At 44.0% G+C, this 144,179-nt stretch overlaps 2 protein-coding genes across 3 annotated transcripts; one reads left to right on the plus strand and one right to left on the minus strand.

The window, feature by feature from the left end:
• Positions 1 to 45,564: 45,564 nt before the first annotated feature.
• On the plus strand, positions 45,565 to 60,106 carry YDJC (YdjC chitooligosaccharide deacetylase homolog). Of its 2 annotated transcripts, none has more exons than XM_030217914.1 (6): positions 45,565 to 45,653; positions 46,640 to 46,820; positions 51,314 to 51,470; positions 55,432 to 55,531; positions 58,032 to 58,209; positions 58,806 to 60,106. In XM_030217914.1, exons 2-6 carry the CDS (start codon positions 46,657 to 46,659, stop codon positions 59,155 to 59,157), a joined length of 951 nt encoding a protein of 316 aa, XP_030073774.1. In that variant the 5' UTR covers positions 45,565 to 45,653; positions 46,640 to 46,656; the 3' UTR covers positions 59,158 to 60,106. The 2 variants fall into 2 exon arrangements, with proteins under 2 accessions (XP_030073774.1, XP_030073775.1); XM_030217915.1 differs by having other exon boundaries at positions 45,591 to 45,639.
• An 11,068-nt stretch (positions 60,107 to 71,174) lies between these two features.
• On the minus strand, positions 71,175 to 117,626 carry UBE2L3 (ubiquitin conjugating enzyme E2 L3). The gene is made up of 4 exons (XM_030217916.1): positions 117,566 to 117,626; positions 94,375 to 94,470; positions 90,458 to 90,644; positions 71,175 to 71,983 (listed from the first exon to the last, which is right to left on the minus strand). The coding sequence occupies exons 1-4, from the start codon at positions 117,590 to 117,592 to the stop codon at positions 71,829 to 71,831; spliced, it is 465 nt and encodes a 154-aa protein (XP_030073776.1). The 5' UTR covers positions 117,593 to 117,626; the 3' UTR covers positions 71,175 to 71,828.
• Positions 117,627 to 144,179: the final 26,553 nt, after the last annotated feature.

A 144,179-nucleotide genomic window follows, 5' to 3' on the forward strand; every position in this document is an offset into this window, starting at 1 on the left:
TGCATAGACTGTGTTACTCAAAAAGGTGTGAGACCCTCATTTCCTGCATACACAGGAAATAGGAGTAATAAAGTACTGGACTTAATACACAGTGACTTATGTGGACCGTTTAATATCCCATCATTGGGAAATAACAGATTTGTGCTAATATTCTTGGATGATTTCTCTAGATATTGTGTGGCCTATTTGCTGAAAGAAAAAAGTCAAGTCACAGACATGCTGAAGAAATACGTAGCCATGGTGAGCAATAAATTTGAAAGAAAACCAAAGGTTCTTCAGACCGACAATGGTGGTGAGTTCACTTCACAAAGCATGCGCACATTTCTAGAACAAGAAGGCATTCAGCATATCACAACAGTAGCTTATACACCAGAGCAAAATTCTGTTGCAGAGAGAAAATTTAGGTCACTTGTGGAAATGACCAGGTGTATGCTGTCAGATAGCAATCTCCCTAAAAGACTATGGGGGGAAGCCATTCTCACAGCAGTGTACCTACAAAACAGAATGCCAACTAAAGGCGCTGAGCGCACACCACATGAGACATGGCATGGTAGGAAGCCAAACCTGTCACACATAAGAACATTTGGAAGTACAGCATATGCTCATGTACCAAAGCAAAGAAGGCATAAGCTGGATTCCACAACAGAAAGGGGCATTTTAGTTGGCTATGCTCCAGGACACAAAGGATATAGAATTTGAATCTGAAAACTGGCATTGTTGGCATAAGACTTGTTACATATTTTGATGAAAACAAAAGGGTTGATAAAGGCTGGATTATCCCAAATGAGCCTATCATCCAGAATATGAAACTAGAACCATAATAGACATGCCAGTGTATATAAATGCCATACCAAGGCAGATGTCTGAAAGCAACTCATCTGTATCTAACGAGGAACAGGCAGAGGAAGCAGACACAGAAAGGATCATTGAAGAAGACAGTACAGTTGGAGAAGGGGAATCAATTGGAGAAGGACTCTCAGATTTAGAGGATGCGGAAAGGTCGGACCAACCTGTTGTCAGACGCTCATCCAGGGAAAACAAAGGTGTTCCACCCCCAAGACTGTCTTACCTAACAAAGTCAGCAGAAGCTCAAGAGCCCTTAACATGGGATGAGATTGAGAAAATGCCAGCAGAAGAAGCTGCTGAATGGCGTAAAGCTGCACAAGAAGAAATTGATGCATTGCATAAAAATAAAACTTGGATTCTTACAAAATTACCTCCTGGCAAGAAAGCTATAGGATGCAAATGGGTATTCAAGTTAAAAAGGAATGCACAAGGAAAAGTGGAAAGGTATAAAGCCAGATTAGTCGCAAAGGGATATCTTCAAAAATATGGAGAAGATTTTGATGAAGTGTTTGCACCTGTAGTGAAACACACGACAATTAGAACACTTCTGAGCATTGCAGTCTCAAAAGGCATGCAAGTCAACCACATTGATGTGAAAACAGCATTTCTTCATGGAGATATAACTGAAGACTTGTACATGGAACAGCCAACAGGTTTCATAAATACAAAACAAAGACAGCTAGTGTGTAAATTAAACAAAGGTCTTTATGGATTAAAGCAAAGTGCAAAATGTTGGAATGACAAATTGCATGAAATATTGACAAATTTAGGATTTAAGCAAGGTGAAGCAGATAAATGCTTGTACACTAGGTGCAGAAATGGACAATATGCATACATTTTAGCTTTTGTTGATGATCTGCTCATTGCAAGCGAAAGTGAGCAAGAGTACAAGGACATTGTAAAATATTTAAACCTGAATGTTGAGATAAAAGAACTTGGTAATGTGTCATACTATCTTGGTATAGAAATTGAGAAACAAAATGATGGTTCTTATCTTCTAAGCCAGAAGCAGAAAATAAATGAGCTTATTGAAAGTTTAGGTTTGCAAGATGCCCAAGTTGTAAGCACTCCCATGATCACTGATTTTCTGAAGGATGAAACAGTAAGAGAACCTTTACCAGATAACATCCAATATAGATCAGCCATAGGTAAGCTTTTATATCTAACTACCACATACAGGGCTGATATAGCAAATGCAGTAGGAATTTTGAGCAGAAGGGTCAGCTCACCTACCAAATCAGATTGGACTGCAGTTAAAAGGATGGTAAGGTATTTAAAAGGTACCATTGATTGTAAATTAAAGATTTCAGCCAATAGTAAACCAAAACTAATATGTTACTGTGATTCAGATTGGGCAGGGGATCATTCTGATTATAAATCCACAAGTGGATATGTGTTTATGTATGGAAATGTACAAATTTCTTGGGCCAGTCATAAACAAAGTATTGTGAGTCTGTCTTCTACAGAAGCTGAATATGTGGCTGTATCAGAAGCATGCAGAGAACTGATGTGGATTGAAAAACTTTTGCTGGATTTTGGAATAGCTGAACAGAGACCAATCCAGATAATGGAAGATAATCAGAGCTGCATCAGGCTGTCACAGAATGACAAGGTTCAGTCACGCACCAAGCACATCGCAACGAAATATCACAACGTGCGAGAGCTGGCGAAAGAAGGGGTTATCTGTCTACACTATTGTCACACCAGTGAGATGACAGCTGACATCATGACCAAACCGTTACCCAGAGAACGTTTTGAGAATCTGCGAATAAAGCTTGGACTTTCTATGAATTAATAATTGCATGACAGTTATGCATGAGAAGGGGTTTGTTGGAATAATGTATTGTATTTTACATGCATTGCCTGTCAGCAATTTTTTCTCTGTGATTACTCTGTGACCTCTGATGTGAATTGCCTAGAGAGGTCACACCTATGCAACTTCCTGTGGGGGTTAGGCACAGCACATGGAGCTCATGGTCTCTCCTAAGCTGAGGATCTATGGTGTGAGCATCCATTACCATCTAAGCACATGGAAAGAGCTGATAAACCAAATGTATTATATTATGTATATATAAGCTGCTGAATATCAATCTAACTAAAACTGTGAGTAAACAGATGTTTTGTTACTTCAACTTTAAAGTGACTCAGCAGTGAATTATTCTGGGGTGTATGTGAGAGAGATGAAGAAAAGAAATTAACATTTCTAAAGCTGAAGCTGTGTGTATAAAAATCTGCTAATTATTTACTACAAATAATCCAACAGTTGATGTAGTGTATCTAGATTTTCAGAAAGCTTTTGACAAAGTTCCTCATGAGAGACTCCTGAGAAAATGAAAACGTCATGGGAGAGGATGCAATGTCCTTTTGTGGATTAGGACTTGGTTATTGGACAGAAAACAGAGGGTAGGAATAAATGGCCATTTCTCTCAATGGAGGAAGGTAAACAAGGGAGTCTGCAGGGATCTGTACTGGGACTGGTGCTATTTGACATATTTATGAATGATCTGGAAATTGGAACAACAAGTGAGATGATTAAATTTGCAGATGACACGAAACTATGCAAAGTTGTCGAAACACATGCAGACTATGAAAAATTGCAGGAAGACCTTAGGAAACTATATGACTGGGTATCCAAAGGGCAGATTAAATTTAAAGTGGACAAATGCAAATTGATGCTCCCTGCACCTCCTTGCAGCGTGCACCCGGGGCAGACTGCTCCCACCGCCCTGCCCTTGGTACACTATTCTTTGAACGAAAAAATATTTCCTCCTATTTGTTTTAAAAGTATTTCCATGTAACTTCATTGAATGTCCTCTAGTCTTTGAACTTTTGGAATGAGTAAAAAATGGATTTACTTCTACTCATTCTACACCACTCAGGATTTTGTAGACCTCAATCATATCTCCTCGAATCCATCTCTTTTCCAAGCAGAAGAGTCCTAACCTCTTTAGCCTTTCGTCATATGGGAGGCGTTCCATCCCCTTTATCATTTTGGTCGCTCTTCTTTGAGCCTTTTCTAATTCTGCTATATCTTTTTTGAGATATGGGGACCAGTACTGAACACAATACTCAAGGTGAGGTCGCACCATGGAGTGATACAGAGGGGCATTATAATATTCTTGCTCTTATTTACTATCCCTTCCCTAATAATTTCTAGTATCCTGTTTGCTTTTTTTTGGCTGCTGCTGCTGCACACTGGGCAGAAGAATTCCGCGTATTATCTACAATGACACCTAGATATTTTTTTTTTCTTGGGTGCTGACCCCCAAGGTGGACCTTAGCATCAGATAGCTATGATTCAGATTATTCTTTCCAATGTGCATCTCTTTGCAGTTAGGTGCACAATTGCAAGCCCCAGTTATAGAACAGGGTTAGTTATATGTGTAACATGATTAGCTAACTGGCACTAAATTGACACAATTGGAGATAAGTATAAATAATTGGTGTCCATAAGCACTAGTTTGCAATAATTAGCAGTTGTGCACGTTGACGTACACCCCTGTTCTGTAATGTGAGCACCTGCCTTCTCTTGTGCACAATTTCAAAGGGGCATTAATGTGGGAGGGGAATGGGCATGTCCGGGGCATTCCAACTAACCTTGTGCGCACTTTATGGAATAGTTGCAAATATGCACCCAACTGCATTTAGGTGCCAGCATTTAAGCCAATCACAGACATGTCGTAAGTGGTTGTGCCTACATTTTTGGCTAGTATTATATAACAGATTTGGCAACTCTGCTGTTTTAGAACAGTAGCTGAATGCCCAGTTTTCTGGCATCTAACAATAGTGACCTATATTGAATTTACCCCTTTGTGTTATTTACAGAGCCTTCAGAGTTCAGACAGCCAATCCTATTAAAACAATATTACAGAAATGGAAGCGTGGAAAAATCATGAACAGGAAAACAGCATGAAAATCAGAATTTTCCAAAAAAGAGTATAATCATGATAAAATAAGCATTTTATAAAACACAGACCTTACAATGTTCATATCATCAACTGAGAATCAATTTTGTCACCAAGAAAGGTCAACCATGACTTAAAAAAAAACCAAAAACAGACACACCACCCAATTGAACAAAATCAGGTCATATATTGTCAGGATACCCAGAAATGACTCAGGCTTGTGGAAATTCATTGCCAAACCACACTAGCTAGCTCTTACTGCTGTGAACTGGTGGCCATAGCAGTGACATTATAGCCAGAGGAAGCTGATATGATAATAAATAACATGACTAGAATCAGATCAGAAAGGGGCTTCATTTACAGATTAAATAATACTGCCAATAAGGCTTAGATCCCTCAAGGACTCCATATTTAACCCCAATCCAGTTTGAAACTTTCTCACCAATTCTTCCTTGTATTATTGGATTGCTTAAGTAAAATGAAACCAAGGCAGAACATGAAAGGAATTTGAAAGGAGCACATTGTATGTATGTAAAAAGGCTTACACCCAATGGAACTCCTGAAGCAGAATTGCATGATTTACCATATCAATTAAAGAATGATTACCATTTCCCCTATGTAAATGTATGACTATTTAATACTTTTCTCACAACTGTTACAATTCATAGTTTTAAATGCCACTCAGTGTAATGATTCCTGGACTTTCTAAATCCTTAGTATTGATTGACATGTTCAAGTGTTTAAAAAAAACCCCTTGTTTTGTGTATTTGGTCTTGATAGGAAAACTGACTATTAGAAGGCCCAGCTACAATTATATACATGTTTCAACAAAATTATTAATTCCATGTAATAGATTCTTAGGAAGTTGTCCTTGGTTTCTGAATCTTTGGGGCATCTTTTAGAATGACATGATAGTTGTCATAGAAAGACTAATAGCATTGTACAATCTTACAGTGACTTGGGGTGGGGGAGACGGAGAGAGAGAGAGAGAGAGAGAGAGAGAGAGAGAGAGAGGAGGCCAATGGCCTTGTATTCTTCTTACAGAGATTTCAGGAGAACCTTCGTCATCCGCATAGTAATCAATCTGTAGTTCTGGAGTCCCTTGGGAATCTCCTTCTCTATCGACAAGGTCTGTGTTCCACGAATTTTGGTTCTTGTTCCAGAATCGGTGCTCCTTTCCCCCTGGCTTTTGGCTTTCTTGACTAGGGTGCTTTCCTTCCTGAAGTTTCTCCAGTATCCATTGATACGGCAGATGCTTCATGTCCCTCTGGTGTTGGTCCACAGCTTGTTTGTGTAGCTGATCTTGTAGCTCCCTGTCTCGTACTTGTCTGTTGTCCCGACGTTGTTGCATGGCCTTCTTTTGCAACTTACGTTGCACTGTGAGATGTTTAGACTTCGTGGCTTGTTCTTTCTGTTCCTGCAGCAATTGCCTGAGGTGATGTTGGTTCCACAGTTGCTGCTGCTGCTCCATGTTCCGGTGTTCCTGTGGTGCTGAACGGAGAGCGCTCGCCTCCTCCTTTCAGTCCTGCCTCTGCCGGAATTGCAGCGTCTCTGAAATGATATCGATCAAAGCAAGTTCTGAAATAAATCGATAGGAAATGACACAACGATTCCACCCTCAGAGCCCCTTTCCCTCATATCCCATCCTACCCTCCTCTGTGTCACACCCAAACTACTTGTTAATATACCGGGGGGAAACTTGAGGGTGATGCAGATACCGGAGAAAGCTGCTTGTTTGTTACCAAGCGGTAAGCATTCTATTTTGAGTTTAAGCAGAACAGGCACACGTCTTACCGGAGATGTTACTTGAGAGACGGGGGTGGTATTTCTTTACTAGTTGTCATATCACCTGTACGCAACTACCTCCAAGTTACGGGGAATAAAATTCAGGGCTCCGATCTCTTCCACCCCTTCTTCAGCGTATGCAGTCATCAATGTCGTACTTGTTTTAAGGCCATAGGACAAAGAGAAGTGCTTTGAAGGCCATCCCACCACCCCTTCCCCGAATAATGAAGATCAGGTGACTTTCTGGGATGGGTCAGAATGACAACATGGAGTTACCATGGCTGCCTCAGTGATCTCATAATTGTTCTACCTCGTCAGGGAATAAAACTTCTTTCCACCGTATGTGCACACTCAGATCTCATCAATTAGCCTGAAAAAAAACACCTCCTTTTACCGCCCTCAACAACCTCAGTTTTGCTTAATTCTAAAGCGGTCCAGGGTAGGATCACTATCCATAATGTTTGGAAATACATTCCATCCATTGCAAGATATGCTGGGAAGGACTAAATGAGGAGGGTGATCAACATAAAGCATTAAAAAATAATCTGCACTAGGTTTATACCATAGTGCATGTTATACTACCTGAGGATGATAATATCACTAAGGATGGAGTATATTTTTTTGGGGGGAGGGGAGATCATAGGAGCCAACTTTTCAAAATGATTGGGGGGTGCTAAAAGCAATGGAAATTATCCCCCTCCCTGGACACAGTCAAGGAATTTGCTCAATGTCAGGGGTGCCCAGAGTTGGTTCCTATGAAAAGATGATTGTGCATTTTCATAAACTTCTCACAGGTTTGTGACCATCGTAGGCGGAGAGGGATCAGCCATTGAAAGGTGATACAATGCTTGAATGGAACCTTTCAATTTATAACTGAAATGTAGCCATTTGTGTTTTCCCCTTTGTTTTCTTTCTTGCTAATAAACAGGGCTTCACAATTGCTACTGGATTAGTGTTCCTGAGGGAGAAAAAAAATCTTTCATATGACAAGGAGACCTTCCAAAGTCTAGAACAGGCTTGTCCAACCTATGGCTTGTGGGCCAGAACTCGGCCCACCAAGTGCTTTTTTTCTGGCCCTCCGAAGCTTAGCAATTCTTTTGGTGCTTAGAGGATTCTGATTCCCCACCATGACTCATGATTCCCCACCATCACTTGGAAGTTTAGGTTGATCTCAGTTTCAAGTCTTGCAAGAATTGAAACTGCAAGACCAACCCAATCTTCCTAATTAGATTGTAAGCTCTGTCGAGCAGGGACTGTCTCTTCATGTTCAAGTGTACAGCGCTGCGTACGTCTAGTAGCACTATAGAAATGATAAGTAGTAGTAGTAGAAACATGTGGCAAAATAGGACGATACATGCTTTGGTCCTCCAAATGTTAAAACATATAAAATTTGGCTCACAACAGGAAAAGTTGGACAAGACTGGTCTTGAAGGGAAATGGTATAGGAGTAATCTTAGGTGATAATAAGAATGAGGTTCATTCCTGTCATGGTACGCATCAAAACTAACCTATTTGGAGAAATTGCTCCTGAGAGAAATGTTCATACATTCCTCCAAAGGATTGCTCTAGTGATTGATGTTCTCTGATGAAGTCAGATTTCTTTTCTCTGGCAACACTTCTCAGTGAATGCTAGAATATTTGAAAAATTAAAGCCAATGAGTGGCTGACAATCTGTATACTTGCAGTGCAGTTGTTGAATGTTGAGAAGTGGTTCCATATCTATAGTTTGTAAATCAAGTTTTAACAAACTTGGTGAGATATACTCCACAGAGTACAAAGAGGGTAAGTTTAGAACCAGTCACATAAATGAATGCAGCCTGTACAGGTAGAAAAAGTAGCCTGTTTGCTTTGAATGCAGTTTGTATTTGCTCTTCAACACCTGGGCTCCTGACCAAGATTGGGAAATGGAGATCTGTAGAGTCAGTGATGGGAGAGCTTTTAGCTACTTTTGTTTTCAATTGCTATTTGGCTATCCTAGCTGCAGAGGACTTAAGTACAAATCTACACATACATCTAGTTTCTCATACATTTGCACACAACTGTGGAATGATTTACCGATCAGCATAAAAACAACACGCGACTTGACAACCTTCCGAAAATTACCGAAGACTTACTTATTCATAAAGACATACAAAAAAGATTCCCCATAACGATTTGATTCCAGACTACTACAAAACAACTATTATGGAACTCTTCTAACTTGTTCACTTATTACATCCTCATTACTGATTATTATTATTATAGAATATTATATCTTGCCCTGATATCATTATGTTATGCTTTATCTGTTTTTCCACTTCTAATCCTGCATGATATACCTATGCACCGTTATTTGTAATAATTTTGAAATTATTTTCCGTTAAGATGATTGCTATGGACAATGAGATCCAAGATGGCTGCGCCCTGCTAAGACGCCCTAGACCTCGCTCCTACGATGCCTAAACGCCGTGGGAAAATCGCGGGCAGAGCTTCCCCGCATTTACCCCCGTTACCTGGTCCTTTGGATCGATTCATGAGGCCACGGGAAGTTATACAAGAAGGCGGAACGCCTCCGATTGGGAACGCCGGCGAACGGGAGACTTTGGCTTCCCCCGGACTGGAAACTACCTTAAGCCCCGCTGCACGCACTCCTCCTCCTCAACCGCTTGGCGCCAGTTCCTTCCTCTTTGACCCGACGGGGTCTCCCTCGGAAGGAGCAGGGGACCCGAAAGAACCTCGGGGAGAAGCGTCTCTACCATCGGGGGAAGGAATGGAGGGAAGTTTGCCCATATCATCATCATTTATTGAGGAGAGAGAAACTGAGGGTCGAAGTGCAGCAGATTTACAGTCTTCAGTAAGGTTTGAACTTCCTAAAGAGTTAGTAGCCAAGCCAAAGAATGTGACTTTAGACACTTTGTGGGATTTAATGTCCAACCTGGGACAATGTTTCCTTAAGCAAAATGAAGAGTTTTTGCCTAGAGTAAAGACTATTGAAAGTGACCTGAAAAAAAAAGAGGAAGAGTTTAAAGTTTTAAATGAGAAAATGGAAAAAATTGACCAAAGGGTTATGAAGACGGAAACGTTACAAACTTTGATGGTAAAAGAAGTAACTAATCTCAGGCGTAAATCAGAGGCTTTTGACAATTATACTAAAAATCATAACCTGAGATTCGTTAACTTCCCTAGGATTCCAAATGTTTTTCCTCTTGATATGTTGAAACGCTATTTTCGTGAAAATTTGAATGTTCAGGAAAAGGACTTTCCACCCTTATCCCAAGTTTATTATGTCCCAGAAAGGAACTTGAATCAAGAGACTGAAAAACCTATTGATGTTTCTCTTTTGCTTGAGACTTCTGACTCTGAATTGGTCACAGCCGCTACTTTGGTGGCGACTGTTGCCCTACTTCCTGATAAGAATTGGATCTTCCGCCTTTTTTTCCGTAATAAAGAGAATCCCTTTTTGGGTCTCAAAATATTGTTATTTCCTGATGTCTCCAAGGAGACACGTCGACGGAGGAAACAATTCTTACTCCTTAAGCCAGAAATTTTGCACTTGGGGGGTGTCTTCTTTTTAAGGTACCCCTGCAAGTGCATAATAAGGCTGGGGGGGAAGAAATATGTATTTACTGAACCTGAACATCTGTCAGCATTAGTAGCCTCAGTTAAAATGGAGAATGCTTTAAAGAATAATGTATAATTTCTTAGCAGAGAATGATTTACCTGGCAACTTTTTTCCTATATTATTTCTCCCCTTAGATTACCTGATATCTTGGATCTCCCATTATGGACTTGAGTGTCGTATAAATTTGAAAGTGTATAGATTTATATGCTTGTTTTTGAGAAATATTTTCCTTTTACAATAGTTCCTACTTATACGATACTTTCCTAAGCAAGATGTTTCTTGTAAATATTGTTTAAATGAATAAAAGAATAAATAAAAAAAAAAAAAAGATGATTGCTATGATATTTTTATGCACCTTAGTTGCTTTACATTCTGAAATTCTTATTCTATTAATGTGAATATCGTTGTAATATTTTGTAAGCCACATTGAGCCTGCAAATAGGTGGGGAAATGTGGGATACAAGTGCAGTAAAATTAATAAATACTATTTTTGAAAGGCTGATATATTTTTTCACAAGAAAGCTTATTCTACACACTTTATTTACTTGCAGGGGACACCTGTGTTTGTGATTGGCAGTGGATATATTTACTTTATTTATTTTATTTTTATTTGTTACATTTGTATCCCACATTTTCCCACCTATTTGCAGGCTCAACGTGGCTTACATAGTACTGTAAAGGCATTTGCCAATTCCGGTATAACAAATTTTTGATTGCTCGGGATGTATCTAGGCAGCAAATGACAGCCCTAAACAAAAGGCTCATAGTTCTTGGTTGCCTTAGAAGCTTGAAGTGCAGGGGCACCATGGCTTAGATAACCAAGAGCAACCGTTATCTTTTCACAAATATTCCTTGAGGAACATTTTGTTTCCAATGTGTCCCCTACCATTCCTTCACTTATGGGATTTTTGTGTTTTACTCAGTTTTGTATTTCCTATTTTGGTTATTTTGTTGGATTTATAAAGGGAAGGTACAGCAGACTTTCAAGGGGCTCATTTTCAAAGCAGTAAGTGCTTTGAAAATAATTTGTCTTTAAAACTGACTGTTTTAACTTGGGATAATTTTAGAAATCACTTTTGCGTATAAAATGCTGATTTATGTGTTAATAGGCCCTTATAAAATCTTGACCAGTGTAAACTATGTGCCATGACATGATGGTTCATACTTCACCAGCAGGCATGTACAGGGGTGGAGTCTCACGTCAGGGCCATGCCTAGGGTCTCCGGCGCCCCCCTGCAGTTGGCCCCGCTGGCGCGCCCCCCCCCCCCGAAAACGATCGCTACACTACCCGCCCTCTTCTCCCCAGATCCTTTTCTTTTTTGTTTAAATTTACCTCTCCGGCGCGGCAGCGTAGCGTTAGTGAGAAGGAGGCGGCGCTCCCCCGCCCCGACGTGTCTTCTTCTCTTCGCTCAGTGTCCCGCCTTCTTCTGATGTCATTTCTGACATCAGAAGAAGGCGGAACCGAGCGAAGGGAAGAGACTGACACGATGGGGAGGGGGAGCGCCGCCTCCTCACTAACGCTACGCTGCCACGCGCCGGAGAGGTAAATTTAAACAAAAAAAAAGGACAAGGATCTGGGGAGAAGAGGGCGAGGTAAGCATGGTGCGGCGGGGCGCCCCCCAGAGGATGGCGCCCTCCTGCCATGCTTACCTCGCTTACCGTGTCGCGGCCCTGTCTCACGTACCTGCATAGATTAGGTAATACACTAATCTGCATACCTGCTTGTACTTCAGACTTACACCGGGATTTTATAAAGACATATAGGTACCTGTGTGGGTACCTACTTGCCCTCTTAAATTTCGTGGCCTGTTATAAAATTAGCCTTTAGCTTAGCACCCATATCGGTGCAAGCTCCAGAGCAGGCTTCAGTATGTCTGTCAGTTATCCATGTGTCCTTTTTTCATTTGGTATATAAGAACATAAGAGTAGCCATACTGGGTCAGACCAGTGGTCTATCTAGCCCAGTATCCTGTTTTCCAAACAGTGGCCAAGCCAGGTCACAAGTACCTGGCAGAAACCCAAATTGTGGCAACACTCCATACTACAAATCCCAGGGCAAGCAGTAGCTTCCCATGTCTGCCTCATTAGCAGAATATGGACTTTTCCTCCAGGAATTTGTCCAAACCTTTTTTAAAGCCAGATACGCTAATCAGTGTTAGCGTATTACCACTGGTAATGCATAATAGAGGCTGACCAAATTTCAGTTTCGGTTATGGTGTTGAAAGCAGCCCCAAATCCTTTCTCTGCCCATTTTCGGCTGAAAGGTTATTTTAATTTTTGGAATAAACAAGAACTTTCTAATATTTTTCTATATATTAGGAGAAAAGGACCTCATATGGACAGGCGCATTGACTTAATTAACCAAACAGCTTCTAGCAAATCAGCTTTTAGGCTCTTTTCTAATTATTGGTCCTGAAAAACTCCTATTACATGCACAAACAACATTGATGACACTTATAATGTGTGCTATATCACCTGATTCAATTGTATGTGTGCAATAAATCAATCATATAACATTTAAATATTCTCTCAATCAATCTGTATCAAGTTACATCACTTCAATAATAAAGTTTAAATCAAATTGTCCAAACAAGCCAGCGGTTCAACTATCACAGAAATCCCAGCACTTACCTTAAATCCCAACGGGGTTCTCCGTTTCACCAAAGGCTTCTTCAGGGGAAATATAGCTTAACCATATAGCCATAGAGTAAGCTCCCTGTGTCATGTTGGTTCTTTTGCACACTAAAGCTATATTTCTCTTAACTGATTAAAGTGCTTAGCGGTTAAAGATAGGCCTGCTATTTATGCAGCATATTTTAACCACTAAACATAGCTGGTTTGATGCTGAATATCTGTGCCTAACTTGGCTATGTTGCACAATATGTTGTGCTAACCATGAATATTCAGCAGAGATAACCAGTTTTCTCCCACTGAATATTCATGGTTAGGTGCTAAAACATTATTTAACCGGCTAGGAGTTTTGAATATCAGCCAGCATGCATTTTTGGTGGAAGGCAAAAATTAGTGTTTTGTCCCATTTGTCTCCCTCCCTCCTCCTGGACCCCCCCCCCCCCCAAGTGCCTCCTCTTTCTACCTATAGGCCTCCTGGCCTTATTTTACAATCCCTGGTGGTCTAGGGGTGTAATTAGGACAGAAGCAATCCCCAGTTACTCCTGTTTATTTATTTGTTGCATTTGTATCCCACATTTTCCCACCCGTTTGCAGGCTCAATGTGGCTTACATTGTTCCGTAATGGCTATCGCCATTCCATAGTAAAAGATACAATTGGTAATTACATAAAGAACATGGGAGACGTGAGTGGAATTAAGCAATCAGGTATAAAGAGATCACATTCGAAATAACAGATCAAGCGGTAATGCACTAAAGTTCATATGATGGATCGTTGTGGTATGCTCTGTTGAAGAGGTAGGTCTGATTGGGGCATCACTTCTGCCCTGACTACACCACTAGACCACCAGAGATTGTAAGGTAATTGTGTGTGTGGTGGGGGGGGGGGGGGGGGAAGGGGAGGGGGACTCTGTGAATTCTTTTTTATTTTTGTACTGCAAATAATGTAGTTATGATCGTCCACAATAGTGTATATGGTAGAGTGATCCAAATATGCTTTTGATACAAAGTTTTAGCAGTATTTTAAGCCTTGAAGGGGTCCTTTTACTAAGGCATGCTAATAGATTAAGCATGCGCTAATGATTAGCCTGCACTAAATGATAGGATGCCCATTATATTCCTATGGGCATCTAATCATTTAGCACACACTAATCATTAGTGCACCTTAGTAAAAGGACCCCCAAACAAATTTATCACATGCTAATGATTCGTGTGTGCTAAATCTGTTAGTGCACCTTAATAAAATGACCCCCTACATTTGGGATGATAAACTCCTTAGGAATTAGCCTCTCTGTTAAAAGTACTGTGGCTTTTAGTTTCAGTTTTCAGAAGCTATAGTCCGTGTATGTCGAGCCTATTTTGCTTGGAAGTAAAACATAGTCTTTCATTATTTAAATTGTTATATTCTTGCTTGAATATGGTGGGTTTATCTGAGGGATAAGGACTGCAAGCTCTAACAATCCTCAGAGGCCCTCACTGATTTACATTCACACAACCAAACTTGGGTTTTCATTTTCGGTTTTGGCCACAACCAAGTGATGAGTTTTGGCTGCAGTTTTGGTTTCGACTGAGGGCTTTCAGACAGTTTTAGTTTCAACCAAAACTGGAAAAAGCAATTTCGATCAGCCTCTAACAAATACATACAAAACTGAAACTCTGCCCAACTCTGTCACTTGGAACACTCACTCTAAATAGTCTAAATATACGTAGGATAACTCTCTCCACATGTGTGAGTATAAAGTTGAAGTTTTGCATGTTTATATTTGAGAGATAGCTTAAATCTGTGTCAGTGGCAGATTCTACCATAACGTGTGCTTGGGTCTGTTGGTGACAGATATTCTATCTTTGTACATATGTGCACATGTATGTAAAGGAAAGAATAGCCACGTGGTTATTTTATTTATTTGTGTACATTTATATTCCACATTATCCCAAACAATCTTGAGTTTAATGTGGCTTACAATAAACAGCATAGGATATATATCAGAGATTAATGCATAAGAGAGTAATCTAGTTGTAAGAACCCAATTATATAATACAATATTATAGGCATACTGGGATAGCTATGGATATTCAACATTTGAAAAACCTATTATGAATGAGAAACTGTACATGAAACAGCGAGACGCTTAATGATAAATTAAGAAATAACCAATTCAGGGGAGAATTAGTAGCTTGAGTTTTGGTTGTTCTTTGTAAGGGTTTGCTTGAAGAGGAATGGTTTAAGCATTTAGTGGAATTTGTGTACATGAGACAAGAAGGGAGGGTGTTTGTGGGTGTATCTGTGTTTTCTCACTGATTTCAATTCATGTTCTGTAATTTTCCACTGTTGGCCACATTCTGCAGCGTTGATAAAATAAGCATTGATGTGACTAGCTTGCTGTATCTGATAGAGTTGCTGTACTCACTCATTCTGCCAATGTGATTGAATTTATATTTTGAAACACTCACAGCTATATTGAAAAAAGGACGCAGACAGAAATTGGTGCCAACATAAGGCTTTTATGACTTTCTGAAAATTATTCATTTTTATTTTATTTTTTTAACTTTAATCTTTATTCACAGTTTATCAAATAGTTCCAATAATACCACACAAAACAAGATCCATATAACAGTACCCCAATCGTTCCAAAGAAACAAGGCAAAACAAACAAACCTGCATTCAAAAACCCAAATGCTAGAAAAAAAAGGAATCAATCGAAAGAACCCACCCTCCCTTCCCCAGCCTCTCCCCCTCCCCAAATATAACTACAATATTTTTGACCATGTGGAACAGCCTTTTATATAAAAGGTGGTGGAGAAACTTGGCCTGGATGATAGTATTGAATACAAATGCCGTATAAAAAGCCCAGCAGTAAGATTATAGTGAATGGGATTAGGTTTGGAGAATTTCTGTTGCATTGGGGAATCCAGCAGGATTGCCTTATGTCACCATTGCTTTTTGCAATAGTGATAGAACCACTAGCGATGGAAATTCATAATAATGGAAGTATAAAACTGGTTAGGGTGAGAAGGGAAGAGTATACAATCTTGTTATATGCGGATAATATGTGAATCTTCACCAGAAATCCTAAAGAATCTCTGAGGTCTTTGATGGAGGAAATGACTCAATTCTTGTCATATTCTGGTTTTAAAATGTGGACAAAATGGAAGCTCTTTTGCTCAGTACCACAGTATGGAATTAGTTTCCATTTCAATTGGCGACACAGGGTTTTTGATATCTGGGCATTAAGACTTACTGCGTGACTGGGGGATCTGTACAAGCTTAATTACTTGCATTTACTGGATAATATTCAGAAAGACCCAGAAGACTAGGGAAAATTAACTCTCACATGATAAGGGAGAATTGCCATTCTTAAGATAAAAATCCTTCCTAAACTTTTGTTTGTCTTTGGTCAGTTGCCAGCTGCCTTTTTCAGTACCAAATTTTTTTTGAAACATTGGTATCATAATGCTATCGTTTCTACGGCAGAGCAAATGTGCTCTTGCCTGTGCTGTTTCCAATCTCAAAATGGCTGCTGGGACCTCCCACATCAGTCTTGTGAGACTGCTGTGGGAAGTAACAGAATCCATTTTCACTTGGAGCCAGAGGTGCACAGGAGCGAGTGGGGATGATGCTCTTTCGCCCACTATCAACCAACAAAAAGGTAGGGTCAGGAAGGGGTTACCACTGGGGAGGCTAAGGAGAAGGGATTACCACTGGGAGGGGCTCAGGTCCAGGTCCAGGAGGGGGGTGAGTCCAGGAAGGGGGGATGCCACTGGAGAGGGGGCTCAGAAGGAGCAGTTTGATTTTCTACTTTGGATTCTGCTGAAACCCAGTGGCATAGCTACAGGGGACCATGGGGCCTGCCCCCCCCCCAAAAAAAAATGGATCCAGGGCCCCTAGTTTGACTGTTGGGGATCCCCAACCACCACCAGCTGAAGCATTTCTCCAGCCCGGCTCTCTTTACATTGCCTGCCCTGCTTCCTTCTCATCACGTGCATGTTTGGTTTTAGATTTCATCCTAACTACTTACAATTCCAAAAATTACTACTCATTTCTTCACCAATTCATTCCAGAATTCATTAAATTAGTTAATATAACAATAAGCAGTTGATAATCTTGTCTCTTTTCTGTATTGCGAATCTATCAATAAGTAAACTATTTGTAGCTTATTTGCTAACTTTTTTTTTTAGTTACATTTGTACCCTGTGCTTTCACACATGGCGGGTAAGGGAGGGTTAAGTGACGTGCCCAGAGTCACAAGGAGCTGCCTGTGCAGGGAATCAAACCCACTTCCTCAAGACCAAAGTCCACCACCCTAACCACTAGGCCACTCTGCATCATATTACTTCACTATTGTTGAAATTCAAACTCTATTTCTTATCTAAACTGTAAGCCACATTGAACTTGAGCTTGTTTTCAGGATAATGTGGAATATAAATGTCATAAATAAATAAAAATAGTAGAAGTGATCATAAAAGGATTTGATGGATTGGGTAATTTGGCTTTCCAGGTTTAGAGGGCAAGAGGCTGCCTATTTTAGCCCAATTTTATAAAAACACATAGAAACATATATGTCTTTATAAAGTATGAGCACAAATCCTGCAAAAATAGCACCTAGATTGATGGTGTGGACATGTGCACCTGCTCTCAAGCAAGTGTAATGTCTGCACCTTCAATCCAAGTGCTATTTCTGCAGGATATGTGTGCTCAATCTCCACTCAAACTCAGTTGATGGTCCACTCAAACTCTGCCCATACTCTACTCAAACTCCACTGATGGTCCATCCAAACTCTGTCTATACTCCACTCAATGTCCATTGATGGTCCATTGAAATTCTGCCCATTCTCCACTCAAAGTCTGTTGATGGGCCACCCAAACTCTCTTCATACTCCACTCAAACTCCATTGATGGTTCACTCAAACTCTGCCTATACTCCAATCAAACTCCGTTGATGGTCCACCAAAACTCTCTTCATACTCCACTCAAACTCTGTTGATGCTCTACTCAAACTCTGCCAGTTTGCACCATACGTACTTTTACTCATGACGTAATGAAAACCCAGTTATCTGTATAAATAAGCATTTTACACACAAGAATGATTTCATAAAATTACCATCATTGTGTGTATGTGAGACCACAACCCTGACAGTCGCAGAGAATTGAAACAATTGTAGTCACCAGGGACATTCCCATTTCAATTGCAAAAAAAAACCTGAGGTAAGAAAACTGGACACTGGTAAAGGAGAAAAACACAAAAATGGCATTGATAAGAGTCAATGCCACATGACTATTCTGTGCTATTTATGGATAGAAAGAGCATCCTCAAATGCCAAGAGATGAAATCAGGGATGAAGAGAATGTGGAAGAAGACTCTAGAAAATGTATCAGTTGTACATGTCATCATCATCCCCATAAAAGGAACTTCCATGTGCACCTTGAATGTTGCCTATGCCAAGGCCTGACAAGTTTTCTTCGAATTTAAGAGCCAGCCCAAACACTTAGGAGCCAACAGGTATGACCCCTGATCCCCATCATTGTCTCCCCTGAAGTTTTGGGGAGGGGGGAGGGACATCCTGAAGTCTTCCACGGCTCATTAGGGCCTGATTTACTAAGACTGTTTCCCCATTTTTTGCCTATGTGAAAGTACAGCACTGGCAGAAACCAATAGCCATCCCCAAAGCATGCTGACAGCAGTGTACAGTCATCCCTCTGGTAGCTGTGTGTGGCTTCTTTGCATGAGGTCAGAACTAATCAGCCAGCCCAGTCTGCTTATTTCCATCTCCACTGCTGTCGCCCAGCTGTACAAGCTTGACTGCCTGCAGAACTCATTCCCTATCTTTTATATTTGTCATTGCTACTCTTGGTCCTGTATGTATTCACTAGGTTATGGGACCCTTTACGAATGTGTGGTAAGCAGTTAGGGCCAGATTCAGTACATGGCACCGAAAAGTAGGTGCTGGGAAAAATTTGGGCTCAGCACTATTTTACAAAGGTCTTTCCAGGCTGAGTGGTCTTTATAGAATAGCGCTTAGTGCATCTTCTGGCACCCAAATTTTGGGCACGAAGACTTATACCAACTGAAACCTGGCGTAAATCCTAGCGTGTAGCCCCCAAATTCTATAACAATGCATATAATTCTTTGGAATGGCCATGCCCCTCCCATAGCAATGCCCCCTTTTGGGTTGCCTGCAAGAGGATTTGGGCACAGATCTTTTCAAGAGGGGTTTTTAGTGCTCAGCCTGGAGAGCCCTTCATAGAATAGTGATGAGCGCAAATGCTTCCCGGTGCCTACCGAATTCAACGGGGATATCCTGAAAACTCTGACTGGCTGGGTGTGCCCCGAGACCTGGGTTGAAAAAAATTTGTTTTATAGAATTGTGCACAGCCAGATCTTCACGCAAATCCAAATTAGAACCAATTAATGTCAATAATTGATTGTTGACAGCTCATTAACTCATTTATTTGCATACAGATCTGAGGATCGTGTGCAATTTGGGCACCATTTATAGAATGCGGGTGTTAGTGCTTGAATTAGCACATGGTAACTGTAAGTGCATGGCTGTGATAACGGTTGCCACTAATTCATGCACTAACTGCATCCCGAGTTATGAGGTACAGAATGGGTGGGGACTGGGCACTGAAGTTAGTGCTCAGTGCTTGGCCATGCACTATCACTGGTGCAGACAGCACACAAGGCTGTATCTGTAAATAAATTTACTGTGCGATAACTGTAGTAACTGTATGGGAATTCCCCCTAGAGTTAGTGCAGAGGTACTGCAGTTTCCATAGAGTAATTTGGGCACTTACTATATGGTAAGTGCAAACCTTTATTGCTCCTGTGGTCGCTATGTTTTGCTAAATTACTACTGATTCAGGCTGTACTGTATAGGCTTGGCTTTGCACAATCTTACTCCTAATGCTAACCGTAGCACTTGAACTGTGCCAACGAGTACTCTGGGCGCTATGATGTTGGTAAACAGATGTTACTTGTCTTAAATCTGTTATAGAAGTTGAATTTATCCCAGGATCATTTTCTAATCTAGTTATCAAAGAGAAATAAATGGAAACCATGTGCATAGCCTTCTTCCCCTCCTTCACACAGACAAACACACACAGGTTGATTAAACTGGAATGTATTTGCAACAGATCCATGAACTGGCTGGCACACAGCAAATGTTGGGTGTTGTATGCATTTCTGATCTCATTTACCTATACTTTCCAGATGAAAAGGCTCTGAGGCCTCCAGAGAGTCACTGATATTCCAGGATTACCAATGGTGACTGAACACGGTTTCTTACATTCTGTGTTTCCTACTGCTGGCACACACATCTGGTTCTTCCTCTGAAGGAGCTCACACATCACATCAGAATGACATTTCTGGCTGTACAGCATGGCATATGGGGTAGTTTCAAGGAGCCAGAAGAATGGGTTTCAATTGAATCAAGTCTTCTTTTTGGTTTTAGCTCAACTCTTCTCCTTCTCTGGTTTACTGGATGTGTTCAGCGTGGTGGAGCTTGCCTCTTCCTCTTTCACAACTTTAAGTAGTCGATGCACAGCCTCATCCACAACCTTCTGAAGGGCCACAAATATCTTCTTCTCATCCAGCAACTGCAAGAATTCACTGTAACTTTTATCAGAATATGACAGTTCTTGGCCTGTAGAAGGCAGCAGGTTTGATTCTTCTGATGTTTTTGACGCGTCAATGACTCCTGTCGGGAAAGTGAGCTTTCCTGCTGGTTGTGAATCAAGTACCTGTAACAAAATGCATCAAGTACAGCAGTGAGAAAGAAAGAAAGACACTACTATCACCTGAGGATGTATGGTAATATGCTGAACGGTGACGCTGCCATAAATCGCTCCATAACTACTTTTATACTTTTAACTACTTTTATAGTTCAATGTGAGCTCTCATTTTTTTTCCCACAAGGACAAGTAGGCCTTTAGTATTCTCACATCTAGGTGATGTCATCTGATGGAGCCTGGTGCAGATACTGCCTAGCATATACAGACAGTAGAAAATTCTAGCAGCGTTTCACCGCACATGCACGGATGCCTTCCCATACTAGCGCAGTGTATTTTTATCCACGGAGCTGAGAGGTCACGTCTTCTGGTCTTTCTTCAGCGTGTATTAACAGTTACTTTTTCAGCGTTGTCCTGTGCAGTATTTTTCCTTAATTTCTCTCCTTTTCTTCATAGTTTTAATTTTTGGTATGTTTCCCCTTTAGTTTATTAGGTTTTACAGCTTTTCTTTTTTGGCAGCTCATTTAGGCCTGAGCACTGACCTCAATTTGAGCCTTGCTCCTTTTCGATGCTCAAGATTCAGGAATTTAATTTGGCCACGACTCTTTTCTCGATGTCTAGGAAGACACACCCAATATAATCGGGTGATTTCTGCCACAGGCATGCATTACTGGTGCATCAGATGCCATGGGTCTGACCACTAGCCTGATTCTTGTTCTATTTACAAATGCAGCTGAGGACATAGAGGGTGTGTTAGGTCCAGCAGGAGAAACGTTTTGGTTCCTCAAAGGCCGATCCATCGACATCAGGACCAGAAGCATTGACATCAATTACTGCCCAGACTTCATCTACCACTGGGAATACACCGGCATCATGGAGATCTCCACCTCCATCGACATCAGGTGCCGATAGTAGGCCCCTAGGACTGGTCAGAAACAGACCGGACACTGAAGATGTATATGGGTTCAACGTCATCCTCATTAGAACTGAGGGACCACGATGCTGAGCATTGAGGGAAGCCGAAGAAGCACAAGCATTGGTCCCCTTCAAAGTATGGTACTGGGAGCACCGGGGCATCAGCATTGCTGGTACCCAAGAAGCGCTGGCACCAAGAGGATAGCTTCCCCTCTTTGGTGGAGGTGCTGGAGCACAAGTCTTCAGGCAGCCAGGTTCTTACTTCCAGTTTGACACTGGCTTGTTCTCAGCCTGCCTCAGAACCAACTCCCCAGCCTTTGCTGATGCCTGCCCTCGATGAGCAGTACCGAGCCATGCTCAAGGCAGAGCTGGCACAGATGTTTCAGATGCATGCCACTCAGGCATTGAGGGCACTTGCACCAGTTGCAGCTAAGCCTTAACTCTTTCCTGAGGCTCCAAGTCTGCCTGTGGAGCAGTCTTCGACAACAATGCCTCCACAGGTATCGACGTCAAAATCGACTAATGCGGTACTGCTCTTTGTGTCAGGGGAAGAAGATTCCCTGGAGTCTGAGAGTAGATCTGTACCTCGACACCCTTCAGGGCATGGACATAGTTCCACTAAGCTGGGGCAGACACAGACTCACTCTGCCCATCTGGAGTATTGTGAGGAGTTAGACTTGGTCTGCTCATGGGAGCCAGATGAAGATCCACATTACTTCTCAGTGGAGGAGTTATGTGGAGTCCCTTCTGACCAGTCCCCACCTCAAGAAATGCATAAATCTCCACCTAAGTGTCTCTTATTCACAGGTTTTGTGAAGGAGATGGCTTCGGACATCCCATTTAAGTTGGAGATGGAGGAAGAGCCTAAGGGCGAAATGTTATCTGTCCTGGACTATGAATCGCCTCCTAAGGAAGGGGTTACAGTTCCGTTGCAACCTATTCTTAAAGATGCACTGACAAAGAATTGGGGAAACTCCCCTCTCAGTGCATGTTCCACCAAAGAAGGTGGTTATTCAGTATTGTATCCAAAAGGCTCTCAGATTCAAGAGGGCACAATTGCCTCACCACTCTCTGGTGGTTGAATCTGCTCTCAAATGAGCCAGAAGTTCCAGGACTAATGCCTCACTCAGATCCCCCAGATAGAGAGGCTTGGACTCTGGATTTGTTTGCGAGAAAAGATGTTCAGGCCTTGATGCTCATTACCCACATCCAGTCCTACCACCTCTACATGAGCATCTACTTGAAGTCTTTAGTGCACAGTGTACTCAGTCTTACCCACTTACTCTCTCAGGAGCGGGCCGCAGAGCTTTGCCAGTTGGCCAACAAGCAGCTGGAGTGCAGGAAATATCTGACCAGGGCACTTATATCACCTTTGATATTTCATCCAGACTCCAGGTTCAGGAGAGGTTAGTGGACATACTGTGCTGAGGAGATAGTCTTTTTGGGGACAAGGTGGAGGAGGTCACAGACCTCACCAAGAAACATAGTGACACCATTCAGTCCCTCTCTCGGCAGCCTCCAGCTTAGTCCTCCTCTACTAGAAGGATTTTAACTGGGCCTAGTCAGAAAACCTGTTACTCTCAAAGGTATAGGTTTCCATCGCCTTCCTGCTCAACCCAGCAGCCCTAGCCCCAAAGCTCCTTAGCCCCAAAGCTCCTGGTCACATCAGTCTCAACCCCAGAAGGCCCAGCTGGCTCCCCAGTCAAAGCAAAGGACAAGCTTTTGACTAGATCTGGGAAAGCATAGTCGCTATCCAAGTATGTAACTGTTCTGGATGGCCTGCTACTGGGAAGGAGGCTGAATTTTTACCATCAAAGATGGCCCCTTATAACCATCGACCAGTGGGTTCTTCAAATAGTCTGCCTCAGTTACATGCTTCATTGGCATCAGAAACCACCCAAATTGCCCATTGAGGGCATCTTACCTCAGCTCTCAGCATAAGGAGGTACTTCTAGAGGAAATCTCTGCCTTTCTACAGGCCAATGCGGTCGAACCCATGCCATCAGGGAAAGAGATTCTATTTCAGGTACTTTCTTGTGCCCAACAAGATAGGGGAATTTTGTCCCATCTTAGACCTAAGGACCCTGAATAAATTCCTGGTCAAAGAAAAGTTCAGGATGATTTTGTTGGGCACTGTTCTCCTCATGATTCAGGAACAAGATTGGCTATGCTCCCTGGACTTGAAGGATGCCTATATCCACATTTTAATGCTTCCCAATCTCAAGAAGTATCTTGGATTTTAAGTACAGAAACAACAGTACCTGTATTGTGTTCTGAATTTTGGCCTCGCGTCAGCTCCCAGGGTCTTCACCAAATGTCTAGCAGTAGTCACAGCATCACTACGCAGACTGGGAGTTTATTTGGGTGCTGAGCTCATAGGATTCATCATAAACTACCCCAAGTCCCATCTTCTTCCAACTCAGTGACTGGAATATATAGGAGCCCTGCTAGATACAGTACAAGCTTGGACCTTTCTGCCCTTGGTGAGAGTAGATACCTTGATAGTTCTTGCCTCGCAGGACTGGAGCACCAGGCAGGTCACAATTCAGCAGATATTGAGATTGTTAGGCCACACATGGCCTCCACAGTGCATGTCAATCCCATGACTTGCCTCTGTTTGAGAAATCCCCAATGGAATCTGGCTTCTCAGAGTTCTCAAGCTACAGGGAACCTAGTGGATGTCATCCGGATTCCTCCAAATATGCATGAGATACATTTACATTCACTACCTCCATTGAATGTAAATCTGTTTGATGTATATTCATTGTGGGTACCTTGAAAACCTGACTGGCTAGGTGTGACCTGAGGACTGGGTTGAGATCTACTGGACTAACTTGAAACAGTCTCAGAAATAGCAGTATAACAGCAAAAATGTTTCTTGTTAATCTCACTTTTAAAAAAAATGCACCCCCCTCTTTTTTTATTTGGTTGGTCTCATATGCACTTCTAGGCATATTCTGCTCATGACTACGGCTGCCATCTTCTTCCACCCCATTGCATTTGTGCACTTCCAGTCAAATCAATGAGAAAAAAATCAGAACTACAAGTCCAGTCATGCAATGGGGCATAACCAGGACTGTATTAAAGTTTCTTGGAAGAAAACAGAAGAGCTGCTAGCCTTGTTATGCACCTGAAAGAAGTAAAGCTGTGCTGTTACTAGTATACTATTCTGTATTTACTCATGGAAGTAGAGACAATATTACTGACTTTGAAACACGGCAACACAAAAAAGAATTATGGATTTCTGGGAAAATGTCATGTTGCTGTGTTAGCGCTGCATTTTCACTCTTTTCCTGTCCATGCTAAAAAATACAAAATTATTTTCTGGTGTGGGAAATGGGGCACGGCAAACACAAAACTACTGCCAGGTGTCTGGGCAGGCCCGGTGGTGGAGCTATTTTGCCGTGCGGTAGCCCTACCACCAGTTGCTAAAAGGGCCCCTTAACTAGGCAGGAGCTTCTCCTGCCTGGTTAAACCCCTTTAAATATTGACCCCTTCATATAGAAATGTGGCGGCACATGAAAAATCCAAACAATCCAGGAAAAGAAGACGTTTGAAATGCAAATGATCAAACATTTCAGAACCGAAGAAAAGGATGCAATAGAAATGTGAAGTAAAAATCCCACATTTCTATTGCATTGCTGTCACCTTCTCATTACTCTGGCACATCAACTCCCTCCCTGCTTTCACACTACCACTGCAGTGTTTTGTATGGTTTTTCTAGCAATGCAATCTTTCTTTCTGAATAGCTCATTCTGTTTGGACCTGAGGAAGGGTAAAGGGATGGAATTTACATATTATGTACAGGTACTTATTTTTTGTGCCTGACGCAATGGAAGGTTAAGTGATTTTTTTGCCCAAAGTCACAAGGAGCTGCAGTGGGAATTGAACCCAATTCCCCTATATCTCAGGACACTAGGCTACTCCTCAACTCCATAAAACTCCCCAAAGCTGGTCAGAAAATGGATTAAATTGGTCCAATTAGAAAAAGTAACATTTAGGGGCTCTTTTACTACCAAATAGTAGGGTTACCACTCGGTTTGCATTCAGGAAATCTGCTCTACTGCCAGGCTTGCTCAGGAGTCCAGTGGGAGTTTTGGCTTCCTGCGCATGCTGATTCTGGTGCTAGGAAATTTTTCTTACTTTCTGGTGTTGGGGGCATGCCCAGCTGTAATCGGCCAGTGCTGTATGCTGCCCAGTTACCATCAGGTTAACGCCAGAGCCCTCACCGCCTCCTAAATAGGAGGCAGTAAGGGCTCCCCCAGCAAATGGCTACGTGCATAGCCACCAAGGGGGGGCAGGGGGGACAAAATTCCCCAGGCCCAGGCCTCCAAGGGGGGCCCGGCGCTACAGTCCCACCCGCCCTCCGTCGTCGACCGTCTGCCACCGGGCCAGGCCCCCTGCATTGAAATCAAAGCACCTCTCACCTCCGTGTGAAAGCGCTGCAGGCAGCAGGGCAGCAGATCGCTTCCCTTTGGGCCTTCTTCCCTCCCTGTGTCCTGCCCTCGTCTGATGTAACTTCTGCAAGGGTGGGACACAAGGAGGGAAGGAGGGCTGAAGGGAGGCGATCTGCTGCCTTGCTGCCTGCAGCGCTTTCACATGGAGGTGAGAGGCACTGTGATTTCAATGCAGGGGGCCCGGCCCGGTGGCAGACGGAGGGGGCAGGTGGAGTGGGGGAGCGGTGGCGACCTCTGGGGGGCAGCGGGGGGGGGGGGCCCAGGGGGCGGCCTTGCCCCGGGCCTGGCCCAGTCTCTTGGCGGCCCTGGCTTAATTTTTTACTTAAGCTGATCCAATAGAAAAACTGGATCTTATTTTTGTATTAGGCTGGTCCAATAGGAAAGTAATATAGGACCCCTTTTACGAAGTGACAGTAAGCACTAATGCATACTTACTGTATGCTAAAATGGCACTACCATGGGATGTGCTCAGGCGTCTTGCGGTAGTTCTGGGTTCAGTACATGCCAATCCCACGCTAAAAAAATATTAACTTTTTTAGCATGGGGGTGTGTTTGGAGGTGGAGAGTAGGCATGCCCTGCGCTAATTGGGTAGCATGCCTGATTAGTGAGGGAGCCCTTACAACCTAGTAAATAGGTGGTGGTAAGAGCTCACACCCTAATTGGGAAATAAGCACATGACCATTAAGGGGAAAATAGAATTTGCAGCCATTTTACTGCCATGCCAAGTGGCTTCAGTGCCTGGGAAACCCACGTGCTAAAAATAGTGTGTGCCACTTTTTAGGGCAGCTTAGAAAAAGGGCCTCTTAATTTTTGAATTAAACTGGTCCATTTAATTTTTGTATTGATCTAGTCCAGGGGTTCTCATCCCAGTCCTCAGGACACACCTAGCCAGTCAGAATATCAGGAAATCCACCATGAATATGCATGAGATAGATTTGCATAGAATGCAGGTGGAAGCATGCAAATCTATTTCATGCATATTCATGGTGATTAACCTGTAAACCTGGCTGGCTAGATGTGTCCCGAGGACTGGGTTGAGAACCCCTGATCTAGTCTATGTTTGTTGTTATTGTTATTCACTGACCTTTATATGCAGGCATTGATAGCAATAAAAAAGTACAAAATACCTTTCTGATACGAGGGTCAAAGTTTTCTTCCTGTGACATCTTCCCTTTCCCTGCTGATTCTAACAATTTACTTATTGCTGTCTCTGCCACATCCTGGAGACAATCTGAAACCTTTTGTTCTTCTAGAAACTTAATAAATTCAATGAAATGCTCATCAGCTGAGGTTTTGGGTGAATCAGGGGACGTGAGTTGATGGAGGAGAGAAGGTAGCTGGCTGGTAATGACAGAAATGAAGTTTTCTTTCTCTGCCTCTGTCCTGCTCTTGGCCCTGGCTTTGTTAAGAGCTGATATATCTGAAAAGAAATTGGATGGGTCACTTGTATTCTGAGAAGCTGTTGCTACATTTTCTTGCTCCTTACTGTACATAGCTGGGGAAAGTTCTTTCTTAGTCTGCAAAAGACAAAGAAAAGGGAAGCATCTCAAGGAGACATTAACAGTGAAGGTTGTAATAAGTTCCCTAGGCAAGAGAGGAAATTTACAGTTAAAAAATACTTTCCTGGCAAGACTTTAGATCAGAATTTAATTTGGAAAATATTAATACCATTTTAATGGAGCGCTCCCAGAGCATGCCCAGCCTGCCAGCTGGTTTATGATACACTGAGACAGGTATACTAAGAGGAGAAAAATGTTACAAAGTCCGCTCTGCAGGCAAAAATGGCAACTAGAATATGTTCTTCACCAGAACAGTGTCATTTACCATTTTCATTGTAAACGGTAACATTTTGCACATAGATCTTCACAAGTGTAAAGCTATTTTAAATGAAGACTAATGAGTTTATGCATGCAAAATTACCCCTGGATTCTATATATGGTGCCCAGATTTGGACACGCTGCTGAGATGCGTGTGCGTCTTATGTGGCTAATGAGCCATTAACAAGCAATAATGCAGCTAATAACCAATTATTGACATTAATAGGCACCAATTCAGATTTGCGCATGCATCTGGCTGCTCACTATTCTATAATGCCGGGCACCCAAATCCCATAGCACGTAACTCAAAAGGGGGTACTGGCCATGTCGGGGGTGTTCCAAAATGTTGTGTGCGTCGTTCCTGAAAAATGAGTCAGTGCAGCCAACTTGAGTGCCAGCATTTACGCCAGGGTTCAGCAGGTGTAAGTCCTGGTGCCCAAAGTAAGGGTGGGGGAATCGGCACTAAGCACAATCCTATAAAGGGCACAAACCCTTTATAGAATCATGCTTTGCAGCGATCTTTTCTGGTACCTATTTTTGAGCACAGTTTATGGAATCTGGCCCTCCATGTCTAGCAAAACTATATCAGAAATTTGCTGTGCAAAGCCAATTGTGCTGCAAAAAATAAGGATACATTAAGATGTGTAGTTACTTTTCTCCTGAAATTTCCTGTAGAAAAATGCATGCGCTATTATCCTACTGGACCCTAGCTGAATATAGATAAAATCCCAGTAGAAAAATATCGCAAAACTATTTTCACAATTAGTATGCACATTTTTCATACATCAGTACATAGCCCTCACTGTTGGCTTTATGTACACCTTCAACAATCCAGAAAACAGCTGAGGTCCTGTTACATTTACTAGTTCACCTTTAAAGGGTGAAACATTTAGGGTTATCAGTTTGAAACGCTACTTCTTCTAAATCATGCATAGCACTAAAAAACATTGTGCAGTGAGTACTCATTTGCATATGCAAGGCTTAATTTCTGGGGGAAAGGTCTGGAACAGAGTTTCACCAGTCTTTTCAGACTCAAAAGGCAGAGCAGCAGGCGGTGTCCTTCTTCAGTTTCAGAAAAGGAGGGGGATCCTGAAACAGATGCTCTCATTCTGCCAGAAAGTAAAGCACTCGATGTTAACACAGAAGAATAAAGTCTTCGCAGACTCAAAATCACAGGGAACAAAGCGAAGATGACACAAGGAAATGGTCTTAAGATGATGTAGAAAGTCCAAGTTTATTATGTAACTCAATATTCACAGACATGTCCAAGTGGATCAAAACGTTTTGAAGAGGTGACTCTGTATTGCCTATTCCTCATGAAGTAGTTTTCCCGCCAGTTTCCTTAAGAATACAAAGACTCCTGAGGCAGACCACTTGGCTGAAACATGGCTGTGTCGAGTCCCCTTGATCCACTTGGACTTGTCTGTGAATATTGTGTTACATAATAAACTTGGATTTTCTACATTGTCTTAAGACCATTTCCTTGTGTCATCTTTGCTGTGTTCCCTGAGAAATTAAGCACTGCCAGTGATGCTCCATCCCTAGCCACCATCAGCCGTCTTTTGCACACAAGTGCTCCATGAGGATAATGTGGAATACTCACCTGACAGTTTAATATATTTTTTTAAGAGTGATAGTTCACATCCACCCTTGACCCTATTTCACAGTCAAATTTCCTTTTTGTTTACAAATTAAGCCCTGCTTATATGCATTTTTCCTTGAGGACTTTTTTTTAACCATACATATAATGAGGTGAAGATTGGGGAATGAGGGTAATACTTGGCCTCAACTAAAACTAATACTGAATCTTCTCTATTTAAGATATTGAAATGATAGCAGTCTGTAGACTAGGTGGTGGAGGGGGGTGGGAGGCAAGATTTCAGTAGATACCTCTTGCTCTGCTTGGTCGGGGGATTCCTGCTTCAGCTTTTGCTCCCTGCCTGCAGGGTGCTGCTGCTTTTCTTGAGATTGCGGTAGGGCCATGTCAAAGTGGGGTTTACCTTCTCTGTCCACATGAAGTTCTTCTGGTGTCCATTGATATTGCTGATGGTCTACATCCCATTGATGCTGCTCCAGGGCCTGTTTGTGTAGTTCCGAAACCTGTTGGGGTTCTTCTGTTTGTTGCTCGTTCGTCCCATTTTTCTGCTTGGGCTTCTTTTGCTGCTGGTGTTGCTTTTTTCCTTCCATGAGCTGTTCTGGCTCTACAGATCACTCTTTCCCTTCTTGTTGTTGCTCTGTTTAAACGGCCATGTGGTGCTGAAGGGATAGCGCCTTCTTCCTTCAGTTCCTCGGTCTCCTCTGTGTTGCACGATCTCTGAAAACAGGAAGTAAAACAGCAGATAAAACCCCCAGAATCTCTCTTCTACAGCCTCCTCCTCCCCTCATATCTGCCCCCCAAATTCCTTCCTCTATCCCTTTTCGTTCTCCCTCTCTCACACACGCACTAAGCTTCATTTAATATCTCAGGAAACGCCCGTTGTTCTGCGAGAATCGGAGAAAGCTGCTGCATGAGTCGCTGCTCGTCACCAAGGGGCGCTCGTCTTACCGAAGATGTTAACTCCTGGGCTGGGCCGGTGGTTCGGTGTTAGTTATAGCTACCATGCGCTCGGTACACAATTTGCTCAGAGTTATGGCGAGCAAAATCCATGGCTTTAGTCCCTTCGGTTCTTTCTGTAGAGCACTCGGCTGCCCATGCCACAATAAAGAGACGTGCAGTGAAAGCGGCTCAAATTATACACGCTTCATGGTTTCCTGGAATGCTTTCGGGGTGGCAGCATTAAGCCTGCAGGTGTAGCCGCGTCAGGGCCGTCATAATAGCTCCATGTGCCTCACGTTGCACGTCAGAAATTCACGCTTCCTTTCACAGCACTGGTGGCCGGAGCTCATTACCGAGACCCCCACTCTCCTGGGATGAACTGTCATCAGCAGCCTCACTTTGTTTAGTACTAAATAAGTATTCCAGGGTGTTGAAAAAGGACACCCCCCCCCTCCACTGTCACTTCTGCTGTAACAGAGCTGAATAAGGGAGACCTTTAAGTTAGATTTTAAAAGGCGTTCAGTTTATAGTTAAAAGGTCTGTGCAGGATTGTTACAGCTGCCAAAGTATAAACACATCAATTTCCTCAGTGTTAGTATGGGCAGCGGCCAGCGAAAATCCAGGATATCGTCTCCCTTAGGTCATGGAGATGACAGAATTGGACCATCCCATATGCCTACCGTCCAGGAGGAAAAAGAAGGTCATAGCAAAGTTACAATATTCTCTCCATGGGCCATGGAGATTTCCTCCATAATTATTCATGGGTTTTTTTGCAATGTGCTTATTCTAACTCTGAAGTGGGCCGTGTTGGAATGTAATTGTATTTTACATGCATTGCCTGTCACCTATTATTTCTCTGTGATTACTCTGTGACCTCTGATGTGAATTACTTAGAGAGGTCACACTGCTATGCAACTTCCTGTAGGGGATAGATGCAGCACATGCAGCACATGGAGCACATGGAGCTCATGATCTCTCCTAACCTGAGAGGATCTATGGTGGTGTGAGCATCCATTACCATCTAAGCACATGGAAGGAGCTGATAATACAAATGTATAGTAATATGTATATATAAGCCTGTCTGATTATAATCTAACTGCAAACTGTGAGTAAACAGATGTTTTGTTACTTCAACTTTAAAGTGACTCAGCAGTGAATTATTCAGGGGTGAATGAGAGAGAGATGAAGAAAGAAATTAACATTTCTAAAGCTGAAGCTGTGTGTACTAAAATCTGCTAATTATTTACTACAAATAATCCAACAAAAGGGTTATGGGCCCAGGGTCCAGGAATTGAAAAAGAAGAGAAATATTACCAGGCAGAAAAAAAGGCCACATTTTTCTCTTAAGTTTTAAAGGAAAGATTCAGTCTGTCTCTCTCTCCCCCCACACAGCAGACAGAAGGCTAAGAAAATGGCTGAGGGAGGAAATTCACCATTTTTCTATTCTCTCAAGGTGCCTAGATTAACTGAGTTTAATTATCGGCAGTGGGAATTAAGATTCATATGTTTCCTTCGAGCAAAAAGATTAGATATATGCTTAGACCAAGACAGAACAGCTGAAAATATGGCTGAATGGGACAATGCAAACTATTATGTGAAGTGCATGCTTTTGGAAGCTCTCTCAGAGAAACAAGCCATATTAGTGGAGGGAAAAGATACACCAAAGGACATTTTATATAAACTGAGAACTATGTATGCAACTACATATGCAAAGCAGCAACCAATTTGGTTGGCAGAGTTGAATGAAACCAAATTAAGGGATAAAAGTAAATGTAATGATCACATTATGTATCTTATGTCTTCATTTCAAAAGCTAGAACTTTCTGGAATTCCCATGTGTGATGCATTGAAAAGAGCATTTCTTTTTACCTCACTATCAAAGAAGTTTGATGTTTTTAGGTCTGTAAATGAGGCCATTGAAGGGCAATCTTTTGAACAGGCAACATCAAAACTAAGGCAGGAATGCATAATAAATGATTCTGAGGAGATGTGTTCTCAAAGTCAGTCAGAGAGAAATGAAACAAGTTTCTTGGCAAAGAACAGAGGAAGGCGGAGCTATGGGAAAACTCCACCCAAGGGCAAGCTGATTTGCTACTCATGTGGAAAGGAGGGACATGTATCTAAATGGTGTAAGGAAACACAAAACACTCCCTCTAGCTCACCTAAGCCAATGGAACTAAAGAATTTTCAAACCAGGAAATGTATGAAGGACAAAGATAAACACAAGGGCTTTCTAATGGCAGAAAAATCTTTGACTATGGTAAATAATAATTCAAATGAAAGTACTTGGATTTTGGATTCAGGGAGCACATGCCATTTAACCAATTGTAAGGATTTCTTTCAGGAAATGTGTCCAGAGGAAGGTATTCTTAAAACTGCAAACGCAGGGACTGCTAAGATCCAAGCAAAAGGTATTGGATTCTTAAAATGCAAAGTGTCTAATGAAGTTAAAGAAATTCCTGTAAGTGATGTCTTGTATATTCCCCAAGCAGTTTGCAATATGCTTAGTGTATCTACATTAGATAAGAAGGGATTTGTGATTCATTTTGAAAACAGTAAGTGCACAATCTCTAAAAATGATGAAGTGTATGCTGAAGCTTTTATGCATAATGATGTTTATAAACTGAGCATTTCAGGTGAAGCCTCACATCTGGCGCAAGTGGGGAAGAATGATGGTAAATGTAGTCTGGAAATCTGGCACCGCCGCCTGGGACATCGTGATTCTAAGGTGATCCAGGATCTTTACAGTAAGCAACTGGCCACCGGCATTCAGATAAGTGCAGATGCTGGTAAAATGGAGAAATGCATAGACTGTGTTACTCAAAAAAGGTGTGAGACCCTCATTTCCTGCATACACAGGAAATAGGAGTAATAAAGTGCTGGACTTAATACACAGTGACTTATGTGGACCGTTTAATATCCCATCATTGGGAAATAACAGATTTGTGCTAATATTCTTGGATGATTTCTCTAGATATTGTGTGGCCTATTTGCTGAAAGAAAAAAGTCAAGTCACAGACATGCTGAAGAAATACGTAGCCATGGTGAGCAATAAATTTGAAAGAAAACCAAAGGTTCTTCAGACCGACAATGGTGGTGAGTTCACTTCACAAAGCATGCGCACATTTCTAGAACAAGAAGGCATTCAGCATATCACAACAGTAGCTTATACACCAGAGCAAAATTCTGTTGCAGAGAGAAAATTTAGGTCACTTGTGGAAATGACCAGATGTATGCTGTCAGATAGCAATCTCCCTAAAAGACTATGGGGGGAAGCCATTCTCACAGCAGTGTACCTACAAAACAGAATGCCAACTAAAGGCGCGGAGCGCACACCACATGAGACATGGCATGGTAGGAAGCCAAACCTGTCACACATAAGAACATTTGGAAGTACAGCATATGCTCATGTACCAAAGCAAAGAAGGCATAAGCTGGATTCCACAACAGAAAGGGGCATTTTAGTTGGCTATGCTCCAGGACACAAAGGATATAGAATTTTGAATCTGAAAACTGGCATTGTTGGCATAAGACATGTTACATATTTTGATGAAAACAAAAGGGTTGATAAAGGCTGGATTATCCCAGATGAGCCTTATCATCCAGAATATGAAACTAGAACCATAATAGACATGCCAGTGTATATAAATGCCATACCAAGGCAGATGTCTGAAAGCAACTCATCTGTATCTAACGAGGAACAGGCAGAGGAAACAGACACAGAAAGGATCATTGAAGAAGACAGTACAGTTGGAGAAGGGGAATCAATTGGAGAAGGACTCTCAGATTTAGAGGATGCGGAAAGGTCAGACCAACCTGTTGTCAGACGCTCATCCAGGGAAAACAAAGGTGTTCCACCCCTAAGACTGTCTTACCTAACAAAGTCAGCAGAAGCTCAAGAGCCCTTAACATGGGATGAGATTGAGAAAATGCCAGCAGAAGAAGCTGCTGAATGGCATAAAGCTGCACAAGAAGAAATTGATGCATTGGATAAAAATAATACTTGGATTCTTACAAAATTACCTCCTGGCAAGAAAGCTATAGGATGCAAATGGGTATTCAAGTTAAAAAGGAATGCACAAGGAAAAGTGGAAAGGTATAAAGCCAGACTAGTGGCAAAGGGATATCTTCAAAAATATGGAGAAGATTTTGATGAAGTGTTTGCACCTGTAGTGAAACACACGACAATCAGAACACTTCTGAGCATTGCAGTCTCAAAAGGCATGCAAGTCAACCACATTGATGTGAAAACAGCATTTCTTCACGGAGATATAACTGAAGACTTGTACATGGAACAGCCAACAGGTTTCATAAATACAAAACAAAGACAGCTAGTGTGTAAATTAAACAAAGGTCTTTATGGATTAAAGCAAAGTGCAGAATGTTGGAATGAAAAATTGCATGAAATATTGACAAATTTAGGATTTAAGCAAGGTGAAGCAGATAAATGCTTGTACACTAGGTGCACAAATGGACAATATGCATACATTTTAGCTTTTGTTGATGATCTGCTCATTGCAAGCAAAAATGAGCAAGAGTACAAGGACATTGTAAAGTGTTTAAACCACAATGTTGAGATAAAAGAACTGGGTAATGTGTCATACTATCTTGGTATAGAAATTGAGAAACAAAATGATGGTTCTTATCTTCTAAGCCAGAAGCAGAAAATAAATGAGCTTATTGAAAGTTTAGGTATGCAAGATGCCCAAGTTGTAAGCACTCCCATGATCACTGATTTTCTGAAGGATGAAACAGTAAGAGAACCTTTACCAGATAACATCCAATATAGATCAGCCATAGGTAAGCTTTTATATCTAGCTACCACATACAGGGCTGATATAGCAAATGCAGTAGGAATTTTGAGCAGAAGGGTCAGCTCACCTACCAAATCAGATTGGACTGCAGTTAAAAGGATGGTAAGGTATTTAAAGGGTACCATTGATTGTAAATTAAAGATTTCAGCCAATAGTAATCCAAAACTAATATGTTACTGTGATTCAGATTGGGCAGGGGATCATTCTGATTATAAATCCACAAGTGGATATGTGTTTATGTATGGAAATGTACAAATTTCATGGGCCAGTCATAAACAAAGTATTGTGAGTTTGTCTTCTACAGAAGCTGAATACGTGGCCGTATCGGAAGCGTGCAGAGAACTGATGTGGATTGAAAAACTTATGCTGGATTTTGGTATAGCTGAAAAAAGACCAATCCAGATAATGGAAGATAATCAGAGCTGCATCCGACTGTCACAGAATGACAAGGTTCAGTCACGCACCAAGCACATCGCAACGAAATACCACAACGTGCGAGAGTTGGCAAAAGAAGGGGTCATCAGTCTACACTATTGTCACACCAGTGAGATGACAGCTGACATCATGACCAAACCGTTACCCAGAGAACATTTTGTGAATCTGCGTATAAAGCTTGGACTTTGTATGAATAAATAATTGCATGACAGTTATGCATGAGAAGGGGTTTGTTGGAATGTAATTGTATTTTACATGCATTGCCTGTCACCTATTATTTCTCTGTGATTACTCTGTGACCTCTGATGTGAATTACTTAGAGAGGTCACACTGCTATGCAACTTCCTGTAGGGGATAGATGCAGCACATGCAGCACATGGAGCACATGGAGCTCATGATCTCTCCTAACCTGAGAGGATCTATGGTGGTGTGAGCATCCATTACCATCTAAGCACATGGAAGGAGCTGATAATACAAATGTATAGTAATATGTATATATAAGCCTGTCTGATTATAATCTAACTGCAAACTGTGAGTAAACAGATGTTTTGTTACTTCAACTTTAAAGTGACTCAGCAGTGAATTATTCAGGGGTGAATGAGAGAGAGATGAAGAAAGAAATTAACATTTCTAAAGCTGAAGCTGTGTGTACTAAAATCTGCTAATTATTTACTACAAATAATCCAACAGGCCGCAGATGGAACAACGGGGCAGAGCCAAATGTTGCAGAAAGAAGATTTTATTGAAGGACCCGACACGTCCGTGTTTCGGCAAATGCCTGCGTCAGGGGTCTATATAAATAAAAACACACAAATGTGTCAGTGCAAATGATTTTATGTGTGTAAAACCACTAGGCAGAATGTTAGAACACAAAAGTAAATTGAAAAGACAAAATCTCATAGCAGCTATTGTGACCCACTGCCTGTTTTTCCATCATAGCTTCAGTGAGTTGAAATTTCTAGTAATAAGGATGTTCCACACAACATGGGGGGGGGGGGGGGGGGGGGGGAAGGGGGGGGAGATGATTTGGACAAAAGACTGCTACAAGAACAACAACGTTTTGTATTTGATTTGAATACTCAGCAATGTCATGATTTGAACAGCAAAATTGATTGTGTGTTGATTTTTCTGTTTTATTGTCATATTTTCTTAATTACTTAATTATATTTTGCATCATTTTATGCCTATATATGCACACCATTCATTGTTACTCTCTCCAATAGTCATACAACTCTATGACCCTTGGTGGTATCTCATTTCACATGAGGAAGCCAGCCTCATGACTTAACAAATTGTCATCGGACTAATAATATTTTTTACTTCTAAACTATTCATTTTAATGTTTCCCCCAACTCAGTATATATATAAAATTTCAACTTAGCTTTCATAACATAGGACCTCCTCTGGCATGGGCCATGTTTTGCATTTGCTGAGACAGGGCACTGTTCTGAAACAAAGAACCCACCTCCTTCCAAACCACATTTAAAAGTGTATCCAACTTACAAAACATTTTACCAGGCTTGACCAGTAAGGTTTGAATCCTGCCTTCCCTAGTTCCCAGGCTATCACTGTAACCATTAGGGCTACTCCTCCACTCAATCACTATGCATGAAAGAGCCTGCACTGCTTTCATAGCCACGAAGTTCCTTTATACAGCCAGCCATTTCCAAAGTGCTTCCTACAATGGATCACAAGTTGTGTGGGGCACATATTTTTAAAGAAGCATAAGACAATCAGGACACAGTTTGCTGGCAATTAACTTCAAGTTCATGATTAACTGTATTTACTATATTTACACAACCGAGTGAATTGCCGTTTTCCGCTCCTGGACTCTGCAGCGCATGCTATTTCTGAGATGTTCGCAGATTTCTGTCCTTCTTGCTGAGTCCCTCTGCAGGTAGAGGATGGAGATCATAACAGCTTTCACTCAGGGCAGGATGGCAAAGTAACTTGGGCAAGTCACTTAACCCTCCATTGCTTCAGGTACAAACTTAGATTGTAAGCCCTCCTGGGACAGAGAAATATCCAGTGTACTTGAATGTAACTCACCTTGAGCTACTACTGAAAAAGGTGTGAGCAAAATCTAAATAAATAAATATTTGAGATTCTACAGGGAATGTTGATACTATTTGAGATTCTACATGGAATGTTAATGTTGCTATTCCACTAGCAGCATTCCATGTAGAAGCCTGCCCTTGCAGATCAGCAACGCGGCCGCGCAGGCATCTATTTCTGTGAGTCTGACGTCAGACTCACAGAAGCCTGCGTGGCCGCATTGCTGATCTGCAAGGGCAAGCTTCTACATGGAATGCTGCTAGTGGAGGAGTAGCCTAGTGGTTAGAGAACCAGTCTTGCAATCCAGAGGTAGCCGGTTCAAATCCCACTGCTGCTCCTTGTGATCTTGGGCAAGTCACTTAACTGCCTCAGGTACAAACTTAGATTGTGAGCCCTCCTGGGACAGAGAAATATCCAGTGTACTTGAATGTAACTCACCTTGAGCTACTGAAAAAGTTGTGAGCAAAATGGAAATAAAAAATAAAAACTTGCTGGCACCATAACAAATTGAAAATGGCTGATGAACGCACACATTTCCAGATACAGGGTGTGAAGCTAGAGGTTCTCAACTCAGTTGTCACACCAGGCCAATCTGGTTTTCAAGATATCCTTAAGATAAAGGTGCATTTTCTGCCTATATTGTATTCAGATCTATCTAATGCATATTCATGGTGGGTATCCTGAAAATCTGACTGGTGTCCTGAGGACTGGGTTGAGAACCCCTCTGTTAACTAGAAACAGAGGAAAGTACCCAAGACAACAATGTTAAGTCCAAGAGATGACTTCTTGATGTCTCACACTGCACTAGAAGGCTCCCTTCCCAGCTGGTATTTTGCTGTCCTGTCAGCTTTAAGTGGATGCCTAGCATCATACTTAAAATGGCCAGGTTGGTAAGGATGCTGTTGATGCCCAAGAGTGTAGAGGTGATACTTGTCAGCATAAGGAATGGGAAAAGCAAGTACAACAGCAGGATACTGATTTTCTTCATCATGGTGTGGGTGTAACTGAGAGACCACTGCAAAGTAGCAAACACATTGTACAGTCAAAATGGAGAAAAAAAGTCACCCCCACATAATGTTATAAACAAACTGCCTCTTTTAACCCCTGAACTGTGACACCAAACAGCCCAGCATAGTACCAGCTAATGCCCAAAGCAAAGTCACTTATATAGACCTGTTATCTATGTATAAGGAACAAAACAGCCATCACCACAGAGCCATTCAGGGCTACAGCTGTGTGACAGGAGAAAAGCAGGATGCTGCCAGCATTATCTACAGTCACCGACAAGGAAATCATGTTTAGGGGCTGCGAGAGATGTTTTTCTCTTGCTAGTCTCAACGGATTTTCCACTGTTATAGTATGGTGTTATAAATAATACAAGTCACCAGGAGTAGAATCTTCCATTAACATTGAACATGGCCCTACAGCAGACACTAAATTCCAGCATTCAGTATTCTGATAGGTATCATTGCCATGACGGTGCCTCTCAGGAGCACTTCATTATATTGTCACTCTTTTTCATTCATCCTTCTCGATGCATGAAGCAGGAAAGGCAAGCATCTATATTTGCTGAAGATGAACAAAGTTAAAATGCTTGGAATAATAGTATGATTTTGTGCAAATAGCTATATTTGATCACCAGAGAGCACACAAGGTTTTCCTTTTCATTCTCAAAGTACTTTGCTAATTGTTACTGATTAATCTGCCTTCAATATTTGATGGAGTTCTTTTACTTCTAGCTTGATGTTTATGCAGAAGTAACAAAAAAACCCTGTTTAAAGAAATCCCCACTGAAACTGAAGTCGCACACTGCAGAAAAATAAAATGAATTTTTAATGTAAACATGTTGAGGCTAATACTTTATCAATCTGCATCTGTAGATGTGCAGTGGAGGAATAGCCTACTGATTAGAGCACCAGTCTTGACATCCTGAGGTGGCCGGTTCAAATCCCACTGCTGACCCTTGTAATCTTGGGCAAGTCACTTAACCTTCCATTGCCTCAGGTACAAAATTAGATTGTGAGCCCTCCATGGATAGAGAAATGCCCAGTGTACCTGAATGTAACTCACCTTGAGCTACCTACTGAAAAAGGTGTGAGCAAATCTAAATAAATAAGGGACATGCTCTGCTGGTATACTGCTGATCCATGTACTTGCACCAAAAATCAAACTATGTGGAGGCAGTGCATGCAAATCTCTCTCATAAATATTCATTGTGGATAAGCGACTGGGGTGCCTCCAGGGGACCACTGAATTTGTTTGCTTCCCAAGCCCTCACCCATGTTGGTTGTGGGGTAAGGAACAGTAAACTAGAGCCTAGGCACTGCCTATGCATACCTGCTGGTTAACATCAGGCGGGGTTGCTAGTGTGAGACAATATACCTTTACTGTAAGAAGTTCTATGCCATGTTTCAAAAGGGTATGGGGCTTGTCTCTTGATGCAAGCTGTAAGCAACAATAAGGAAATGTTTCAAGTAGGCAAATTGTGGCCCACATCAGTACATATGGCCCCCAACCTGGGCCCAGCAGGGCATCTATATACCTAGGATCTTTAGCAAGGACACCTGTGATGCAACCCAGGTTCAAGGCTCCAGCATAGAGCTGTGCTTGGGGATGTGGGGACCAGCATGCCAAATGTCCACCAATGCTTCTGTCACGGACCACGCAGCCCCATCAACCCAAGTGTTCCCTCACACCAGATATCAGGTGGCAGCACTGGTATTGTAGAAGGGCCAGATATTCCCCCCCCTCCCCACATGGCTATAGAGATGAATGGTAAGGTAGGTGGCCAGTCTGCCCCATACCATGACCTGCTTTGTATTGTTATGTCCAGGTCACTGTACCAACATTAGGGGATTATCTCCTTTAATGTTGCTACATTCAACACCTTCTCCTAATCCCCAGAAAGAAACTGGCTGGGCTGATGGGTGTAGGGTATCTGGAGGTGGAGCTCTTCCCGAGCAGCCAGATATTGGCCTGCCAGGTCCTGGGGGCCGACTTGTCCCCCAGTTGATGAAGAGCTGGACCAGGAATCTATCTGTAGACACATTTGCATGCAGTGGCAACATTCCATGCACATGTCTTTCAGACAGTTGTTTTGCCCATCTCCTTGCCAACTGAGGGGCCAGCCTATCCCAAGGACCTGGCAGATCAATATCTGGCCTCTTGACTCAGCTCAGGAAAGGCCTCACTCCCCGATGCAATACAGCCATGACCTGGGAGAAGGCAGTGGTAAGGGAGACTGCAGGCCTGTGTTTCCCTCTCCCCAGGCTTACCTAGTAGAGGCAGCACCAAAGCACTTATCAGCCTTGCATATCAGGGTATCAACATATTTTATACAAAGTGGAGACAGAGACGTTTGTATGCAAAACTATTAAAACCTTATATTATAAAACATTAAAACAACGTGGAGCCTCTGAAACAGGCCCATTATTTGTATGAGGATCTGCTGTTATGTCCGCAGCTCCAGCAGCAAGTCTGTCTCCATGGCAGCGACTTGCTGTAGGAGCTGGAGGTGGGGCTCAGCCTGGCTGGGCCCAGCAGCAGGCATGTCCGATGCTGTAGCACTGGCCTTCTCAGCTGGGCCTTCCAGCAGAGAGGGGGAGCTGATATTCCTCCTCCTCCTCTCCTTCCAATGGGGGCATATCTCTACATAGGTCTTCCCTGTCTTCCTCCTCCTGCTGGGGGTGGGAGACTGGCATCTCCCAATGGCCAGGGTCCTCTTCCACCTCCTTCAATGTTTCTTCAGGGGCAGGCTGGTCCTGGGGAGGCTGCTAATCTGCTGGAGGGTGCCCTGTGTGTGTAAAAGGTTCACAATTGAGATCAAGACATCCTACGCCATCTCCTCTCTATTTCTCACTGTAAGGATTCTTCATCCCTTCACATGATGGTTCACGTCCTTATTTCACGACTGCAATATGGTTTATAATGATCTCCCCCACTTTCAAGTGCATTGACTTCAAACCTTACAAAACACTTAACGCCCATTTACTCTATAAAGCTAAGAGAACCGCCATTCCCCTGGGGTCCCACCAGAGATGACCAGAAGGATCGGCATCTACGACAGGGTCCCCTGCCATCTCCCACTCAGCTGTAGGAGACATACTCATGGGGACAAACATGCACCACATCCCTGTAAACAATGAAACAATGGCCCCATCCGTCCAACAGCATAGTGCCATAGTACCTTCCAGCCAGTGCCTACTCACCCAGGACCCTCCATTAAGGCCAGAACCTATCCTGCATGCCCAGTCAGACCACCCTCTCAGAGGACCAACACATCTGATATCATTGCCTCTAGGGTTCCCTGCTATGTCATCTTATTGGTGCCACACCTCAGACATGTCCCTCACATATCAACTGCCCACAGTTGTCCCCGTCCCTGCCTACTGACAGCCAACTGCACCACTATACAAGCCATGTAAGTTTAAAGTTTCATTGGAACTTGATATACTGCCTTTACTTTATAGAGCTTAAAGCGGTGTACAATTTACATTATAAACATAACAACAGGAAAAGGAGCTCCAAATTAAGACAGGAAAGGAATTCAATCAAATAAATTCACAATCTTCCATAAAAACATTATAAATTAAAATCATAATTAGGATTGATGCACTTGTGCTGCAAGTCAGGAACTGAGTGAAAGTTAAGACTGGTAGCCAGGGGAAATATTGAAGGCTAATTGAAAGAAATGAGTCTTTAAAAAATGTTTTAAACCAGATTAGTGAGAGCTCTAACCAAATTTCTGGGGGCAAATTATTCCACATATTTGGAGCTAAGAAGTAGTAGGCTGCTTTCCTGGTAGCTTCATAATGAGCCAACCTTGAAGGCAGAACCAGACAGTGAGAATCAATGGAACGACAGGTGCGGGATGGGGTATAAAGGATAATTGCAGAAGACAGACAGGAGGGTCTGCCTGTGTGTGAAACTTTATGAGTAAGAACTTTAAATGGTATCCGATATTTAATGGGGAGCCAGTGAAGCTGCATAAGTAGAAGAGCGACGTAATCATTTCTTTGCATCAAGGTGGAAAACCTAGGCCTTCTATAAGTGGAGTAGTCACAGTAGCTGTTTAAAGGGGTTGACAGATGGCGGTGGCTGCATATGAGCCCATAACTCATAGCCAGACTTTGGGGTTGGCTAGGGAAAGGGAAGTGTACAAATAGGTGGGAGTTCCCATAACAGGGATTGTGGGCGCACCATCAGGATCCCCCAGATTGAACCTTGAGGGATGTCTCATAGAGCAGTCTACGGACCTTTGGAGCTGAGTGTGGGTTAGGGGGCATGAGAAATTCCATTTGGGGGGCAACTGATGCGGTGAAGGCCCTGTGTGGTCAGTGTATGGTCCTCTTTGAATACTCCTTTGTCAGATGCACGTTTGGCTTTGGGGTTAGGGCTGTGTGACCTGAATGCAGGGGATGTGGGTTTGATTCCCACTGTTGGTGTTTGTGGTTACTCTTTTCTTTACCCTGCTGTAGCGGCTGCAATGTCCTAGGTAGGTGTGTGCACCACACTGAGCCCTTTTGTATTGGTGGCTGGAGGTGGTTGACCAAAGGGTTCCTCCATTCCTATCCATGTCATAGGTTGGGAGTTGGGTGCAACACATATGGGAGTTGCAGCCAAACTGTATGGAGGGTAGCTGCATCCTCATGCCTTGATCGGGGACAGAAGTGTTATAGGGGGTGCTCTGTTTGTAGTACCTATGTTAGGTCCAGAGGCACTCCCACATGCACAAGATTAATGCAGTGTCCTCCTTCCAGATGCGCTCCTACCGGCGCTGGAGCAAATCCAGGTCCCAATGGATCCTGAAGCACCGCAAAACACAAGTTGGTGGAGACAGGGTCAGGTGATGGGCCTCCTTACCTTCACATATATTACTATTTTTAAGGCATGTTGTGCAACGCTCCTCACATAGACTGCGACAGATGGCAACAGGCAGAGATTTCTTTTTTGTGGGGAGGGGGCACCCTGAGTATGCATTACAAGGGCAGAGGAGCTGTGTGAGTTGAGGAGGCCACAGGGACATAGGGTGGTATAGTGGCCTTTCTATGCAGCTTGTGCACTGTAGCTGGAAGGTGGGGATGGGTAGTGCACCTGAATGTAACTCACCTTGAGCTACCACTGAAAAAGGTGTGAGCAAAATCAAAATAAAATAAATAAAAGGTGTGCATTTGACCTTCTCAATATACTTTAGTAGGCTGCTGCCAACGTTCCCATCACTATGTAAGTGTGTGTTGGGGGGAGGGGAAATCAGGCTGGAGGAGGGTAAGGGGTGCAGATCTGTGCAGCTCCTTATTGTAGCTTAGCATGGTTAGTGGAGGGGGCCCCCATAATTGCTTGTCATTACATATTCTGTACATTGTAAGTTCAGCACTGCTTTTTTATTTCTTATAAAATAGCTATTACATGTATTGGAATAAGAAAGGGACCTCCGTGCATGTGACCCTGCCTATGTATGGTGCTTGTATGCGAGTACTGCTGTGATCCTGGGGGGACACTGTTACACACTCACCTGCCTAGGATGGCTCTTATGGTCCACCATGCCCTGAGAGAGACATTAAATTGGAGGCAGGTGGTGCTGGTGCTTAAAAATATGAGGAGCACCAGGAGCTCAGTCTCCTCAACAGAGTAGTTTGGCTCCCTTCTCAAAGACATTGCTCCATTCTGATGGATGTTTATCCACATGCAGAGGTTTTCTGGTCATGGGGACCAATACTGACAATGAACATCTTACCTTAGGTACTTTGTGTTTCTGGGGATGTCCATCACCAAACAGCTGTTTAGTATGCACATTTGAAAAACATTTATTTTGGGTATTTTCAAATACTGTAAAATGTTTATTTGATTAATATTATGCCTAAATAAAAAACTAAGCAGAGTTTATTTTTTTCTTTCATTATAGGTATTGTTTTTTGAATGTTTTCCAGTGCCAGCGATGGGCAGACTTCTATGGTCTGTGCCCTGAAAATGGCAAGGACAAGGATACATATCATACCTCATACTAGGCGTCAATGGCGTTCCTACCTTGTTTGCTCCCCCCCTCCCCCAAAACACACGTGCATCACCTGACCTCTCCTCCTAGCAAGGGGGAGCGAGGTGCAGCAACCGAGACAGATCACCCTGGCCCTGCCCTTAGTAGGCTGCTGCTGCTATGAGTTTATCTTGTTGGACAGACTGGATGGCCCGTACAGGTCGTTCGTTACCTGCCGTCATCTACTATGTGACTATTTCGCCATTTTGACGTTAAATCAAAAATGCCGCCTCACAAAGTTATATTCAGCGTGGTTAAAAGGAAAAATTATTTTTTCAAAATCGCAACAGCAGCAAAATAAGGCTACAGGGCATATAGTAAGGTTGTGCATTTAAAGACTCAAAGGCAATAAGAGAGTGGGCCAGTGCAACGCACGAGTCTATGTAGCACATGTTTCGCAGGCTCGTGAAGCCCTTGGACCGGACACACACACAAGACCTATAGCAATTGTGGATCTGGACGGAAGCTCTCTCTTGAGAGATTTCCAAGGACGGGTGCCGGCGCTCTTCCTCCAGGCACCTCACGGACAACCTCAACGGGGGGGGGGGGGGGGGGGGGCGAAACCGATTAATCAACGTCTCCAAACGAGGTGAGAAGCAAACTGGAGGAAGGAAGCAGATATTCAACAACATCTGATATCTACTACTACTACAAATCATTTCTATAGCGCTACCAGTCGTACGCAGCGCTTCACAATTGAACGTGAAGAAAAGACAGTCCCTGCTCAAAAGAGCTTACAATCTCTGTCTTCCGTCCTATCACATATTGTCGACTCGAGGTCTCCGGCAGGGAGAACGATTCACAGAGGTCAGCTAAACTGCCACAAGAGGTTTAGTAAGGTTTTTTTTAACGACTTCGTTCTCGATTCGAAGCTCCTCTCTGCCGGAAACAGGAAGTTGGGGTGGGACAGTGTCCCAGGGACACACACAATCGCGGACGAGGCAGAGGGAAATCTTAGTTTTATTTTGTCCGGGTCGGTCACGTCACCGTGACGTCTATTCGGAGGTGTGGCTAGAAGATCCTGTCCATGGAAAAAGCTCCGGGACAGGTGGAGGGTGACGTTTGTGAATCGCTCCTTCTGTCCTCAGGTACACGTTTAAAGGTAGGACCGGGCGAGATACTGGGGGAGCAATGCTGGACTGGAGAGAGAATGAGAGAGATACCGGACAGCAGGGAGTACCAACTAACCGGCTCCTTGAATGCGTGTGACAAGAGGTGCTCGGGATGAGGGTAGCCAAGTGCGTGGGTTACCAGCCTAAGTGTGACTTATCTCTGGGTTTTTAACATGATGCATATACAAACACGTGTGAATTCCCTGCCCCGTACCTTGTCAGTCTCCGACAGCTCCTATACTTCCCCCCATCCCGCACCATGACAGCTTCTATACTCCCCCACCACTACCACACACATCGCAGCTGCGATTAAGTTTCCACTGGCCAGCATATTCAGGACACACGGTCATCCAGTCCATTTAGGCAGCTTCTCATGTGAAACAAGTTAGGTGAGTGACCTCTGGGTTATTCCTCAGTAACCACAGCACACAGTCATTTTAGCAATCACATAGTCAGCCAGGGCCTGCGTTAGGAGTGGGCAAACAGGGCAATTGCCCTGGGCCCCCATGTCACTGGGAGCCCCAAACCTGCCTGAAATGGAAAGAAGGACATTCTGCAAGCAAGCTTTGGGGCCCCCTCCCTAGCATCTGCCCTGGGACCCATCATGTCTAGCACCGGTGTGTAGTCAACTGAAGCCAATTCTGCTGCTTTACCCTTTCCATCTGATTTAGTATTGCATCATCCCCAGCACTGTACCCTTTTCTGAGATACAAACCCCATTAATTTTCTAGACACTTTAATGCATTTCATTCTTGTAGCAGGAGTTTCTGCTTTGTATTTTATTTAACTGGAAAACTCAAGATAATGAGGGGGCTTTATACTGGACCTGCAGTGGTCAGAGATCTTCAGATCTACTGTGAATACTTTTGTTTGTGTTTCTGTCTCTCTCTCTCTGCTGTCCCCTCCTCTTCTGGCTTTGCAGCAGATATCTGAATGTAATTCACTTCCTGTATGTTGCCATCATCCTTTTCTTTAGAGTCGGTACCTGTCACAATGCCACAGTCCAGAGTAAAGTTAATAGTCACAGGGGATGACTTTGGCTACTGTCCCAGAAGGAACCGAGGCATTGTGGACTGTTTCCTGGCCAATGGAATTTCCAGTGCTTCCTTACTGGTGAATGGTAGTGCAGCTATAGATGCAGCCCAGCTGGCAAGGAGGTGAGCTGTACACCAAAACCACAACCTTTTCTCCCGTTTTTCCTTAGAGGGGAGGGTTTATTGATACACTAGTAAAAGAGGCCCGTTTCCAACAGAAATGAAACGGGTGCTAGCAAGGTTCCAGGGGCCCCTCCCCCCCTCTCTCTCTCTCTCCTCCGAGTTCCAGCCCCCCTCCCCTCCCCTCCAAGTTCCATGCCTCCCTCCCTCCGAGTTCTATGCCCCCCCTACCTGCCTCCCTCCCTGTCCTCTGAGTTCCAGGCACCCTTACCTGCCTCCCTCCCTCCCTCCAAGTTCCATGCCCTCCTACCTGCTCCCTCCCTGTCCTCTGAGTTCCAGGCACCCCTCCCCTTCGAGTTCCAGGACCCCCTCCCGTTCCAGTACAAGGACCCCCCTCCCGTTCCAGGACCCCCTCCCTCCCTCTTCTCCCCTGCCCTCTGAGTTTCTTGCACCCCCCGCGCCTCCCTCCCTCTCTCTCTCTGGCCTCCAGGTGGAAGCAGGACGTGTGCGGCTGCCCCTCCCGTTCGTAAGTGCCGGCTGTTCTTTAAAAATTTTACCTTGTGGTCCGCCGGCAACAGTGAAGTCGAGCAGGCATGGCACGGCGCTTCAGACTGCCTTCGTTTCTGTTTCAGCTGTGCCTCTGGTCCCGCCCTCATTTCCTGTTTGTGGAATGAGGGCGGGACCAGAGGCACAGCTGAAACAGAAGCGAAGGCAGTCTGAAGCGCCTTGCCATGCCTGCTCAACTTCACTGTTGCCGGCGGATCAGGAGGTAAAAAGTTCCGTTCGTAAGTGCCGGCTGTTCTTTAAAACTTTTTACCTCGTGGTCCACCGGCAACAGTGAAGTCGAGCAGGCACGGCACTTCAGACTGCCTTTGCTTCTGTTTCAGCTCTGCCTCTGGTCCCGCGCCCATTTCCTGTTTGCAGAAGGGCGGGACCAGAGGCACAGCTGAAACAGAAGCGAAGGCAGTCTGAAGTGCCGTGCCTGCTCGACTTCACTGTTGCCGGCAGACCAGGAGGTAAAAAGTTTTAAAGAACAGCTGGCACTTACAAAGGGGAGGGGCAGCCGCACACGTCCTGCTTCCACTCGGAGGCCACAGAGAGAGAGGGAGGGAGGCGCAGGGCGATGGAACTCAGAGGAGAGGGGGGGTGTGGAACTCGGACGGGAGTGAAAGGAGGGAGGGAGGTAGGGGGTCCTGGAACTCAGGGCGGTGGAACTCGGAGGGGGGGCATGGAACTCGGAAGGGGGCATGGAACTCGGAAGGGATTGAAAGCAGGGAGGGAGGGAGGGAGGTAGGGGGTCATGGAACTTGGAGGGGAGTGGGCTGGAATGGGGGGCGATTCTGTAGTTACCTCCGGTGGCTGGTGCTGGCTTCCCTTCCCTCTCACTTCCCATTGGTCTGCCCCAGTGACGTCATCCCCAGGGTGGACCAATGGGAAGTGTGTTACGAACCCAGGCATCCAGACGGAGGTGCAAATTATTATATAGGATAATATTTATTTATAATTTTAAAAAGGAGTGAACTTCCCAAGTCATAAATATATCAGCCTGTTGTTGTAAAGCTGCTAGACTAGAGAGGGGCCAGGTCCTCGGAGCCTGAAGCAGTGAGAGGCTGAGGAATATTCCAAGGGAATGAATGCTTGGATCAGGCTGGCAGGCTGCTATCCAAGCTGAAGTCCTGCAGTGTATCAGCAAGGAGCAACCTATGTGCATTCCTTGCAAATAGAAATGAACATGAGCTAATGTTATAGACATCTACTTCTTAGGTAAATATTTGTAACTAGTTGACAAACCTAAAACATTTGTGGAGAAATGATGCTGACACCCTGATCCATGCTCAGTTCCAGCACTCCTTGAGCCTCCTCACCCTCTAATCTGAGCCAAGGACTCTCACTGGAATTGAGCAGTAATCAGGGTGTCAGCATCATTTCTCCACAAATGTTTTAGGCTTTATTACTATCATGTCACCCAAGATCCTTACGCAATACTAAATGTATCATTTCTTATATATTTCCATTATTCATGTTGTAATGTAAGCCACATTGAGCCTGCAAAGAGGTGGGAAAATGTGGGATACAAATGCAATAAATAAAAATGTATAATTTTCATCCAAATTTAACAACTCACAAGAGAAGATTACAATATGAGAAAATTTACAATATCTATAATATATCTATTACAATTGAAATGTCTATACTCTACTTTCGACCAGAAATATAAAGTAATAGGATCCAAGAAAGGAAAAGAAAAAAAAACCCAAAAAGACAAAATTGTTACAGTGGAGTTGTTGTTACCAAGTAAACCTTCCCTAAGCGTATCATACAGTGTGGTCTGGTAATCCTACTACTACATTCACATCCTCTTTTGAAACTAAAAACTCCTCTAACTGTTTAGGATCAAAAAACTGGAACGATTTGGCTTGATATAATACTCTACATATACAAAATTTTAACATATAATTTGCTCCAAGTGCCAGAGTCTTCTTTAGCACTACGTCTTTTTTGGGTCTCTCTAGCCATATCAGGAAATATTTTATTTTAGATCCAAAAAAAAGTAGATTCTAAATGTCTAAATGAAAGTCTTAAGACTGCGTCGCAATCCATTTCTAAAGCAAAAACAACCAAAGCAGTCGACCTCTGAGAAATTACTTCCAAAGATGATTCAAAGTTCATCGCTTCTCCTCTGTTCGGTTGGAGAGTCTCTGAATTTGATTTGTTTTGTAGATATTGTACCCGAACAATAGGAGGTAAGGAATCACTTGCCATTCCTAATACCTCAGTCAGATATTTTTTCACCATATCAATCGGGGAGATTAAGGGAGATCTTGGAAAGTTCGTGAATCTCAAATTAAGTTTTCTTGATTTATTTTCAAGATATTCTAAACGTCATAACATATAATTTTTATCCCTAATTGAGGTTTGACTAATAACTTCCAAAGATTGCATTTTCTCTCCCAATTGTTCTATTTTAGAAGTATGCTGATTAGTTGTCTGTGCTTGCTGGAGGGCAACTTGAGATAACAACTTAATTTACTCATATTACCCCTCTCCTCAAGACCCTTCACTGGCTCCCTATCCGTTTTCGCATCCTGTTCAAACTTCTTCTACTAACCTATAAATGTACTCACTCTGCTGCTCCCCAGTATCTCTCCACACTCGTCCTTCCCTACACCCCTTCCCGTGCACTCCGCTCCATGGATAAATCCTTCTTATCTGTTCCCTTCTCCACTACTGCCAACTCCAGACTTCGCGCCTTCTTTCTCGCTGCACCCTACGCCTGGAATAAACTTCCTGAGCCCCTATGTCTTGCCCCATCCTTGGCCACCTTTAAATCTAGACTGAAAGCCCACCTCTTTAACATTGCTTTTGACTCGTAACCACTTGTAACCACTCGCCTCCACCTACCCTCCTCTCTTCCTTCCTGTTCACATTAATTGATTTGATTTACTTACTTTATTTATTTTTTGTCTATTAGATTGTAAGCTCTTTGAGCAGGGACTGTCTTTCTTCTATGTTTGTGCAGCGCTGCGTATGCCTTGTAGCGCTATAGAAATGCTAAATAGTAGTAGTAGTAGTAGTAATTTCAGCTGAATTCTTTATTGTTTGTTGTTGTAAAGAGGAATGCAAAGCAGAAGTTTGATCCCAAAGTGACTCTAATGTCACCACGGCAGGTTTTTTTAACACATTCTGCTTGAAAAACCAGAGGGGGGGGGGGGGCATTAGCAATTTGCCTCAGTGTACTCACAGTCTGTTCTAACACCTGTTCAGCCCTCAATGTTAACACAGCTGAAGATAGGCTCCCTCCCTGCTTTCTCAGCTCCTCTGCGGGAAGCTGTGACACAGGACTTTCTCCAGCTTCCAACCCTCTTGGTTGCAGGGGAGCCGTGCGCATGACAGGGCTGAAAGAAACCCCAGTCTACATTGTCGGCCAGCTCATTAGTTCCGGCTCCGATAGCAGGGGAAGATGTTTTACTCGGGCCAGAAACCACACCAAATTGCTCCAACGTCGGCTGCTGTAGAAGGTGGGTTCCACTCGGAGTTGAGGGATTAACCCAAGTTTTCGCTCTCCTTTTCCCCATAATGATAGGGAATCAAAGCCCTCTCACGGCGTTCTGAAAGAGCAAGTTGAGCATGTCTGGTACAACAGCTCTCTAGGCGGCCATCTTGGATCACAAAGGCCTCTCCACAAATGTTTTAGGTGTGTCAGCTAGTTACAAATATTTATCTAAGAAGTAAATGTCCATAACATTAACTCATGTTCATTTCTATTTGCAAGAAAGCACATAGATTGCTCCTTGCTGAGACTCTGAAAGTCTTCAGCTTGGACAGCAGCCTGTTTGTGTGTGACATTCAAACATGAGATTGAATCAGGACCTGACCATGTCATTACTACAAGCCGTGCCTCATTACATCTTTTCTGTGCATTTATTGTGTCTGTGCTGAAAGAGCCTGGTTCCATTTACAGTTCTTATTATCGGTTCTTTCTTGTAATGTTTCAGGTACAATATCCCTACCGGGCTCCATGCCAACCTATCAGAGGGTGCCCCTGTGTGCACCACACTCAGAGACTCTTCTCTGCTCAACAAAGGTGGCTTCTTTCATGGGAAAATGGGAATTCGCAAAGCCTTGGCCAGGGGTTGTCTTAAGATGTCAGAGGTAGGAAAAAAAAGTCTTCCCAAGAATTCTTGGGTTTGTGCTAGGTCAGGAGAAGTCAGACAGGTGCTCACATTGGATTTGCAAGATCTTTACATTCTTTCATATTGTCAATTGTTAATATGTGTCCCAGCTTGAGGCCCATCCACTGGAATAGTGGTGGGCCGAGTTACATAGCTTAAACTGCTGAAAAGCACTGACTAGGTCTGAAAATCTGATGATGGCCTTGTTGCTGAGCACCTGCAGAAGCAGGACTGCTTGATAAGCCTTATTAGAATTTAGTGTGACATTCAAAAGCAGTGCAAAAGCCAAGATCAAGGAATTGATGGCTAAAATCCTAAAAAGTTTGGTTCAGAAAATGGAGTCTGCTGCAGTTAAAATGGCTCCCAGTATCACAAGATATAAAACTGATCTCTCCATATTAGGAGAGATGTTTACAAGACAGGAAACTGTCGTTATTAGGACATTTCAGAGGGTGGAAGAGGGAGCAGGTGGGCACCTGACCTGCGGTTAAGTATGATTCACAGATGAAAAAAAAAAGAAAAAAAGTCTTTCTCCATTGAATTGTATGGACTGCAAAAAGTATATAAGAAATGTAAATCAGACTTGAAATCGGAGTCCTTCCCCAACGCCAGTCTGAGGGCGAAGCTACGGTCTGTTGAACCCAGAATCTGACTGATGTGTGTATCAGCTTGAAGTTTCAAGTGGTGAGAAGAGTGGTAGCTGTGTTAGTCCACTCTTAAGGTTATCAATAGAAATCAAACAAAACAAAATAAAACATGGAAAAGAAAATAAGATGATACCTTTTTTATTGGACATAACTTAATACATTTCTTGATTAGCTTTCGAAGGTTGCCCTTCTTCCTCAGATCGGAAATAAGCAAATGTGCTAGCTGACAGTGTATATAAGTGAAAACATTCAAGCATTACTATGACAGTCTGACGGGGTGGGAGGAGGGGGGTGGGTAGGAAGTATGCATGGGGATATCAAAGCATATCATTGATATTCTAACAGGATGGGTGTGGATAGGTGAGGGGAGGGTGATCAACAGAGACATACAGCTTTATGGTTTATAATGGGCTAGGAACCCCAGATCCTTGTTAAGTCCTTTCTGTTGGGTGTTAAAATATTCAATCATTCTGACTTCAAAGGTCTTACGTTCTTGTATGGTTTTAAAGTTACCTTTCAGGATTCTCACTGTGAAGTCACTGGTACAGTGTCCTGGTCCTGTAAAATGTTGACCAACAGGCGTGGGAACCCTGCTGGCACCAGTATTGTTCATATGATGTCTATGTAAATTGAATCTTGTCTTAAGTATCTGGCCTGTTTCTCCAATATAGCATCCTTCGTTACATTTTTTACACTGAATGATATATACCACATTGGAAGATGAGCAAGTGAAAGATCCCTTTATGTTGAATATCTTTCCTTTGTGGATGACTTTGGGGTCCTGTGAAATATTTTGGCATAGTTTGCAACTGGATAAATTACAGGGAAGTGTGCCCTTCTGTTCCTTTTCAGTCTGTGATGGAAGTTTACTTCTGATTAGCTTGTGTTTTAAATTGGGTGGCTGTCGGAAGGCCAGTACTGGTGGGGATGGGAATATCTCTTTCAGTAATTCATCCTCCTGGAGTATAGGTTGTAGATCTCTTATGATTTTCCTCAGTTTTTCCAGCTCTAGATTGTATGTCACTACAAGCGGGATTCTGTCTGTGGATTTTTTTCTTTTTGTACTGTAGCAGATTCTCCCTGGGTGTTTTGAGGGAGGAGGCAATATTCTTGGAGATTATTTTGGGGTTGTAGCCCTTCTGTTTGAAAGATTCAGTCAGGCTTTTAAGGTGTCTGTCTCTGTCCCCTGGGTCAGAGCAGATACGGTGGTATCTTGTGGCTTGGCTGTAAATGATGGATCTTTTTGTATGTGAAGGATGGAAGCTGGAGTTGTGGAGGTAGCTGCATCTGTCTGTGGGTTTCTTGTATATAGATGTTTGTATACAGCCATCACTGATTGAGATCGTGGTGTCCAAAAAATTGACTTTTTCTGGGGAGTAGTCAATTTTGAATCTGATTGTAGGATGGTATGTATTGAAGGCAGAATAAAATTGTTTCAGAGTTTCTTCACCCTCTGTCCAAATCATAAAAATGTCATCGATGTACCGGTAGTATTTTAGAGGTTTGGTCTGGTGTGTATTCAGAAATGTCTCTTCCAGCTCAGCCTCCTCCCTCAAAACACCCAGGGAGAATCTGCTACAGTACAAAAAGAAAAAATCCACAGACAGAATCCCGCTTGTAGTGACATACAATCTAGAGCTGGAAAAACTGAGGAAAATCATAAGAGATCTACAACCTATACTCCAGGAGGATGAATTACTGAAAGAGATATTCCCATCCCCACCAGTACTGGCCTTCCGACAGCCACCCAATTTAAAACACAAGCTAATCAGAAGTAAACTTCCATCACAGACTGAAAAGGAACAGAAGGGCACACTTCCCTGTAATTTATCCAGTTGCAAACTATGCCAAAATATTTCACAGGACCCCAAAGTCATCCACAAAGGAAAGATATTCAACATAAAGGGATCTTTCACTTGCTCATCTTCCAATGTGGTATATATCATTCAGTGTAAAAAATGTAACGAAGGATGCTATATTGGAGAAACAGGCCAGATGCTTAAGACAAGATTCAATTTACATAGACATCATATGAACAATACTGGTGCCAGCAGGGTTCCCACGCCTGTTGGTCAACATTTTACAGGACCAGGACACTGTACCAGTGACTTCACAGTGAGAATCCTGAAAGGTAACTTTAAAACCATACAAGAACGTAAGACCTTTGAAGTCAGAATGATTGAATATTTTAACACCCAACAGAAAGGACTTAACAAGGATCTGGGGTTCCTAGCCCATTATAAACCATAAAGCTGTATGTCTCTGTTGATCACCCTCCCCTCACCTATCCACACCCATCCTGTTAGAATATCAATGATATGCTTTGATGTCCCCATGCATACTTCCTACCCACCCCCCTCCTCCCACCCTGTCAGACTGTCATAGTAATGCTTGAATGTTTTCACTTATATACACTGTCAGCTAGCACATTTGCTTATTTCCGATCTGAGGAAGAAGGGCAACCTTCGAAAGCTAATCAAGAAATGTATTAAGTTACGTCCAATAAAAAAGGTATCATCTTATTTTCTTTTCCATGTTTTATTTTGTTTGATTTCTATTGATAAAGTGGTGAGAATAAAGACTATTTCTATCACTAAACTTCTCCAGCCTGAGTTTCAATCTTTTGATTGTCTCACACAAATAATATACACACAAGTAAATTATCTTTCACTCAAGTATACATTATGTGGGAAAATAAATGGCCAAAGATTCACCTAGATCCCAGAAGCCAGAAAGCCGAGGTCCTGGGAGTTAGATTTGAACTGCGCCTTCTGCCACCCCCTCTACGCCTCCATGCCAAAGTGCGGTCCTCAGAGACCCGCACTTCACTCCCATGGGAATGGGTTGTTTGGATGCATAGAATCCTCATGGGAATGGGCAGACAGGAGGTATAGAGGGGGACATTAAAAACACAATTCATATGTATAAGTAGAAACATTTTCTCAGGACTCCCTCCTACTTGCCATAAAGTCTTCTACAGTTTGGTACACCACAACCTTGAAACCTGGAGCTCAGCTGCCTCCCTCCCTTTCTTCTCAAACCGGAAGCAGGTCTGTGATTTTGTCCTTATCATTGGGAAGGTCGCTTTAGGACACCCTCTCTAGGTACAGAAGCTTTCCCCTTTTGGCCTTGCTGTTGTCTTTGAAGAAGGGATCCACACAGTCTCCTCAAACTCAGACATTTGATCCTGTTAGCATAAATTTTCAATTACAGCCTGTAGAGAAGATATGAATGGCCTGAGGGTTCTTTGCACTAGCATGATACACAGTGGCTTCTCCCTTTGTTTCTCCATAGGTGAAACGGGAACTCTCAGCCCAAGTGGACTTGTTTGTTCAGCTGATGGGCCACATTCCCCATCACATGGATGGCCATCAACACATTCATGTTCTCCCAGGTGAGGTTTGGCACTATGCAAGGAGTGGTGTAGAGGATGGTACCAGACAGAAACATGGGGGTGAAATGTAGAGCAGATTAGAAGCAGTTTACTAGGTTCCTTTTGTGTGCGGCAGTTTTGATACTGGTCTAGCACAGAGGTTTCCAATATGCAGTACATGGTGCCAAGGGCAGAAACATGGGGGTGAAATGTAGAGCAGATTAGATGCAATTTACTAGATTCCTTGTGTGTGCACATCTCTGGCACATTGGGAAAATGTGCTCTTACTCAGATTGTGTGAATACTGGATTAGTTTAGCAGAGGTGATCATTAGCTAGGCAGCTTTGGTACTGGTCTAGCACAGAGGTTTCCAATATGCAGTACATGGTGCCAAGGGCAGAAACATGGGGGTGAAATGTAGAGCAGATTAGATGCAATTTACTAGATTCCTTGTGTGTGCACATCTCTGGCACATTGGGAAAATGTGCTCTTACTCAGATTGTGTGAATACTGGATTAGTTTAGCAGAGGTGATCATTAGCTAGGCAGCTTTGGTACTGGTCTAGCATAGAGGTTTCCAATATGCAGTACATGGTGCCAAGGCACAACCAATACCTTCCCCTTGCTGCCCATCCATTTGCCCACTTACTCACCCTCTGCCTCCATGACTCTGTGGCTGTAAAGAAACCTAGACTAGTTGCAGGGCCATATCCCTGTGTGCACTGCTGGAAGCTTTTGCTAGTTCTCATAGGAGGAGGACCATCAACAGGCACCAGGTTTCAGGTTCAGTGCTTGGTTTTGGTTTATTTGCAGTCACAAAGTTGGGGGGCAGGTGAGCAAATGGGTGGGTGGAGCTGCCAGGGAAGAAGGGAGGGAGGGAGTGACCAGGGGTGGAGGAGGAACATGGGAGAGAGATGAACTACACTGAATGATGGTAGTAGAGGGAGGGGACGGAGAGATACAGATGATGATAGTGGTTGATGAGGGAAGGAGGAACAGAGAGAGACTGGGCAATGCTGGATGGTGAGGTGAGAGGAAGAGAGATGGGGCAATGCTGGATAGTGGGGGAGGGGATGAAAGAGAGAGGTGGGATAGTGGTGGGATGGGAGAAAGACAGAGGGGTGATGCTGGATGTGGAGGAATGAGAGAGAGATGGGGCAATGCTAGATGGTGTCAGGAGGGAGACAGAAGGACAATGCTGGATGGTGACAAGAGAGAGACAGAGGGGCCATGCTGGATGGTGACGGGAGAGAGACAGAGGGGCCATGCTGGATGGTGACGGGAGACAGAGGGTGATGGATGGGGAGGATAGAAAGAGAAAGCTGTATGGCCAGAGTAGGGGGAAGAAAATGCTACATAGCATGAGAGAGAAAGAGAGAAACACACACACAGGGGTGATGATGGATAGTGGGGGGTGGTAGACAGAGAGATGTTGGATAGAAGTGGGGGGGGGAGTCAAGAGAGGAGAGATTTTGGTTGGCTGGGGGGAGACACAAACAGAGGAGATGCTGCATGTCTGGTGCGGGAGAGAGGGGATGCTGCATGTCTGGTGGGGGAGAGAGATGTAGAGAGGAGATGCTGCATGTCTGGTTGGGGGGAGAGAGATGTAGCGAGAAGATGCTGCATGCCTGGTGGGGGGAGGGGGAAAGAAAATGCAGAGAGGAGATGCATGTCTGGTGGGGGAGAGAGATGTATAGAGGAGATGCTGCATGTCTGGTTGGGGGGAGAGAGATGTAGCGAGAAGATGCTGCATGCCTGGTGGGTGGGTGGGGGGGGGGGAGAAAATGCAGAGAGGAGATGCATGTCTGGTGGGGGAGGGCGGTATGCAGAGAGGAGATGTTGCATGGCTGGGAAGAGAGAGATACAGAGAGGAGAAATGCTGAGCATGGGACAAGATAGGGACACAGAGAAATGAGATAGATGATGACAATGAGAGAGAAGAAATGTAAAATGGTCAGGAGACCCTTAAGACAGTTAAGAGGAAACCAGAAACTGGGACCAACATGACTAGAAACATCAAATGACCAAACAATAAATGTAGAAAAAGTAATTTTATTTTCTATCTTGTACATTCCAAAAACTCACATCTGTTAATGCTGATTGGAGCTCAGGGGTGCTCGGCTGAAATTTCTTTGACTTAGGGAGTACTTGGATCAAAGCAGTTGAGAAACATTGGTCTAGCAGATTGCTGCCTCTTGTATCTTAGCTTGTATGACCAGTCCGCTAATTTGGCTCCCTGCTCTCTGGCTGCTTATGACACCGACTTTTTCAGCTCAGCAAACACTATGTTCCCAGTCATCTAACTAGCAAGTTGTGACATTTAGACCTCCTCCTTCCCCAGCACCCAGTGATTACTAATTATATGAAAATTAACCCAAATGGCCAATCTGCTGTTTTAACCTTTGCACTCTCAAAGGGAAATCCTGGCTCCCTCAGGTCTCTACATTAAGTGACAAGCTTCTGACTGCTTCCTGAGGAATCCTACATATTAACTCTTTCCACCTCCTTGACTTTCTTTCTAGAAATTCGATATGTTTTTGCAGAGGTGCTGGAGGAATACGGCATCCCATACAGCCGGATCCCTATAGAGCCAGGACTGTGCAGCTGTGACTGGATAGAGGAAGACCTCATGGAGTTCTATCTGGGGGTAGAAAAGGATTCTATTAACACACTGGATGTGTTCACAAGGCATGGCATAAGGTAGACAAAGGGAATCTAATATACTTCTCCCCCCAAAAAGCAAACAGATTTGTCTCTAAACATTTCCTGGTAAAGGGTGCATGTCACGTCTGCGTTACGAGCACATTACGCATTATTTTTTCTGTTGGAAGAGTAGGAAGGTTATGTCAGCCCAGCCAACACTGGAACCTGCACAGCTCAGGCTAGACACACCCATTTCTAGCCCAGTAATCATTTACCAGAGGTTTCATGTCCCAGGAGTTGCAGGTGCATAAATACAGCTGAACCTATGTGTCTTACAACAAGCATGTGTTGTTATATTGGTCATTAATACTGGTTTATAAAAAACTGTTCCGCAAAGCTCCTCCTACTGAAAAGCCATGTTTGAAATTAATTGCCATTTGTGCAATGTGCTTAATAAAAGCTGGTCTGTAGGTGAGAACAAAAGCCCTCCTTAGCAGGCCTAGAAGTGCCTTTACTCCAAGAGCACTGCTAGTTGCAAAGAATGTAAAAAGTTTGGGAATAAAGGGACTCTTTATGGACATTCCCCAAGAATGTAATTGCTTAGGGTATATATTTTGTTCTATCTTTTGCTGACTGCTGTTTGTTTGTCTTAGGTGGCCTGGGGTTTACATAGGTTTGACCACAATGGGAAGACACATGTCTGTCAGCAGCATACAACAGGCTATTGACAGAAGCATTGCAGCCATCGAGAGCAAGACTGAACTCTCCAGTGATGAGTGGAGTTCATTATCTGCACACAGCTCTCGAGGCAGAACTATATCTATTGAATTAATGGTGCACCCAGGCTATCCCAGCATCCCTCCTGAGGGCGGCTGTGGCAAAGGTCCAGATGACTTCTCCCAGTCATGGGAGCGTGGACATGAAATGCAAGTGCTGATGGATCCAGCGCTACAAAAATATTACCGGGTGAGGAACATTCAGCTCTGTGCTTTCCAAGAACTTTAGCAAATAAACTTCAGAAAGGTGTGGATCCATAGCTGGGAGCACTGGGCTTGTTGCCAAAATTATGCCCATCAGCTTCCATGCTGGTGACTCAGCACTACTGTACCAAGACAAGGAGCCACATGCTGAAATACCAAGTTTTGGATGCAGCCCTTGCTTGTACAGTTAAATTTGTGAGCTAACTCCGAGTTGGTATTACAGCCCTGGAAAATGGATGTTTAGTAAAACTGGGTAAAGGATTCTTAACTAGAAAAGTCTACTGCTATGCTCTCCAGCGGCAGTACATTGGCAGTATAGCATTGTTTGTATGTATCATTAGACCTAGTTTAACACAGGTTACTGTAAAAGGCTGAGGTAAACTGAAATTACATTACAATCATAGACCACATGAAACATGATACATACTGTATAATTCACATGCCTTTATTGGCCCCAGCAATGCTAAGTTTAGTCTAGGACTATCCTGTATGCTATATATGGTGGCACAATATTTAAAAAAATATTATATTTTGCTAATCCCAAAGTTCTTGGTATTGTCCAGTGAACATTGACAGCTAGAATCACATTACAGATATATTTTAATGCACAGACTTTAAAAACATATATATTTAAAACATTATCTGACAATCTTTTACAAAAATCACTCACTGAAGCATGTTGAGAGGGAAATACTTGAACAAAAAAGATTTAAGAACCTTTCAAAATTTCATTAACTCCCTCTCAAGTCAAATATGAGGAGGCAACAGACAAAACACAACTCTAAGTTGCTGATTTACTAGCCACTTTAAGAGAAAGCACATTTAACAGACCCTGTTTCTGAGACATTAGAGCTCTGTTACACAATACTGCGTCAATGGACACAGATATTGCAAAATAGACGAGGATTTAGAGCAGCAGGCTGAGAAGCTGGAGAAGCCCATTCAAATCCCACTGTAGCTTCTTGTGGTCTTGGGCAAGTCACTTTACCCTCCATTACCTCAGGTACAAATTTAGATTGTGAGCCCTCTAGGGACAGAAAAATACTTACTGTGCTTGAATGTACACTGCTTTGATAACTTTCAGGTGCTAATATAAGAAAATTGATTATGTACGATAAATTGGAAGCCATTGTAGTTCTGACAGAAACAGGGCAAATATGTTCCTGCGTTATAATGCCCATCAGAATGTGGGCAGCCAAATTCTGTTACTAGTTATAGAGCCTCCACTGAGGACTTAATTAATAGTCAATTGGAGAAGCAAAGTGTGTTAAGACTGTGCAAAAATCACACACAGATAAGTACAGCTTAAGCCTATGCAAAGATTGTAGTTTATGAACACATTCTTTATCCTGTGTTTTGTATTCAGTTTAAAAGTTAGATGAGCAACCCCCCCCCCCCCCCCAAAAAAAAAAAAAAACTATTCCAAACTATTTAACATCTTTCTGTATGGTAGAAAGTTGTTCTTGCTCAACTCTTCTCACTCCAGTTTGTACTAGGGGCCATATGTGGTCTTCTCAGAGGTCAGCGATTTGGTCTGGTTTTGGGTCCAAGCCTTTACAGGAGAGAGCCCAGTGGCGCACACTGTTAGATCAGTGTTTTTTAGATTAAAAACTTTGCATAAGTTAAGGCTGTTTTATCTGTTGATCTGTTCTGGCTAGCAATGTAGTTGTTAGTCCTAATTTTAGACCATTGCAATGCTTTGAATTTGAGGTTTCTTGGACAGTTATTACACCATCTTCGGGTAGCCCAGAATACAGCACTACGGTTGATATTTTTAAGGTGCCTCAGTGGCTGTAGCACGGCCTGTAGCACGGCCTCTGCTAGACATTACATTGGCTCCCAATGGAAACAAGGGTGCAATTTATATGTATGGTTTTCCAGGCTTTACATTATAAATGCCCTTTATATCTGGCTCAGAAGTTGTCATGATATACTTCTGTTTACATTATTCATTCCAGTGAGGGAATGCTGTTAGAAGTTCCCTCAGTTTGTTAAAATTACAGGTTCCTTTTGAGAGCCAATGCTTTTTTGGAAGCTTTCCCCATGCTGTGTAATAAATTGTCAATCATTTGAAGTTCTAGCAAGCCTTAAAAACATGGCTGTTCCCAGTAAGCTTAACATAGGGAAAGTGGTGTGTGTGTTGAAGGGAAGGTTGATCTTGCTGTTAAATATAATTTTCTTTATCCTTCATATCTATTTAATTTTGGGATTAATATGGTAGCATTTGGAGTATGGTGGGATAGAGGTGATGTGGGGATTTTATTTGTACACTGCTTCGATAATTGGTAAGCAGTATATAAAAACTTTTAATAATATTTAGAGATGTTTAAATAATGCTGCACAATAGCGCATTTGTAGATGGATCTGTAACAGGGAATGCCTTGAAGAGGTCAGGCATTCCCTGCAGCCCAAGTGCAGTATCATGCAGGAATTTTATTAATTAAAGTGCAATACAGCTGATTTCCTAGAAAGCCCCTTTTGCTTTTTCCATGGGAAAGACGGCAAAAACTAGCAGTTAGTTGTTTCAACTGCTCCTTTGAAGATACGGATACTTATTTAATGTTTTAAATGTGCCTTATTTAAAATGTCAATAATCTTAACAGTGCTATGGAAAATAAAATCAATATTATGTATGTGTTACACTGACTGAATACCCACAGGATGTTTTAACTCGGGCATTAGTTTCTGAGAACAAAACTTATTTTTTAAAAATATTCTATGCAGACAGTGTTCATTTATAAATGACTGAACAAGGCCAAAACATATCCATTACCCATCTTTCTGTCTCATTTGTCACTGTTAAAACAGTGGAACCTACAAATTAATCTCTTTAATGTGGTCATTGTTACTAGTTCAGGTACCCCACCATAGCCCCTGCATATGCACTCCCTCTCAGTCCATCCATGACTGTGGAAATGGGGTGTTATGCTCTTTGGATGGCACTGGCTTTTCTTATAAAAGGGCTGCAACCCAGTTGGTTTTTCAGGATTTCCTCAATGAATATGCATGAGATCTATTTGCATGCAAGTAGATCTCATGCATATTCATTGAGGAAATCCTGAAAACCCAACTGGGTTGCAGCCCTCAAGGACCGAGGTTGCCCACCCTTGTCTTATAGGCTACAAGTAGATCGGCGTGGCCAAGTAGAAAGCATGCAGAAGGACTAAACCTAGAGTGAAAGTTGGTACTGCTTTGACTACAGGGCTGAGGGGAGCAGAACTTCTCTACAACAGTGATTCTCAATCCAGTCCTCAGGGCACATCCAGCCTGTTGGATTTTCAGAATATCTGCAATGAATGTGCATAGAAAGAAGGCATTGCATGCAAATCTCTCATAAATATTCATTGTGGATCTATGCCCTACTGTGACACATCTGTCATTGCTTTCTACAGCAGAGGTTCTTGATCCCATTTTCAGGCTACACCAAGCCAATCTGGTTTTCAGTATCCAAAATGAATATTTATGAGAGATTTGCATGCAAAATTTATCTCATATAAATATTCATTATGGATAGCTTGAAAACTCGACGGGCTGGGAGTGTTCCAAGGATGAGGTTGAGAACCCTTGCTCTAAAAAAAGCTAGTTGAGAAGAAAAGCCATGTTTTTTTTTTTTTTTACGCCAGCTGAAACACTTGCAATCAAACTGCATGTATGGGGGGGATTGGAGGTCACTACAGTGGATGCCAAGTTTCCCAGTTCCAGGCTCAAGATTTTGGGGTCACTACAGCGGATGCCAAGTTTCCCAAGTACCAGGCTGAAGATTTTAGGGCAGTCCTGGATGTCTGATCATACCATACTGGTGCATTCTGGGATTTGAAGCACCGATTTCAATGGGCAGGAGCAGGCATTGCAAATACCACACTGCTTTGGGAAGTTCAAAACCAGGACTGTCCCAAAATCTCCGGAACTGGGTATCTCAGAGTCACTATTACTTGCACATATTATACTTTGGTACCCTCATCATTAGACACAGCCCAAGCTAAAGCAGTTCACAAATACACTGAACAGCAATTCATCATAACCTATCTGGATCACAGGAAGTAGGACAAATCAGGCACTCCAGTACACAGCTCAACCTTGACTTGGAGGCACACACAACCAGTTCAGTTTTTAGGATTATGAATATGCATAAGATAAATTTGCATGTATTAGAGACCCATTATATGCAAATCTATCTGATGCACAGTCATTGTGGGTATCCTGAAAACCCATTGGTTAGGTGTGTTCCCAGGACAGGGATGAGAAGCAATGCTCCCATAGTCAGTCTATGCATAAAGCTCATAAGCAACTTGTTCTCATGCTACAGGATTTTCAGAGAGTACAGTTTTACAAGAGTGGCCTAGTGGTTAGGGTGGTGGACTCTGGTCCTGGGGAACTGAGTTCGATTCCCACTTCAGGCACAGGCAAGTCACTTAACCCTCCATTGCCCCAGGTACAAATAAGTACCTGTATATGTAAGCCGCATTGAGCCTGCCATGAGTGGGAAAGCGCGGGGTACAAATGTAACTCAAACTATCCCCAGTGAATATGCACAAAATAGATTTGCATGCAAATTCAGCTCATGCATATTCATTGTGGATGTCCTGAAAACTTGACTGGCTGGGTCTGTCCTGAGGATTGTGTTGAGAACCCCTGCTTTTGGGATATCTCCAAACTGCAGCGCTTAAGTACAATGTGTTATACAAAAAAAGAGGAGTCTTGTCAGCCTTGCTTACATATTGTCACAATTTCTTGTTAAGTCTCGTGGTCTGTCCTCTTATATATAAGAAAAGATCCTGCTACTTAGTTGTCTACATTTTCCTCAAAATGCTAACAAGTGTGACGAGACTGAACGATTGCCCTTGATTTAGTGATGGGGAAGGAATCATTTTTAAAATATAAATTAGCAGACCTCCCTCAATGGTCAGTTTTATGTCTGGAATGCTTTGTAACTGAAAACCTGGTGGCTGGTTGCATAATTAAGGTGTTCTATGTCTGTCTATACATAGCACTATGAAAAAGATTAATTCTATGAAGTATATTTAAATCGCACTATTTTTCAAACAATTACTTAACATACTCTAGGGACTTTCCTGCCCCACCTTCTATATGCCTGAAGGATTTATCAGATTAACAGGGAGGGGTAGATTTTAAAAAGAAAATGTTTACATTACATACACCTCTGATACTCTGTTAAGACCTGCTCACAGTATACAGACAAGGGAGCTTGATGGTGTCACCAAGAATGAGGTACAGCCTTCATTGAGTTGGCCCTAATGAGATACCAACATGAACTCAACATGACCACTTTTTAGGTGTACAATGAGAACAAGCTTAATACTGTATTCACATTAAATAGTTAATCATCTCACAGAGATCGTTCTGGAGATCAACAGCAGTATTGTCTCTTCACCATTACAGTAGCATCTGGCACCTCTGTGACTCACTGTCCATAACCAGTTCCAACCCTAAAACCAGTGGATCCATGTGAAAGCAATAGGAGAACAATCTGCAGGAGCAATTCTAAAATGAAAAATTACATCTTATTTTTTTCCCTTTAGTCAGCTATGCTGTTCTGCACAAGTGAGTGTTATCCCCTCCTACCAGCTGGAGATAGAGAAAAAACAACAACTCCGTTTTACCAGTGACACCATACTATGAGCTGGTGTTGCTCCCTGGAAAGATCCAGTATGCATTTGCCAATGTAGCAGAAGATCCCTTCTTGTAACACACCTGTCAACCACTGCAACTGCAATGATAGCCAAGCACACCATACTCCTGCATACTCCAAGATATAGCAATCGCATGGGAACCCATATTGCTGTAATTGTAATACGTATGATTTAATTTTTTTTTAAACACTGAAAGGGAATGTGCAGAGCAACCCAGAGTCCTGGTGCCAAGTCTTCCAAAGGCAGGCTGCAGAACAGTGTAGCTGACTAAAGAAAAGAAAATAACAGGTAAGACAATTTCTCCTTCCTAAGCATCTAGCTACACTTTTCTGCACAAGTGGGATGTCTACTGAGCAGAGGAAAACAAGGCCCCTCAAAAGACAGCCATGCCAAAGTCCAAATGGACCCTGGCTGACATGTCCAATCTGTAGTACTTGACAAATGAATGGAGCAACAACTACATTACCGCTCTACAAAGCTCTTCATGAATCACCATCCAGGCCTCTGCCAAGAAGTGGCCCTAGCCTATGTGGTGAGCCCTTATGCACCAGGTGATGCTTGGAAATGTAGGCTGCAATGGAAGCCTTAGAGGCCACCTGGCCCCACATAAGGCCACAAAAAAAGAATAAAGATGATCAGAGTGGCAAAAATTGGTCATCTTCAGGCATCGTAGCAGCAGCAGCACCCTCTAGCCATCCAGCTGGAGCCTCTGGTCTGCAGGTACAGAGCCCCCCCCCCTCCCCCCAAAGGATGGTAAGCAAGCTTCCTGATTTACATGGAACATAGAAACCATCTTAGGGAGAAAGGAAGGGACCGTACAAAGAGAAACTGAATCCTCCACAATGGAGAGATATGGGTCTCGACAAGACAGAGCCTACAGATCGGAAACTCTTTGAGCCGAAGTGATAGCGAACAGAAAGACTGTGTTAAGAGTGAAATTTTCAATGGAGGCCGAGAACAGAGAGCTCAAATGGAGCCTTGGCAAGCACTTAGAGAACCAGATTAAGGTCCCATGAGGAAAAGGAGGGATGTATTGAGGGGCCGATGCACCACACCTCACAGGAAATGGGACACCTCCCCATGCAAGGTTAGGAAGGTGCCCTTCACCTTACCCACCAAAACTGTAAAGAGCAGCCACCTGGACCCTCAGGGAACCCAACACCAGAACCTGGTCTGGACCCCTCTCCAAGCAGGTCAGAATAATGGGGACCTGAACCCTCCAAGGGGAGACCATCCTGCACACCGGGTTTCAAAAATCTTCCACATATAAGTCAGAGATGTGGAGGACTTCTAAGAGTGAAGCAATGTAGAAACCACCATGGGAGGAAAAACTGCACTTCTCTATGGGCTTCCTCTCAATGGCCAGACCGTAAGCTGGAAATTATCCAGACTGTCCTCCAACAGGCAGACAAAGTTTGCATACCACAGTTAGCGAGGTCAATCCAGAGCTACTAGCAAGATCAGATGAAGATGATGAGCAATCCTACACAACAGGCAGCCTATCAGAGGCCAAGGAGGGAAAACAGTTTCCTCCATCGGCCATGGCTGAACTAGGGCAGCCATTCCTTGAGAGGCCAGCTCTCTCTGCCAACTGAAGAAATATTCTGCTCTGGAGGCCGACTGTACAGTGTTACCCCAGCTCCCATTCTCCCAGATCCAGGAGAGAGCTTGCACACTGTCCTTGCCCACAATATGAATCGCACTGAAGGCTTGCAGGTGTGTCTCTGCCCACCAACAGAGATACACTGCTTCCAAGGCTACAGCCTGATTCCTGGTGCCACCCTGTTTGATTATATAAGCCATTGTAGTGGCATTGTCCGACATCACTCTGCCAAAGGAGCAGCAGGAACTACAAGGCCAGGCGAATCACCTATGTTTCCAGATGATTGAAGGACCAAACCGCCTCCTGCAGAGTCCAGGTTCCCCAATTTCTATGGTCTAGGCAATGTGTTCCCCAGCTGTGGAGATTCACATCCATGGTGACAAGCATCCACTGTGGGGAATCCAGCAGTATCTCCCCAAGAGGTAAACTGAGCTGTCCCATCAGGACAGACTGATTCTTGCCTTGGGCAAAAGAGGATGAGAGTGGTGGGGAGTCCTGAGAAACTGGAATCCACTGAGATAACAGGGTTCACTGCAGGGGCTGCATGTGAACCCTCACCTAGAGCATCAGCATCGCTGCCATGGAGCCCAGAAGCTGCATGTAGTCCCATGCTGTGGGAATCAGAAACCTGCACAATTGCGCTTCTGCATTTAAAGCTTCTCTGCCCAGTCCTGCAGAAGGAACGTGTCGCAGTGGACTCCCGGATATTCTAGGACCTGGGAAGGTGGCACTTGCTATGATTCATGACCCAGCCTAGGGTCTTCAATCAAAAAATGACTTGAGAAGTGGCCAAGCTGGCCTCCTCTGCTTGAATCAGTCAGTCGTCCGGATAAGCATGCACCCCAATTCCATGGCAGCACAGATAAGCAGCGACCACAACCTTGGAGAAGGTGCGGGAGGCCATGGCCAGCGCAAGGGAAAAGGACTGAAACTGGTAATGGCACCTAAGAACAGAGAAGCGAAGATAACAATTGTGATGGGCTGCATTGGGAATATGCAAATAGGTCTCCATGAGGTCCAGGGCCATCAAAGAATTCACTCAGCCAAACTGAGCTGAGGGTTTCCATGGGAAAATGCTTACCCATAGGTAGGCATTTACTCCTTTCAAGTCCAAAATGGAATGGATCTGCCCCTCTTGGGCAGATTTCCAACAGGTGCTCAAGAGTAAGGGTGACAACCCGTTGCTTTTGCTCCAAGTCACATGGGGAAGGCATGAAGGTGTCGGGAACAGGGCAAGCAAGCTCCAAGGAGTATCCCTTCTCGACCACCTGCAGAACATACTAGTCTGAGGTGACATGGGCCTACTCTAGGTAGAAGAGGGACAACCTGCTCCCCACTCGTACCACAGAGGGGCATGCCATGTCCTCATTGGGCAAGATGGGATGGCACATGCCGGGCTGGCTGAAATTCTCCCCCCCCCCCCCCCCAGAGTGACATCTGGATGCGAACCACTGCTAGGAGCCCTTTGGCCTCAGCTCGAGGAGATGAAGAGGTCTAGCCTCCCCCATGTCCTTCACCTGCTTCTCTAGGTCTTCCACAAATAGCAAGCACCCTCAAAAGAGCAGCAAAGAAGCTTCTTGAAGGTGGCATCTGCCACCCAATGGCAGATCCACTGCCAGTGACAGCCCACCACAGCCAAGCACACTGACTGAGAGGCAAGGCAGACCAGATCATACAGGACCATCTGCCAAAAAGGCCACTTCAGAATCTATGTGGGAAACTTCCACAGACTCTGGCAGCTACTAATGCCAGTGCAGAATGGCATGTGACATATAGCCACTGCAAATTGCTGCTGGAACGCTGGATGCCCCTACTTAAAAGGCAAGGTGTGACTACTGTTCCACCCATTCACTGTGGAGCTCCCTGGGTGCCGAACTGCCCTGAACTGGGAAGCATTTGCCTTACTGACTGCCATAATGAGTGCCCATCTTAGAGTATACTCAGTACTTTTCCACCTCCTTAGAGGAAAAAGAACATAGGCAATCAAGGGCCCAAGCCCCTTCGAGAGCTCTATATAGGGCCTCCTACTCCACCAGCATCATGCAGGTAAGAACCTTATGAAGAGGAAAATACTTTGGGCCCCCCCCCCAAGTGAGAATCTCCCTCAGAGAGGTCTGAGAGTAGGAGATCTGAGCATCCTGAGCATTTCTGTAACCTAATCAATGTGATAAGATAGCTCCTTACGATGAAAGAGCCGGATCACATGTGACCGCTCCTCCTCCTACTTTGGTCAGGGAGCATTGTCCAAATCTGAGACCCCGATTGTCAGAGAGGACCTCCAGATCCTCCCCCGATGCCCTGGAGATGACTGGGACACCCGCAACCCGGCCTAGTGGTTAGGGTGGTGGACTTTGGTCCTGGGGAACTGAGTTCGATTCCCACTTCAGGCACAGGCAGCGACTTGTGACTCTAGGCAAGTAACTTAACCCTCCATTGCCCCATGTAAGCCGCATTGAGCCTGCCATGAGTGGGAAAGCGCGGGGTACAAATGTAACAAAAAAATAACCCCCCCCCCCCCCATCTCTCCTGTGAAAGCACCCACAAGGAGGCCCTTAGAAGCCCCCACTGCTGGCTGAGGGGCCAACTTCCTCCTGCAGGACTTGATTGACCATTTGGGTCAAACTGTGGAGCTAAAAAAACCCTCAGGGCCCCCAGGTGGACCCAAGGTAGGTGGGAAGGCAAGGCAACCCATCCCCCTGAGCCCCAAAGGGGGCTATGGTAAATACTGCTGCTGTGAAAACAGCAGGAGAAAAGACAAGCTGGGGCAAAATGGCTACCGTTCCCACCAAGGTGGGTCCCACCACCTCAGAGCAAGGAGAAGCATAAGCAGCTCTGGTGCCCCCCGCCCCCCCCCCCCAGGCCACTTCTGAAGTCAGAAATGGCCCCATCACCAGAGAGAGACAAAGCCATCAGATGGGCTGATCTGCCTGCTCTTGCAGACACTGCAGCATCTGCACACAGGGATGCTTACCACATGGCTGTTACATATGGGCCTGCTCTGCCATTCAAAGTCAACTCGAGCCCAGAGCTCTAGCATTTCTGCTGACCCCCCTTCCCCCCTGCTCTCGAGTGCGGTCTGCATTCTTTGTTTTTTTTGACAAGGCTAATTGAAGCTTGCTTTATCCCCATCAAGGCATAAATTTAAGCCAGGCAAAGCCAACTAAGATTTTTTTTTTTAACTTTGCGTGGTAGCTGTAGGGGATCCCAACGGGATTACACCCAAACTGGGTGATGAAGGGGTAGGGGGTTGACAACCCACACCCCTCGGGCAGGGCCCCTTAGGACCGAGGCACAAGCCTTAACCAGTGGACAGTAAGAAGCCAAGCTCCGTGATCAACAAGACTGGATAACCTAGGAGCCACCCTTAGCCTCAACTAAGCTGTACAGCCGCAGCCACCAGAGCAGGGAGCTAGGTCATGGACCAGGAGCACCAGATAGCATGACCTACCATCTGCTGAGGTACAGAAAATACTGGATCTTTCCAGGGAGCACCAGCAGTTAATACCAGTGAGGTCACTGGTGAAGCACAGCTTTTTTTTTTTCTCTACCTCCATCTGCTGTAGGCAGGGATAACACCCACTTGTGCAGAACAGTGTAGTCAGACGCTAAGGAAAGCAATACTATTAATTTAATATATTAGCTGAAAAGGAAGGCAGGCCAGGTTCTGGGTTCCATATGGAGATGTGCATTCACATCTACCCAAGGTGGACAGTTCACTGCTGGGCAACCTGAATGGGCATTTATCTCTCTATGCCAGCATTCTTTACGTCACTATATGTTAAAGAAGACCAGGTTGGGAGAGTGGGTTACAGAGTACCTTTATGAGCAGCCTAGGGCTAGACCTACTTTCATTTCCAGAAGTGACCCAGCAACATCCCATGGTCTAGAGCAGGGGTTCAAACTCCAGTCCTCAAGACACAGCTAGACAATCAGGTTTTCAGGATATCTACAATGAATATGCACAAAAATGCAATGCCACCCTCGCAAATCCTCCTCATGCATACTTATTACAGATATATCAAAAACCCAATTGGCTGGGTGTGCCCCAAGGATTGGATTGAGAAGCACCTGGCATAACAGGAACTCGGTTTCTACTCTACACAAGGCAGAACTGTCATCTATCCCAACTGATTGTAGGTGGTGAGAGGCAAGAGTATAAAATATAAAAATATTTCCATTTGTAAATTTCATGTACTACTTCAATTTACAATTTAGGATACATGCAACACACACTTTTGGATCACCACTGCCGTGTCTTCTGTCTCTAGTAATGAAAGAGAAACATTTAGCTCGTCACTTTAAAACTGGAAGGAGATAAGTTTCAATAGCTCTCCTAGTTGCAAGATACATAGAACCTTTGGCAAATTATCTTTGCAACCCTGTTACATGTGTAGGCAACCAAAGGGTAGAAGAGCGGTGGGGGGGGGGGGGGGGGGGGGGAGGGGAGGGGGGCAGGTTATTTTTACCCAAACTAGTTTACCTAAAATGTTTTTAAATGAAATCCCCCTCTGAATGGCACAGTAGGAACTACAGTAAAAGGTACATACAACATGACTGGTAAGCTTGGACTGAAATGACATCATTCAGACAAAATGGCTCTATTTATTGTTAGTCATTAAAAGATTTCACTGGGAATATTAAGTTGCTATTGGTTTTCCCAACACAGAAGTCCAACCTGGGTTGATGGCAGCTTTCCCAGTCATTCTAAATGCACTCTAAAAAGGAGAAAACATCAGAGGACCACTCCCCTTAAGTGCAATGTTTGAATTCAACCACACAGACAGCAGCTTGGGTTTCCCCTTTAATAAACATTGTGGCAACATCAGCTACATTTACAGAAGAACTAAACCTGTTTCCAAATTTTACCCATCTCATCTTTTTTTGTTTTTAATATATGTTACAAACTGAAGTTAGGGAGAACTTGCAACCAAGCCCCACAAAGCACAGCGCAACACTGAAAACAAAGAAGTAAAGTAGACAGAACCGCCAAGCACTGGACCGAGGCACCTTCTGGACTGCAGCACCTTGGAGAGCAGAGGAGGGGTGATTAAAGGCATCCCCAGCCACAAGCTGCTCCACTGCTCAGCCACAAGGGCGGCATTCAGATGAAAACTTTGGGAAAAAAAAGATGCACTACCCGGTAAAAGTAGATTGAAGCAATGATTTCTTTTAAACAAAAAAAGCAGTACTAGACTCTCTCATTTCAATGTTTAATCCTTTCTTTACAAGTTACCTAGACCATGTTTAAGAAAACTGTCGAAAGTTAGTAGGAGGCAGGAGTTTTTAACAGCAGATGACGGCACACGTCCATGCTCTGTGGAATCCTGCTTGGTGAGGGGTGTCTGCAGTGCGCTGGTTCCACGTCTTCAGTCACATGTTTTTCTGGGAAAGGGGCTTGTGTTTATGTTTTTTTTTTTAAACTGACAGCACTGTGTCAAGAGTTTAGTCCACTGGTCGCTTTTCACCATATTTCTTTGTAAACTCTTCAGCGTTCTTAAAGAATTTTTTACGGTCCTTAGAGTATTCTTCAGCTAGATCAGCCCTCAGTGGGTGTTCAGGTTGGGGGTCATTCACCAGTGCTATAAGGGACTGGATTACTGTTTGGACATAGAAAGAAAACCAGAGAGACTGTCAGTTGCTGGAGAAAAACAACAACGCAAGACACAGTATCACTTGACACATCCAAACTTGTCAGAACATAAAAGAACAGTGCATTTGTGCACTCATGAGATAATAACTTGAACAGAGGGATCTTTAAGAAAGAAATTCTGTCTCAAATTCCCCTGGCTCCTTCCATGCACCATGACAGTATCTGCTCTTAACGCCTGCAATTTCCTGATTAGTAGGAATACAGAAATTAAAGTTTTGGGTTAATGATTGCAAGGTATTTTTCAAAAAGCTATTTCAGGGATTGCCTGCTGGTACTGTCATGCAGAGAACCTGGGTTCATTTCTTAATACAGCACTCAGCTCCCAAGGTAGGAAGAAGCCCAAGTCATTGTACAACAGCGACTCCTAATGATCAGACTTGAAGAGTCCAGGTGCATAGTCTTGGACTAAGGACTGCTGTTTCAATGACTGAACTAAGTTGAGAGAGGGCTATGATGTATTTGTGAATAAAGAGTTATATTGCTGTAACCCAAAGCAGGGTAGCTCTGATTGAACTAGCAGCCTGAAGGACAAAACTGTTAGAGAACTACCTAATACACCACCTCTCTTTGCTCCTTGCCCTCTGTGTACCCTTACTAGGCATTTACAAGTATCCCAGCAGGGCTACACTGCCTCCCTCACTTATCCAGTAGGGTAGGGGGCAGTTCAGAGGTATCAGGTTACCCAATAACTCCTCTGTCTTGGAATTCCAAATCAGCTAAGTATTAACAATACGAGTAACAAAGACTGCTAACCCAATCACTCTTTTCACCACAACCATGACTAAAAACTTCCCCTCCCCCCCCCCACCATATTCTACACTGTGAAGAGAAACCAGTATCTTCTTTGCCTTATTTGGATTTACATTATAGAATAGATTGAGTGTCTGACACTTTTCCAACCTGAAAGCTTCACAGAAATGAATGTTCTTATCAAAGTCTGGTGTCAGAACAGCTACAAATAGAGGAGTTGTGCATAGATACAAAATGGAGAAATTTGTCAGCCAGCCACTACTTCCATGTTAGGCTTCCATACCCCAGGGGCAGTGCCACATTTTTCATGCACAGGTTGCTGCTCTACCTTTCCAGAGTTTGGTGATCAGAGTTAAGATGCTACTAGAGAAATTGAGGGGCATTTTCAAAATGATGTCCAAGTCAGAATAGAAACATCCAGCTCATAATATCCAAAATGGACATCCATCTCACAAATATTTTCCAATGGGAAATATGTTAGGATTTCCCGGTCAAAAATACATGAGATTGACAACTGTGTGCTGAGGACGTCCAGCATGAACAGCCATATTACAAACTAGAACATCCACCACATGAACAGCAAAAAAGGAGGGACAAGGGCATTTTTCTGGCAGCATTCTAAGAAGAACGGTCACACAGACATCCCTGCAGAGCAGAGGGGCGGCCTAGCGGTTAGTGTAGTAGACTTTAAACCAAGGGACCCAGGTTCAAATCATATTTTAACTTTTATTTTATGATTGTGAACTCTCTGGGAATAGAAAAATACATATTGTACCTGAATGTACACCATTTCAATATCCTTCAGGCTTGCAAGAGACTTATATATTTAAGTACAGTAGGTATTTTTCTGTTTCTGAAGGGGGTCACAAATTTAAAACAAAAAAACTGAACCTGGGTCCCTTGGTTTAAATTCCACTGCACTAACCACTAGGCTACTCCACAGACTTGAATCCTGCTTTGCTAAGAATGTCTGTAATACCTGAAGCTGTCACACAGCCTGGTATCCCCTTTCACTTTCTGGGAGGAGAGAGGAGGACAGCAACCACTGGGGTACTAAGAAGGTGCCTTAATCCCTCCAGGGGTCAGTTGCTCAGCGTGACAAAACATGGAAAAAAAAAAAAAAAAGACTTCCACAAGGGATGGAAGACACCAACCAATGTTGTTCCAAAATGACAACCAAAGTTAAGTGCAGAAGTCCAATGCTTCTAAAAACAAGAAACTTTATTCTCCAAGTACAAGAGTTGTGTGGACAATCTTGACCCAACATGGGCCATGTTTTGGCTACAAAGCCTTCCTCAGGGGTCGGTACTATCAATAAGTGGGATACAGAAAAGATACAAATAAAATTATACATAATTTACACAAAGATACCTTGCATAAATCCTAGTCTGTGAACAGATATATGAGAGAGGCAAAAGTGACAAGAGATAAAGAAAACAGAATTACACCAAAGTAGCTATAGAGAAATTGTAGGTGCAGTGCTAATTAAGAAATATGTGATACAGTGATGATATAGCGAATGCTACATACCTGTAGAAGGTATTCTCCGAGGACAGCAGGCTGATTGTTCTCACTGATGGGTTGACGTCCTCGGCAGCCCCCTCCATCGGAAAGTTTACTAGCAAAGGCCTTTGCTAGTCCTCGCGCGCCCATGCGCACCGCGCATGCGCGGCCGTCTTCCCGCCCGAAACCGGCTCGAGCCGGCCAGTCCAGTATGTAGCAAGACAATACACTTCAAGGGAAGACTCAACTCCAAAGGGGAGGCGGGCGGGTTTGTGAGAACAATCAGCCTGCTGTCCTCGGAGAATACCTTCTACAGGTATGTAGCATTCGCTTTCTCCGAGGACAAGCAGGCTGCTTGTTCTCACTGATGGGGTATCCCTAGCCCCCAGGCTCACTCAAAACAACAACCATGGTCAATTGGGCCTCGCAACGGCGAGGACATAACTGAGATTGACCTGAAAAATTTACCAACTAACTGAGAGTGCAGCCTGGAACAGAACAAACAGGGCCCTCGGGGGGTGGAGTTGGATCCTAAAGCCCAAACAGGTTCTGAAGAACTGACTGCCCGAACCGACTGTCGCGTCGGGTATCCTGCTGCAGGCAGTAATGAGATGTGAATGTGTGGACAGATGACCACGTCGCAGCTTTGCAAATTTCTTCAATAGAGGCTGACTTCAAGTGGGCTACCGACGCAGCCATGGCTCTAACATTATGAGCCGTGACATGACCCTCAAGAGTCAGCCCCGCCTGGGCGTAAGTGAAGGAAATGCAATCTGCTAGCCAATTGGATATGGTGCGTTTCCCTACAGCCACTCCCCTCCTATTGGGGTCAAAAGAAACAAACAATTGGGCGGACTGTCTGTGGGGCTGTGTCCGCTCCAGATAGAAGGCCAATGCTCTCTTGCAGTCCAATGTGTGCAGCTGACGTTCAGCAGGGCAGGAATGAGGACGGGGAAAGAAGGTTGGCAAGACAATTGACTGGTTTAGATGGAACTCCGACACGACCTTTGGCAAGAACTTAGGGTGAGTGCGGAGGACTACTCTGTTATGATGAAATTTGGTGTAAGGGGCCTGGGCTACCAGGGCCTGAAGCTCACTGACTCTACGAGCTGAAGTAACTGCCACCAAGAAAATGACCTTCCAAGTCAAGTACTTCAGATGGCAGGAATTCAGTGGCTCGAAAGGAGGTTTCATCAGCTGGGTGAGAACGACATTGAGATCCCATGACACTGTAGGAGGCTTGACAGGGGGCTTTGACAACAGCAAGCCTCTCATGAAGCGAACAACTAAAGGCTGTCCTGAGATCGGCTTACCTTCCACATGGTAATGGTAAGCACTGATTGCACTAAGGTGAACCCTTACAGAGTTGGTCTTGAGACCAGACTCAGACAAGTGCAGAAGGTATTCAAGCAGGGTCTGTGTAGGACAAGAGCGAGGATCTAGGGCCTTGCTGTCACACCAGACGGCAAACCTCCTCCAATGGAAGAAGTAACTTCTCTTAGTGGAATCTTTCCTGGAAGCAAGCAAGATGCGGGAGACACCCTCTGACAGACCCAAAGAGGCAAAGTCTACGCCCTCAACATCCAGGCCGTAAGAGCCAGCGACTGGAGGCTGGGATGCAGAAGTGCCCCTTCGTCCTGTGTGATGAGGGTCGGAAAACACTCCAATCTCCACGGTTCTTCGGAGGACAACTCCAGAAGAAGAGGGAACCAGATCTGACGCGGCCAAAAAGGAGCAATCAGAATCATGGTGCCTCGGTCTTGCTTGAGTTTCAACAAAGTCTTCCCCACCAGAGGTATGGGAGGATAAGCATACAGCAGACCCTCCCCCCAGTCCAGGAGGAAGGCATCCGATGCCAGTCTGCCGTGGGCCTGAAGCCTGGAACAGAACTGAGGGACTTTGTGGTTCACTCGAGATGCGAAGAGATCTACCAAGGGGGTGCCCCACACCTGGAAGATCTGTCGTACCACACGGGAATTGAGCGACCACTCGTGAGGTTGCATAATCCTGCTCAACCTGTCGGCCAGACTGTTGTTTACGCCTGCCAGATATGTGGCTTGGAGCCCCATGCCGTGACGGCGAGCCCAGAGCCACATGCTGACGGCTTCCTGACACAGGGGGCGAGATCCGGTGCCCCCCTGCTTGTTGACATAGTACATGGCAACCTGGTTGTCTGTCTGAATTTGGATAATTTGGTGGGACAGCCGATCTCTGAAAGCCTTCAGAGCGTTCCAGATCGCTCGTAACTCCAGAAGATTGATCTGCAGATCGCGTTCCTGGAGGGACCAGCTTCCTTGGGTGTGAAGCCCATCGACATGAGCTCCCCATCCCAGGAGGGACGCATCCGTGGTCAGCACCTTTTGTGGCTGAGGAATTTGGAAGGGACGTCCCAGAGTCAAATTGGAGCAAATCGTCCACCAATATAGGGATTTGAGAAAACTCGTGGACAGGTGGATCACGTCCTCTAGACCCCCGGCGGCCTGATACCACTGGGAGGCTAGGGTCCATTGAGCAGATCTCATGTGAAGGCGGGCCATGGGAGTCACATTAACTGTGGAGGCCATGTGGCCCAGCAATCTCAACATCTGTCGAGCTGTGATCTGCTGGGACGCTCGCACCCGCGAGACGAGGGACAACAAGTTGGTGGCTCTCGTCTCTGGGAGATAGGCGCGAGCCGTCCGAGAATCCAGCAGAGCTCCTATGAATTCGAGTTTCTGCACTGGGAGAAGATGGGACTTTGGATAATTTATCACAAACCCCAGTAGCTCCAGGAGGCGAATAGTCATCTGCATGGACTGCAGGGCTCCTGCCTCGGATGTGTTCTTCACCAGCCAATCGTCGAGATATGGGAACACGTGCACCCCCAGCCTGCGAAGTGCCGCTGCTACTACAGCCAAGCACTTTGTGAACACCCTGGGCGCAGAGGCGAGCCCAAAGGGTAGCACACAGTACTGGAAGTGGCGTGTGCCCAGCTGAAATCGCAGATACTGTCTGTGAGCTGGCAGTATCGGGATATGAGTGTAGGCATCCTTCAAGTCCAGAGAGCATAGCCAATCGTTTTGCTGAATCATGGGGAGGAGGGTGCCCAGGGAAAGCATCCTGAACTTTTCTTTTACGAGATATTTGTTCAGGGCCCTTAGGTCTAGGATGGGACGCATCCCCCCTGTCTTCTTTTCCACAAGGAAGTACCTGGAATAGAATCCCAGCCCTTCCTGCCCGGATGGCACGGGCTCGACCGCATTGGCGCTGAGAAGGGCGGAGAGTTCCTCTGCAAGTACCTGCTTGTGCTGGAAGCTGTAAGACTGAGCTCCCGGTGGACAATTTGGAGGTTTTGAGGCCAAATTGAGGGTGTATCCTTGCCGGACTATTTGCAGAACCCACTGATCGGAGGTTATGAGAGGCCACCTTTGGTGAAAAGCTATCAACCTCCCCCCGACCGGCAGGTCGCCCGGCACTGACACTGGGATGTCGGCTATGCCCTGCTGGAGTCAGTCAAAAGCTCGCCCCTTGCTTTTGCTGGGGAGCCGCGGGGCCTTGCTGAGGCGCACGCTGCTGACGAGAGCGAGCGCGCTGGGGCTTAGCCTGGGCCGCAGGCTGTCGGGAAGGAGGATTGTACCTACGCTTACCAGAAGCATAGGGACCAGTCTTCCTTCCCCCGAAAAATCTTCTACCTGTAGAGGTAGATGCTGAAGGCTGCCGGCGGGAGAACTTGTCGAATGCGGTGTCCCGCTGGTGGAGAGACTCTACCACCTGCTCGACTTTTTCCCCAAAAATGTTGTCTGCACGGCAAGGCGAGTCCGCAATCCGCTGCTGGAGTCTATTCTCCAGGTCGGCGGCACGCAGCCATGAGAGCCTGCGCATCACCACACCTTGAGCAGCGGCCCTGGACGCAACATCAAAAGTGTCATAAACTCCTCTGGCCAGGAATTTTCTGCACGCCTTCAGCTGCCTGACCACCTCCTGAAAAGGCTTGGCTTGCTCAGGGGGAAGAGCATCAACCAAGCCCGCCAACTGCCGCACATTGTTCCGCATGTGTATGCTCGTGTAGAGCTGGTAAGACTGGATCTTGGCCACGAGCATAGAAGAATGGTAGGCCTTCCTTCCAAAGGAGTCTAAGGTTCTAGGGTCTTTGCCCGGGGGCGCCGAAGCATGCTCCCTAGAACTCTTAGCCTTCTTTAGGGCCAAATCCACAACTCCAGAGTCATGAGGCAACTGAGTGCGCATCAGCTCTGGGTCCCCATGGATCCGGTACTGGGACTCGATCTTCTTGGGAATGTGGGGATTACTTAATGGCTTGGTCCAGTTCGCAAGCAATGTCTTTTTCAGGACATGATGCAAGGGAACAGTGGACGCTTCCTTAGGTGGAGAAGGATAGTCCAGGAGCTCAAACATTTCAGCCCTGGGCTCGTCCTCCACAACCACCGGGAAGGGGATGGCCGTAGACATCTCCCGGACAAAGGAAGCGAAAGACAGACTCTCAGGAGGAGAAAGCTGCCTTTCAGGAGAGGGAGTGGGATCAGAAGGAAGACCCTCAGACTCCTCGTCAGAGAAATATCTGGGGTCTTCTTCGTCCTCCCACGAGGCCTCACCCTCGGTGTCAGACACAAGTTCACGGACCTGTGTCTGCAACCTCGCCCGGCTCGACTCCGTGGAGCCACGTCCACGATGGGGGCGTCGAGAGGTAGACTCCCTCGCCCGCATCGGCGAAGCTCCCTCCGCCGACGTAGTCGGGGAGCCTTCCTGGGAGGTGGCCGCGGTCGGCACCGCACGCGGTACCGACGTCGGGGACCTCAACCTGGGCGATGGACCAGCCAGCGCCACGCTCGACGGTACCGGAGGCGCAAGCACCGCCGGTACCGGAGGGGTAGGGCGCAACAGCTCTCCCAGAATCTCTGGGAGAACGGCCCGGAGGCTCTCGTTCAGAGTGGCTGCAGAAAAAGGCTGAGAGGTCGATGCAGGCGTCGACGTCAGAACCTGTTCCGGGCGAGGAGGCTGTTCCGGGCTGTCCAGAGTGGAGCGCATCGACACCTCCTGAACAGAGGGTGAGCGGTCCTCTCGGTGCCGATGCCTGCTGGGTGCCGAATCCCTCGGCGACCCAGAGCTCTCGGTGCCGACACGGGGAGGAGACCGGTGTCGATGCTTCTTCGACTTCTTCCGAAGCATGTCACCGGAGCTCCCCGGCATCGACGAGGAGGACGTAGAATCCATCCGTCGCTTCCTCGGGGCCGAGACCGAAGAGGGTCGATCCCGGGGGGGCTGTACCGCAGGAGCCCTCAGGGTAGGAGGAGACCCACCCGAAGGCTCACCGCCACCAGCAGGGGAATGGACAGCCCTCACCTGCACTCCTGACGATGCACCTCCGTCCGACGACATCAGCAGACGAAGTCTCGGTACCACCGACGTCGATGCAGTCGCCCGATGCCTCGGCGCCGATGCAGAGGTCCGATGCCTCGATGCAGTCGATGGAGCGGCAGCCAAGGAAGATGGTCCGGACGCTGACGACGTCGATGCACTCGATGCCTCCGGTGCCGATGTCGACGAAGAGCCCGAGAACAAAACGTTCCTCTGGGCTAATCTCGCTACCTGAGTCCGCCTTTGTAACAGGGAACACAGACTGCAGTTCTGAGGGCGGTGCTGGGCCCCTAGACACTGAAGACACGCAGAGTGCCTATCAGTGAGCGAGATTACCCGGGCGCACTGGGTGCACTTCTTGAAGCCGCTGGAAGGCTTCGATGTCATGGGCGGAAAAATCACGCCGGCGAAATCAAAGGCCGAAATGGCGAAAATTGAAGCACCAAAATTTAAAGGGAGAAAAATCTCGACCGAGGCCAAACTAGGCCTACCCCGACAACGAAAGAAAACTTACGGGGCAAAAGCTGTGAAAATTACGGGAAGGGCAGAAAACCCGAAAGGGTCTTCCGGAACACTTCCGGAGCGCTTCCCGAACTTTTTAAAAGAAAAACAAGGAAAAAACACGTCGAAAAGGACGCGCGAGGTCGACTCTCTGGGGCACGAACGGCGTAACACGACCGTACCGAGCGCGGACGAAAGAAGACTGGCCGGCTCGAGCCGGTTTCGGGCGGGAAGACGGCCGCGCATGCGCGGTGCGCATGGGCGCGCGAGGACTAGCAAAGGCCTTTGCTAGTAAACTTTCCGATGGAGGGGGCTGCCGAGGACGTCAACCCATCAGTGAGAACAAGCAGCCTGCTTGTCCTCGGAGAAATATACATATGAACAGCGTTAATGAGTCTGTTATTTGAATGTTCTAATGCGTGCCTATTAAGGTGTTTCATTTGCACAGTGCAGACATCATGATAATCATATCTGTTATATGGTTCTTCTATGCTGCCTATTATAATAGCATTCTTATTCTGATGAAAGTTGTCATAAGATTATTTTAGTGCTGTTAAATATTTATCTGATATTGTTTCATGTTAGTCTTGTTATTAGGGTTCAATTTGCAATATCCAAGTTTACCTTATTGGTTGTATTTGTGCTTATATTTGGTCATTTTACTAGTTATACTGAAAAACAAATTGTAAGTTTTAAAATCAAGCTATATCTGCTGTACACTGCCTTGGGAGAATCTTTTTCATAAAGGCAGTTAATAAATCCAAATAAATGCATACATAATGTACATAAAATCAAACAAATAAATGGCAAGTGACCGACTCACCTGCAAATGCGCAGTAGAGACTTCCCTCTCTGTCCTGCCCTCGCATCAAGACGTAATGACATCAGAGGGCGGAACAGAGAGGGAAACGGAGTCGGACGCTGCCGCTGGAGCCTGAAGCCTCGAAAAGAACATCACGCACACCAACCTCCATCCTCCCCCCCATCCCCGCCGCCGCTCCCGCTCCCCTCCATATCGGGCCCCCTGCACTGACCTGACAGCGCCTCTCACCTCCATGTGAAAGCGCTGCAGGCAGCAGCAGAGGCACAGAGGGGGGAGGGAGTGGCAGCGAGGAGGGTAGCTGGAAATCTCGCCCGTTTTAACGGGCTTAACGGCTAGTATAACATAATACAGCAACAAACTCTGATAATAATTGATAAAAAACAAAACTACAGTCATAAGTGAAACATTAAAAATAAACTAAAAACCAATATTAAAGCTACCAAAACATAATACATAAAAGAAGCACTCACTAATCTTACTGCAACTGAACCCCCAATTTGTGTGGCTACAGGAAGCACACGACCTCCAGGTGGCGCAGGATAATAAAGCCATATGGAGTACTAGTCCAGATCATGACTCCAAACATGGATTTCACAACCTCATTTGGAAAACTCTGCTATAAAGTCAGTAGTAAGGGTACCTCACATGTAACTCAGCAAGCAGTATAAAATAAAAATCATATCATCAGCTATAACACTGCAAGCTAATGACTCTTAGCTGTGCTAACTCATAATTAACCCCCCCCCCCCCACACACACACGTACAGTCACTGTCAAACTCCAGCTCCCAGGATTTCCCATCCCCACCCAAAATCCTGTGAAGCAGCTAACAGCCTTCAAATTAGAAAGGCCTGCTGATTTAAGCCATAAATAAGCTATTTTTCTCCCTAGATCTGAAGGATAGTACATGTCAGCCAGCTGAATGTTCCTCAGGAGTTTCAACCTGAATTGAGGGATGGCATAAGAAACGCTTTGTTTCTGTGCTTTACATGTCGTTGTTTTGAGAGTAGAGAGAATGTTCACCAAACTTCTCACCAGATTAGTACAGGAGACTTGCAGGGGCATAGGTAATATTTCTCACATTTTAGCCTTTACTTTCTGAAATGAGGGAAACCTGTGTCAGAACCCCATCTGTCCACCACTAAGAATGTTCCTAGATATCAGGGGACAGCAGGAGGAGTTCGACATGGATGTTCTTTGTGTGTATTCAGTAGTCATGCATGGAGTTTCTTGTTTTCCTTAAAAACCTTAGTTGTCAAACTTAAGGCTTTCTATGCACGTGTGTTAGGGCTGTGTGACCTGAATGCAGAGGATTTGGTTTCAATTCCCACTGTAGGTGTTTGTGGTTACTATTTTAGCATGGAATCTTGCTACTATTTGGGTTTCTGCAAGGTACTTATTTTTATTTATTTGTAGCATTTGTATCCCATATTTCCCCACCGATTTGCAGGCTCAATGTGGCTTACATTTGCCGTAATGGCAGTTGCCATTTCCGGGTAACAGAATTACAAAAGGCATTATCACCTGGATTGGCACTGTTGGAAGCAGGATACTGGGCTACAGGGACCATTGGTCTGACTCAGTATGACTATTCTTATGCTCTTATTGTGGACTGGATAATTCTATGAATTTATTTTATTTACTTATTTTAAAAATGTATATATTACCTATAACCTAGGCGGTTTACAAAACATAACATACATAATAAAAGCAAACAGAAAAAAAATCAAATTCCACACATCTCAAACAAACTATAAACCACTTATACTGCTCTTCAATAGATTAAAGCAAACTGCTCCTACATAAAAGCTTCCATAAACAACTGTGTTTTTAGCAATTTCTTAAACTGACCCACATTGCTGCACAAATGAAGTAGTCCAGGGATGGCATTCCATAGCCGAACCCCTCAATGGAAAAAGCAGACACTCATATCAGCATAACAAATTCTTGCTACTGTGTCTAAAGGTAAGCGAATCACATTTTCTGTACGCAACGACCGTTGCGGCCAATATGCACAAGCAGATTGAGCAAAAACGGTCCCTAAATATAATGCTTAATGAATCAGAATCAGTCCTTTAAAACAAATTTGAAAAAGCACAGGAAGTTCAATTGCTCCAGCACAAGTGTTACACGCTCAAACTTTGAAACACTAGCAACAATTCTTGCCACTGCATTATGAACCAACTGCAATGACCTGCACTGTGCACTCGACAGCCCAAGGTAGAGAACATTGCAGTAATCCAATCTGGAGAGAGCCATGCTCTGCAACACATTCCCAAAGTTATATTGTGACAACACAGGCTTTAATTTATACAATATATGAAGCTGTGCAAAAGAGAACTTGAATGATCTTCCCTACCTGATTCTGCACTGAGAGCTTAGAATCAAACACAACCCCCAATAATTTCATTTCTTTCTGAACATCCAACCATGCACCATTTACACCCCCCCCCCCTCTGATCTCCCCACAATCATAAGTTCTGTTTTAGCTAAATTCAACATTAAACCGTGTTCAGACATCCTCACTTGCACCTTATCCATATACAACGTCAACTGGGCAGCCAACGCATCGCATCCCCCCATTCCTCAATCTGAAAGAAAAATTGCACATCATCAGCACACATATGGTAAAACATACCCGACTCAAAAACCTTTCGTACAGATGGCATGCAGATATTAAATAGGAGAGCTGACAGGGCAGAACCCTGTGGCACACCTATATCCACAAGCATCTCCTGAGATACTGTTTCTCCACTCTTCACACGCAATGTACGTCCCAATAAGTTTTCAGTAACAACTCCAAATCAACAGAATCAAACGCATCAGATACATCCAAAGGTACCACACAAAAACTCCTGCCAGCAACCATACCTTTCCTTAAGACATCCACTGTAGAAACCTTCACCTCATGTGCTCGTCAAAACCCTAATTGAAAAGGATCAAGACACCCAATTTCCCCCACAAAATCTTCCAAAAGCTTTCCTAAAAATGGTATAACAAACTGGATGATAATGACTGAAATTTCCTGCGTCTAATCCCTCTTCTTTTACTTTCAGTTGGCACTTGTTTTCTGCTTTATCTAAAGAGAGAGTTCAATATGGATTACAGAGGATACAAACAAGTCATATAATCAAATATACAATATCATGAAATACCAAACATCTGGAATCATTCTCTATATCAAAATACACATCCCCATTTAAAAAAGCAGATTTCCAAACAGTTCACCCTATAAATCATTAAAATTAATTTATCTATTTTATTAAACACTGTACACTTCAATTTCTTTTCCATGTACTCAGCAGCCTACAATCATGCACCGGTGCACCCTTAGATTGTAAACTTCTGTTTGTGCTGCATACATCAATCAATTCCAATAACTATAATGGTGCCACTCCATTCATGATATTAAAGGCTACTGGATGTTACCCTGACCAGTACTGGCAGTTAGTGAAGTAGGATTAAGAACGGCGATGCCTGAAAGGTCTAAGAAAAGGGACATACATTTGATAATCCTTTTTAACCTTTAGAAAATAAATCAATTAAAATGGCAACCCAGCTTTACTTTTTATTATTTATTTATTGCATTTGTATCCCACATTTTCCCACCTCTTTGCAGGCTCAATGTGGCTTACAATACATAATGATCAGTGGAAAATAATAGAGAATAGACATTTAGTGTTATAGAAGGATCTTAGGCAATATGATAAACGGAGAAAAAAAAAATTAGAAGCCGGTCCTTTAAAAAGGAGTTTCACCTAGAATCATCCATGTTTATTTGAGACAGCCTCAATCCTACAGTTGTCTCCCTTTGCGTCTTTACTGCCATACAAGAACAATTTTTGTTTTCATTCAGTACCACGGTATTTTTATGTTGCAGCTAATTCTGACAATGTCCTTTCTAACACCTGTTCCTCAAACTCCCCAAGCTACAATACATACTAGAAGGAGAGATTTCAGAGGAAGATCTTTCAAAGTAGCCTGCTTCAGAGATTCAAAGGGAACCTTTTTTAGAGCCCGTAGAACCATGCTAAGGTTCCACTCGGGACAAGGACAACAAAAATGGAGGCCTAAGATGACTAGCCTCTTTCAAGAAATTAACATCTGGATGAGAAGTGAATGAGTAATCCAGAATCCAACCCCAATAACAGGCAAAAGCTGCCACTTAAACCTTAAAGAGAGACCTTTCTAAGACCATCCTGCAAGAAGGCTCATGTGTGGCAAAGAGGCCTGAAATGGAGACCATGCCCATTCAAAGCACCATGTATCAAAACTTGCCAGACACCAGCATACACCACTAACATTGAACGTCTTCTTGCCAGAAGTAACGTTGCAAATTGCCAGCATATCCTTTCCTTCTCCAGCCTCTCAAGAGCCAGGCCATAAGACCAAAGCGGGAGGGATCCTGGCCCTGACAGAGAAGTCCATGACTCAGAGGTCATGGTGGGATGCAAAAACAGGGGCAACTCCAGCCAAGGCTGAAGAGCATCTATGCCTTCTGAACCAACCTCCTGTCTTCTGCCGAAGAACATGGAAACTCTGACAGTGTGACATGTCGCCATGAGTTCTATTAGTCGAGTGTCCCACCTTCGAGTTACCAGCTGGAAGGTGTCCAGCACCAGCTCCCATTCCGTTGGGTCCAGAGAGTTCCTGCTACTGAAATCTGCTTGCCAATTGAGAGCTTCCACTAGGTGGGCAGCTGAAAGCTGCTGCAAATGCCTTTCCACCTAGTAAAATAGAAAGTGTGCTTCATTGTCAGAGGACGATCTCACGGACCAGGGCTGTCTGTGGATGGAATCCTCTGCCATCATGTTGATTGAGAGAACCTGAGCCAGTTTGCCCTCCAGAACAGATTGAAAAGCTTTAAGAGTGTTGTGCACCACTCTGAGCCCCATCCAACTGGACTGCCACAGCGTTGCCGTGTGGCTCCACAGACCTCTAGCAGTGTGTTGAAGACTATGGGCTCCCCAACCTGTCAGGCTGGTATCTGTGACTACAGCTATCCAAAGAAGAGACACCAGAGACACACCTTGCAAGAGCTTGTTCAGTTGAAGCCTCCCCAATATATTACACTTCACCAGAGGTCTCCACATGAGACGCTTATTGTAGCCCTGAGAAATCTGTAACCACTGGGACAAGAAAGACTGCTGGAGTGGGTGCATGTGAGCTCCGACCCAAGACACCACCTCTGAGGACACTTTCGTAGAACCCAACACCTGAACATAATCCCAAGCTTGGGGATTTGGAATTTGCAACAAGGAGAAAATTTGTTCTCAAAGCTCGAATCTTCTCTATTCTGGAAAAGACACTTGGGCCCCAGGTCACGTTAAACTGTACTCCCAGATATTCCAAAGTCTTCACTGTGCAGATTGATAACCCAACCTCAAGACTGCAAAAGTGCCATGACCTAAGTAGTCACTTGATGACCCGCCTGCTCTATCAAGGCCCTTATCAGCCAACTGTCCAGATAGGGATGCACTTCGATTCCATCTTTTCTCAGGAAGCAGCTACGACCACCACAACCTTGGAAAAGGGTCTGGGCACTGTAGCTAATCTATACGGCATCGCTTGAAACTGAAAGAGATGCCCTAGACTTGTGCAAGGCGAAGAAAACACCTGTGCGAAGGATAAATAGGAACAGGCAAGTAGGCCTCCTTGTGGTCCAGAACCAACGGATACTCCCCCGGTGGCACCGCTCCTACTACTAATCACTACTTGATGTACACAGTGTTGTACATACTATATGCTCCAGGGACAGGTCTGCTGGGGGAGGATCCGGTTCCACTACCCAGGGATGGGAGGGTGGCTGCTCCAGCAAGGGCAGGGTGCTGTAACTTCCTACAAGCAGGAATTTTTTTTTTTTTTGGGGGGGGGGGGGGGGAATTGAGAGAGAATTCTAACTGCCAAATCCTGGCATTTTTGTGCTGAAGGAAGGGAACAGCATCTGTAAAATGTTCACTGAAAGGAAAACAGATTGAAAGTGCTATATTTGCACACTATAAAAATAATCCAAATGCCCCTGCTCAGTACTGACTCTGAAGGCCATGCAGCGTGTGGCGTCAGCATGCCCTACCCCATAGCAGACATGCACTGGCCTGCCTGACTGCCCCGGCCTACCTTGGCCTGGGGCTCCTTCATCTCTGCTGTCCCCGGCCCTCTGGGCGCACCTAAAGGGAAATTCCCCACTTAGTACTCTACAATAGTATTAGTCCCTGACAAAGGGCATGAAGCTAGCCAGGCCAACTGAATTATTATTAGTATTATCATTATTATTCGGGATATGTGCTGCCAAAGGGACATTTGGAAAGTATGGGAGCTGCAGGGGGAGACTGTGGGGGGTACACCCAAACAAGGCGAACAGGCAAGAGAGTTGGGGGGATGGGGACCTGCACTGCTCAGGTAAGGCCCTACAGGATCGAGCCACAGCCGCACACAGTGGCACTAAGAAGCTCCGAGCTCAACCAGGTATGCGAATAGGGACTGCGGAGCCAAGCTCAGAGTTCAACCACATATGGTCCCAAGACTGTGACCTGGGAGTGGTCGTTAGGCTCGACCATGCTGTGTGGCCATAGCCAGCAGAGCGGGGGGGCTAGGACAGGGACAGGAGCAGATTGAGAAAACCCCAAGGTCCCATCCTGCACACCCTTTAAGACCAGTCCACCCTCCACAGGCAGGGTGGTTTTTTTTTTTTGTGCCTGCAGCCACCAAAGAATCAACTTAAGTAATGTAAGCCTCCAAGTTCATCTTGAGCAATAGAAGAAAGGCGAGTCGTGGTCCAGGCCACCTTAAGACTGGAATCTGGGGTGGTCCACTGAGCCGAAATGAGCATGTGCATAGCCTCATGTACAGGGAATGCTTTAGGTAGCTTCCAGTGCACTAGCTATCCCAGAAGTAAAGACTGAGGTGTGTTGTGACTCCAAGCTATAAAAATTCAGAGCCTCTAGAGCCTTAGCCATAAAAGAAGTTAATTCCTCCTTGGGGGAAAAAGTATTAACCATTGTAGGAACATCCTCCTCATCAATCAGAATCTCTCCCTCCTGAACTCTCTCTGAAAAACAGAAGGTAGGGAAGCTGCTGCCAAGCCTGATTCAGACTGAGGGGAAGATGGAGAAGCCAAAGAATCTGCCTCAGAAACAGATTCCAAACGTCTCCCTTCACTCACAGAATCCAATTGCAAAGACTAAGAAACTTGCAAAAACCCAGAAACCTCCAACTGTTGCCAAGAGAGACAGGCAGAAGATTGTGTATGCTGAGGAGACCTTTGCAGATATAGGCTTGAGGCACTGAAAGAACTAACACTTGGAAAAAAAGGCATCAGAGGCCCAGGAGTTACAATACAGTCATAAACCTTACCAGCACATGTATAAGGTCTAGAAATATGCCCAGCTTGAAGAGGCAGCATGGATTCTGCAGCTGCGGGAGGCAAATTATGCTGATTTTAAATGGCCACAGGAGCCTGCAAAACCGCATCAGAGAATGTCAGCTGAGGAGAGGCCACAACTGAACAGCTCAGGAAGACAACGGTTCGCCCACCAAATAGGCTGCTCTGTCAAATGCCCTCGGAACACACTGCCAACATTTCCCCGAAGCTGCTCTCTGCTGTGTATAGCAAAAGTAGCGCTGACAAGACTCTGCAGCCATCGCAAGGAAAAAGCAAGTGAAACCGCGAGTAAGCCCAAAGAGGGAGACAAATGTAAAGGAACACTTGCCAAATCTCTAGGAACAAGTTCTGACTCACCACTCTGGCACAGGACATACTGTGAATAGAGTCAATCCCATCCAGTATCAAAGTAGCCACATAAGCAGGCAAAGCTGCTGTAATCCTTTTTCTCCTTTGCTTATTAACTCTGTGAGGAAAAAGGACGGAGAAAGTGGCTGGATATGTTTTAGGCGAGGAGAGGGACCTGGCACCAACCAGGTGTACCCTCTAAAGCCAGCAAAGCTTAGCTTAAGCACACCCCAGGCTCAACTGAACCAGGAAACCAAGAACAAACACAGATGAAACCAGTAGCTTACAAAAGACCTCCACTGCCTGCTGGAGATAGATACACACTGAAAAACCAAGGAACATACCAATAAGACAGAGTTCAGTGCTCTCTATCTCCACCTGCTGGTAGATGATCACAAACCACAAATCTCTGGAATCATCTGCTGCAGGTGCTAAGGAAGTGTTTGCTTTCCCAAGACTCGAAGACTAAAACGGGTTTATAGGATTTTCCTGCAGGAGCTTAAGTTTAAATCTTTAACATTTAATTGATTTGCTCAACCACCTTTTTCATAAGAAACCTCAAAGCTAAAATACATATATAAGACAAGCAACAGAATGTACCAGAAAAATACACATGCAAAAAGCAGTGGACAATATACACATAGTAATAAGGGCATAATATTCTACCTAATAGTCCCAGGAAAATGCTCTTATGTGGAATGAAAAAACAAAAACCCTTCAAGTTTCAGAGAACGTACAAATTTCACTGGCTGAAAATTTCAAAGTGTTTTTGAGCATACCTGCCTTCCTATAGTGAGGGCTCTCGCAGGGTTTCAAATTCCTGTTACCTAAGATTTTTCCCCTCATTGTTTCTAAGTTGACGCCCCTCCTCCCTCATCAACATGTTTGGGGGATTCTCAGAAACCTTGGCCCACCTCAATAGCTGGAAGCCACTTTCCTCTGAACCACTTCTGTGGTGCTGCTCCATGCCTGTGGCTATGGCACTTTTCATTCCTCCCCAGACCTCAACAGCTACAGGGCCCGAGGGCACGGGAAAAATATAAAGGTTTGAACCTTTAGCAGATGATTTTGTTAAGTGACGTCTGGTCACCACATGGTGCCCTTTTAATTCATATTTCACTGTGAGCATACTGAAAGCCTGACAGGCTTGGTGTGTCCCGAGGACTGGGTTGAGAACCCTGATCTCTAGAGAGTGAATGATGGAGTTTGCTACTGGGCCTGATCCAGTACAGTATCTTTCTTTTTAGAAAATTACTGCTTTCAAATCTACAGCAATGCTTCTCAAACTTGTACTGCACCCAGTGTAGGTCTCTACCTTCCTCACTCACTTCCTCCTTCCTTCACTCACCCAAAGCATGGGAACAGAAGTAGCAGAAGTAGTAGGGGCAACAATCAGTGTAGGGTATGTGAATCTGTATGCACTCACCCCCCCCCCCCCTCAGTCTTCTGTATGGGTTTCCAGTTTAACAGGAAGCCTGCTGACAACCACTAGTGGGCGTGTCACAGTGCAGGTCCAGAGGAAGGGGAAGCAGTATTGATGATGTGACCACTCCCATCTGGGGTCCTGACTCGCAGCTTGGGAACCACTAAACTAGAGAAATTTCTGAAATAAAGCTAACACTGGCCTCAGAAATCTAGCACAAAATGGAGAAGATTCATCAAAATGAGAAACTGTCCAAGAGTATGAGTCAGGGAGGTGCTAACATCCCTGAATTCTGGAAAACATGCAATGATCCGATCCCTTCAGCTGCTCAGGAGCCTTACCTTGGTCAGTTTTGGTTGCTGGCTTCCAGTTTTCTGCACTAATTACAGGCAGACACACCTGCCCCTTTTCATCAATGTTGGGATGATATATTTTTGTTTTAAATGTGATCTTGGGAGGTTTGAATGGGTATTCTGCAGGGAAGTTGATTTCAATCCTGAAGGCTCCCTTGTCATATGGGGGGTTGTCCTGCAGGGTAATAAGCAGAAAAGAAAAGCACATTTATATGCTACAGCATCCAAAAGCTTGGAATTTGCTTCACACTTGACTTCAGGTGAGGACAAGTCACTAAGCAAGAAGAAACAAGGAGGAACCAAGCTGTAGGAAGCCAAAAGCTCTGTCTATCTGCTTCAGTCTGCAATCTATAAGGATGCAACCACTCTACCTTATAGAAAATAAGTAACACAATAGACTTCTAGAAATGATGACCTGGGGGCTGACTGAGGCTCTCTGACTTTCCCTCCCCTGTCATGCCAATGAGGCAGAAAACACAAACATTATGGAGGCGTATAAATATCTTCCTAAAAGTGTTTCATTATTTTGTAGTTATAAATAAGAAACCAAGAAACAAGCATCCAACCTTATGAAAATGTATTTCCATATCATCTCCAGCAGTAGATCTGAACAACCACAATCACTTAAGAGGGAGTCATTTTAAAACTGAGCAGGTAGCAAAATCTTCTCTCACTGTATGGTATGTGAAGGCAGGGAAAGGTTCACATCGCATCATGTACATCTCATGCCAAATATACTCACAAATAGGAAAAAATAGTAATTCAACAAGCAGTAACTTCCCATTATGTAGACCACAAAAAAATACGATGGAAGAAGAGATCCTCAGACTCGCAGCAAAGGGTGAATACCCTCTCTGTGAAGCTCCTTCAGTGTCAATCATTGGATATCCTTGTACAAATATATAAAAATGTACAAAAATCAAACAGTCTCCTTCTTCTACCATAAAATCCTCGTAACTTGTCTGCCGAAAATGTGAAACACGGTGACAGTAAATAATCCGAGATGTCGGCACTTATCTTGTATGCTGACACTAACAAGGTACTCCCAACATTTTCTACAGGCAATGTGCATGCAGTTACAGACACTATATGTATCTGATGTAGCGTCAGGTTTCGTTTCTTGTGGCAGGGGATCAGCTCTACTGGCAAGCACACCAACAACTTCCTCTGGACACATGCTGCGTACATGACAAGTCCGATTTACTTCTTGGATTATTTACAGATACACAGTGTTTCACATTTTCAGCAGACAAGTTATGAGGATTTTATATTGGAAGAGGGGGACCGTTTGACTTTTACATATTTTTATACATTTGTATCCACAGGGTTGCACGAGGGTATCCCCCGACTGACACTACAGCTTTACATAGAGGGTATTTACCTTTTGCTCCGAGTGAGGACCCCTTCCTCTTCCATTATAATTTTTTGTGGTGTATATAATAGGGAGAAATTAGGTTTTACCCGATAACTTCCTTTCCATGAGTCCTTCCCACTATTCCAGAACCTGTGGGATAGTTGTGTGGAGATAGAGAACTGAAAATTGACCTTTCAGCTTATCCTCCGGCAACTGCTGTGGCTTAGTTTCTCTCAGTTCTTTCACCAAGTTACTGAGATCCTCTCCAAACAGGCACTTGGCCTGAAAGGGCAGTTTAACTGCATGTGACTTTGATGCTGCATCTGCTGCCTAATGCTGCAACCAGTTGCTGAAATGCCATGACAGCCAAACACATACTGCGGGCCATAACATGTCATAAACAGTATCTGTCAAGAAAACCAATCTCGCTTCCAGCTGGGTGTTATGGCACCCACCTTGTGTTGCTGACTGCTGATGCCACTTCAGAAATGCTCTCGCCCAAACAGGCCATTTCAAAGGTTTGTTTCAGCGAACCTTCTAGCTTCCTATCCTGTGTGTCTTTTAGGGCAATGCCCCTTTCCACCAGCAATGCCCTCTTCTTAGTCACCGCTGTAACCAGGGAGTCCACCTTGGGAAGCTACAATTTATTTTTCTTCTCAAGAACTAACAGGTAGAGGCAAGCCATGGCTCTTCCCACTCTCAGCCTGCGTCCGGCGAGACCCATTCTGCTGTGATCAGGTCTTGAATGTCCGGATGCATCAGGAAGGCCTTAAAAGGAGCTCTAAGCCCCCTAATGATCGACGAAGATGGAACTCTACACCAAAGCAGAAGGCTCCCCAATAGAACACACTGCCAGTACCTCAGAAATGAGTACCAAGCTCCTCTTTATTAAACAACCTCAGTAATTTGAATCATTCCCCTCCTCCAACTGCTCCTTCAACGATGGGTCCTCTAAATAGAATGAGGCCACATCATATAAGGAGGAAAATGCAGTGAGCCTAATCTACCCACTCTTGGAGGTCTAAACGAGATCTTTTACGAGACAGAGGAGCAGCGAGGCAAGAAACTGAAGCACCGTGCAGCAACTGAGTGTCCCTGCTTCAGTAAATAAGCCAGGTTCAACAGCAATATAAACTCTGGAGAAAATAAAGACCCAGATGCAGCTGAATGCTCTGTACGGCCCTGAGGATGTAAACTGATGCCTGTGCTCCGCGCATGATCAGACGGAGGCTGTTCCTCACTGCTAGTCGGCCCCCAACAAAATGGCACCCATTCCCGCACTCTTCTGCATCAAACTGCCTACTGGCCCTGCTGGAGAGCCCGAAGACCCAGACATTCAGATGCCGTGCCAAATCCGAAGATGTGCTGCTACTGTTTCTTCTGCATCCCGTGCAAGTCCCGGTTACATGTACTGCAATGTCCTGATACTGGCTAGTGGATCCCACAGCAGGAACACTGCTTAACTGCCTCTGTGGGAGTCACCATTCACCCCACCTGTCACAAGCAAAGCACAATGTGTCCCAAGCGGTGACTCAGGATTCCTCCCCTGCACCAAGTAGAACTTGCAGCCTTCCAAGCGGTTCAGTCAAACTTTAGTCGAATTTAACACTGCTGGCTGCTCCCCCCAAGCTCAGAGTCTCCACAAGTCTTACCACAGATGAGAAAGGCTCAGGACTGACACTCTGGTCCCACGGTCTCCAGCAAATCTCTTTCCTTTTTTTTTTAGGTTGTTGTGCTGAAAAAGAAGAATTCCACAGGACACAGGAATCTGAACACCTCCAGACATGACTCTGCAGACTCAAGCCACCTGCAAACCAGCTGGCAAACTGGTCCAGGAGCAAAGCACTCAAACAGAGGCTGAAAAGTGTGTCTATTCATCTGCTGGAGATTGAGAACTGAATACTGAGCTGAGACGTCTCTCTCTTGGCATCCAGTCCAGTTCCTCAGTATTTTCTATCTTCACCTACTGGTTGATGGACACAACCATCCCACAGGTTTTGAAATAGTGGGAAGTTACCGTAATGGAAGAAGTTATTGCTTACTTGCTGATGAGCTTTGAGAAATGTCAGATATGAACATCTCAGGCAAGACACACACTTACAGATGGTGGGTTTAGAAATATACAAACTAGCGCAAGAAAAAACAGGGCATTTGACTTCACCATCTCTGCAACATTTTAAAAACAGAATTCAATAAGAGCATTAGGTATCACCACTAACATTTTAGAAAGTTAACTAGGAACGTATCTGGGGGAAGAAAACTTAGAGGCATATTTTCAAAGCACTTAGCCTTCCAAAGTTCCATAGAAACCTATGGAACTATGGAAGGCTAAGTGCTTTGAAAATATGCCTCATAGGAACCTTTTTTTTGTAGAAAGTGAGCTTGTTGATGTGAAATGCTATGCTACCAAAGGAGGCTTTTCCCCTCTCCAACTGTCCCCACTAGATCTCCAATTTTAGTCCTGGAGAAGGATGGTATGGATAGATCTCTGCTACAGAAGTACAATGGCAGCTTCTATCCAGGATCTGAGAAGTGGCGAACTCCTACTCACTGGAACAATCAGCCCCTGCCAGGTCAACAAGTTAGCTTCATCCACCTGGATATTCCGGAAATTCTTCATTCCAGATTTGCGGATTTCTTCAAGCTCCTGAAAAACAAAAAGCAGAAATTATCGAGCAGACGACAATTAAAGTCTAACTTATTTTTGGAAGGAGGAGAAAGAAATTAAAATGGTTCAAGAGGACTATACAAAATTCAAAGTGGAACTGATGGAGGACCATGCCTAAGCACAGCAACCGCAGAAGAAAAGGTTGTATGGAGAAGGCTCAATGTACTGCATTTATGAGAAGCAGTCAGTTATGCTACTTTTCTAGGCTGTATTATTGTTGTGTAACATTCTCCCACTGTGAGAGAACAGACAGTGCTGCCTCACAGCCAGAGTGCTTTCTCCTATTATAGTGACTGAAAGCAGCGCTGTGTCACTTTGTCTCCTGCTGCCCGTTTCATTAAATATAAATTTTGCACTTCCAACAATTCACTAAGAACTGGGTCACAGGGAACTTTTCTAATCTCTCTTTCTTAAAGAAAAGCTCTGGGCGCAGTCTACCCCCACCAGATGTCATCAAGGATGCCTCACTTCCAAAAAGGCCTTTGCAGTGTACAGCTCAGTCTACCAAAGATCCTGGTGAAGAGCTCAGGTCCGATTCAAGCCATCTTGTCTGGCTTACACCCAGTGGCTCTGGATGGTCTGCTGCTTATTTCTCCCATTCTGTGACCCAAGTACTGGCACAACCCAAAATACATTGAAATCAAACAATTCAGCCAAACAGTTGGTTTGTTTTAGATATGTTCTAGAATCACAATGCACATGAAAATGCAAGGCCTGCAAAATGGGGAATTTAAAGGGGGGGTTGGACCTTGTAATTTCTGCCCTCTTTTTTGCACTTCCAGCACAATCAGAACCAGTGAAGGGCTCTGGCACCATGAGCCTTCATTCACAACCTTTTCTCTCTAAAACCAGCACTATGATTTGGACCCAAGTAATTGCTTCAGGCTTACAGTCTGAAGCCAGAACAGCACAGAGCAAATCGGTATGCACAGCCTGGACATCAGGTAACAGACACCACAAGGGGCTGTGCAAATTCAATCCCTCGGTCAGTTAGTGAGAACAGCTTTTTTTCTCTCTATAATCAGACATGCAAAGGTCATACTGTATTTCCAGTCATCTGACAGACTATGCAGTAGTCTGTCACAACTATATGTAAACTAGTAAAAAAGCCCCGTTTCTGATGCAAATGAAACGGGGGCTAGCAATGTTTTCTTCTGTGTGCATGTGGGAGTGGGAGTGGGAGTGTGTGTGTCCCTGCCCTCTGGCCTCTCTCCCCTCCCCCCTCTGAGTCCTTCACTGTTACAGAGCCAGCGATTTGATTTCGTGCTGTGCTGTTTTCCTTCACTGACTGTGTTACAGAGAGGGCGAGGCAGACACTCATAGGGAAACCGGATATCTCGCCCCCTTCACACTTCCGGCTGGAGGCTTCATAGAAGGTTGGTGTTGCCTTTTATATAGAGAGATAAGTATGTAGCACAGTGCTTACAATATAGTAACATAGTAAGTGACAGCAGATAAAGACCTGAATGGTCCATCCAGTCTGCCCAACAGTCATATTCATTATCATAAGAACATGAGATTAACCATACTATGGTCCATCTAGCCCAGTATCCCGTTTTCAAACAGTGGCCAAGCCAGGTCACAAGGACCTGGCAGAAACCCAATTATTAGCAGCATTCCATGTTTCCAATCCTGGGGCAAGCAGTTGCCTCCCCATGTCTGTCTCAACAGCAGACTATGGACTTTTCCTCCAGGAACTTGTCCAAACTTTTTTTTAAACCCAGATATGCTAACTTGCTGGTACCACATCCTCTGGCAAATAGTTTCAGAGCTTAACTAATTGTTCAGTGAAATAATATTTCCTTCTATTTGTTTTAAAAGTATTTCCATGTAACTTCTTCGAGTGTCCCCTAGTCTTTGTACTTTTGGAACTAGTAAAAAAAAAAAAAAAAAAGATTTACTTCTACCTGTTCTACACTACTCAGGATCTTGTAGACCTCAATCATATCTCCCCTCATCCATCTGTTTTCCAAGCTGAACAGCACTAACCTCTTTAGCCTTTCCTCAGACAAGAGGAGTTCCATCCCCTTTATCATCATTTTGGTCTTTGAACCTTTTCTAATTTCGCTATATCTTTTTTGAGATACGGCGCCCAGAACTGAATGCAATACAGAGGCATTATAGTATTTTCTGTCTTATTCACCATCCCTTCCCTAATAATTCATAGCATCCGGTTTGCTATTTTGGCTGCCGCCGCACACTGAGCAGAAGATTTCAGCGTACTATCTACATAAGTACATAAGTACTGCCACACTGGGAAAAGACCAAGGGTCCATCGAGCCCAGCATCCTGTCCACGACAGCAGCCAATAAAGGCCAAGGGCACCTGGCAAGCTTCCCAAACTTACAAACATTCTATACATGTTATTCCTGGAATTGTGGATTTTTCCCAAGTCCATTTAGTAGCGGCTTTATGGACTTGTCCTTTAGGAAACCGTCCAACCCCTTTTTAAACTCTGCTAAGCTAACCGCCTTCACCACTTTCTCCGGCAACGAATTCCAGAGTTTAATTATATGTTGGGTGAAGAAACATTTTCTCCGATTTGTTTTAAAGTTACTACACTGTAGTTTCATCGCATGCCCCCTAGTCCTAGTATTTTTGGAAAGCGTGAACAGACGCTTCACATCCACCTGTTCCACTCCACTCATTATTTTATATACCTCTATCATGTCTCCCCTCAGCCGTCTCTTCTCCAAGCTGAATAGCCCTAGCCTCCTTAATCTTTCTTCATAGGGAAGTCGTCCCATCCCCGTTATCATTTTAGTCGCCCTTCGCTGCACCTTTTCCAATTCTACTATATCTTTCTTGAGATGCGGCGACCAGAATTGAACACAATACTCAAGGTGCGGTCGCACCATGGAGCGATACAACGGCATTATAACATCCTCACACCTGTTTTCCCTACCTTTCCTAATAATACCCAACATTCTATTCGCTTTCCTAGCCGCAGCAGCACACTGAGCAGAAGGTTTCAGTGTATTATCAACGACGACACCCAGATCTCTTTCTTGGTCCGTAACTCCTAACGTGGAACCTTGCATGATGTAGCTATAATTCGGGTTCTTTTTTCCCACATGCATCACCTTGCACTTGCTCACATTAAACGTCATCTGCCATTTAGCCACCCAGTCTCCCAGTCTCGTAAGGTCCTCTTGTAATTTTTCACAATCCTGTCGCGATTTAACAACTTTGAATAACTTTGTGTCATCAGCAAATTTAATTACCTCGCTAGTTACTCCCATCTCTAAATCATTTATAAATATATTAAAAAGCAGCGGTCCTAGCACAGACCCCTGAGGAACTCCACTAACTACCCTTCTCCATTGTGAATACTGCCCATTTAACCCCACTCTCTGTTTCCTATCCTTCAACCAGTTTTTAATCCACAATAGGACATTTCCTCCTATCCCATGACCCTCCAATTTCCTCTGTAGCCTTTCATGAGGTACCTTGTCAAACGCCTTTTGAAAATCCAGATACACAATATCAACCGGTTCCCCTTTGTCCACATGTTTGTTTACTCCTTCAAAGAATTGAAGTAAATTGGTCAGGCAAGACTTCCAGTACCACGCTCGATTTTAAGGATAAGTTGCATATCACTAGCAGTAGCTCCGCAAGCTCATTTCTCAGTTCTATCAGTACTCTAGGATGAATACCATCCGGTCCAGGAGATTTGCTACTTTTCAGTTTGCTGAACTGCCCCATTACGTCCTCCAGGTTTACTGTGAAGTCAGTAAGTTTCTCCGACTCGTCCGCTTGAAATACCATTTCCGACACCGGTATCCCACCCATATCTTCCTCGGTGAACACCGAAGCAAAGAATTCATTCAGTCTCTCCGCTACGTCTTTGTCTTTCTTGATCGCCCCTTTTACCCCTCGGCCATCCAGCGGCCCAACCGATTCTTTTGCCGGCTTCCTGCTTTAAATATACCGAAAAAATTTTTTACTATGTTTTTTTTGCCTCTAATGCTATCTTTTTTTCGTAATCCCTCTTGGCCTTCTTTATCTGCGCCTTGCATTTGCTTTGACACTCCTTATGCTGCTTCTTGTTATTTTCAGACGGTTCCTTCTGAAGTTCCTTCTTGAGTGCTGACCCCCCCCCCCCCCCCCCCCCCCCAAGGAGGACCCTAGAATCAGGTAACTAAGATTTGGATTATTCTTTCCAATGTGCATCACCTCACATATGTCCACATTAAATTTCACCTGCCATTTGGATGCCAGTCTTTCAATTTCCTGCAATATTTCACAGTCTGCACGTGTTTTAACAACCTTGAATAGTTTTGTATCATCTGCAAATTTGATCATCTCACTCATCGTCCAGATTTTGATATAAATATATTAAATAGCACCGGTCCCAGTACCAATCACTCTGGCACTCCACTGTTCATCTTCCTCCATTGAGAGAAATGACCATTTAACCCTACCCTCCTGTTGTCTGTCCAATAACCAATTCCTAATCCATACCAGAACCTTGCCTATCCCATGACTCTAATTTTCTCAGAAGTCTCTCATGAGGAAATTTATCAGAAGTTTTCCTAAAATCTAGATACACTGTATCAACCGACTCACCTTTATCCATGTTTATTTATGCCTTCAAAGAAATGAAGCAAATTGGTGAGGCAAAACTTCCCTTGGCTGAACCCATGCTGACTCTGTCCCATTAAACCAGGTTTGTCTATATGTTCTGTAATTTTATTCTTAGTTTCCACTATTTTACCCGGCAGACGTCAGGCTTTCCAGTCTGTAATTTCCCGTATCACCCCTAGAACATTGGCCACCCTCCAATCTTCAGGTACTATGGACAATTTTAATGACAGGTTACATATTATTAACAGCAGATCAGCAATTTCATACTTGAGTTAAGTACCCTTATATATATGCCATCCAGTCCAGGTGATTTACAACTCTTTAATTTGTCAATTTGGCTCAGTACATCTTCCAGGTTCACCAAGATTTCTTTCGATTCCTCCACATCATCGCCCTTGAAAACCATTTCCGGTACAGGCACATCGCTTGCATTTTCTTCCGTAAAGACAGAAGCAAATAATTCATTCAGTTTCTTTGCTATGGCTTGTCCTCCCTGAGCACCCCTGAGTGGTTAGTACAGTGGACTTTGATCCTGGGGGACTTTGATCCTGGGGAACTGAGTTCAATTCCCACTGCAGCTCCTTGTGACTCTGGGCAAGTCACTTAATCCTCCATTGCCCCTGGTACAAAATAAGTACCTGAATATATGTAAACCGCTTTGAATGTCGTTGCAAAAACCTCAGAAAGGCGGTATATCAAATCCCATTTCCCTTTCGCTCCTTTTGGTGCAAGATTAAATCAACAATGAACATAAGAGTACAAGTTCCTCACTTATTCATCAGATAATTGGAAAGATATGACTCAATTTATGATGTCTATGTCAGTTGGTTCGATCTGACTAGTACATATCTCTGTTTACAGATATATGAGGGGGGTATAGGCAGTGGTGGGTGGGAGAACACTGAGCCATATCACCATTTAGCTAGTTAAAATAAGCTATTTTCTTGTACTTTGAATGTTTATTTGCAACCCAATAAAAAGATTTCATGTAAACCAACAATGAATGTGATATAGAAGGGCATAATCGAAAGGGACATCCAAGTTTTGATGTGGACATCCTCGCAAAACGTCCCGATGCAGGGGCAGGGAAACACGTATTATTGAAAAAGATGGACGTCCATCTTTCATTTCGATAATACGGTCAGCGGTCAGGGACATCCAAATCTTGAAATTTTGGTTGTCCTTAGACTTGGTAGTTTCTGATTTTCAGCAATAATGGAAACCAAGGACGTCCATCTCAGAAATGACCAAATGCAAGCCCTAGTGCATTGGTCCCCCTGACATTCCAGGACACCAACCGGGCACCCTAGGGGGCACTGCAGTAGACTTCAGAAATTGCTCCCAGGTACATAGCTCCCTTACCTTGTGTGCTGAGCCCCCCCCCCCCAAAACCCACTACCGTACACCACTACCATTGCCCTTACAGGTGAAGGGGGGCACCTAGATGTGGTACAGTGGATTTCTGGTGGATTTTGGAGGGCTTGCTGTTTCCTCCACAAACGTAACAGGTGGGGGGGGGGGGGATGACCCTGGGTCCGCCTGCCTGAAGTGCACTGCACCCACTAAAACTGCTCCAGGGACCTGAATACTGCTGTCATGGACCTGAGTATGACATCTGAGGCTAACAACAATATTTTGAAAGATATTTGAGTGTGGGAGGGGGTTAGTGACCACTGGGGGAGTAAGGGGAGGTCATCCCCGATTCCCTCCGGTGGTCATCTGGTCATTTCGGGCACCTTTTTGTGCCTTGGTCGTGAGAAAAACACGACCAGGTAAAGTTGTCCAAGTGCTCGTCAGGGACGTCCTTTTTTTTTTTTCTATTATGCGTCGAGGACGTCCTGCTGTTAGGCACGCCCAAGTCCCACCTTCACTATGCCTCTGATACGGCCCCTTGAACTTGGCTGTCCCTGCAACGGAAAGCAGTTGGGGACGTCCAAAATCGGCTTTCAATTATACCGATTTGGACAACCCTGTGAGAAGGACGTCCATCTTCCGATTTGTGTCGAAAGATGGGAGTCCTTCTCTTTCGAAAATGAGCCCGATAGTATACTTGATCATAGTCTTTTTTTTTTTTTTTTGGTGTTTCAGGGACATGGAGCATAAGGACAAAGCTGGGCAGACTTCTAACTACTGGAGTTGCCGTCAAAGCCCACTCCAGACTATTCAAATTTGTCTTGTCATTTGTGGGACACAGACCATAAAGTCTGCCTGGTACTGTCCTCACATTCCAAATTACTGGAGTTTCTGTTGAAGCTCTCTCCAGCCCATCCTACAACCAGATTGCTATATGTGAGACTCAAACCATACAAGTCAGCCAGCACCAGCCTTAGCTGATACAGCCAGAGTTGCCATCTAAGCACCACTTCACATGCAGCATACATGCGACCCTTTAAGTTTTGTTTTTTATATCATTCATTTTCTAATTAGAGATCCTCTGTGTTCATCCCACACCTTTTTGAATTCCACCACAGATTTTGTTTCTCCACCACCTCCCTCGAGAGGGCATTCCAGGAATCAACTACCCTCCCTATGAAAAATAATTGTACCACCCCACAACCTCAATTCATGTCCTCTAGTTTTACCATTATCCCTTCTCTGGAAAATATTTGGTTTTATATTAATACCTTTCAAGTATTTTAAATGTCTGTATCATATGTCCCCTGTCCCTCCTCTCCTTTAGGGTATACATATTCAGGCCTTCCAGTCTCTTCTCATACATCTTTTGGCACAAGCCCCATATCATTTTTGTCACCTTTCTCTGTACTGCTTCAAGTCTTCTTACATCTTTAACAAGATACAGTCTCCAAAACAGTACTCCAGGTGGGGCCTCACCTCCTTTCTTCTGCTGGTTACATCTTTCTCTATACAGTTTAGCATCCTTCTGGCTATGGCCTCTGCCTTGTCACGCTGTTTAATTGCATTCAGATCCTCAGATACTATCATCCCAAGATTCCCCTCCCTGTCTGTGCAAACCAGCCTCTCACCGCAAATTTTTACTCCCTAAGTGCATCACCGGCTTGTAGTTTCCAGCTTCTTCTCTGTCACCACTTTTGTGAAGAGGGACCACATCCGCTCTTCTCCTACCCCACGGAGAAGAGCTTTATTAAACAAATCTTTAAGAGGGCCGGCCAGAACCTCTCAGAGCTCCCACAATATCATGAGATAGATCCCGTCCGGTCTCATGGCTTTATCTACCTTCAAATTTTCAAGTTGTTCACAAACACTTTCTTCTGTGAACTGTGCTATATCCGCTCCATTCTTATAAGTACTTTTGCGTCAATCGTGGCCCTTCTCCAGGATTTTCTTCCATGAACACAGAGCAGAAGCATTTGTTTAGAATGTTTGCTTTTTCATCATTATCCACATAGCAGTTCACAGCATCTTTCAGTCTCACAATTCCATTTTTTGCCTTCCTCCTTTCACTAATATACCTGAAAGAAATTGTCGCCCTCCTTGCACTTCTACCCATTTATCTTTCCTGGCTTCTTTCAGTTTCATCCAGGATTCCTCTCTGTGTTCCTCTTCTTCAGTTTTCCTGTATTTCATGAGCACTAAATCTTTAGCCTTTATTTTCTCAGCTACTTGCTTGGAGAACCAGATCAGTTTCCTTTTTCTCTTGCTTTTATTAACTCTTCTTACATAAAGGTTAGTAGCCATATCTATACTCCTTTCAGCCGGGACCACTGCCTCTCCACTTCTTCTATATCCTCCCAGCCCATCAGTTCTTTCTTCAGGTAATCCCCCATTTTACTAAAGTCAGCATGTTTGAAATCCAGGACTTTGTTCTGAATGGCTGCCTTCCAGTTTCGCTGTTATAGCAAACCAAAGTGTTGATGATCACTGCTGCCCAGGTAGGCACCCACTCAGACGTTAGACACACTTTCCCCATTTCTGAGCACTAGATCCAGTGTTGCTCCTTCCCTCATGGGTTCTGTCAACATTTGTCTGAGCAGAGCACTTTGAAAGGCATCTACAATCTCTCTAATTCTGAAGATGGAACTTTCCAATCCACAAATAAGCAATAAGATACGGTATATAAATTGACGTAAATAAATAAAAAATAAATAAATAAATAAAATGGCAGGTTGAAATCTCCTAGCAACAGCACCTCTCTTTCCTTCCCAACTTTTGGATATCTGTAATCAGATCTTTATCTAGTTCCTCCGACTGTGTTGGAGGTCTGTAGACAACGTCCATAGGGACAGAGGTTCCACCTTCTCTTTTAAAGGAAATCCATATCGCTTCTTCCTTTTCCCAGGCCTCTGGCATTTTAGTCGCTGCAATATCTCACATATAGAGCTACTCCTCCACCTTTATGGCCATCTGTATCCTTCCTAAATAGATTATAGCCTGACAGAGAGACAGCCAGCAGAGATTAAGGAGCAGGAATCAGACTGCCTGCCTATGATTCTCTTACCTAGGTGCAGCTGGATCAGAACACCTTTATAACTTCTCTCCTTTGATATATATCCTGCAGTGTACAAGTACAGACCTGTGAACATTTACAGAACCCGCCTCGATTAAGGAAGAACACAATATAAATACATTCTAATTAGTATAGTAAATAGTGACAAGTGCTACATCAAAGAGACAGGATTATTCCATTTGTAAAATACTGAGCATATACTTTTATAATACAAACGGTGCTCAGACAGGCTGTAACCCTCAGCACCAACTCAAGATACAAAGAACCAGTGTTCCATTTGCTAGCAGTCAATCAGAACTTCCCTCAGAGTGTCTTAGAAACTTGAAGTGCTCCTTTTTTGGAGGTAAAACCAATGGCTACAGTAATGATAATTATTTGTGTTTTGCTGAATACCACGTTGATCAACTGGCTAGAATGGGAAGACTATATAGAATTTTTTTAATACAGAGGGGCTACTAACAGATGTCTGTAAATGCTATTACAGTTCTAAGACAACAGAATGGAAACTGGAAAAAGAACTTTGAACTGAAGTGGTTGTGCCAAAGGGCAACCCAGAAAGTCTTTAAAGAATCGCATGTGTTTTCCTGGGCTTTCAGTGCAGTACTACAGATAGAGGACAAGATGAGAACAGAAAAGTAATCTAACTTTAGACCATGAAGATGAGTGTCTGAATGTACCAACTGGACCAAAATAAAACTGGCACATCCATCTTCACTGGTGTGGTCTACAGATCTCCAACTCAGAGAAAACTGATGGATATCATATCAGGAACATACAAAAGGTGGAACTGTATAAGCTGGTAGGAAACTTTAACCTGCCAAATGTGAATTAAGAATCCCACTGTCAGAATCAGTGACAGGTAGAGATTCTGGACACCCTTCCATGGGCTCTGCACAGGCAAATAAATTATGATGGAACCCACAAGAGGAGCAATGATTCATCAGTGGAGAAAGCCTCTCTAATGCCTGGGTAGGATCCCACCTGAGCACTAGTAATTATCAAGCAATACAGTCTGGTGTAACAGCCAAGGTGGAGATGGATGGCACAAAATAGTCTTGAATTTCACAAATGCTGATTGGCAAATAGGGGTAGCAGCTTAAGGAAACTCAAGCAAATGGGAGGAGGTAGATGAAGTGGAAGAACAGTAGAGAAATCCAAAAGGAGTCATAAATATGGCAAAAGGTTTCTGTAAGAAGAGAGGAAAAGAAAGAGGGCTCCACAAAAACATGTAGAAAAAATAAAATTGGAAAAGTACAAAGGATCTCATAGAGAGGAACAGAGAGAGTCATATCTGGGGGGAGGGGGGAAACAGACAAGGAAATAAATCAGTATGGCAAAAGTGGAAACATAAGAAAAGATAAAGGGCTCTTTTTACAAAGCGCTGTACCAATTAGCATGCACTGAATGCAAAGAAGCCCATGGGAATTGAACGGGCTTCTTCGCATTCAGCACGCCGCTAACTGGTAGCGCCTCTTTGTAAAAGGAGCCCAAAGTGAGTTGACAAGACTTTTTATATATCAGAGAAAAGCAGGAAAACTGGACAAAGAATTGTAAGACTGAAAGGTAACAAGGTGCAATGGATGAGAAATGAGGAAGAAATGCTAAACAAATAATGAAGAAATCATTAGACGGGGAAATGGGGTATTTACACCACCATTAGAAGAATGTGCTTGTGTGGACTGGCAAAACAAAGTGAAAGTGAACAAAGCTATGGATGAGGATGGGATGCATCCTGAAATCCCAACAGAGCTAAGGAAGATTCTGGAGGGTCCGCTGAAAGCCTGATCAACAGTCTGGAGCAGAGTCCATAAAAGTGGTAACAAAGAGGACATTGGAAACTGCAGGTCAATTAGTCTTACCGCAGTGGTGGGAAAATGAATGAAGACTGTATTCAAGGAAAGGATGGTACAGTATGTAGTATCAAGTGTGTTGTAGGATTCTAGGTATCATGCTTTTATCAGATGCAGATTGTGTCTAATAGCATAACTGACTGGGTGACTGGAGAATTAGAGTAACGATGTATGGTGGATGTGGTTTATTTGGATTTCAGCAAAGCTTCTGATATTTTCCCACATAGGAGACTTTGTGAATGGGTGCCAAGGTGGAGGTGGATTAGAAACTGGCTGAGTCATAAATGACAGTGGATGGTGGTAAATGGGCAACAGTCCTGGTCCTGAGAGGCGTTAATAGGAATAGCTTGTGTTTTTTCAGATTACTACTATAGCATACTAGACCTACACAGTACTGTATTCATTATATGCAGGTACTCTGTCCCTAGTGGGCTCACAATCTAAGTTTTGTATCTGGGGCAATGGAGGGTTAAGTGAATTGCCCAGGATCATAAGGAGCTGCAGTGGGAATTGAACCTGATTCACCAGGATCTCAGCCCACTGCCCTAACCATTAGGCTACTCTTCCACCGATACTAAGATCTGCAATAAAGTAGGGACTGCTGAAAGTAGACACAATGGGAAGTGATCAAAAAGTCTGAGGAATGGTCAGGTATCTAGCAACTGAAAAGCCAATGCAAAAAGTGCAGGAATGTAAAGGAACAGCACATGATAGAGGGTGAAGAAATTATGTGTAGCAAGCAGGCTGGACACCTCAGGGTGACAGTGTGTGATGATCTCAAGACAGAGAAACAATGTGACAAGGTGGTGGGAAGGTACAGCAAGAGGGATACTAGGATGAATAGGGCGAGACAGATCCAGCCCAAAAAGGTAAGTGTTCTCGTCTCTGTAGAGATCATTGGTGAGACTAGGTTCAGTTCTGGAGGCCGTATCTCTAAAGAATGGTTACCTTTCTCTGGACTACCTCTAGCCTAAGTGGTGTGGGAACTGCATGAGAAAGCTTATGAGACTCACAGAGCTAAATATGTAAACCACAAAAAAGAGAAGAGATAGGGAAGAAATGATATACGTTTAAATACCTAAAAGATAAATAATGCTCAATGGAAAAGGTGCTGTGAAATCAGAAGTCACAATACGAAGTTCTATGAGGACGAATTCAGAAATGTCAGAAAATATTTTTTGTTTTCAGGGATAGGGCTGGGAATGCCTGGAATTCCATCCCAGAAGTGGTGGTAGAAAAATGGTAGCAGAAGTAAAAATAAAAAAGGCTTTGGATAAGCACAGAAGATGAGAATGAAACACTGGGATAACCCACACAGAGTGGCAGATACAACTTTAAAAGAAAGTGGACTACTTTGAAAGATTAGATATGGGAGAACAACGATTTGGTACTGTAGTACTTCTCAACCCAGACCTTGGGGCATACCCAACCAGTTGGGTTTTCAAAATGTCCACAATGAATAATTTATTTTATTTTTAATTAATACAATTTTTATTTATTGGGATTTATTAACTGCCTTTATGAACAGGCTCACCCAAGGCCATGTACAGCAGGTCCAGTTTAAATTTTATTAATGGTAGAAAAATGACCAAATATAAATACAATAAACGCGGTAAACTTGAAAATATGAGGTCAGTATAATACAAACAATACCATAATAGACAACATGGAAGAATATTCAAATACCAGATATAATACAATGTCAGCATAATACTAATGAAACATCTAATAAGCAAAACAACAGAACATTCAAATAGCATAGATATATACTAATGCTTTTCTCTGAATATGAATGAGAATCTGCATGCAATAGAGGCAGTACATGCAAATCTACATCATAAATATTCAATCAGATATCCTGAAAATCTGAATGGCTAGGAGTCCCCCTCCACACACACAGGACAAGTTTGGGAACCACTGTCATATGGGAATTTGTACCCAAAATGGACAAATCACTGCTAGGCAAACTGGATGGACATTGTGGTCTAATTTAGTAACATAGCAAATGGCAGATAATTCCTAATGTGATACCATGAAAAGTATCTGTACATGCCCAGCGTTTTGCAAATCATCACATCCAATGTAGGACATTACTTAATCTTGTGATATTTGCACTAAAAGTTGTCAGATCCACATTCTCTGTGGACTGACAGTCCCTCATGAGAGACTTTTAAGGGATTTAAAAAGTCATGTAATAGGAGGCAATGTGGTTACTGGTTAAAAGCTGGAAATAGAAGGACTGAATGGTCAGTTTTCCCAGTCGAGAAAGGTAAAATAGTTGAGTTCTCCAGTGATCTCTTCTGGGCCCAGTGTTTTTTTTTTTAATGTATTCATAAATGAACTGTAAAACTGGGCAATGAGTGAGGTGATCAAATCTACAATTATATAAAATTATTCAAAGTGGTAAAACGCAAGCTGAGCGACCAGTGCAGGGGAACCTTGTGAGACTTGAGAACTGGGCATCTCAGTGGTAGATACAATTTAATATGGACCACTGCAAAGAGATGCATACAGGGAAGGTACACAACACAGTATGCTGGGTTCCCTGTTAGGGATTACTATGCAGAAGAAGGACATTGGAGTCACTGTGTTCAATACATTAAAACCCTCACTGAAGTAGAGGTCAAGAAAAGAAAACAAACCAAAAAATAAACAAACAGAATGCAAGATTTGAAAAGGAAGTGAGACTAAAAGAGAAAATAATCATAGCCTCAAGTTGTAGTTGCAACATGAGACATGCAATTCTGGTTGCTTCATCTCAATACGACATAGCGGAACTAGAAAAAGTACAGTGAAGAGACAAGTAAGCAAATGAGACAGGTAATGAATGACCTCTTGAATTTGAAGAAGACAAGGGAGATAACAGATCTACAAAATCCCGAATGGGGTAACAGTTATTTAACTTTCCAAACAGTACTAGGACTATCCTGTTTTATCTAGCCCAACTCCTTTGTTATACCCTATCTTGTCCTTTGCCTGTCCTCTTTCCTAATAAGATGCTTTCATAGTAACATACTAAATGACGGCAGATAAAGACCTGAATGGTCCATCCAGTCTGCCCAACAAGATAAACTCATTTTACATGGTATGTAATACTTTATATGTATATCCAAGTTTGATTTGTCCCTGCCTTTCTCAGGACACAGACCGTAGAAGTCCGCCCTGCACTGGTTTCATCCTCCAAATACCGGCATCGCCACCCAAAGTCCGCTAAGATTCCATAGATCCATTTCTTCTAAACAGGATTCCTTTGTGTTTATCCCACATGTTTGAATTCCATTACCGTTTTTATCTCCACCACCTCCCGCGGGAGGGTATTCCATGTATCCACCACCCTCTCCGTGAAAAAATACTTCTTGACATTACTCCTGAGTCTGCCCCCTTCAACCTCAATTCATGTCCTCTAGTTCTACCACCTTCCCGTCTCCGGAAAAGGTTCGTATGCGGATTAATACCTTTCAAATATTTGAACATCTGTACCATGTCACCCCTGTTTCTCCTTTCCTCCAAGGTATACATGTTCAGGTCGGCAAGTCTCTCCTCATACGGTTTGCAACGCAAATCCCAAATGATTTTCGTAGCTTTTCTTTGCACCGCTTCCAGTCTTTTTACATCTTTAGCCAGATACGGCCTCCAAAACTGAACCCAATACTCCAAGTGGAGCCTCACCAACGACTTGTAGAGGGGCATCAACACCTCCTTTCTTCTGCTAGTTATACCCCTCTCTATGCAGCCTAGCATCCTTCTAGCCACGTTGTGTTAATATTGTTTCTTGACTTTTTAAAATGTTTTACAGGCTGATGCTGTACTAATTTATTATCACTCTGATTTAGTTTCCTATTTCTGGTTTACCTTGGTGATCTGTCTACTAGGCTGACATCTGAGAATTTTATTAAGATCACACATTATCTCTATAACTGTGTTGCCTATGTCCAGTTACACTTGACCTACACCACTGTGGGTTAGTTTCTTCAAAAAGTCAGTAAATAAATCTTAATAGTTAAATGAAGATAATTGACTGCTTTCTTAAACTTTGTTTTAAATCTTGTTTTCCTTCAATGCATTATTAAACTACAGAATTTGTTGCCAGGAGATGTGGTCACAATTTACAGTATACCTGTGTTTAAAAAAAAAGAAAAAAGAAAAGGGGGGACTTAAGACAGGAAGGTGTGGAGACTCCCCGCCTCCTGCATCTAGGAACAACCAACAGGTAATGGATCTCTCTATTGGGATCTGCTGCTAACTGACCTGGACTAAACGCTGTTAGGGACAGGCTTGTGGGCTAAGTGGACCATCAGTCTGACTCAGCATGGCACATCTTATGTTTTAGTGCGTGTTCTCGGAGCAGAAACCCCAGAGGGAGTGAACAACATGAGAAGTGATCTACAAAAATTAGAACAATGGTCTATTTGGCAGCTAAAATTTAATGTGAAGAACTGCACTTGAGGAATATAAATCCAAAAGGAGCTGTATGTGAATAGGGGGTGAGAGGCTGATGTGCATAGACTAGGAAGGGGACCTAGGGTTGATAAAGTTTGAGGATCTCAAGGTTGCGAAACATTGTGACAAGGCTGTGGCCAAAGCCAGCAGGATGCTAGGCTGCACAGATAGGGATATAACCAGCAGAAGAAAGGAGGTGTTAATGCCCCTGCACAGGTCACTGGCAAGACGGAGTACTGAGGTTGCAGGGTGGCAGACTTAGAAAAAAAAGATTTCACACAGAGAAAGGTGAATGCCTGGAGTACCTCCCAGCATTGATGATGGGGACAAAAGCAGTGAAGGAATTCAAAACTATGTGGAATAAACACAGAGGATCCCAATATAGCAAGGGAATGAAATCAAAGCACTTTAAACAGGGCATAAAGGAATGTAAACTGCATGGATTAGCCAGAATAGCTCTGACCGCTTTGTTGGGCAAACTGCATGGACCATCTTTATCTGCCATCATTTACTAAGTTACCTCATGATTTCTAGGTTCCGATACCTTTAATTGAGCCAACACAACAATCAAACGCCATTTTTCTACATAATGGGATTGATTATCAAACAAGTTTAACTGGGCAGTTGAGTCGATATTCAGTCTGCTAACAGGCTAAGCAAGCACAAAGTTAGGACAGAAAAAAGGCTGAGTTAACCGGGCACAGGTCTGAATATCAGCCTGTGCCAGCTAACTTTTGGTCAGCACACGTACTCAGATATTCAATGCCGGGAGCTGTGCATACCCTGTCACTTAATATCCGGGGTGAGGCGAGCCCGCAGCTGGAAGTAGCTTACAAACTGCAGGCTGAATATTACCCTCAATGTTTCTTAACCTCTGAGGATCTAGGCATCGCGCTTCTATTACTCCAATAAAAGGCTTTGTCACCTGTATAGAATCCAATTTTGTCCAAAGAATGGCACCACAGAGTGTTTCAGGGTATTTGGACTCAGGATGCATGTTCCAGTAAGAACATCAAGATCTCACCAGCTTTCTTCAAATTCTCACTTACCCATGTGCAAAGTCCTGCAGATTTTTTGCACCCATAGCTTTTGTGTGCACAGATTTACCTCTCGAAAATAGTTATATTCCTTTTCTAAACAGCTAACAGAAACAAAGGAGACACACATTTTTAAAGCCCATCTATGTGCATTGCTTTCCAATTCTGACTTAGTCACTCCTCTGAGAACAAAGGTAGTACACTATAGACACTGGTGCACACTTTTAGCCAGATGAGTGATGGTAAATTTGGCCAATTTCTTCCATGTGCAAGATAAAATAAATGCAAATGTGGCACTACAAAACAAAGGAAGGAAGTTAATCTATGTTGTTTATCCAAGATTTGATATACCGCCCAATTGACAATTTTATTTACTCACATTTAATAGATCCTATTTATTCAAATCAACTCAGAATAGGTTACAGTAAAGATAAATACACAGGTACAATCACAACACAAAGAAAATCAATAAAGCAATGACAAGCAAAATCCCAAGTCAACTCAGCTTCTTTGTAAAAAAGAATGGCTGAATTTAAAAACAAACATAAAAACAAAACAAACAAAAAAAAACAGCCCCCAACTTTCTTTCAGAATAAATCAAATTAAAACAATGTTCTAAAGGACTAAGAGTTGACAACTTTTTCTCCAAGAGGATAACCTAACTTCAGCTGTAAGATGAACAGAGAATTCTGGGTAGAATATACTGAAACAGCTAGCCACATATACTGAGGCACGAAAATACAGAGCTCTAAAAACAAGACATAATACTTTAAAGTGTGACACCAGGGGAAATGCACCAGAAGAGGCACGATTATATGTGTTATTTATCAACAAAATGAAAAAATGAGAGCCCACTGTCTTCCAATGTTTAATTTACAGAGATGTTAAAAGGATAATCATGCCACATGCAGTGAAAAAGCCCCCCCCCCCCCCCAATTGAAGTAGGAGCTACCAACTATCTTTAATTTGTTTATTTGTTGCAAGGATGATCACTGCTGATTTTCACTGTTAAGACTACTCATTCTTCCGGAGACCAGTCTGTAATAATCTTACAAATGACATTTTATAATAAACAGACACCAAACACTTTTCGCTTTCTTTCCTAAAGAACAATCTTCTTTCATAGGAATTGATATCCCTAGTTAAAAAGAACTCTAACTGCTACCATTTATTACACGAGCATCTAATTACTAAATGTTTTCTTCAACTTGAAACCCAAGATGGAAACTTAAATGAATAAAGGATGGGAGAGCAAGCTGTAATTCCACTAAAACCAATTAAAGCCCTACAGACGCTCTTGGGCTTTATACAAAAACTCCCACGGGAGCCATACATATTTTGATTTTTTTATGGGGGAAGGGGTGCAAAGGGAGGGATTGACCAAGATAGTTATGTGCACCAAATCTGGGGGACCATATTTACAAACTGCGAAGCAGAAACATGATAATGTAACTCTTTTGTTAAACAGCTTCACTGGCTTTTGCTGGAAGCTAGAATTAGGTTTAAAATAATTTGTTTAGTACTATGCATTATTATATAGGTTTCCAACAATATTTGGCTAAACAGTGCAGTGCCAATCACAGCGAACTCTTTATTCCTCCTCCAATCAACATGTTTTACATATAGAAGTGACCACATTCAGTGCTTGAACAAAAGTGTGTTAAAAAAACTACTATGGGGCCCACCATGAAGTTATTAAGTAGTACATTTAAAACAAATCAGAGAGAACATTTTTTGACTCAACATTATAGTTAAGCTCTGGAATGTGTTGCCAGAGAATGGGGTGTAATAAGCAGTTAGCATAGCTGGGTTTAAAAGGTTTGGACAGTTACCTGGAGGTAATGTCTATAAACTGTTATTAAGGTAGACCTGGGAAAATTCATTGCTTATCCCCCGGGGTGGGGTAAGAGGCTCAGAATCTTGCTGTTTTGGGATACTTGTGAAACAGCATGCTAGATTAGATGTCGGACTAAAGGTCCAAGTCTTATGTTTGGGAACCTGAAGACCATTATACAGTGATTTGACTACACTTGATGTTTCATCTTTAATAAATAACATACAGGGGTGGAAATAAGTATTTGATCCCTTGCTGATTTTGTAAGTTTGCCCACTGACAAAGACATGAGCAGCCCATAATTGAAGGGTAGGTTATTGGTAACAGTGAGAGATAGCACATCACAAATTAAATCCGGAAAATCACATTGTGGAAAGTATATGAATTTATTTGCATTCTGCAGAGGGAAATAAGTATTTAATCCCTCTGGCAAACAAGACCTAATACTTGGTGGCAAAACCCTTGTTGGCAAGCACAGCGGTCAGACGTCTTCTGTAGTTGATGATGAGGTTTGCACACATGTCAGGAGGAATTTTGGTCCACTCCTCTTTGCAGATCATCTCTAAATCATTAAGAGTTCTGGGCTGTCGCTTGGCAACTCGCAGCTTCAGCTCCCTCCATAAGTTTTCAATGGGATTAAGGTCTGGTGACTGGCTAGGCCACTCCATGACCCTAGTGCTTCTTCCTGAGCCACTCCTTTGTTGCCTTGGCTGTATGTTTTGGGTCATTGTCGTGCTGGAAGACCCAGCCACGACCCATTTTTAAGGCCCTGGCGGAGGGAAGGAGGTTGTCACTCAGAATTGTACGGTACATGGCCCCATCCATTCTCCCATTGATGCGGTGAAGTAGTCCTGTGCCCTTAGCAGAGAAACACCCCCAAAACATAACATTTCCACCTCCATGCTTGACAGTGGGGACGGTGTTCTTTGGGTCATAGGCAGCATTTCTCTTCCTCCAAACACGGCGAGTTGAGTTCATGCCAAAGAGCTCAATTTTTGTCTCATCTGACCACAGCACCTTCTCCCAATCACTCTCGGCATCATCCAGGTGTTCACTGGCAAACTTCAGACGGGCCGTCACATGTGCCTTCCGGAGCAGGGGGACCTTGCGGGCACTGCAGGATTGCAATCCATTATGTCGTAATGTGTTACCAATGGTTTTCGTGGTGACAGTGGTCCCAGCTGCCTTGAGATCATTGACAAGTTCCCCCCTTGTAGTTGTAGGCTGATTTCTAACCTTCCTCATGATCAAGGATACCCCACGAGGTGAGATTTTGCGTGGAGGCCCAGATCTTTGTCGATTGACAGTCATTTTGTACTTCTTCCATTTTCTTACTATGGCACCAACAGTTGTCTCCTTCTCGCCCAGCGTCTTACTGATGGTTTTGTAGCCCATTCCAGCCTTGTGCAGGTGTATGATCTTGTCCCTGACATCCTTAGACAGCTCCTTGCTCTTGGCCATTTTGTAGAGGTTAGAGTCTGACTGATTCACTGAGTCTGTGGACAGGTGTCTTTCATACAGGTGACCATTGCCGACAGCTGTCTGTCATGCAGGTAACGAGTTGATTTGGAGCATCTACCTGGTCTGTAGGGGCCAGATCTCTTACTGGTTGGTGGGGGATCAAATACTTATTTCCCTCTGCAGAATGCAAATAAATTCATATACTTTCCACAATGTGATTTTCCGGATTTAATTTGTGATGTGCTATCTCTCACTGTTACCAATAACCTATCCTTCAATTATGGGCTGCTCATGTCTTTGTCAGTGGGCAAACTTACAAAATCAGCAAGGGATCAAATACTTATTTCCACCACTGTAGCAGATTACAGTATAAAAGCAATATAAAATATGAAATGCAAGATACACAAAAGCAAACCATAAATTTCAGTAAAAAGTACATTCTTAAATGTTCTACAGAAGTGTAGATGATTTGATTCCTCTCAAACATCCAAGGGGGACAGCATTCCACAGCTAGAGACCCACGTGTCTGAAGACCTGTGCTGTTGCCTCCACTGTCAAGTTGTCCAACTACAGCACAGGTCTTCACAATACACAATTCACCGAGTGTCTAAGTCAACTGTCATTTCAGAATCACTACCTAGAAGATTCTTCTGACACACATGGAGTTCATATTCTGTGACAGAACTGTCACCTTTGCTTTCCTCCAAAATGCACTTTAGAGCATCTTCAGCACTAAACCTAACTATTTTTGGCATACTGCTCACGAACACTGTGCAATAAGTGACCAGCAGGACAGGGAAAACCCAAAGTTATTATAATAAAATGCTTTTTAATTCAAATAGCGATATGGACGTATTTAGGGACCACAATGGAAATAAAGTTACATTTAAAATGTCTCTGCACCCAAATGCGTTCCAATAACAATGCTGCACCAAGTGATAACTAGGCAACAAATTATTGAAATGCCATCCGATTATTTGCTATAACATAAAAATATATTGGGGGGATCTGCTATGATGTCATTTGTTAAAGATGAAACATCAAGTGTAGTCAAATCACTATTTGATGATCTTCAGGTTCCCAAACATAACACTTGGACCTTTAGTCCAACCAAGTCCAGCATCTAATCTAGCATGCTGTTTCACAAGTATCCCAAAACAGCAAGATTCTGAGCCTCTTACCCCACCCCGGGGGATAAGCAATGAATTTTCCCAGGTCTACTTTAGTAACAGTTTATAGACATTACCTCCAGGTAACTGTCCAAACCTTTTAAACCCAGCTATGCTAACTGCTTATTACACCCCATTCTCTGGCAACACATTCCAGAGCTTAACTATAATGTTGAGTCAAAAAATGTTCTCTCTGATTTGTTTTAAATGTACTACTTAATAACTTCATGGTGGGCCCCAAAGTAGTTTTTTTTAACAACTGATTTGCATTTACCTGTTCCACTTCTATCATATCTCCCCTCAGCTGTCTGTTCTCTAACCTGAGGGGGCCTTATCCTCCCTAGCCTTTCCTCATGAGTGTAATTCCACTGACAAGGCAGTACCAAGAATGAGAGAAATGACAATGAATAGAGAATGTACAACTATCAGAGGGGATGACCTTCCTGTTCAGACCTCATCTGGAGTCCTGTCTGCAAAGCTTATAGTTTTTTAAAGTTGTATTTTATTGCGTTTGCATGCTTCTCTTATATTATGTGGTAGGAGTCGGCTGAGAACCCGAAGAACTGGGTTCGATTCCCACTGTAGCTTCTTGTGAATCTTGGTAAGACACATAGGGCCTCTTATCAAACCGTGCTAGCAGTCCCCAGTGTGGTAATGCCAACAAAGTCCATTCATTTGAATGGGCTTTGTTGGCATTGCTATGCAGGAACTGCTAGCACGGCTTGATAAAAGAGGCCCTTATCCCTCCATTGCCCCAGGTTAAAAAAAAATTAAGAGCCCACTAGGGACAGAGAAAGTACCTACATATAATTAATGTAAACTGCTTTGGTTATACCACAGAAAAGACAGTATATCAAATCCAATACCCTTTCCATTCTCATATTTTTAAGAATTTTTGTCTTGCATGGTATATTGGTTTTCCATCACTTTGGGCACTCATTAGAAAGGTAACAAATATGAATGATAAATAAATGCTGAAGAGTGACAAATATGAATGATAAATAAATGCTGAAGAGAGAGAAGGCCAAGCATAACAAAATGAACTTAAGATATGTCACACAGGGCCAGACCTGGTTCTCAAGCCCTGCAATTATTGTCAAACAGTTGTGAATCCAGGAACAGACACAGGTAGCACCTTAGACCCCCATGGATTACAGTTACTATGGCTCACATAGTTGCATTCTGACATCATACATACTGTTAAATAAAGCAACCATATATACACAGTCCAGATGAGACAGAAAAGGAGGATTTCAAAAATAAGAAAGCATCACATTTTTCATTGGAAAGTAATTTCTGGAACAGCAGCTCATGATTGAACAGAGCATGGAGGAGGGAGAGATAACCTAAAACAGCCACCCAAGGGAGATTTTGTAAACAGAACATTTTTTTTTTAAGAAAGGACAGAGGAGCCATTAAGAGGAGGGAATATGGGGTAATGCCTAGAAATAAAGAGGACTCTTCGCTGGCGAAGGGGATGGGGGGGGGGGGGGGAATGAGGGGTAACGCCTGGAATAGTGGTTCTCGACCCAGTGCTCTGAACAAACCCCAACCAGTCAGGTTTTCAGTTATTCACAATAAATATGCATGAGAGATTTGCATGCAAACCTGTCTCATACATATTCCTCGCGGATAGCATGAAAAGCAGTCTTGCTCAGTGTGTCCCGAGGACTGGGTTGAGAGCCCTTGGCCTCAAATAACCACAGATGACTCTTAGCTGTGGATGACGGAACCTGCCATAGCGATAGAAGGATAATGGCGAGACAGTAGGCCTTGAAATGATCTGCGGTCACCACCTCGGCTTCTTTATAAAAGAAGTCCGAGCCTTTCCAGGGGCGAAATTGGATGGGAAACATCTGATTTTTTTTTTTCTTACTTCCTTTTCACAAGTGACTAGAGATTTTCGCGGAAAAGGCGGCGCGTAATACAACGCGGACAGCACCGCAATGGATGCTCTTCCAATGCAGCCCTTAACTCCCGGAAGAAAGGTTCCTACTCAGGATCTCTAATTCGGAGGGGGGAGGGATGGGTTTGCGGGACTGTGGCCCGGGGTTTTCCGCGGCGGTGATGGCTGGAGGGAGGGGGTAGGGTTCGGTCCGGCAGCCGCTCACTTCCTGTTGCCGGCGCTGCTGTTGGAAGCCGCAACCCCAGGCAGACGGAGCCCGAGCATACAATGAGAGAGAAGAGGTGGAACAAGCCAGGGATCCTCGGGACTCAGTCCCGACCTCCGCCCCGCGCTCCCCGCCACCGCCGAATGAAAGAGGATTTACCTTCATCAGCCTCCTGCTGGCCGCCATCTTGGATCTGCTAGTCACCCACAATGCAACGCGGCTGGCGGGGCGGCTAAAGCGCGCGCGCGCACACAGCCTGCAAGAAGGGAGGGGAGGAAAGCGGAGGACCGGCAGATCCCGAGCACTGGAGTAGGAGGTGTTCTCGAGACACAGTCCAGAGCTAATGGGAGAGAGAGAAGAGGAAGACCCCAGGGCATAATAGAGGAGGGGGAGAGGGAGAAGATCCCCAACACGTAGGGGAGTGGAGTGGCCAACACATGGCAGGGGATGGAAGTGAGGGAGATCAGGAGTAGCAAAACAGGAGCAACACCTGGCAGATACCAGAATATAGGGGGAAGGGGGAGCTCCCAACTTTAGGGGGGAGGGGAGGAGAGGATCTAGAACATGGAGAGGGAAGAGGGGAGAATGGGGTAAGAATAACGATCCCAAGACATAGAGGAGGGAGAATTCCAGAACATGGGGTTATCAATAGAGATCAAACAAAGTAAAACATGGAAAAGAAAATAAGATGATACCTTTTTTATTGGACATAACTTAATACATTTCTTGATTAGCTTTCGAAGGTTGCCCTTCTTCGTCAGATCGGAAATAAGCACGAAGATAGGCACGAAGAAGGGCAACCTTCGAAAGCTAATCAAGAAATGTATTAAATTATGTCCAATAAAAAAGGTATCATCTTATTTTCTTTTCCATGTTTTATTTTGTTTGATTTCCATTGATAACCTTTAAGAGTGGACTAACACGGCTACCACACCTCTTTACGGAACATGGGGTAAACTTTGGCAATGGGAATAACGGCGTAGATCCCATAATACCTTACATTTGCAAAAATTTAAAGACTGCTTTATTTTTAAGAAAGAACTACTGACTAAGAAACAAAACTATTGCTCTACCCAAATTATTAAAAAAAAAACCCAAACAACTCCATGCTGGGAAAAATACATAGGATCCTAAAATCTTTAACAACACCACAATCTCAGATTAAAAACGCTTCTCTTACAGAGGATTCTTTCGCACAACATTTTTCTAGCAAAATTATTAAACTATAATCTTGCTTTCAAACATCACAATTAATATCAGTTTCCTCCACCATCATGGGCTCTTTGTTATCTGATGACCGATTTTTAAAACTAAGAAATCTTTGAACGGCACTTTTTCATTATTTAATCCACCTTCATTAGAATCATTACATGAAATATTGAGGATTATTAGGTACACGACTGCTCCGACATGTTCCGTCTTGGGGAGTTTGCAGATTGTTGGAAGAATGCAATTATCTGTCCAAGAATTAAAGACAGTCAGAAAGCGTTCCAGTAGAAAACTTGCCTTTTGAATCAAAAATAGCTGAAACGTGTTGTAACTCACTAATTAAATTATTATTATTATTATTATTATTTTACTAAGACAAATACACTTCATCCTAATCAACTGGGCTTCCGTAAAGCGCACAGCACAGACAGCTCTTTTAGGATTTACTACTCTGATCAGTCCATTTCTTGAACCTGGATACTACTACCACTTGATATGACTGCAGCTTTTGATTTAGTAGATGACGATCTACTACGTTCTAGACTATTATCAATCGGCATTGTAGGTACATTATTAAAATGGTTCTCTCCTTACCTCCAAGATAGGACATATATGGTATTGCGGAAGGGTTCTTCTGATCCTGTTCTATTTTAACTTTTTTTATGGCCCCGCTTCTCTCTCGTCTTAACCGGTACTGCTCATGCTGATGATTTCCAAATAACAACTACCATTGATCTTAAAGACACACAAGGTATCCATGCTCTCTCAATGATATACTTGCAAAAATTGCTGATTGGTTAGAAGTTTATAAAATGAAACTGAATCTAGAAAAGACAAAGGTGATGGTATTCAATGGGGAAAAAGTTCCAGAAATAACATCTCAAATCCAGATGGCAGGATGCTCTATAAATTGGGGATAATTTTGGAGGAACAATTTTCCTTCAAACCACATATCTCATATCTTACGAAGAAGGGCAACCTTCGAAAGCTAATCAAGAAATGTATTAAGTTATGTCCAATAAAAAAGGTATCATCTTATTTTCTTTTCCATGTTTTATTTTGTTTGATTTCTATTCATATCTTACGAGGAAATTGGGGGGGGGGGGGGTTCAAATTGCGTATGAATTTTACTACTGATGGGATACAATGTTAAACAGGTTTGACTATTGCAATTCACTATTAAAAGGAACGTGAGTCACCGATATGAGCCATCTACAATTATTTCGAAATATGGCTCTTAGATTAATCAAAGGGGCACGAAAGTGGGATCATATTACACTATTATTAAAGAACATTGGTTGCCAGTAAATCATAGGATCTCTTTTAAACTAATTTGTTGTTCAAATTGCTTCATCTTGGAACTCCTACATCACTGTCTAGCTGTATTGTTCCGTAAAGTCCATCTAGAACACTAATCCCTGCAACAGAATCTTTTAGTAGGTATATTCATTCGACATATCCGTTTAGACTCAATAAGAGACAGCATATTCAGTGCAGTGGGTCCTTCACTCTGGAATAATCTACCAAATTAAAGCTTTGACTAGAATCTTCCTATATTCATTTTAGAAAACAGATAAAATCATTTTTATTTTAAAATGCATTTGGTTCTTGAACAGATAGGTGGACAGCGGCGAATTTCTGCTGCGTGGCAGATGCAAATACCTCTTGTAACGTCTTTATTTTTTTCTTTTTATTTGGTGTAGCTTTGTTTTCTTTCTTTTAGATTACTGTTTTATTGTATAAAAACCGCTGTGGCGGATTGTCCAAACAACGGTATATCAAGCAAACTAAGAGGGAAGATTCCAAGACACGAAGGGGGAGGGGAAGTATCCCAGAAGATGGAGAGAAAGGGGGGGGGGGAGAAGAGAGGAGATCCTAGAGCAAGGGAAAGGGGAATAATCCAGGACATAGAGGGAGGAGGGGGGAAGATCTCAGGACATTTTTTTACTGTTTAATTTTATTTTATATACCGCTAATCCTAAAATATCTAAGCAGTTTACAGTGAGTAATAAAGGGGATACCGAGAACTGTAAGGGTCAAACAAGAGGGTCAGTATACAATAGAGGCTATCTATCTATCTATCTATCTATCTATCTATCTATCTATCTATCCTATCCTATCCAATAATTACATACATCGTCTTCATACAACGAATACAAGAGGAGGGGAGGATGGATATTCTTTTTATTAGATATACAACCTGTCAAAAAATATATATCAAACAATAAAAGCAAGAAGGGAAAAAAAAGTACATTTCAGATACAATAGGTAACCTAAAAAAGCTACAATCCAGTTGTAAATAAAATAATCTTAATAGTAATGATAACAAGAAAAAAAATCAATTACAAACTAATTCCATAATTTATAACATAAACAAGATACATCAGGGAGGTAAGAATGTGCAACAATAACAAAACTAGTGAAACAAATGCTGGAGAAATGTCAGGTGACTGTCACAGAAATGGTAGAAAACGGCACTGGGTAGAAAAATTCAGAAATGCAATTTATGCCGAAGTAGGTTTATAAGTTGTCTGAGAACTGCAGAGTGAAGACTCAACAGAAATGGAATTCGGCTGAGAATTCCATAAGGTAGGAGTTATGATACTAACAGAAATGACTCGTGCAATCCAGACATATCTTTGGTAGTGAAGGAATAGCTAACAAGTTTTGTGAGAGGAACAATGACAGGGAGGTAGGGAGGGAGGGGGGGGGAGGGAAGATCCTGGGACGTGGGGGAAGAGGGGGAGATGTTCCAGCACATGAGGATCCAAAGACAAAGGGAGGAAGGACATGGGGAGAGGAGAGGAGATCCCAATATAAAGGAGGGAAGGGGGAAGATCCCAGGACATTGAGTTTGGGGTTCAGTAGGAGAGGGAAAGCTCCCAGGAGGAAGATCCTGGGGCTGTAAGGGCAGACCTCAGTGGGCAGACCCTGAAGCTGTGGGACAGGTTCTGCTTAGATGGGTGGTATATCAACTATGAGCCACTGGGTAAGGGAGAATTCAAGGATCCCCATGTCAGGTTAGGGCAGACTGACCTTGAACTCAGGACTTAGAGGTTATTAAAATTACACAAACATTTCTCTTAAGTTTCAAATTGTGCTAATGTGTGAATCTTAAAGTAAAATTTTGCTGCATTGTGATTCATCCCAGTGGTAAAATAAGCCTTCTAAATCCTGTCTGTACAACCTTTGCTGATTCACTTAATTTAAGAATATTTCTTATGCTTTAAGTTGACCACCACAGGATGTTGGGTAAGCTGTCAACTTAAATATGAAACATCCTATTAAGTATCAGAGTATCATGGGTAAATATAATAGAGACAAGCCCAGTAATATATGAAAAGAGTAAGCCTTGCTAGCATGTCTCCCAAAAGTAGCTAAAAGTTGGTTTGCACATTGCAGTTCTAAAGTTGTGCAGTCTTTAGCTAAATGCTGACAGCAGACGATCTTTCAGTCTTCACTAACACATTTACCAAAATGCTGCTCCACTACCACAAGAGCGACAGAAGTCCCTCAAATACGCACCCCATGTCTGCTGCTATTCTAAATTACTCTTAAAATATTTATATTTACAGGGTAAGAACATGTGGCTTTTGTTTCTCTATCTTGAAATACATTCATTATTGCTACAATATTGTCAGTTGTATAGTACAGTACGCCAGGCATGGTTTCCTTGTCCATTGCCAGTTAATGCCATTAGATGGCAGCAGAACCCGAAGCATCCGTTTCACATTAAAATAACATTTTTAACAAGTAAATAAATGCAATGAAAAGCTGTATTCAACAAGGACAGTGCAGCTCTGAAATAATCTTTTATTATGAAATGCCCAAGGGGGAAGTGCTGGTGGCAGAAGTCCACAGGGATACAGCTGAGGACTCTTGGCTCATCCAGTTGCCTGTTTACTGTGTCACTGCAGACTGGCCTACACAGTCCCCATTTAACTCCTTCCCATCCATGTTCATCTGTTATGTGGTTAGATTTTGAAATTTGGCAGTATATCAGGGATTTCAAAATACAGAATGCAGGTGCTCCTTGCCTCATATTTACAGATATTTGATATAGTTTTGTCTTAAATCTTTCTTGTAATTCAGTCACTATTTGACATTGTACATTAATAGTATGATCTCTTCTCTGCTGAAGTACTGGGATTCTGTGTGGTTCATTTCTTCAGATTCCAGTAAATACTGAAGGACAGTCTCAGGATTCCTGCCTTTAGCTGTCTGTGTCCTGTGCACTCTAATAAAGCCAGATAGTGCAATTTCACTTTACATAAGCTTCAAATTAAACCTTTTGGAATATATTTTAATTTTTTAGATTCCCTGCAAATTTTACCCACTCAGAACTTACATGCTTTGTGGAGGGCTTCAAATTAGCTTCATTGAGGAATGATGAGAACATGCAAAAAACACAATGGAATCATGGGGATGGGAAGAGGTGACAAGATGTTTGTATTAGTTAGGAACATTAAAGCAGTCTGAATTTTTTAAGGTAATAAAGATACACGATGTAAAACAGAAGGCTGTGACATGGGGAGCAAATAACTGTGGGAGTGGGATGATTGGTACAATGCCTAAGAAGGAACAAATAGGAAATAAGGGTTAGGGTAGTAAAAAAACACCCAACCAACTCACTGACCATGAAGCCACAATGGTGGAAGAGGACATTGATATAGAAACATGGAAAATGACAGCAGGTGAAGACTGTATACAGTGATTGGGCCCCCCACGTTGGGCTCGAGCTCCCTCCAGAACTGCAGTACCCCTTTACTTTCGCTGGCAGGGATGGCCAAATAAATATAGTGTCTCTGCTCCCCTCCTTCTCAGTTCCTAGCAGACATCAGAAGCTTACCTTCAGCCACTGATGCAAGGACCTCGTGCATACGCTGTATGCGCAAGACATTCCAGCACCGTCGACATTTGCGGGAAGGAAGCAGCAGAGAAGGAGGGGAGCGAAGGCATTATATGTATTTGGTTGGTGGGGTTTTCACATCCCTGCCAGCAAAGGTATGGTTAGCATGTGTGAAGGGGAGGGAGAGGAAGGAGAGAGGAATGTATTGCTCCCCCGTAGTCTACCCCTGGGCAACCCCAAAATTGGAGTACTGGCTATGCCCCTGGTATGGCATATAAAATTTGCTCATCCATATCAACTACCAAGCCCTACAGGGTCGCCACGAGGGGGGCAGGGGGAGCAAAGCGCCGGCAAAGCTTGCGGAGTCAGGCAGAAGGTTCTGCTCCCTCAGTCTGTCTCTGTCCTGTTCCTGTGTGTCAGGACCTGGGTAATGGTGTTAATGCGATAACCCGGGTCTTGGCACACAGGAGCAGGAGAGCAACAGACCAAGGGAGAACTAGACACAAGAAGATGAGGGGGGGGGCAGCAGCAGTCTGAACTGGGGGGGTGGCCCTGCCCTGGGCCCGGCTCTGTCTCTCGGTGGCCCTGAAGCCCTACTATCCCTTCCTCTTCCTCAGAGATCCTTTGTGCTTGCCTCATGCTTTTTTGAATTCAGATACAGTCCTGTCTGCACTACCAACACTGGGAGACTGTTCCACACATTCACGACCCTTTCTATAAAGAAAGATTTTCTTGGATTACACCTGAGTCTACCCCTTTCACTTTCATCCCACGTCCCCTCATTTCTTGCTTCCTCTGCATTTATGTCACAGAAGTATTGAAATGTCTCTATCATATCTCTCCATCTCCTGCCTTTCTTCCAGAGTATAGATATTAAGTCTGTCTCTATACACGTTATGAGAAAGGCCACTGACCATTGCTTTTTGGACCAACTTCTTCCTGTTTATATATTTATTATTAGTTTATTTAAAATATTTGTAGCCCACAGCTATCCACAATTCTAGGCAGGATTACAGAATTACATACATAAAATAATGTAATGATCAGAGCAAGAACAAACAGAAAGAACTTCTCTTCCACCAGTTGTGGTCTCTAGCACTGTATACAGTTCTGTACTCTGGGGGGAATTCTTTGCAAAAAGTTTAAAATTCTGTGCAAAATGTTTGAAAGTTCTGCACAGAATACCCCCAAGGCCTGAAATTCCCTCCTGCCTTTTCCCTCTCTCACTCCAACTGCAGTTCTCTCTCCCTCAAACTCCCAGAAAGATTCCTAATTTTATTTTATTTTTGTTACATTTGTACCCCATGCTTTCCCACTCATGGCAGGCTCAATGTGGCTTACATGGGGCAATGGAGGGTTAAGTGACTTGCCCAGAGTCACAAGGAGTTCCTTAGGACCAAAGTTCACCACCCTAACCACTAGGCTACTCCTCCACTCCCTTTGTCCCTCTCCCCCAAGATTCTAAGAGTTAAACACAACAGCCATGATTACCCAATACCACCCCTTCCAGAACAATCCTGTAAAAAAGCATAACTGGACATCATACTTTTAAATATTAAATTTTGTTAAATACAACTGCTCGTTTGATTTTTAAAGCACCTAAGTTTGAGAGGACCACACCACTGCTGTTGCAACTACACTAGTTATCAATGCACGCACATGTTGTGTTTAAACTGTGCTCGTTGGTCTTTTTAATTTTGCATGGGTCAACTCCTAATTATATGATCTCCCTCATTCACTTATCATCCAATAACTCTAATTCTGATTCAAGGGAGTTCTTATTACTTCGGTATATCCTGTATACAAGTATATACAAGAATTATTTTTTTTAGAATCTTTGCATATCAGGCTGCTACTCACTGGAACAATCTTTACGTAATATTAGAGGCCAGGCTAATTATGCCACATTTCGGAAGCTGCTGAAAAGCTTTCTATTTAGATTTTTTTTTAATTGATGTTATCGACTGATGGATTTCAGGTTTCTATTTTAGGAGCTTGTAATTTGAACTACTCTTTGAGATTTTGATTTTTATGTGTTATGAATCTCTCACTGTAATATCCCTGGGAATGCCCAACTCTCTTGATTTGTAAGCCACACTGAACTTAGGAGGCATGTGTGGGGTATAAATGTCGTGTAATATAATGCTATATATATATATATACTGTATATATATACACACACACACACACACAAAATAAGAGCAATTTCTTAATGCCACTTATGTGATAAATGGGCCTTATGACGATTGCCCATCCCTCACTGCAGGGAAATATAGGTGCTAACAGCTCTTTGAGTTACTGTGGTGCTCAGGACCTAATTTTATATTGATTGCAGCTGCTCTTTGCCACCCCCAGAAGCTGCTATTGCCTAATGGTTAAGCCTACCCTGTGACCATATGAAAAAAAAATATCCAGCTCCTTGAAGGAACAGAAAGGATATACAATATACACTAAGGAGGACAAAGTCAAGGTGAATTTGCTTCCTAAGTATTCTCCAGTTAGAGAGACAGTAATTAACAAATAAGGACTTGGCATATGTTTACGCCTGATGATGCCTTATCAACCTTTCCTGCCAAGAGACAACTCCTTAGTTACACCCAATTAGGACAGATATAAATCCTAATGAGATGGGCAACTAGTATTGGAACAGAAGTCAGATATAGACATGATCCCATTGTCTGTCACCCCTGACAGTTTTGGTAACATTCTGCTACTGCTGTTCCATGCCTACTTAGCCACCACCATTATAACCATTAACCTCTTAGTCTTAATTGCTATCATAAGCAGTCACCCGTTAAGAAGGGAGAACAGATTCATCTACATGATGAGCACGTGCATCAGTGATTTCTGTACAGGAGTTTCTTGGTACTACTTGAGCCTTTTTGATGTCAAAGATGACTATTCCGGGGAAAACAACACCAAGTTCATTGCTTCAAACTTCTTAGGTCTTTCGTATCTGTCCATCCTGGCGGCTCAGGTTGATAGGTACTATGCAGTGGTCTCACCCATTCGTTACTCACAAAGGATGACCCCAGGAAGAACAGTGCTGGTAATTGGGTGTCTCTGGATATATTCCTATATTATTTTAATTGCCCTGAATCTCACCCCCACGAAGATTGCGGTTAAGATCTATGGAATAGGTACTTTGATTTGGAATTTTATTGCCTTAGGAATCATGATAGGTCTCAATATCAAACTGTATTTGATAGCAAAATACCAGCTGGAAAGAGGCCCTGCTACGCCAGAGAGGGAAAGCAAGCGCAGCTCTCTGTACCTCATTATAGGGGTTGCCACCACGTTTATCCTGTTTTGGTCTCCTCTATTTCTTCGTGTTAGTCTCTGTAATATTATACCTCTCCCATGCCACACTTATGCTAATGCAGCTACCAATGTTCTTACAGTCCTTCCTCGTATCAACACCATCATCACTCCTGTCTTTTATATCAAAGGTTGTGCTCCTCTCCGGAAAATCATCTTCTCCAACCTGTGCTGCTGTTGCAGACCAACACAGTAAGTAAGATTTGAGAGGTCTAAAAGAGCATGTAGAGAAAGTATAGGTTGGGAATTACATGCCTAAAAGAAAGTGATGGACTCGTATATTGGTTGTATACACACAATGTGGATTTCCAGCAGTCATAAACTAGGACATTTAGGGACATAGTTATCAACATGGGCTACCATTAAGACACATTATTTTACCACTAGTTTGTGCTATTTTAACACAGGTCTCGTTTTATACAATGAGACCCGGTTACTAATAAATGGGGTTAATATTAAAATAACAAAGGTAGCCCACATTGATAACTTCCCTTCTTATTTTGGATTGTTTGGAATAGAAATTTGTTATATAAAAATTAAATAATGAAACTGTGTACTTTATGACTACTTAAGCAAATTAAATTGACATTCTCTTAACAAAGGAGTCATACGAGCCCTCCACCCCTCTAGTAAGAAATCTCACTGCAGTCTTTTGAATAAGATAAAGTGCAGGGAATTTATTCATTTACAGCCCTATAAAGAGAGGACATTATGGTGCTCATTTTCAAAGCACAAAGTCTATGTGCTTTGAAAATGAACCCCTATATTAGTCTAGGTGAGACACAACCAGTACTTGGATTAGAGTGAGCAAACTGTGGAAGTGAAAAAGTGATGCAGCTGTTCTAAAGTCTCCAAGGGCATAGAAGCCACACTGAGCCCGCAAATAGGTGGGAAAATGTGGGATACAAATGCAATAAATAAATAAGCCATTTATACACTTGAAGAAATCCGATCATACAGTGTAAGTTGTGAATCTCCCTCAACTTTCTCATGAACTTGTAGTACTACTCCATCTATATTAGTAGAGATAAGGGGAACTGGAGACTTGTTCCCCACCCTAAGTAGATCCAACTTTGAAAAAATGCCAAAAGGATAGTTCACTGAGTTTGACAAATATAAATAATGTCCACACTTCAAATCACGTAATATATACACTTTCAAGGACCTTCACTACCTCTTTTTAGATCTTCAGAGTTGTTCTCATAAGGTCAACAATGACTTACATTGGTCAGAGGAAGCAGTGCGCATGCTCATGGTGTGGTGTCATCAAGGAAGGGCAAGGGGCCAGGGTTTCTTATGTATATTACAATCACTTCACTGACTCATGATGCTCAAAATTACCTACCCAGCCCTATGCTATATAGTATTCAATGAAGTGTGGAATGGGTGGAGGTGAATCAATATTTTACTCATGCAAAAAGGGGACACTCAATGAAATTGCATGGAAATATTTTTAAAACAAATAGGAGGAAATATTTTTTAACTCAAAGAATAGTTAATCTCTGGAACTTGTTGCTGGAGAATGTGGTAACAGCAGTTAGTTTATCTGGGTTTATAAAAGGTTTGGACAATTTCCTGGAGGAAAAGTCCTAGTCTGTTATTGAGATGGACATAAGGGAAGCCACTGCTTGCCCTGGGATTGGTAGCATGGAATGGTGCTGCTAATTGGATTTCTGCCAGGTACTTGTGACCTGCTGCTATGTAGGATGAGTGCCCAGCGCTTCCACCAGCTGCTTTCCAAGAGCTGTGGAGGACTTGCAGCCTATCTGCATATTCTCACAGTCTTCTCCAGGGTGACTCCCAGGTCCACTATGATCCACCCATGGTCTCCACTCCAGGTACCCAGCATTCCCACCAGCTGCCTTCCAGGTGCTGTGGAGGACTTGCAGCCCATCTACATATCCTCACAGCCTTCTCCAGGGTGACTCCCAGGTCCACCACGATCTAACCAGGGCCTCCATACCAAAATATGTTCTCTCTACTGTTTGTATTTTCTCTCTGCTATTCCAAATTACTACAGTACAATTTCTTTTCTTGGTACTGTCCCTAATCTCTTTCTCCACCTGAAACTTCTGCATACCTCAGGACTACTTTGTCCACCTTCTGCTCTCATCATCTCACCATCCCTTTTGTCTTCTCCCTTCTTCTCAGCTCTCAAGCTGCAACATTTCCTTCCTTTCATTCAACCACCTCCATTCTGTCTGAGCACATCTCATTTTCATTGCTGTCATCACACCTCTCCTACTCTTCTCCATACTCTCTTGCTCCTTCTCCTGCTCTCCACTGGGGATATCAATCCCAATCCTGGTCCTACACATCAGCTCTCATTGTATTCGTGCAGGTTATACTGTGATGTCTCTAATCTAATTTCTGTTCCTCTCCCCTCCTTCTCAATCTTTCTCATGTGCTTTGTGGAACGCCCGCTCTGTCTCCAACAGCTTTCCTACATCCTGTGAAAATGATCCTTCCCACCTCCTGAGGGTCCTCGGGATCTCCTCTTTACCCTGCTGCCCAACCTCCTGGTTCACTGCAGTCCACAGGGCAGGGCTCAAAGAAATCAACTTCAAAGCAAACTTAACAAGTTCTTTATTTTGCTTGGGATCCAACAGTCCAGCAGTGCAAAAAGACACAATACTTGAATCAACAAAAAAAAACCCTCACAATTCCCCCCTGTTGCTCCTCTCAGGGGTACAAACACAGCAAGGAAAAAAAAACTTTTAACTCCCAGGCTTCCAGCACCCAGCTGGGCTCCTTTTAGACAGTTTTATAGCCCTGGGTCTTTTTTCTCCCCCCCCCCCCATCTCCCTTGGGAGGGGGCACAATACTGCAAGCAGTTCCAAAAAAACAAACAAACACAGTTCTTGAGGCTTCAGCACACAGCTCAAACCCCTTCAGCTTCTTTTAGGTTTCTTAGCCACAGTTCACACTCCACCTTCTTCCTCTGGGCTCAGCCCACTCCGAGAAAATCTCTCATCCCTCTTCAACCAGAACTCTTTAAACTCAAAGTTCATTCACAGCCTGAGCTCTGGAAAATGAAAAGGCCCCACCCATCTGGGTCACTCTCTCTAAGCACTGACCCATTCTCCCACATGACCTTTCCTCTTTCCTCTCTTAGCCCAGTTACCATACCATGAAGTTACCTGGTCCCTTAGTTTGTTACCTAAGGAGTGAGCCCAGGCTGAGAGGTCCATAGGCTCTTCCTCGCTCTCCTCTCTTTCTCTCTGCCCCGCTTCTTGATACTCCATGGGCTCCCCGTCCCACCCACTTTGCAGCTGTTCCTCTTTCCCTTGATTATCCTGCAGGGGCACCACCCTTTCCTTGTTAAAGTTCTCCCCCTGTTCCTGCTGGGGAAGGTAATCTCTGTACCAGGCTTTGCCCCGAGGTTGCTGGGAAATGTAGTCTCTTCCTCTCCTCCATTTTACAGGGGTCACGAACCTTTCTCTGCTCTCTCTCGGGGGATGCTGGGTAATGTAGTCTTTTTCCCTCCACCCTTTTCTAGGGGGCATTACTACTTCTCTCGCTCTCTGGGGATGGAATGGAGGCAAGGCTGTGTTCTGCCTATGTCTGCTCGTGAGCCGCCTCCCTTCTTCCTCTTCCCCTTCCATCTTATCTACCCCCAGGTCCTCTCCTTCACATACCCCACCCCTTAAGAGACTGCCCCTCTCCTGAACCCTATTCTCTATACAATCTGCGAACGGGGGCCAATCCCTGCCCAAATCAACTCTTGGGGCAACCTGGGCAAATCGCTATGGCTAGCTTAATCTTCCCCGTGGGACCCCTAATGCTCACCTGGTGCACCCTATACGGAGTGCTGGCCCTATGGATACACTGGATCCCCACCTGCCCGGCACCAGTTTCCCTGTCCGGCCCTCTGGTATCCCTTATCTTTTCCCACAAGCCTCTTGACATCATTGACTGGTCCGCCCCGGAGTCAAACAGAGCCTTCACCGGGATGCCCTCCACCTCTACCTCCTGGGTATAACTATATTGGGCACTGGGAGAGACCCGGGAGATCCACCCCGTTCGACCAGGACACCTATTTTGGAAATGCCCCCTCCCTCCACACTGGTAGCAGAGGCGCTTTTGAGACAACCCGGCCCCCTTCGTGACCCTTCCCTGAGTTTGGCCCTTAAAACGGGGAGAGAGGGGTCCGAGGCTCCTCAGACACCCCTCTGGAATCGAGGATGACAGCCCCAGCCCCTCAAGAAAGCTACCACTTGCTTCCCCTCCCTTTTGGTCTTTCCCCACCTTACCCCACTCCTGGGCTTCCATACCGCACTCTAGGCTCCCCACAGCTTCCTCCAGGGTACGACACCCCCTCCGTACCACCAATACCCTTACTTCCTCGGGTAAGGCTTGCAGGAATTGTTCTAACACTATTTCCTGTAGGATATCTTCAACTGTACGTCCCTCCGGCTCTAGCCACTTCTTTGCTAGGTCCCTCAATTGTGTGGCTAGGCCTTTGGGAGACTCCCCTTTCCCCCAAGCTAGGGCTCTAAATTGCCTACGATAGGCCTGGGCACTAAGCCCATACCTATCCCGGATGGCCTCTTTCACCTTGTGGCAATTCCCCGCATCTATAGGCGATAGTCCACGGAAAGCCGCTAATGCCTCCCCTGATAGAGAGGGGGCTAGACGAATGGCCCATTGTTCTTGAGGCCATTTAGCGGCCACCGCCACTCTCTGAAAAGCACACAAAAAGTCATCGACATTGTCCTTCTCTGTCAGTTTACCCCAGGTGAGCCAGTTCATGTGATAAGGTCCTACCATGCTTGTCCCATCAACAGTCAAGTCCCGGTCTCTTGACCCACTCACGGCTCTCTGGGCGTGTGCTTCCCTCTGCAGGAACTCCTGGAACAAGTCCATTACTGGCTGCTGCTGGGCTCGAATAGCCGCTAGGGCCTCCCCGATCATTTTTTCCGCCAATTCATGCTGCTTCTGGAATTGCAGGGTCATCCAGGCGAAAACCTCCTTAGGATCCATCGTGGGTGCTGCTGCCGTCACCTACAAAGAGGGCAAAAGAAAAACTCTCCAAGTGCAATAGCTTAACACCGGTGCCCCGCGGCCACTTCCCGCTCACCTCCACTCCACCCCTGCTCCCGTATGCGCTTACCGGAAGCAGAGATGAGTCTGCGCTGCTCTCAGCGTTGGCCCCCTCGACGGGCTTCGGCTCCCCTTGGGTCCATCTGCCTTCTGCGTGGACGTCCGCTGTGGATCCCACCACTGCCACCACTTGTGAAAATGATCCTTCCCACCGCCTGAGGGTCCTCGGGATCTCCTCTTTACCCTTGCTGCCCAACCTCCTGGTTCACTGCAGTCCACAGGGCAGGGCTCAAAGAAATCAACTTCAAAGCAAACTTAACAAGTTCTTTATTTTGCTTGGGATCCAACAGTCCAGCAGTGCAAAAAGACACAATACTTGAATCAACAAAAAAAACCTCACAATTCCCCCCTGTTGCTCCTCTCAGGGGTACAAACACAGCAAGGAAAAAAAAACTTTTAACTCCCAGGCTTCCAGCACCCAGCTGGGCTCCTTTTAGACAGTTTTATAGCCCTGGGTCTTTTTTCTCCCCCCCCCCCTCTCCCTTGGGAGGGGGCACAATACTGCAAGCAGTTCCAAAAAAACAAACAAACACAGTTCTTGAGGCTTCAGCACACAGCTCAAACCCCTTCAGCTTCTTTTAGGTTTCTTAGCCACAGTTCACACTCCACCTTCTTCCTCTGGGCTCAGCCCACTCCGAGAAAATCTCTCATCCCTCTTCAACCAGAACTCTTTAAACTCAAAGTTCATTCACAGCCTGAGCTCTGGAAAATGAAAAGGCCCCACCCATCTGGGTCACTCTCTCTAAGCACTGACCCATTCTCCCACATGACCTTTCCTCTTTCCTCTCTTAGCCCAGTTACCATACCATGAAGTTACCTGGTCCCTTAGTTTGTTACCTAAGGAGTGAGCCCAGGCTGAGAGGTCCATAGGCTCTTCCTCGCTCTCCTCTCTTTCTCTCTGCCCCGCTTCTTGATACTCCATGGGCTCCCCGTCCCACCCACTTTGCAGCTGTTCCTTTTTCCCTTGATTACCCTGCAGGGGCACCACCCTTTCCTTGTTAAAGTTCTCCCCCTGTTCCTGCTGGGGAAGGTAATCTCTGTACCAGGCTTTGCCCTGAGGTTGCTGGGAAATGTAGTCTCTTCCTCTCCTCCATTTTACAGGGGTCACGAACCTTTCTCTGCTCTCTCTCGGGGGATGCTGGGTAATGTAGTCTTTTTCCCTCCACCCTTTTCTAGGGGGCATTACTACTTCTCTCGCTCTCTGGGGATGGAATGGAGGCAAGGCTGTGTTCTGCCTATGTCTGCTCGTGAGCCGCCTCCCTTCTTCCTCTTCCCCTTCCATCTTATCTACCCCCAGGTCCTCTCCTTCACATACCCCACCCCTTAAGAGACTGCCCCTCTCCTGAACCCTATTCTCTATACAATCTGCGAACGGGGGCCAATCCCTGCCCAAAATCAACTCTTGGGGCAACCTGGGCAAAATCGCTATGGCTAGCTTAATCTTCCCCGTGGGACCCCTAATGCTCACCTGGTGCACCCTATACGGAGTGCTGGCCCTATGGATACACTGGATCCCCACCTGCCCGGCACCAGTTTCCCTGTCCGGCCCTCTGGTATCCCTTATCTTTTCCCACAAGCCTCTTGACATCATTGACTGGTCCGCCCCGGAGTCAAACAGAGCCTTCACCGGGATGCCCTCCACCTCTACCTCCTGGGTATAACTATATTGGGCACTGGGAGAGACCCGGGAGATCCACCCCGTTCGACCAGGACACCTATTTTGGAAATGCCCCCTCCCTCCACACTGGTAGCAGAGGCGCTTTGAGACAACCCGGCCCCCTTCGTGACCCTTCCCTGAGTTTGGCCCTTAAAACGGGGAGAGAGGGGTCCGAGGCTCCTCAGACACCCCTCTGGAATCGAGGATGACAGCCCCAGCCCCTCAAGAAAGCTACCACTTGCTTCCCCTCCCTTTTGGTCTTTCCCCACCTTACCCCACTCCTGGGCTTCCATACCGCACTCTAGGCTCCCCACAGCTTCCTCCAGGTACGACACCCCTCCGTACCACCAATACCCTTACTTCCTCGGGTAAGGCTTGCAGGAATTGTTCTAACACTATTTCCTGTAGGATATCTTCAACTGTACGTCCCTCCGGCTCTAGCCACTTCTTTGCTAGGTCCCTCAATTGTGTGGCTAGGCCTTTGGGAGACTCCCCTTTCCCCCAAGCTAGGGCTCTAAATTGCCTACGATAGGCCTGGGCACTAAGCCCATACCTATCCCGGATGGCCTCTTTCACCTTGTGGCAATTCCCCGCATCTATAGGCGATAGTCCACGGAAAGCCGCTAATGCCTCCCCTGATAGAGAGGGGGCTAGACGAATGGCCCATTGTTCTTGAGGCCATTTAGCGGCCACCGCCACTCTCTGAAAAGCACACAAAAAGTCATCGACATTGTCCTTCTCTGTCAGTTTACCCCAGGTGAGCCAGTTCATGTGATAAGGTCCTACCATGCTTGTCCCATCAACAGTCAAGTCCCGGTCTCTTGACCCACTCACGGCTCTCTGGGCGTGTGCTTCCCTCTGCAGGAACTCCTGGAACAAGTCCATTACTGGCTGCTGCTGGGCTCGAATAGCCGCTAGGGCCTCCCCGATCATTTTTTCCGCCAATTCATGCTGCTTCTGGAATTGCAGGGTCATCCAGGCGAAAACCTCCTTAGGATCCATCGTGGGTGCTGCTGCCGTCACCTACAAAGAGGGCAAAAGAAAAACTCTCCAAGTGCAATAGCTTAACACCGGTGCCCCGCGGCCACTTCCCGCTCACCTCCACTCCACCCCTGCTCCCGTATGCGCTTACCGGAAGCAGAGATGAGTCTGCGCTGCTCTCAGCGTTGGCCCCCTCGACGGGCTTCGGCTCCCCTTGGGTCCATCTGCCTTCTGCGTGGACGTCCGCTGTGGATCCCACCACTGCCACCACTTGTGAAAATGATCCTTCCCACCGCCTGAGGGTCCTCGGGATCTCCTCTTTACCCTTGCTGCCCAACCTCCTGGTTCACTGCAGTCCACAGGGCAGGGCTCAAAGAAATCAACTTCAAAGCAAACTTAACAAGTTCTTTATTTTGCTTGGGATCCAACAGTCCAGCAGTGCAAAAAGACACAATACTTGAATCAACAAAAAAAAACCTCACAATTCCCCCCTGTTGCTCCTCTCAGGGGTACAAACACAGCAAGGAAAAAAAAACTTTTAACTCCCAGGCTTCCAGCACCCAGCTGGGCTCCTTTTAGACAGTTTTATAGCCCTGGGTCTTTTTTCTCCCCCCCCCCTCTCCCTTGGGAGGGGGCACAATACTGCAAGCAGTTCCAAAAAAACAAACAAACACAGTTCTTGAGGCTTCAGCACACAGCTCAAACCCCTTCAGCTTCTTTTAGGTTTCTTAGCCACAGTTCACACTCCACCTTCTTCCTCTGGGCTCAGCCCACTCCGAGAAAATCTCTCATCCCTCTTCAACCAGAACTCTTTAAACTCAAAGTTCATTCACAGCCTGAGCTCTGGAAAATGAAAAGGCCCCACCCATCTGGGTCACTCTCTCTAAGCACTGACCCATTCTCCCACATGACCTTTCCTCTTTCCTCTCTTAGCCCAGTTACCATACCATGAAGTTACCTGGTCCCTTAGTTTGTTACCTAAGGAGTGAGCCCAGGCTGAGAGGTCCATAGGCTCTTCCTCGCTCTCCTCTCTTTCTCTCTGCCCCGCTTCTTGATACTCCATGGGCTCCCCGTCCCACCCACTTTGCAGCTGTTCCTTTTTCCCTTGATTACCCTGCAGGGGCACCACCCTTTCCTTGTTAAAGTTCTCCCCCTGTTCCTGCTGGGGAAGGTAATCTCTGTACCAGTCTTTGCCCCGAGGTTGCTGGGAAATGTAGTCTCTTCCTCTCCTCCATTTTACAGGGGTCACGAACCTTTCTCTGCTCTCTCTCGGGGGATGCTGGGTAATGTAGTCTTTTTCCCTCCACCCTTTTCTAGGGGGCATTACTACTTCTCTCGCTCTCTGGGGATGGAATGGAGGCAAGGCTCTGTTCTGCCTATGTCTGCTCGTGAGCCGCCTCCCTTCTTCCTCTTCCCCTTCCATCTTATCTACCCCCAGGTCCTCTCCTTCACAATCCATGACCTCTTTATCTTCATCTGCCTTCCCTAACACTAAGGCTTGGCTTTGCCCTTTGTCTTGACTTTCTTTTAAATCAAGCTATTCTTGATCCACTTCAATCTGGCTTTCGCTCTCTTCATTCAACTGAAACAGCCCTTGCTAAAGTCTCCAATGACCTGCTCCTGGCCAGATCCTAAGGTCTCTATTCTATCCTCATCCTTCTTGATCTACCTGCTGCTTTTGACACTGTTGATCACTGCCTACTCCTTGATATGCTGTCCGTACTTGGATTTCAGAGCTTTGTTCTTTCCTGGTTTTCTTCTTATATTTGCCATTGCACTTTTAGTATATGTTCTGGTGGATCCTCCTCCACTTCTATCCCACCATCAGTTGGTGTACCTCAGGGCTCTATCTTGGGACCTCTTCTTTTCTCCATTTATACTTCTTCTCTTGGTGCTCTGATCTCATCCCATGGTTTTCAGTATCAGTATCACCTTTATGCTGATGACTCCCAGATCTCTCTTTCCACAACAGAAATTTCAGCAGGAATCCAGGACAAAGTATCAGCCTGTCTGTCTGACATTGCTGCCTGGATGTCTCACTGCCATCTGAAACTAAACATGACTAAGACTGAGCTTCTAATCTTTCCCCCTAAACCCACCTTTCCTCTTCCCCCATTCTCTATCTCTGGGGATAACACTCTCATCCTCCCTGTCTCATCAACTCGTAACCTTGGGGTCATCTCTCTTTCTTTCTTTGCACGTAACCAACATTCTATTAAAACCTGTTATTTCTTTCTCTATAATATCATCATCCCTTCCTTTCTGAGCACACTACCAAAACCCTTATCTGGACTCTTATCACCTCTTGCTTAGACTACTGCATCTCACAGGTCTCCCACTAAGCCATCTCTCTCCCCTTCAATCTGTTCAAAATTCTACTGCACGACTTATATTCCACCAGCATCGCTATGCTCATATTAGCCCTCTCCTCAAGTCACTTCATTAGCTCCCTATCTGCTTCCACATACAGTTCAAACTTCTCTTAATGACTTACAAGTGCATTTACTCTGCAGCTCCTCAGTGAAATGGGGGCTCAGTGTAATTGCCCTGGTTACACCCTCCCAGAGATCATGGCATACAGAGATTTAAGAGAGGCATGTTCTGGGCATGGTTTGGGTGGTCCTTCAAAGAGTATCCAGGAAAATTTCATGTTTTAGAATTGTAATACACTCATACCCAGGAAAAATTTCTCTTTGCTCCAAATCACACATAACTCTCAGCTAACTTCTCATTTTTATTTGGAGTTTGGAAGAGAGTTTGACATAGGAATTATGTTCACATCTCTGGTATTGAAAACCACCTTCAGTTGTCAAAAATGTAAGTTTTGAAACTTGGTTCCTTAACTAGTTCTCTGCAGATGTGGATATTACTAAAATCCACCTGTCACCCGCCTGGGATTACGCCGCGGCCACTTAGAGGGTCTATCCCCAGCACAGCTCAGGTCCGGCTGCACCTGCCGCTTTTGCTCTACACTAGTACCCTCCTCTCATTGACTGGGTCACAATCACCTCTGGGCGAGTCTCTCACTCTCCAATTATCCCCAGTGATTTCTAGGTTACTGGAGGCCACACTCCCAGTGGTCCTACAGTTCCCAGAAAGCACTCACAGCCCCAACACACAAACCACCAGGATTCTTTATCAGTCCAGACAGGCAGAATGAACAAACAAATGTGTTTATTCTCATAAAAATATTGAACAGTGGACAAAAAATGTACAAATAGCAAACAATAACAGGTAACTGAAATAAGGATCAATCATAACACTAACTAAACTCTTGCATACTTCCTAGAAAGTACCTGGGGAGATCAGGGCATATATCTGTTCACAGAGCTTCGGCAAAAGAGAACTCTCTCTCCATTTCACAGGCTGAAACTGAAGCAACAGCCAGCATCTGCTGGGTAATTTCAAATCTCCAGGTCAATCAGAGCCCTGAACAGCCAAGTTTCAAATAAAAACTGGTTACATCATTGCAAGGCATTTCCTACAATTTGTGTGCCAACTAAAATAAAGAGAAGTCAGTCCTCTGTAACAGTTTTAAGCATAAAAAAAGTCCTCTGTAACAGCTTTAAGCATAAACATGCACTATCTGCTGATCAAACAGGAGAAATACACTTCAGACAGAAAAATATCCAATACATTTTACAGGCTTAAAACAATCTTCACACCAGGGGCGTAGCCAGACAACAGATTTTGGGTGGGCCTAGGCAAGAAGTGGGTGGGCACCAAGTGTTCTCCCCCCTCCCCTCAACCACCACCCAAAAAGTATCTCAGCTGGTGAGAAAACGCTTCTTTCCATCTTGGCAGTCTGCAGCAGGCATGCACTGAAAACTGAGCATGCGCACGTGCCGTTATTATGGAGAATAATGTTTTCGTTACCATCAGGGGAAAGTCTTCAGCTGGTGGAGCTTGGGAGCCCCATCAGCTACCACTAAATATGTGCTACTGTTGGGTGGGCCTGAGCAGGGCCGTGCTAACCCGGTAAGCGGGGTAAGCACGGCAGGGGGGCGCTTCACCTTCAAGGGCGCCGCCGCCGCCGGCCGAGTCAGTGTTGTGTTCTAAAATTAAAATATATAAACCTTGCATTGGCGCCTATGTGCGCATGTGCTGTTGGCTCTGGCTGCTGCCTTCCCGTGCGCAGCGCTCGTTCATCTGTTTAAGCTTAGCACCGCCCCAGCTCTTCCACGCACGGACGTCGATGGCGTGACGCCGCACCTAGAGCCTCGCAGGCAGTCCGACTCCGAAGGACCTGGACGGGTGCGTGTTGCCACAGCCGCGTTGGAGTGCTGAGAGGAGAGCCGGCGCCGCTGCTTGATGATCCGCGCTGCTGCCCGCTCCCGCGGCGCTCCGCATTAATTTTGTTTTTTGCTGAATGCTGAGAGAGTCAGACTGAGGTGGACATCATTGCATTGGTAAGGTTTCGCCTTGACTTGTTGTTAACTTCATGACTCTGTAATGGCTGGCTGGCTGGCGTGGTGGCCTACTTATTGTTATTGATAAAGAAAGTACATTTGAGGCTGCAGGTTGGGTGGGGGAACTGGAATCAACCAGGCCAGCTGGGGAAGAAAAGAAAGACAAGGCAAGGAAATTTCTGTGGGGGTGGGGAAGAGAACAAACTAGAATCAGGGAGGAACGAAGGGGGGGAGAGTAAGGGCAGGAAAGGAAAATAAGAGCTGATGGAACAGAAGGCAAAGAGGAAGATAGGAAAAACAAGGCAAGGAAATTTCTGTGTGTTGGGGGGGGGGGGGGGAAGAGAACAAGCTAGAATCAGGGAGGAAGGAAGGGGAGACTAAGGCACGAGGAAAGGAAGATAAAGATGCATTCCATCTTTCAGCTCCTATTTCCTTTGCATCTTGTGCCAAACCGGGGGGGGGGGGGGGGGGGGGGGGCAACTGATAGTCTGCAGGGGGGCACCGGAGACCCTTGGCACGACCCTGGGCCTGAGCCATAAGTGGGTGGGCCCCAGCCCACCCAGGCCCACCTGTGGCTACGCCACTGCTTCACACCACTGCTTCCATATATAAGTAGAAAAATCATGCAGGTAGCACTATTTATATGTGCAAACTCCTTATACATGCAGGTAGCACTATTCATATATGTAAATTCCTTATATAATGCAGGTTGTGCTACCATTTTTTTTTTATTTTGCCCACACCTTTTCAGTAGTAATTCAAAATGAGCTATATTCAGGTACATTGGGTATCTCTCTGTCCATGGAGGGCTCACAATCTAATTTTTTATCTGAGGCAATGTAGGGTTAAGTGACTTTCCCAAGATCACAAGGAACAGCAGTGGGATTTGAAATGGCCATCTCCTGATGTCAAGGCTGGTGCTCTAACCACTAGGCTACTCCTCCAGTCCATGCTACTTACATGTGCAAATTCCTTATACATGCAGGTAGTGCTACTTGCATGTGCAAACCTCCTTATACACACATGTAGTACTACTTATATGTTGTGCAAACTCCTTATACACGCAGCTAGTGCTACTTACATGTGCAAACTCCTTATACATACAGCTAGTGCTACTTACATGTGCAAACTCCTCATACACGCAAATAGCGCTACTTATATGTGCAAATGCTTTATACACACAGGTAGCACTACTTACATGTGGAAACTCATACATACAGGTAGCACTACTTATATGTGCAAACTCCTTATATGCACAGGTAGTGCTACTTGCATGTGCAAACCTCCTTATACACACATGTAGTACTACTTATATGTTGTGCAAACTCCTTATACACGCAGCTAGTGCTACTTACATGTGCAAACTCCTTATACATACAGCTAGTGCTACTTACATGTGCAAACTCCTCATACACGCAAATAGCGCTACTTATATGTGCAAATGCTTTATACACACAGGTAGCACTACTTACATGTGGAAACTCATACATACAGGTAGCACTACTTATATGTGCAAACTCCTTATATGCACAGGTAGTACTACTTACATATGCAAACTCCTCATACATGCAGGTAGCACTACTTAAATGTGCAAATATCCTATCATCATCACCATCACCAAATGAGTTTTCTGTTCCACACTTTTTCTACTGTGTAGAGCTCAACATGTATAAATAAATAATTAAAATGATTATTTTTGTTAATTTTCACAATCCAAAAACTTGTTTTGATAGCCAACTCAGTGGTAGAAGACATTACACGAGAGGAATGGGGGGGGGGGGGGGGGGGAGCCCTGACTACACAATGCTCCGTTCTCCATCCATCAGCCTTCATTTGTCAGTGGTTGCTTGACAAGCTAGGTTGCAGGAGTCAGGTGTTAAATACAATATTGATTCTTTTTTAATTTTCAGATTGTTGGAGCCTTTTTAGAGAGCAATTTGTTTATTGTTGTGGAACTTTGGTGTGGAATAGTTGCTTTGGAACTTTGGTATGAAATAGCTGTTCTTTTGGAACTTTTGTATGGAATAGCTGTTCTTTCGGAACTTTGATATGGAATAGGTGTTCTTTTGGAACTTTGGTACAGAATAGCTGCTCTTTTGGACCTTTGGTACGGAATTGTTGTTATTTTGAAACTTTAGTATGGAATAGGTGTTCTTTTGGAACTTTGATACGGAATAGTTGTTGTTGTGGAACTTTGGTATGAAATAGCTGTTCTTTTGGAACTTTTGTATGGAATAGCTGTTCTTTCAGAACTTTGATATGGAATAGGTGTTCTTTCGGAACTTTGATATGGAATAGATGTTCTTTTGGAACTTTGATATGGAATAGGTGTTCTTTTGGAACTTTGGTATGGAATAGTTGTTGTTTTGGAACTTTGGTATAAACTAGCTGTTCTTTTGGAACTTTGATCGGAATAGTTGTTGTTTAGAACTTTGGTATGGATAGGTGTTCTTTTGGAACTTTGGTATGGAATAGGTTTTGTTTTAGAACTTTGATACGGGTGCCCCTACAATGTTCAGATATCTGCAGCTGTGTTTGCATGTTCTCTGTGAGAATTGAGGCAAACTTTGGGAGAAAAAAGTATCTTGTCCCAGTGCAGATAATTTGATAGTGTTCTCCAAAATAGGGAAAGCCAGGATGGATGCTACGATAGATGCATGTTTCAAATCTCACTGTTGCTCCTTATAATCTTGGGCAAGTCATTTAACCCTCCATTGCCTCAGGTACAAAACTAGATTGTGAGCCCTCCAGGGACAGGGAAACACCTATTGTACCTGAATGTAAGTCACCTTGAGCTACTACTGAAAAAGTTGTGAACAAAATCCAAATAAGTAAATAATGTTAAATCTACTTTAATGAAGGATAAGTTACAAGAACAATTAAGTTTAAACATTTATCAGAAAGGTTTGTGTTGAGTAATAGTAACCTGTATAGGGCTTAAACTATCTTTTTTCCTTCAGGTCCCACCACTTTGGGAGACACCAAAATGAAAAATAGAAATGGGCTAACCTTAAAATAAAGACCACGTTGTGCTTGCTTTTCTAACAGTGTAACTGGAGAGGATTCTTCCCAGCAGTGACGATTTACAACTGAAGGATGAGTCTCCAGTAACTACAAGCAACATGAGGCCTCCTTTGGCCACTGCACTGTTTGGATATTGGATGTAGATTCTCTTCCTGTACTGCTGTTGTTGATTTTCTTTTGGTTTCATCTTACAATCGCAAGATGCGAAGAATGAAGTTAAACACGGCACTCATATCTTAGAAGCAGTGTTAAAGTGCAGAGCACATCATGGATGTGGGCTTCTGATTAGGATGTTGTAAGTTTTCTGCTATGGTTGAGTCAATACTGCCTAAAACCTTGCTGTCAATAATAGGTGACATATAATTTCAATAAAGAAACCTATCAAATAATTCCTGCTGTGTATGTGTAATAACTGTATAAGACCATGAAGTCGCCATGCTCCTGTTTTACTTGCATGTGCTATGTGTTAGCTCCATGTACTGTGTATGAACTAGGTAGGTTGCTAGTTCCCATGCATGTACTATGTGCTAGTTCCATGTGCTGTGTATGAGCTAGGCATGCTGCTGTTTCATATGCATGTGCTGTGTATTAGCTCCATGTACTCACCAAATAAAAAAAAGGAAAAGAAAGATAAATGGAACATAGTAAGCGCAGAATCAAGCTTAGAAATGTGAGCATATACCCAGAAACGGAGAATGCAGGAGTTTTTCTTTTCCAAGAATGCACAGGACAGACTCACTGTTGCCTGATCTTTACAGATATTCAATTTAACTTTATATTAGGTCTAACTTCTAATGAATTAGACATTATCCCCCAGATTCTATATAGCATGACTTAAGTTGCGTGCGCAAATCCAGGCATGTTCTGAAGTTTTGTATGCAACTTAATTAGTTAACAAGCCAGTCAGCACCAATAATTGCCAATTAGCAAGCAATTATTGACACTAATTAGCATTAATTAGAATTTATGTGCACAACTATGTAAGTGTATTCTGGAATGTGATGCACATAAATTCTAACTCACATAATTGAAAAGGGAGCATGGCCATGGGCATGGAATGGGCGGGTTGTGGACATTTCTAATATCTATGCGTGTGGTTATAGAATACACCTGGTCTGCATCTAATTTAGGTATTGGCATTTACACCAAGTTTTACTTGGCATAAGTGCCACGACTAAATTTAGTCATGCAGATGGGTGCTTGGTGTATTCTATACACCACACAGAAATTTAGGAATTCTCTATAAAGTATAAATTTAGGCATACTTTATAGAATACGCCTAGGCGAGGGGGGGGGGGGTTGGTGACAATTATTTAGATGTGATATGTAGAATCTAGCCCTATGCATTTATTTATTTGAAAAAAAAAATGTATATACCACCCTTATGAAAATCATCCAAGTCAGTTTATAATAATGAACATAAGTAAATAAACATAAACATACTACTATATTTAAAACCATACAGTTGAAAAGAGAATCTCACAGAAGTCTCTGTCACCGACCCCATCTGATCTCAGAGCCCCTATCAGGACAGAAGAATTATCAGACATCTGAGTTTTGCAAGTTCTCTGGTTCCAGCAACTTTTGGTTGGGCCTTTATGTTTAAAAGTTTTATTCAGAAAATTAACAGAAATATGTACCACAACCTCCAAAGGCTCCTCCAAGTAATTTCAGTCAAACTGTTCGATGGGGCCACGTATACTATCAGAGTCAAGGAGCCCCAAAATTGCAGATAGTAACTAATCACCAACAGGCCATCAGTGCTGAACTCTACATGCAAGAACCAGTTCTGTCCAGTTTCAGCTTTACAGATGAAGCACAGAATTCATGCATGCAACTTGCCTATCACTGGAAGGGCACTTTCATGTGCAGGGCCGGCCCAACCATCAGGCAAAATTAGGTCATCATCTAGAGAAGCAGCTTCTTAGGGAGAGGGGAAGCAGCAATGAGCTGCTGCAGTCCAAACAAAACAATAGGTCCTGCCAGCACACACACACACACACACACACACACACACACACACACAAACAGTCAGCACATACTTTAACCTGTATTTTTATAGGATTGTTGTAGGATGATTATAAATGTTGAGCTTCATTATCAAAATCTTGGGGGGGGGGGGGCGGTCTGTAGGCTAGGGGCCTGAAGGTTAATTGAGGAGGGGTGTAAAGCTGAAGGTTCACCTAGGGTGGTCACTACCCTTGCACCAGGCTCTGATCATAG

This window comes from Microcaecilia unicolor, chromosome 11, assembly GCF_901765095.1.
Source record: "Microcaecilia unicolor chromosome 11, aMicUni1.1, whole genome shotgun sequence".
Classification (NCBI taxonomy): Eukaryota; Metazoa; Chordata; class Amphibia; order Gymnophiona; family Siphonopidae; genus Microcaecilia; species Microcaecilia unicolor.

Coding starts and splice junctions, on each gene's coding strand:
- UBE2L3 (XM_030217916.1), bottom strand. CDS start 117,592: ATGGCGGCCAGCAGGAGGCTGATGAAG. Junction 90,645..94,374: donor GGCAGGGGCTGATTGTTCCA/GTGAGTAGGAGT, acceptor ATTACCCTGCAG/GACAACCCCCCATATGACAA. Junction 71,984..90,457: donor AGCAACCAAAACTGACCAAG/GTAAGGCTCCTG, acceptor ATGTCCAAACAG/TAATCCAGTCCCTTATAGCA.
- YDJC (XM_030217914.1), top strand. CDS start 46,657: ATGCCACAGTCCAGAGTAAAGTTAATAGTCACAGGGGATGACTTTGGC. Junction 55,532..58,031: donor ACACATTCATGTTCTCCCAG/GTGAGGTTTGGC, acceptor CTTTCTTTCTAG/AAATTCGATATGTTTTTGCA. Junction 58,210..58,805: donor TTCACAAGGCATGGCATAAG/GTAGACAAAGGG, acceptor TGTTTGTCTTAG/GTGGCCTGGGGTTTACATAG.